Source organism: Cavia porcellus, unplaced genomic scaffold (assembly GCF_034190915.1).
Source record: "Cavia porcellus strain 051 isolate PalLab524CR breed Dunkin Hartley unplaced genomic scaffold, mCavPor4.1 scaffold_1, whole genome shotgun sequence".
NCBI classification, from domain to species: domain Eukaryota; kingdom Metazoa; phylum Chordata; class Mammalia; order Rodentia; family Caviidae; genus Cavia; species Cavia porcellus.
The window spans coordinates 230,536,399-230,658,294 of record NW_026947484.1 but is presented as its reverse complement, the minus strand read 5'-3'; the positions used below and the strand labels follow the sequence as shown (position 1 = coordinate 230,658,294).

General features: G+C 44.4%; 1 protein-coding gene across 12 annotated transcripts; it reads right to left on the bottom strand.

Moving 5' to 3' along the window:
• Nucleotides 1–6,937: 6,937 nt before the first annotated feature.
• On the bottom strand, nucleotides 6,938–87,923 carry Capn13 (calpain 13). Of its 12 annotated transcripts, none has more exons than XR_010040907.1 (23): nucleotides 87,748–87,923; nucleotides 70,880–71,110; nucleotides 59,019–59,091; nucleotides 57,874–57,989; nucleotides 53,437–53,573; nucleotides 46,583–46,757; nucleotides 42,671–42,745; nucleotides 38,696–38,781; nucleotides 35,158–35,232; nucleotides 33,947–34,092; nucleotides 30,764–30,906; nucleotides 26,658–26,860; nucleotides 25,695–25,731; nucleotides 25,287–25,340; nucleotides 22,313–22,370; nucleotides 22,162–22,220; nucleotides 20,597–20,665; nucleotides 18,686–18,761; nucleotides 16,590–16,718; nucleotides 15,566–15,621; nucleotides 14,961–15,017; nucleotides 7,498–8,895; nucleotides 6,938–7,251 (listed from the first exon to the last, which is right to left on the bottom strand). XR_010040907.1 is itself a non-coding variant. In XM_063230285.1 (23 exons), the coding sequence occupies exons 3-22, from the start codon at nucleotides 71,075–71,077 to the stop codon at nucleotides 14,991–14,993; spliced, it is 1,992 nt and encodes a 663-aa protein (XP_063086355.1). In that variant the 5' UTR covers nucleotides 71,078–71,110; nucleotides 87,368–87,460; nucleotides 87,748–87,923; the 3' UTR covers nucleotides 6,938–7,251; nucleotides 14,961–14,990. The 12 variants fall into 12 exon arrangements, 7 of the variants coding, with proteins under 7 accessions (XP_063086355.1, XP_063086369.1, XP_063086377.1 ...); XR_010040908.1 differs by having other exon boundaries at nucleotides 7,498–7,620; XM_063230285.1 differs by lacking the exon at nucleotides 7,498–8,895 and adding an exon at nucleotides 87,368–87,460.
• Between the last annotated feature and the right edge of the window lie 33,973 nt (nucleotides 87,924–121,896).

The following is a 121,896-nucleotide window of genomic DNA, read 5'->3' as shown; positions in this document are numbered from 1 at the left end:
ACACCATTTTCTTTTGGCTGTGGAGCGTGACTGACCTGCACTCTGCCCTGGTACCTGCCTGGGCGTGGTGGCCCTCAGTTTCCAAATCTGAACATTGTGATGTTAAACCCTGAAGAGGGTGCAAGGCTTTGAGAATATAGTATAATTCCTGTCACATGACAGGCACTCAGAAGCTGGCGACCCTTATTTCTGGGTCAGATGAGTGGACCCCTCACATGCCCTACCTCTCACAGCTCTTGTCTCGAAAACATGCCTGAAGAGGCAGCAGTCAAGAGGCCAAGGAATCTGCCTCTCCAATTTCCCTGTTTGACAAATCGGAATCAATTTCTCCTCTTTTGAGCCATTGAAACTCATCACCCATGAAACAGATCCATGTGCCTTATCTGATTTTCATTTTGGAAGCTTAGCATCAGTCCTGACTCTCTAATGGGGAACTGGGGTGGGGAGGAGCTTGTTAGCCTGCTCTCTCTTCCTCCCATCCCTACCCTGGCAGGTCCCACACCCCACTTCCAGGCCAGTGGAGAGTGACGCTCTTTTCCTCCAGGACACTGGAGACTTCTGGGGTGCTTGTTAAATGCAGAGTTCAGATTCCCTGCTCCCACCCCAGATCTACTAATCAGGAATCTCCCACGGTATTCTGGACACTCTTCTCTGGTGTGGGAGTCACAGCCTTAAAGCCTCAGAGGACATGAGTCTCACAGTCTGTGTCTCATGGAAAAGGATCCAAGAATCAGGGTTGGGAAGGACCAGGTGGTTTAACAGCAAGCAGGGGCCCGCGGGGGAAGAACAAATTCTTACCATGTTTAATCCTTCTGTATTATAAGTCCTACTGTCCTTAATTCTTCAGAGACAGGCACTGTTGGTTTGGTGGAAATACGCTTTACACCCACCCAGCCACTCCCCCACACACCACCTGAAACACCAGCTCAACCATGTAAGCTACTTCTGTTAGCGCTGAGTATTTTTCCACTGCTAAAACATGTATGTCAAAATCAAAGACTTAAAAATATAAAATTGTAAGAGATTCATGGAGGATACGCACAGCACTGGTCGTGGCATAGAGTACGTGTGCCTGGTTGTCAACTCCAAGTCTATTGCCCTTTGCCCTACTTTTTTATACCTGGGATCGCCAGACCCTGTACACATTTCTTTGCCCACTGGTGCAATGTACAGTTTTGTCAGTAGAGGATGCTGGAGGGACCCTGCAAGGGCTGTAGGGAAAGAGCCCCCCCTTGGCTGGCCCCACTGCCTGTGTTCTTCCTACAGTGACTGCTGGGAGCACGTGGGAGGCCCACTGTCCCCAGAGCCCAAGGGCATCTCCTGGGCTCCAGCTCCTGTCCCTGGGCAACCCATGAACCAAGGTCTCATCTGCTCTTCAATGTCTTCTTCGGGAAATTTCCCTCAGCCTTGGGGGTGGCACTGCATCTTGCACTTACAGACATAGCTCTCTTTTGCCCTTTTTAGGAATTACGTGCCTTTTATTAGTTTATAATACTTTATATTACACTTTCCTTATTCAAGTTGCTGGCATGATTTTTGTCTCCTGACAGGACTCTTAACTCGTGTATGATAGATGCCTTAAAATAGTAGCATATGTGATCTTACCTCAAAAAAGTGTGATGTCACGTATCATTTAATGGCAGGGAAAATTACCACTCAGCGTTAGAAACTATGGTAACTCTAGAATTTGCATCTCCAGCCCAAACAAACGATGTCCTTCTGTAAGGAAGTGTTACCACTGTGCTCATCATGGTGACGTCTAGGAAAGGTCTGGAGGGTAACAGAAGTGAAGTGACACCCAGCATCTCTATAGCTGGCTTACTAGAATGCAAGGTCTGTAGAAATCATGAGGTGGTGAAAGATTATATTCCCAGAAAGACTTATAAGGCCAGCCCAAAAACTCAAGTGTCAGGACGCCCGCTGTTCTCGAGTGAGAATAAACCAGGACTGAGCAAGGACCCGGAAAGCCGAGCTACCTTGTTCTCTTGGGCTGAGCTTGTGCCTGGTTCTGAAGCCTCAACCCACAGCCACCCTCTCTTCTCTTTACCATTTGTGGGATATAAACATAGGAATAAAACATCTAAGAAGCATTCTTTAGGAATATATGAGTTCCAGGACCTCCAGTGATAGGGCAAGGCTCTGGTTCCCTACTGGATAGAACCAGGTGCACTGTCTTCTGACCCTTTCAGAACCGTAACCAACTTTGTTCTAGCTGGTTTGTTACTTTTTTCTTACTTTAGCAGCTGGCAGCTGGGATAAAGGCAGATGCTGGCATGGGGCAATGGCCTGGCCGTGTGGTCCTGTCTCACAGTTACACAGTGCTGGGTGTGTGGACAGGCGTGCACATGACCTCTGGGTGGAATTTCAACCCTGGGCTGCTCCTAGAAGTCTAAACATGGCAGAAACTCAGAGAACAAAGGAGTCACAAGAGATGGATTTGGGGGCTAAGCCAAACCCCTTAACCAAACAAAGATCAGAGGCACTTGGAGACTGAGATCACAGCCCGCTATCTTGCATCACCCATACTGTGGATTAATGTCAATTTAGCTGCAATGGTGGACTCAGTTGTCAGGCTGGGCCCGGACTAGCAGAGAAGGCCACTAGATGTCACTGTCTGACCATTGTCTGCCCAGGACAAGGCTAGCACTGGCTAAGGGCTCACTCCAGGTAGTGGAGGGAGATTTAAAATTTCTGCTGCCAACAGACACCCTAAGGAGATGCTCACTTCTCAGAGAGGAGGTAAAAGGGCGTTTGACTCACGGCCCGGACAGTGTGGTCTCAGGATGCTAGGGGCTCCTTGGTTCTGGCTCTTAATTGTTACGCTCAATGGTGACTGCTGGTTAGAATGTGTTAGCAACTGCTCCCCAAGTTTGTGACACAGAAGGGACCTTAGGGATCTTCAAGTCCGACCCTTCTTGTTGGATGAGGAGGTCTAGAAAGGGAAAGGTCATTTTCCGAATTCAAAGCTAGGTAGAGAAAGATGCAGGAGGTGACCCTGAAGCTGAGACTCTTGCTCGGGACTCTGTGCACCCCCAATACCCCTGTATGCTCGCCATTCCTGCTCCCAACACTCACAGAGCACACACTGTGTGTTCCTTTCTTTTCTTTCTAGCTGAACAGGATTGTACACATAAGATGTCACAACATGTCAGGAACCAAATCAGAGTGACTGGGCAACATAGCCGCGGGATGATTTCCTGTCCCTTGGTTCAGCGTGCTTGCCAACATCCACCACTCTTTCTATAAACGGTGGTGGAAGTGGCGAGAGTTCAGACAGCGGCGTAGTTCCCGAGTGGGTTCTGCCCAGCCTGAGCGGGCTGCAGGCGCCACACCACCACCCCGCTGGACGCTTGCGTGACCAGGAAGCCTTTGGAAGTTACAGCTGTGACCACGAGGGGGCAGTGTTTCATTATACTCTGCTCACTCATGAGCTCATTGTTCAAGCAGTAAAGTAAATCTTTTTAGGGACCAGAGAAGTGTTTGACATAATATTCTAAATGTGGAAAAGAGTTATATATTCCAGTCTGGGCTTAAGTCATCTCTCAAAGCCAGTCATCTTGTTCTGCCCATCTCTCCATCCGATCCAGCAGCTGTATAGTGGACACAGTCGCACAGCTGGAGAATTATGTGTGACACCAGCCTCCTTCCTTGGTCCAGGGCTGTCCAGGGCTTTAGAAGCCCTCTGCAGACATGTTCTGGTCTCAGCAATAATGGCCTAGAATCCTTTAGGAGGTGCTTTAGTTTGGGCATCTCCAAGCCAGTCCATCTTTCCCTCCTCTGTCCTTTACCTGGCTGTAAAATTGGGCCCAATTACCCATTCTGCAATCTGCCTTCTCAGATGCAGGCTGCACCCGCTTTGCTGAAGCCCCGGGCCACTGCTGGACTCACTATTGACCATTCTGCTGGGATATTAAGCACTTTGGGCTTGGCTTGGGGACAGTTAATCAACAACCTTGTCAGAGTGATAAATTCTTCTAGGATTATTGCTTAATTAGCTGTTTAGAGGGAAAAATCAACCAGGACATCAGGTCTCTGAGCTGGAAGGAAGGCAGAAGTGGCCAGAAGGATCGTGGAGCCCTTTGCAGAGCATGACTAAAGTGGGGTGGGGACGGGGCTTCCCATTGGAGCAGACCCTGTTCTCAAATTCAGTAGGCATTTCAGGGTTATCCTAATTGCTGCAACTCAGAGAATTGCCTCGTTCAGTGGAGCTGAAGACTAGTGATGCTGAAATGCCACCCCAGGGACTCACACGTCACCTGGGGAGCTTCAGAAATACAGATTTCCAGATCTATTTCTAGATCTTGTGGATCGGCACATCTGCAGATCTTTTAACAAGTTACTTGAAAGGCTGCCTGGGCACAGTTGGGGAGCCATAGCCTCAGAGGTTTGGGTGTAGAAAAATTAAACAGCTGTGGCACTGGGAAGGTTCACCCTTCCACTGGGTGTGGATTTCATGGCATCTTGGTTGTCTGAGAGCGAGCAGCGAACTGAGAGTTGATAGCAGCCTTTCTGGCCTTTGCACCTCCAGTCAACCGGACGGCCTGAAGCGCTACATTCCCTGCATGAAACCCTTTCCTTCGCTCCTGTTTTCCTGACTATTCCCCATCAGAATTCTCTTGATTCTTCCCTTCCACTCTCCCACACTCTTTCTCTTTCTTATTCTCAGCCCCTGCTCCTAATTTTTTGTTTGTTTGTTTGTTTTTTGAGATAGGGCCTCACGATGCAGTTCAGGCTGGTCTTGAACTCACTACGGAGCCCAGGCTGGCCTCAAAGTCATGGCCATTCTTAATTTGCCTCCCAAGTGCAAGGATTACAGGCTTGTGCCATCACGCCTGGCTTCGTAATTCGTTATTAAACAGAACTAAAAATTTTAAATGCTTCATTTGGCATACATTACAGCATCTTGGTTAATTGGGCAGCTGGAACATTTTAAATTTGGAAAAAGCCCTGGTGAATTCAGTTGCCTGAATCTGAAGCTTCACGGATTCTGTCTCAGCGGGTCAGGGCGGCTGGTGAGAAAGGAGGTGAAGAGGGCAGGAGAGCACATTCGTGACGAGCCCTCTGTCTCCCCAGGGCCCCAAGGTACTGGACACCAAGCGGGGTGAAGGGGGCTCGTTTCCGCTTAGAGAAGGAGAGTGCCGTCACCCCTGCTCCATGAACACTAGGAAGGCGGGCCGAGCTGCTCTCTGGGACTCAGCTCTCCTTGTACCTTCTGGTGTGTGTTTGCTTTCAGATGGCCACCCTTCTTGAGTGACCCCAGCTCTTAGGGAGTGGGGCTGGGCTTTCAGTCGAGTATCTGCTGCTTATAACAGTGTGGCCCCTGCTTGCAGGGCCTCAGGGATCTCTTCTGTAAAATGGACCAGAGAAGCTTGACACTCTGATTCCCTCCCCATCTGGCTGTGACCGCTGAAGCCCTGAGGAGTCTGAGCCTTGTTAATTGTTTCTCAAGGACTTCCCAGGACTCCTCTTCCACTGTCAGGTGCCAGAGTAGTCCCTGCCCATCCCCTCATCCTACAGAGACACCGCAACATTTCCAGGACCCACAGGCAAGAGGCTTGGGTGTCTGAGGTCCTAGCTGGTCATATCCACCTTACTTTGGGGCCTTTCTGACCTTGGCTGAGGGAGTGAGGGACCTTGAGAAGATACAGGGTAGGGACATGCTGGCTGGTCTGCTTGCTCTAAAGTCTAAAGACAAAGGTATTTTCCTTCTCTGGTGGGTAAGGGTTAGTATCCTCCACCTCCAAGCTGAGGAACCAGGCCTCCCGGGCACCGCCATCAGAAGCTCCTTGAAATCTTGGAGCCTCAGGGTGGCTATAAGAGCCAGCTTTTTAGCTAATCCATTGAGTAAACTCATCCATTAGTTCAAAGCCTGGCTCCTAAGCAAAGCCTATGAGGCAGAAAACTCTGCATCTCTGTGGACTGCAATTGAGTCAGTACAGAAAGGCACAGTCCATCTCATCTCTAGGGCTCCTCGTGGTTGATCATAGGCCTGTAAATTGGTGTCTCCCAGGACTCAAGCAGGTCTGGTAGGGGTTTGGGGGTGACGTGAGTTAAGGCAGCAAAATGTGTGGGCATGCTGGAATTTCTATGTGGACTTCAAGTAGATATCATTTCTGAGTCCTAGAGGACATGGTTCATTCACTCTTCTGGAATTTTCCTTTTAGCAGAACCTCCGCTGACCTGCTGGTCTGAGGTTTTTGCATGTAACAGGGCAGTCTGTCAGTGAAGACAGCAGACCTTCATATATTAGCCCTGTCTTATTCCTAATAGCATCTTTTTTTTTTTTTTATCGGTACCAGAGATCGAACTCACGACTGCCTGCTTGCAAGGCAGGTGCTTATGCCGCTGAGCTAAAGCCCCAGCCCTCCTAATAGCATCTTCTCAGCCAGGACCATCTTTCCTGGCTCATCAAGCTGGGGATAGGAGGCGAATGACCACCTCCAAGCATTACTGTGTTTGACCCTCCAGTCATATGAAAACCTAAGTTGGAAGAAGGAATCAACTCTTTAAGGATGGTACTGCAGCACCCCAAATAACTGAACGCTCCGCAACTGCAGGTTAGCCGATTGCGTTTGTTACTTGATCAAAGGATGCATTCACCTCCAAATGCTGACCTCGTTCTGGCACCCGTGTGTGCACAATGGAGCAGCCCTGCCTCGGCCTCTCGTTTTCTGATGGTGTCTGCCTATGAAGTCCCACTCAGGAAGGGTCTCACCTTCCTAAGCTTTTGCAAGTCTTTCCCCTAACTGCAGCGGTATTTCCAGAGATGAACGCACTGCCAATTCTCTGGAGTGAGATCTAACCTGGTCTCCTCTGGAACATCCCCTCCACATTTGTCTTTTTGAGACCCCTGAGGACCGCTTTGCAGACTGGAGTTTAACCCTTCCTTAACATGTATTTGTGAGACACAGCTAAAATTCTTTTCCTGATCAGAGACTGTTATAGAAAATGTGTTTTATTTTGCCAGTTAGTGTTAAAACAACAAGTACTCAGACATTAGAAAGCAGGGCTCCTTGGCGAATGACTCTGAACGAGCCAATCCCGGGCCGTGCAGCACACCCCCGGGCAGGCAAACTGGATCGTTGTGGCTCTTCCAAGGAATGGACCCAAGGTGGGCTGGCGACAGCTTCTCCCTTCCTTTTGCACAGTGGAACATGTCCTGCTTCACTTTCTAGGAGTCCAGGTTAGTGTCATGAAGAGGTCACAGGACCTAATACATGGCCTCAGGTTTGCAGCATCTGGCCCAGGTTCCTGGAAGGAAGCTCTGACTCAGTGTCATACAGGACAGCACACAGGGGGCAGCAGAGCCCTGGGATCAAGCAGCTTCTACAGTGACCCCCGGAACTGGTCTTGGAGAAGAGACAAAGCCCACATGCCAAAGGCCAGGAGTAAGGAAACTTTGCCTTCTTATGAGCCACCACCTCCTTCCCGCAGCTCTGTTCTGGACCATCTGAACCCCAAAACCTCCTAATGCAAGGGGGAGCAACTCCGTCTCACCAAGGACCCCGATGGATAGGAAAGCTCCCCCATCTTCAAAATCCCTCGGAGGACACCTTCCATCTGCTCTGCCCTGTCTACAGCTTGAGTCCAGTCCACAGACTACCAAGCACTGTTGAGTACCTATAGTGGCAGGGACAGCATCTCGAGTCACAGATGCGCCTCTCACCCCTGGGCAGACAGGAAAAGTGGGGCAGGGACAACAGCAGTTCTGTTCTCTAGTCTGCTAGCGTGCACTTCTGCCCGAGCAGTGGCTTTTTTCGACTGCATGTGGCTGGGGTCTAAGCAACATTGTCGCATAGGTATTCCTTCTCCAACTCTAGCTGGACAGCTGCCCTGTCTACTGGGCAAAGAGGTCTCAGCTCTTCCCTATATTTTCCCTCTCGAGTCATTAAACTCTTTGTTTCTCAGCGTATTGGCTCATTTGCTTATTTTTAAATAAAAAATTCAGTCCAATATCCATAACTTAAAATTTCACATAGTATCACAAATCATGAAACAAAGAGAACCATCTCCCGGCCCATTCCCCTCCTTAATTCCGCTCCCCCATCTTTGTTCTGGTGCTTTTCTCCACACATCTAAAGAATACTCTTATTCCTTGGTTGGTTAATTTAAATGCCTATGGACTTGTTATGATGAAGCTGGGGTGCTCTTAACCCAGTTTCATGTTTCTAAATTCTCTCTCTCTATTCTTTTAATACAGTTAGATCACATTTTTGTTAAATCAATATTCAATTTTTATTTTAGTACAATTATGTATGTATTGTTCTCTGCGGGGTGAAAAAATACTCTTGGATTACATTTTCTTCTGTAACTCTTTGTTCTTCTAGGAGTTAATAATTACCTCATTTATTTTTTGTCTGTGTAGCCTGTCATTATCCTAATAATTCTTTTAAAGCCTCTCCAGCAGAATTTGAAACCTCTCTGAGTATTATGTTCCGTGAATGAGAATCTGCTAAGCTGCTGGTTCCATGTCCCCCGCTCACGCCTTCTGCCCTCCTGGGGACTCAGTGCTTTCCTGCTCGGTTGCACAGCTCTGGGGTTTGGACTTCCTTGCCTGCATGTAGCATTGGTCCTCCTGCTTGCCAGATCCCAAGCCTTATTTCCTCTTGTTTTATGCCCTGGAAGTACACACGCTGGTTTCCTTATTGGACACATTCTTTACAAAAGGAATCGCCAGCAGACTGGGTGCTCTGGCCTCATAAGGAGCCTGGTAACCACAGCTGTGTTTCCTAGTGAGGTCTTCAGGTTTCACAGGGCCAGAGGCAAGTTCAGACTCCCAGCTCCTCTCAGACTGCAGGGGAGAGTTTGATGCAAACTTCCTGGAGTCTCTTGTGCCTAGTGGTACAATCTTCAATTCAAGCTCTAGCTGAGTATCTTAAAAAGAATTTCTCTGGTCTGAAGGATGGGAATAGACAGATTGATTAGGATGGCAGCAATCCCCTCTGGAGAAATCTGTTGAAGGTAATCAGTGGGGTCAAGGACACCACTGGCCATTTTCACTTTAATACAGATTAGAAGGTAGATTTATCCTGGAGACACTATTTCTGTGCAATAAGGAGTTTTTGAAAATTCTGTTTTTGTTAAAACGAGGCACTTTCTGCCGCTATTGGCAGTAAATCAACGTGGATATTGATGATATCAGCTAAACAAAGTCTCAGCAGGATATAATTTGCAACATATTAAACCTTTGGACTCTGAAATCAATTAAGATCAATATAGCCTCAGATTTCCAGGGAACATATCCCAGTGTACTACTAGCATTTTTAAAGTATAAAGTTGATATTTTAACACCAGCATTAACCCTAGTATGGCAATGGAGGCACATTCTTTGTTCAAAAGAAACAGATGTTAAGGTTGGGGAGGAAGCATTCAGCTTGGCCATACCCACCTTTATCCTAAGCTACTAAGTCAAGGAAGAGCAAATGACTTTGGAGATGATACAGAAACAGAGAGAAACAAGTACCTGCACAGCAGTAGAACCCAATTCACCAGTGAATCTAAGGGTGAAGGGAAGGCTCCTTGCACGTGATTTTTAAAAAATGACCCAGAAGCGAAGGAGACTGGTGACCTGTTCCAACATCTCCTACCTCTGGGGAGCAGCTCTCTTAGCAAATATGGAACGACCTTTCCTTCTTCTAATGATACTTTTTTTGTATTGAGGATCAGATGAGTGGAAAGGGGCATTCTTTTCCAGACTGAGTGCTGGTCAGTACTCCAAGTATCTTTGCTGCCCCAGGAGGGATAAGATTCCTGGAGGAAAGTAATCTTGACTTTCAAGTAACAAAGGAAGGGGAAGCTGGGCAGAGTCGAAATATAATCTGGACACAGGGACACAGATTTCAAAATAATGAGGAACTAAGAAGTTTATAAGAAAATATAGATTGTGATATATTAAGGGTAATAAGGTAGTGTAACTCTTTGGGGAGGAAAAAGGAAATCTAAGAAATTGGGGTGTAAGGCAATATTTATAAATGTAGGGATGAGAACAAGGCAGAGGAAGCCAGAAGCCCGAGTGAACAATTTCTTTCAGTCATTTAGGGAATGGTGGCTGAATGATTTCTCTGTGCCAGGCATTTTGCTTTACTCTAAGGGGATAGCAACACAGAAGACATACCTGGGCTTATAGTCTAACAGTAAACCCAGATATCAGGCAAATAATTAAAAATATGTTAACTCAGCCAACTCCAAACAGAAGGGAACTTTCTTTTCTGACAAATGACATCTACGCAAACTCTGATAAATCTCCATTAAAATCCCTAATGTTGAAAGACTGGGTATTTTCTGCCAAGATCAAGAATACAAGGATGTTGGTTCTCCCCACTCTTACTCAATATCATACTAGAAATTCTAACTAGAATGATTAAGCAAGAAAAAGAAATAAATGGCACGCAAATTAGAAAGGGGAAAATAAAACTCCTCCATTTTCAGGTGACATGATTTTGTATCATGTAAAAGCCCGAGGAATCCCTTAAAAGAGGGTTAGACTAATAAGCAAATTTAGCAAGGTTGCAGGGTACACCGTTAGTATACAAAAATCAAATTTATTTTTCTCTACACTAGCAATGAACAATCTGAAAATAAAATTAAGGAAATAATTTCACTTACAAGAGCATCTAAAATAACGTAACACATAGGACTAAATTTAACAAAGAAAATGTAGTGTGCTTCTGCATTGAAAACAGGAAAACATGTTAAAGGTAAATTAAAGAAGATATTAAAAAATGGAAGACATCTCACATTCATTCATCAAAAACTTTATAGTATGAAGAGAACTGTTTTCCCTGAATTAATCTGCAGATTGAATGTTCTCTCTCATCCAAATTCCAGCTGCCGCTCTCCCTGCTAAAATTGACAAATTGATCCTAAAATGTATGTGTAAATTCAAGGAACTCAGAGTAGCCAAAATAATCTTGAGCACTGTAGATGAAAGACTTACATTTCCTAACTTCTAACTTTACTACAGAACCATAGTAATCGACACAGTGTGGTACCAGCCTGAGGACCAACATATAAATGAAAGTAGCAGTGTTGACAATCTCATTATAAATCCTTCTGTTGTGATAAGTTGACTTTTGTAATGATGCTAAGACAATATAATGGAAGAAAGAATGGTTTTTTTGAACAGGTGATGGTGGGAAAATTGGATATCCACATGCAAAAGAATGAAATTAGACTCCCACATCAAACATTTTTTAAAAAATTACATCAAAATAGTTAAACTATAGAACTTCTAGAAGAAAAGCGGCAGTAAATATTTGTGACCTTGGCTTATGTAACAGTTCTTTAGCTATACCTCCTAAAAGGGTAAAAGGAATAGATAAATTGGACTTCATCAAAATTAAAAACTCATTTTCTGCAAATGATACCATCAAAAAACTGAACAGTCAGCCTGTGGAATGGGAGAAAAAGTTTAAATTATATACACAGTAAGGAACTAGTAACTAGAATAACAACAGAAAAAATAACCTAATTGAAGATGGGCAAAGGATTTGAGTAAATTTTTCCCCACAGAAATGGTTACTGAATGATATATGAGTCATCTCTGAGCACTGAAAAGATGATCAACATCATTTGTCATCAGAAATATGAATAAAAGTCACAGTGAGATATCACTTCACAACCTCTGGGTTGTAATATAGAGATGAGTAGTAACAATAAGACATTTTGGTGAGGATGTGGAGAAGCTGGAGCCTTTTGATTCACTGCTGGTAGGATTATGGTGTGCTGCTTTGCAAGACCAATTAGTGCTTCAAAATGCTACACGTAGAATTACACTAAGATCTCACATTTCCATTACTAGATATACAACCAAGTAAAGTGAAGGCATATATTCACCCAAAAATTTACGCGTGAACATTTATAGCCATATTACTAACAATAGTCTAAAAGAATACACAAGCTAAACACCTACCAATGGATGAGCAGTTGAATAAAATATGGTATAGCAACTAAATATTATTTGGCACTGAAAAGAAATGATGTATTAACACACACCTGAAAAAGAACATGTAAATGCATGGATGGGCCCTGAAAACATAATGCAAAGTGAAAGAAACCAATCAAAATGGATAACATATTTCATGATTCCATGTATGTGTAATGCCCAGAAATTGGAAATCTATAGATTCAGATGCTAGAGTAATAGACTCCTAGACTAAAGGTGGGTGGTGGCTGTGACTGCTGAGTGGCCAAAGGACTTCTTTATGGACTGATGAAAAATGTTCTAAAATTATCCTGTGGTGATAGTTACAGTGATTTCTCTAAAAACCACTGAAATCTATAATTTAAAGGGGGGAGCTGTATTTATGATGAGTGATAAATATATCTCAATAAATCTCTAAGAAATGGAAGAAATAGGGAACAAAATAAATAGAGCACTGAGTGGGGAAGGGTGGTGTATCAGGGCATCACAGGGGGCTCAAATGGAGCGAAGATGTGGAAGACCAAGTTTGGCAAGGAACACTCCAAGCAGAGCAGTCAATAAAGAAAAAGACCTGAAACCAGGAGAAACAGACAACAGAAAGAAACAACGCAGGCAGGCGTGGTGGAAGTAGTCAGGCATAAGGTAGGTTAGGGGGGTGGGAAGGAGCCGGAGAATGCAGCTCTGCGGATCCATTTTAATGCTTCTAGGTTGTCGTGAAAAGCAATCAGAAGTCACTGAAGGCTTTTAACCCAGGGAAAGCCATGGATGCACCTAAACTTTCAAATACTTACTTGGTTTGCAGGTAATGGATTTGAGGGCTATGAATGGATGTAAAAAATTAGACGGGAAACAGTATGAGAATCAGGAAGAAAGATGATGCACTAAGAAATCTAAATCAAAGGAGCTTGAAGGGAGAGCGGGAGGTGAGGAGATGGAGACAGTGAACTGGGGTAGGAAGTTGGGCTGTAACAGAGGACAGAGATGCGGCAGTGGCTGGCGGGGAGTATGAGATGGGAGGAATCTGAAAGATAGGCGTGCTTGAATGGGAACTGGAAAACTCCAAGGACAGACAGGCTTAGTATTCAGAAGACAGAGGAGAGAATTCATTCAATCGGGCTCTTGTGAAGGTAGATGGTAATGCGATACAGAACACCCTCGGAGGGACATGCTTGCTAATGTCACAGGAGGAAGGGAGGAAGTGGCTGCTGAGGAAGGTGGATCTGCAGGCTTGGAGGAAGAGGTCCTCCATGCTCCCTCCTCCAGGGCTGCACACCAGCTCATGGACAAGGGTGGACAGATACGCTTTAATAGTGTGATGTCAGGGGCTGTGAGGAATGCAGCAGGGGCCATTATTAGAGTTGATGATAGACATTAATGAAAGAGACATAACCACACATTTGCTACTTCATTCTTACATTATTTTCAAAACAGATAGAATAGAGAAGTTAGTGAAGACAGAATTGAGACCCTAATGGAGAAAAGACCAGGAAGAAGATTTTTTTTTTAAAGTTCAAATGCTTAGACCCCACTGTGCCAAATTAACTTAAAGATACAATTGAATCATTCTTGGTATTAAAGATTATGCAGATTGAAACAGGCACAATAATACTGGAGACGATCTATCTTTTTAAAGGAGTAAAAGGAGAATTCAAGAAAATCTAGTCAAGTCAAATTAACCATGATCTTTGTAAGTTGATTAGTTGTGATCTTTAGGAAACAGAAATGTTCATGTGGAAATATTTATGCTAAAAAAGTATTTCTTTGTGGAGATAGGACTTCTCTTGTGATTTCAAGGTACATGGCTGGTGAATTAAATACATACTATTTACAAAAATAATAGCTTCAGAGGGCTTGGATCACAGGATGCTGTATGGAGAAATGTCTTTCAAAGGGACATCAGCACATAGGAAATGGACAACATGGGGTCCGAGATGAGAATCCACAGTGTTAACTAAACCATGGCTTTGGGGGAGACAACAAAGTTATCCTCAATGACTTCAAGGCCTAGCATGCCCAGTGCTTTGTTTTTGTTTTTTTGTACAGCAGTCCTGGGAGTAGAACTAGAAGCAGGGGTGAAAATCTCCAGGGAAACAGATTGCTGCTCCCACATAAAGAACACTTAACACCTGGAAACACCCATTGGCGAGGAACACTTGAGCTCCTCAGTCTTGGAGAAACTACTGGGGCTTCTGGTACAAAAAAGCGGGGTGTGAACTGTATAACCCTCAGACCATGACGGCTCACCTTTGAGAGATGAGTGCCCCAACAGCAACCCAGTACCCACTTAGTTACTGCAAAGCACCAGTACTGCAATTAAATATGAACACTGAGGTTTTAGTTTAGATAAAGCAACTCGTATAGGGGCTGGGGATTTAGATCAGCAGCATAAGCGCCTGCTTGAAAGCAGGCAGTCGTGAGTTCTATCCCTGGTACCGATAAAAAGGAAAAAGACCAAAAAAAAAAAAAAAAAAAAAAACTCATACATTAATATCCTTCCTCTTAAAAGAAAAAACAACTCATGTGCTATGCATTGGCTATCTATAGCACCTATGGTCTGTTCCATGACAATAAACTTAGAGGAAATGTGACACGGGAGTTAAATCTTCAGCACACTCATGCTAGACCTAGAAACACTGATGCCTACAAGTATCTCTGATCCCCCCAAAGCTACATAGTGAGCAATGGTAGGGCATTCTCCCCAAGTACGCCTAACTTTCTATTGTTTACACTGCTTTATTTCCAACATCTCTGTTGCTTTGCCTGTGATTAGTGGTTGCTTTTCCTTTTTGAGATGTTGATGAAAAAATTTCAATCCCTTGTTTATGACTTTTAGGCCACAATTTTTCATAAAAGTTCCCTGGTCCACATGACTGGATGAAATCTATAGCCCTGGTCTTGAAATTCAAGGCTCCTAAGTAGCCGAGCCTTGAGGCTTTTGTAACCCTTGAGATTATCCAGGGAATTTTATGTATAGTTTCTGGAGGAAAAGGGAAAAGGTCATGAGAGGAACACAGAATTCCAAACTACCATATCATACCTTGTCTGTGGGGTCTGCTGTGCTCCTGTATCAGTTATACATGACCAGGTTCATCCACTGAAGAAATAAAGTGATACTGTAAGCTTGTTTACCTCCTATAGGGATGTTCAAGTGCCACCCTCCTCCCTCAGAAGATTTCAGTTCAGTCTCATCACCCATTTTCAGGTAATTCTAACCCAAGCAGAGGTCTAAGCCTGCTGCTGTTACAGCATCTTCTGTTATTAACTCAAAGAGCCCGACAGTGAGAAGTATATCGAAGGTCGACCAGCTGGCCAGTTGGGAGACTCTAAAATTCAGTGGGAGCAAGTTTAATGTACAGTGAGTTCAGCAGGCTGTTCTTCAGTTCCCTCTTGGATTTACGACTCCCACATAATCCTCTGCTTTATTAAGCTATTGGAAAAAAATAAAATCTATCTGCCAAGATCCTAAAGCAGCCTGGCAGCCTGCAATATATAAAGGCAGTAATTGGAGGCAGGGGGGCCAGCAACTTGGCTGGCCTTTGATGGACTGTTCAATACCCTCAAGGAGAAAAATACCCCCTGGAAGCAGATCAGGAAAGGCAGCCCTGGGGCCGCGCCTGCGTTTGGGAAGGGAAGGTGCCTCACCTCCATTTCTGTCACGTAGAATCCTTTGCCGTCCTTGGAGAGATTATGGAATGCCCCTAGGATTAAGAGAGAAAGGTTTGCTCTGACTGAGAAGGGGATCACGGCAGGGCAGGGCCAATGAGAGCACAGAAGCAGCTGAGGGGACCCTGTGTAAGGTGGCTGTCACCATCCTAGACTGGGCCCACCCTCCATCTTCCTCTTTCTGGTAAGTTCTAGATGGTGGGGCCACCTCCAGGCTCAAGCCCTCTGTGGCTGCTCTGGTCCCTCCCCTTACAGACTCCTTGCCACTTGGATCCCTCCACACTCAGCCAGGAAATATGCAGGCTTGTCTTCCTTCCACAGGCACAGTTCAGGGACCTGCCTAGGACCTCTGAAAACATCCGGGGGGCAGAGCTTGTGCTTCAGGTTTGTTTTTGGCCCTCCTGTCGCTGTTCTCTGATTTTTTTTTATTAATCCCCCTTTACAAATGTGGAGTTTACAAAGGGGAATAGCAGGGCTGGAGCCAGGATTCAGAAGTGTTTCTGGCACCCACATTAACTCATGCTCAGTAGGTCCATTTTTAGCTACCCTATGGCCTGAGATTTCACATAAATTTTCATTTAAAACAAAGGCTATGTTGCTGCTCAAAAGGGTCAAACACTCTGGCCTCCATCGCTGGATTTTTAAAGCTCAAGGAAAACTGTCCTGTCCCACTCGCTCATTCATGTCCCTTCTGTAGAGAACCACATCCTCTCCTGTGTGACTGATGAGCAACCTGGAGAGGGCAGGGTGCTTTAAATGAAGCTTGTCCCTAAGGGAAAACGTACAGAGTAAAGAGGAAACAAGAGACCTGGAATGGGGGATTCTGGGCTGGGCACAGGGCAAAAGGGAGGCCCGGGATGCTATTTATTTTAGTGAACACTCTCAGCTCACAGCCTCAGCTGGTGCTGTGCTCTTATAGCCCGGATACCTCAGGCAGGACACCAGCCCATCCACTCCTGAGGCTTGGCCTGGCCTGGGACAGGTCCCTCGCAGGGACACTTACTTGCCATAGTTTCCAGTCGTATCAGGAAGCAGACCAAGCTGGGGAAGCTGACCCGACCAGTGCTGTCACTGTACCGCAGGGTCATGAGGTCCAGCAGCTCACTGCTGATGGAGATGCCTGTAAGGAAGTCTGGCCACAGGGTGAGCTGGTAAACAGGGAGGAGGTGGGGCTGGGGAAGAAGGGTGCCCCTCTGTCTCTTGAGATTTGGGAAATTTGTTCAGAGTGCTCAGTGACCTCTTGTCACCACTGCTGTTCAGCTGGTTTGGTGGCCATTTAGGACTTGTTTGGTCTTTCCATCTTCTCTGGCTGAACCCTAGTGACATAGTTTGGGAGCTTGGCCAGAGACTGGCTCAAGAGACAAGACAGAGTGTCTGGGATACAACAGCCTTTCCGGCTAGATAATCCTGCATGGATGGGGGCTGGCAGGACTTGGGGCTGCATCTAGACCTGGGGCTGCCAGGCCTCTCTCTGTGAGTGACTTTATAAACCGCCTTTTTCTCTGACCCTAGGACTCTGTGTACCTTCTGCATGGATGCTTCTAGGGTGGGCAGGTGTGGGACAGTGACATTCAGTCCTATGTTGGTCTCTCAGGGAAAAGGCTGGTTGGGAGAACAGTGCTCAGAAGGGGGCCTCAGCTGGGCAGAAGTCACCTTGTCCTCTTTGGCCTTGTCACTTTGCAGTCCAGTTAAAAGTTCTAAGGAGATACCAACCACACATGGACAGTGCAGACTGGTTCATGGTTGGGCCTTAAAAACTCTGGTGAGTTTTCAAGCTGAGTCATCCATCAAGAAATGAGCCCAGTGGCCTGTGGGATCCTAAAGCCACACATTCCCATCTCAGAAGGCCTCAGAGAGGCCGTACTGTCTGTCCCCAGCTGCCACTTCACGAATCACTCATTCACTTATGGTTAAGTTGCCTCCTGGCCCCTGAAGCCTTTTGAGTTGAACTATTTTTTTTTTTTTTTTTTGTCTTTTTCCTTTTTATCAGTACCAGGGATCGAACTCACGACTGCCTGCTTTCAAGGCAGGTGCTTATGCTGCTGAGCTAAACCCCCAGCCCCGAGTTGAACTATTTTTTTTCTCTTTTTATTATTCTGAACTCTTTAGTGGGAGCTCCCTTAATGATTCTTTCTTTAACTGGTCTTCAGTGCTCTCGGGTGTGTCCCAGACAGGGGCAAAAGCACCACTTGGGTGCTTGCTGGGCCAGGAAAGTTCTCCAGCCCCCCCTGGACCTCTTGGTAGAGAGAGAGAGAGGCTCAGCCTCCTGTACTTTCATCAGCCCTGAGCGGGGACTCTGATGCCCTTCAGGTGTGAGCTCTGCAGCTCTGCATTCTGAAGAATTAAGAGGAGGATCTATGCTCAAGTGGAGACAGAGCTCTGTATTTCTATCCCCTGCCCAGACCAGGAGCCACAGCAGAGAGAATTATGGAGTTAAACTGGGACAGCACGACTGATTTACAGTTTATTAAGGAAAGTGGTCATTTCATTAACCTTTTCATGATCCACTTTCCCCAAATATCATGGAGGCAATGAGTCCTGCCCTTCTCAGGTCTCAGGGTAGTCAAGATAATCACATAAAATGACCCAGACAAGGGATCTTAGGGAGCTTCACAGCCCAGATATCCCCAAAGGTATCGTTATCAAGCCCAGGGCAGAATGCTTTTGTCTACTGGAAGCAGGCAGGTACCATTGGATTTCCTCTGTTCCCACATCCCTTGTGAAGAGAGAGAAGCGAAATCAGCCTGCCTGTGGGCATTTAACTCTGATGGCCCAGACCCTGAGCTGGAAGCTTCTGGAAGGTGAGCTCCATTCCTAGTAGGGGATTAATCCCAGGCAGTTATTTTCTCACAACTAGAGCTATGCTGGGAAGAAAAAGCAGCTGGGAAAACTGGCACAGGAGGCCTCCATCAGGGGCATGATGTCTGAGGCTGGAGCCCTGAAGACCCACCAAGGTCGTGGTAGAGCAGGGGAGGGATGCGGGAGCAGAAGCTGTTCTTTTGCCTGACCACCCGGTGTCCTACAGCATGCTGGGAGTGAGGGCACCTTCTCCCCACACCTGGACCCCAGGGCCCCCAACTCCAAAGTCCCCTGCCTTACCTGTATTCCTTATGGCCTTGCCTAAGTCTGAGCTCAGGAAGACTCGAGAGCTTTTCTGGATGGTCTGGAAAACACGCTGGCATGGGACAAGAAGGAAGAAGCCATTGTGAAGACCTGCAGGGTGTGGACTTGGAAATTCCTTTTCCGTGCCTGGAGTTTGCCTCACTGAAGCCCCAGTGGACCCAGCTCAGAGGCAGAAGAGAGGACTGAGGCAGGCAGGAATGGCCACAGCTGGAGCCTGTGTGTAACTACTCTTAAGTGAGTTACTTCATCTCTCCTGGCCAATATTTATAAGGTACTTAAGAATAGGAGTGAAGGCTATGTAGAAGGTGTTGAGAGCAATTGAGCACTGACCTGGTCCATGTGCAGCTGCAGGATGGACTACCTCGTGCATCACTTTCGTACGCTGCTACGCTTACATTTACGAACGACTTTCCCACCCGTGGCTAATCCTCACTGCATTCCTGCTCATTCTACTTCCCAGAGGAGGAAACTGATGCTCAGGCAGGAAGAGACCTGGCCTTGGATTCAGTGTGCAGTTACCGTAAGACCGGTTTTGGTCTTTGCATTGCTGCCCACTAGTTTTCCAAGACAGACATCCCCACAGCAGGTGAGGCTGACTGGGGAAGACAGGGATCACACAATGGTGATTTAAGAGCTTTTCCTTGGCCTTACATGGGCTTTCGTGTTCTCTACTGGCTCTTCTCCTATTCATTTTGTAACTGATTGGTTTGGTCATTTAGTCGGCGTTTTTGAATGCCGCCATATTGTACACACTATGGAGGACACTGGGGAAAGTGAGGAGGCCCTTCCCTGGAGGACACTGCAGTTTAAAGGGGGATAAATGTGCCAATAATTTCAATGCCATGCCTGAAACCAAGTGACCAGAATCCCTGACCTATGCGAGGACTTCCAACAGAGCTACACAGGAGCTCTTCATTTGGCCTTTAAATATTCCGTAGATATTTACTGTCTTGGTCAGACTTCTATATGTTGGTGCTTTCTTATTTTTCAAAAGCATGCTCTAGTTTTACTCAGTGTATGTGTACATATTGCAGAAATAATTATGAGAAACATTCACTACGGTAGGTGTTGATAGTTTTCTTTGGGTAAGGATGTTTTCCTTTTAAACTTATTTTTGTGTATCTGTATCATCTATGAATAGGCATTGCTTTTCTAGCAAGGAAAAGTTATTTTGAAGTGTAAAGCAGTAAGACAGTAGAGACTGGGTTTGTGCTGATCGATGTAGGTCCACCTGTTAGGAGCCAGCGGGGCACTAATTGTGTCAGAGAGGCCAGCAAGGCAGGCTCTGCAGAGTGTTTGAGGTTAGACTAAATGCGCATATACACTGGCAGGACTCAGTGTGCAGGGCAGGAGAGGGAAGAGCAGACGAAAGGTGCGAGGGCATGGCATTTATAGGGAGTAGGAAGGTGTCTTGCAGTTGGGGTCAGAGGAAGGTGGATGCGTAGAAAGGATTTCTCCTTGACTTCAAAGTAGGGACCTGAATCAGAGCATCTTACATGCTGCTCTGATGAGTTTATACTTTGTCCTGAGGACAGTGAGGAGGCCACACTTGGGCCACAGATGTGTCTGTGTCTTTGGCTGGTGCTCCAGCAGAGGCATTGCATGAGAATGAGGTGGCCCTGCAGGCTGAGTCGTAAGGAACCAGGAGCACAGGACCACACTGCCAGCCTACGGTTCTAGCTATGGTGACTTCTGTCTCTCCTCTGGCCACCCTGATGCTTGGCCTTCTATTGCAAGCAGGTCTCCCTAGACAATGTTATCTCTGGGAGCATGGTGACGCTTCCCCTCCTTTCAGACCCCTCAATCCTGATTCGGGGTTGGATGCCCCATAAGTATTTGCTAACCTGGATAAAATAAGACAGTTAGTTGATGAGAACAGGTCCCTACCTGGCACTGGACAAGACGCCTCCACAGCCTGGCAAACTCCTCCTGGTTGAGCCGCCCATTCACCTTCAGCTAGATGAGGAGTTAAGGGTTAACTAGACTGGGGTACCTTGAGCAGTAGCTGCTGGTCTTGCCAAAAAAAGCCAGAGCAGCTCCATCTGTCAACTACTAAGCAGTTGGCCCAATGTCTCCTAGGCAGTCTGGTGTCACCTATACACATCCCCGTGCTAGCTCGCTCCCACAGTACCTGCAAGTGACCTGATTTGTTTTACAGAGGAAAACAGGCAAGGAGGAAGAAGTCTTGGAGAAGGGAGGCTGATTCCACTTGTGTCTAGAGGACAGGGTGACACGGCCTCCACCAACTGGGTGGCACACTGGCCAGAAGCAGGGAGATGCATCCAAAGGGTCTTGCAAATCTGGACACAGCAGTGATGGGTGAATGTGCCAATCTGATGCACATGTGTGTGCAAGGAACACTTTCTGTGTATTGATGCCAGCCCCGGCCACCCCACAGGGTGAGGATATTAATGGCTAGGAAGCAGAAAAAGAATTTGCCTCTGAGAACGGGAAGGGAACCATGGAAGAGCAGGGGGAAGGGAGGAAGGGCCTGGTGTACTTTGTAGGGTTCCGCATGGGTGGCCTGCCCTGGGCTAGCTGCCCCATCCCAGTGCTGTGAGGGCCATTTGGATTTCTCTGTGTCTGATTGCAAAGCTCAGCTAGTGGAGACAGGGCCTGATTTATGATTTCATCAAGAAGCTCTCTTGTTCTACAATGGCCAGCTTTGCATTCCCAATCGAGTCTTGTTAACGGCGTGGGAGCCGGGTGATCTGTCTCTCTCGGAGACAGCCACAGCTGGGGGAGGCCCTGTCTGTGTGCGGGAGCCTCTCCTTGCTGTGGGGAGATGGTGCAGGCAAGGGAGAAATTGCTCCACAGTGAGCAAAAGGGGGATAGGAGGCAGCAGGCTGGGATCTGATGCTTGATTTGCCACTCACAGTCCCTGCCCTGCTGCAACCCAGGGTCCGTGTCTGCAAACGCAGCACATTAGCAGCAATGGATTCAATTGCTGTGTAGACCAGGAGTCTTCTGCATGTTTGGGGGTTACCTCTATTAAACTAGGGCTCACTGAGGAAGGAATTTAAGTAGCAAAGATGCCTCCAGTGGTAAGGAAATAGGGAAGCGGTACTCATCAGAGCTCAGAGGAGGAGGCATACAACAGGTTAGGACGTAGACTCGAAGGTGAAATTCCTACTTCAAACCAGGACACAAGTCTTGGCTAGCTGTGTGATCTGAGTACATTACTGAAACTCCCTGAACCCCTGTTCTTACATTTTGCAGTGGGGTACTACTTATATTACCTAGATTGTTGCAAGACTTATAAGGGATATATATATATATATTCACCAGTACAATTTGCAAACGCTTGATTGGTGGTCAGGTTTGCTACCACTGCCGACTGATCTGAAGAGCCAGTGGAGAACACACAGAACCCCAGGTCTCTCATGATCCTGGGAAGGCCACGAAGTGGACGGGCTCCTGGGGTTAGATAAAAAATGAAATGAAAAGGATACATCCATCAGAGCCACAATACTGCGGCACTCATCCAAGGAGAAAGTGTCCTCTGGAGGTCCTGAAGAGGGCAGACAGGAAGGGCTGAGTCGTCAGGGGGATGGAGGGGGAAAGGGAGATAAGGCCGGGGCCAATGGCTCAGGCTGACCATACCTATCAGGAACTCCTTGTTGAGAAGGCTTTGAAGTTGGGTGGCATCAATGTCCAATCCCTGGTCCAAATGAGGGGAAACATGGACGTCAGATGGAGCCAGAACATGTGCCCTACTTATGCTTAGATCTTATGCTGACATCTAAGCATTCTCTGTCCACCAAGTGTCGGTGTCACCTTGGCCCTGAGCCTGACCTGGCTGTTCCAGGTTATGGAAATGACTCTGCCCCTGAGCATCTATGGTGCCCTTCAGTCCTGACAGTTGCCACCAGTGTGGCCCCCTTGCTTTTCCCCTTCTGTCCATTACTAGACTGAAAACAGCTGCTTCCTACCCACCATTCCTGGCATGAGGGACCCCTCAGGTAAGTAGTACTGCTGGGCGAATCAATACCCCTGTAGGTACGTTTTCCATCTATTTGCAGAAAGAAACTAAGAGAAAATGTGACTGAGCGTGTGCCTGTGTGTGCGTGCACACATGTGTGATGATAAGAGTTAAAAATACCCCAAATCTAGGCTAAGAGGAGCTGCTGCAACTGAGCATATTACTTAGTGTTAATCTCCCCAGTCACTGAAGCAAAAAAGGGAGATGTCATGGTTTCCCTGGATTAAAAGCAGGAAGCAGCTGAAGTTAAGGAGAAAGAGACTTGCACTCTGGAGAAGTTAACATCATTAGACTTTTTCCTGGGGCACTGAACAGCATGATGGGCAGTGCCCTGGTGACAGTTTTACTGAGAAGCAAAGCTGTTCTCCTCTGAGGAAGTGTTTTCTTGGAGAAGTGGCTCTGGAGTGAGTTTTCTCAGAGGTGGCTTTGAGAGTGACACTGGGTCAAGGGCAAGAAGATATCTCTGGTGGAGCATCTCCCAGAGGCCCTTCTCCCTCCCCAGGATGACCTAAGAAGATGTCCTGCAAGTGTCTGAAGTTGCTCCTCGGGTAGCCCTTCCAACATCTTCCTGTTTGTGTATTGCAGGGAAGATGGCATGCGTGCCCAACCCTGCCTGAGTTTCTCTGCAAGTGAATCCTTATGCCTCACTTTGAACAGCAGCTGACACACTAATGAGAAATTCCAGCTAATCTGGAATTGCCCACTAGGCTGCGATAGCACAGGCCATGGAACATGGCTGCTGCCTTTCCGCATTCCCTGCCTAGGATGCACTCTGACCCGGAAGCATACCCTGAAACTCACCGGAAGTATTTGAGAAGACCCAGGATGCACTCTGACCCGGAACCATACTCTGCAACCCACCGAAAGTATTTAAGAAGCTGAAGGCAGGAATGGAGATTATGGGTGTTTGAACAGATTTCCAAAGAGCTGCATGTTTGTCTCTATTTCTGTGGCGTGAGAGACCCAAGGGCTAGCACTCTGGTATTCCCCAAACAGTGTGACCCATGGAATATTGCAGGTGCTTGGGACATGCTTGCCAAATGAATAAACAGTGGGTAGTGGATGGGTTTGACCCAGCCCAGAGTTCAAGTATGTTCTTCCTTTCCCAAAGGCAGACCTTGATATAGTACTGTCACCACCACCAAGGCTAATGAAAATAAAGAGTGGTGGTGATAAGTCACTGCATTAATTTAAATCTAAACTGATATCACAGATCAGGAGAGAGGACAGTGAGTTCATGGAGTCCTATTTCACTTTAAAATTTCTTTGGAAGATACAGCCTCTGAGGAGAGCTGGCAGATTATACAGAAGGACACCAGCTGGACCCTGTTCAAGAGTGCCCGGTCTGGAGGTGACCTTTGACTAATGCTGTATCTGTGGCTTATTCTAACTCCTGCCAAGACCCATATGACGCTCCTCTCTGAGTGGGCATTAGGCTGTTTTTTGGGAAAGTCCTGGCTGTGAATCTGTACCTTCTTATCATTGGACAAATTACATTTTTAGTTTGGAAGTGCAACTGCATGGCCCCGAAGAAGCTTGGTATAAGGCACTCTACGCAGGCACTGCTAACTACCTCTGGCTAGCTAGCCTTAGTCTGCACATCTGTTCTGGGCAGCTAATCTGTTTTAATTCAATTTGTCAAATGATCGAGAACCTACTCTGGGCCAAGGACTGTGATCCGTACTGGGGGGAAGGAAGGCACACAATGGCCACCCTACCTGAGAGAACTCACATACTGAGGACATCAACCATCCCTGCAGCATTGTTGGGCAGCCAGTGAAGCCTTCAGAGTGACCCGGGGGAGCCTGACTCCTCAGGCAGTGCCAATTCCAATGAGGTCCATAGCCAATTGCTTTCTGTCAAGCGTATCCCTCATTCCAGCCATACTCTGATTTCTTCTTTTTTTCTCGCTCTGAACCCAGCATGCCTCCAGGACACTGACACCCCATTAGTCCTCTGAATGCCAAGGCAGGGCCTGGCATCCTTCCTGCCCTTGGCCTCTGCCTGGCCCAGGCTGGTGTGGTACACACAATCATCTGTATCACTTTCCGCTTCCCACACCAGTGTGATTATTAATGGCCAAAGGCCTGCCATGCGGAGCCCTTGGCAGCTATTTTATCCTGACAAGTCAAGGAGCTCTTTATAGCAGTTTATTAAAGCATTAGGAACATCCTGAATGCACATAGGTGGTAGAAAGTGTGCTGTTGTGCTTTCTGAAGCTGGCCAGCTCCGGGAAGGAGCGATGCCAGCTCGGGGCGGAGGTGGCAGAGCTGGAGAGGGAAGCATTTCAAAGGCTACTTCCAATGGCTCATTTAAAGACGTGAACGGTAGCATAGCCCCTGCATGCTCCTTGTAATTATTCTTTCCCTTTTTAAGCTCTGTGCCATTGAGATGTCACCCAGCGGGGCCACGACTTCTCTCCAGAGTCTGGCAGCCAGAGAGGTTCTGGAGTGGTTCAGGGAGAGGGAGAAGCTGATAAAAATGACCTACCAATTCACTTTTCCTCTCTGCATCCTGACAAGGACCTGGAGAGCTCTCTCCCTCCCTGACCCTCCATCTCCCACTCTATGCAGCCCTCCGTGCATGGTACCACACCTGTGACACGTATCTGTAGAAAACGTTTTGTTCAGAGTCTTCTGCAAGATTTTCCTGGGTCAAAGGGAAAATAGCCAACATTAAACTTCTGGGGAGAAACTTTCCTGCCCAGTACAACAAGGGCCCAACAACTCCCACCTAAATCTGTGACAAAGATTAGAAAAAATTAAGAATTGGAAAAAAAAAAACTCAGAGAATTAGAAAACCAAAGTTTGTGGCAAAATGATGTGTGGGCCCAGCCTGACCTTGGAGACCTGATGCTCCCTTTCACACCCCATTCCTGTTCTCTCCATTTCCACTGATCTGTGGGGGGCCACGGGAAGCTGCTGAGGATGGGGTGTGGTCAAGGAAACTCGTCACAGCAAACTGACTTCCACGTCTGTCAGCCACGCCTTCCTCCATACCTACCTTCAGAGCTCTGAGGTTGAAATTGCTGTCTGAGTTCCTAGAAAACCAGGGGGACAGTGTGTCAAAGATGACCTCCTCACTTTGAGAAGAGACTAATATGGGGGGTTTCCAGAAGGCACCTGAAATTTCTGACAAGGGCTCCTGGAGGGCCCTCAGCATCAGAGGACATGAAGTGGGCGGTCAGCAGGCAGACCAGCCTTTTGAGTGGCCATGGTCTGATCCTAGTGAATCACCACTTTCCTAATGAGAAGCTCATGGACAGCAGCTCCCATGGCCAGGACTGGATAAGTATTGCTTATTTCCATCTCCAGGTCACCTAGCCTGCTGGCCTGAGAAGGCCTCCCTCACACTCACTGGAAAGTTCCCTACAATTAGGGGAATGTCCGTCTCAGTGCCAAAGCATATAAGATGCCCAGGGAGGTGAGGATTTGTGGATCTCCGACTTGACCCATTGACCAGGCATTTGAGATCCTTCAGGAATGGACATGGGTGCTGTATCTTTCAGGCCCACTTTTCACAGTTCCCCAATCCCACACTTCAGACAAACTGACAGGCACGTTGTAGGTCACTGGCCTTTGCATGTGGTCAGTGTCACTTCCTCTCTAACAAGGCCTGGCTCACCCACTTCCCTGCTTCTGCAAAGACTTTTTTCTTCCAGTTGCATGCATGGCTTTTCTCTTTATGCCATTATTTTCCATTTTCTTTTAAGGACCAACTCCAGCGCCATTTTCTTCTGGCCAGGAGTGGCTCCTTCTGCTCCTCCTCCCATGCAGCTTTGCATCTAGCAATGACCACATCCTTTTGGGTCCAGTTAGTGGCTGATACACCTTTTTTGTCCATACGGTGCCCCACTGACACAGTACATGCTACATCTAATGTGCCCAGAACATGGCACACAGCAACATGACGCCCATTTACCAAATTAAGTAGAATAAAACAGGTGCCATCTCAGAGATTCTGTACCTGTTACTGGCTGTCATTTTCAGGAAGATCCGAAGCAAGAACTTAGCTTCTTTTCTCCGTGCTGAGGGGACCACGACATAGGTCCCAGGGTTGAGCTGGAAAGACTTCGTGAAGTTGTGCTTGGTTTCATACTCTATGACCTGGGCAGCATTTCTAAATGGAGAGAAAAATGTAGGCGGCAATCTCTCCTGGAATTTCTGAAACTAGAAGAAACATGATTATTATAGGAAAGCCCCCTCTGTGCATGGTCCCAGGCTCCAGGAGAGACCCACCACCTTTCAGGCCCAGCAGGAAACCAGGTCAGACCTGCGAAGGGATACAGTGCTTTCCTGAATTCCCACAAAACCCAGCAGAATTTAGACTCAATTCATCTAAACCTTAGACTCTACAATGAAGGCAAAGAAATGTAACTAGCAATTCCATCTTATTAAGTCTAACAACATCCTGGGTTTCTGTTTTTTTTCTCCCTCTCTACTTCTATGTTAAGATCTCCATGGGAACTAGAGACATTGTTCCAACACTGACTTTCTTTTGGGTGCCCTAAAGCCCCCTGTGCACCTGTAGTTGAGTACTCTGGGCTGCCATAGCACTGTGGGGTTGAATTCTTCCTACTGTCTCTGTTTCGTCTCTCCAAGAAAGCCCCGAGATTCTTTCTCATTGGAAAATAATAGCCCCTGATCATTTCCCTTTTATTTCAATATTTTCTTAGAGATAAAACAATAAATATAATGCAGTTCCTATTACAAGATGTCACATATATATTACATAATAAAAACCCCTTACTAAACAAATTTCCCCTCGCTACAGTGGAATGTGAGGATTTCATTTAGAATGGTTACACAGCATGAAATGATTATTTATGAGCCCTGCCGTGGGAGAAAAAAATGGAAAAAGGGGAGAATCTTTTCTAGAGGGCAGGGCCAGGGCTGGGCTCCAGGTGAGTCAGGAGATAGGACGCAGCCCCAGGCATATGGCGGAGTGCTGGCTGCAACCTTCAGAGCTTTCTACTGATGAGAACGGTTTGGGACCTGGATGTGTTGAGCCCTTTTGACAGAAGCAATAATGGGACCAGCTCCCATTCAAAGACTCAGCTGTGTCCTGTGGCTCTGGCTATGACTGCATGCAGCAGCTTCCCACAATCAAGGAGCTGAGAACAGCCCTGTCCTGCTTGCCTCTCTCTATGAGACCCTCGCCATCTTGCCTGGGCTCCTGACCTTGCAGAACATGCTTGTCCAGTGGTGGTGAGAAGCTTGTGTGTGTGTGTGTGTGTGTGTGTGTGTGTGTGTGTGTGGCAGAAGATGGTGCAATGTCTTGATCCTGCACTCCCAGGAGTCTCTTTCAAGATAGACAGAGCTGCTTGGGCACGGAGCTGATTATCATCCTAGGGAAAGGGGCTCCTGCCTTTGCCTGGGTCCCATCCCCATCCTGGCCTCCAGGTCTAGAAACTGGATTGCCAGTCCAGTCCTGGCACCTGATCTCTTCCCTCACAGCTCTTCCTGAAGTTCCACACCCATGCCTGCTTTTCTCCCAGCTCTGCCTGGACTTCACAGTCTTTTCTGCTCTGATATTCCTTTCCTGCCTTGGTCCACCTGTGAGGCTCCTTGGAAGGCTGGAGGGCCTGTGGTCACACCTTGCTCCCCTCCAGCCTGTGGCAGAGAGGTCTCTCCAGGGGGTAGGGACACGGCTGGACTCCAATCCAGAGCCCAAGGCAGTGACAGATGAAAGCTGTGAGGACTGAATTCCATCTGTCTTCGCACCCCCACAGGGCAAACATGTTCTGCAGGGTCAGGAGCCCAGACAAGATGGCACAGATTTAAGTTGCAGCAATACTGGGCCAGGTTATCTGTTGAGGAGCAGTGGCAATTTGCTTGTCAGCAGATCCAGAGGACGTGCCCTGAAGCTGAGTGTGGATTTGAAGGCTCACTCCAGCAGCCGAAGGCCCCTCAGTGCTGCTCTCACTGTATAGACACAGGAACCAGATTCATCAGTCTTCTGGGCAGGGGCCAAATGCTTGAGGAATGCAGCCCCTCTTAAATGTTACACAGGAGAGTCCCCAAAAGTCCTAACCTTTAGCCTAAATGTTTTCGGGCTTTGTTGACCTGCTGCAGATGCTAATACTGTATATGACCAAAGACCTAGCAGGACTGCATTTGCAGCCTGAGGATATGGATCTCCCAGTGTTGGAAGAGTCTTGATATGGAACCAAAAGGCAGCAGCAGAAGGTGAAAAGCCATACCTGAGAATCAACCTGTGGGGCAGAGGAAGAGAGTTGGGTCACGAAGCCACACCCATAACAACTCAGAGTTGAGCAGGTGCTCGTCACCTGGCTTGGGACCTTGTGTGTGGTCCCTTCCTCTTGTGTGGTCACCCTCATTCCCTGGCACAGAGTGAGGGGAAGGAAAATTCACACCCAGGGCAGAATTGTGAAGAAGGAGCCCTGCTACCTTAGGGTTGCAGAAGAGGAAGGAACTCAAAGAGGAAAGAAGCTGTAGGAGAAGGGAGGTGCCCTCTGTCCCTCAGCAAGACGTGGTTCCTGTCCACAGTGGTGAGGACAGGGAGACAGAGCCGGGGCTGGAGATAAGACAGAACCTCAGTCCAGTGGAAATTTCCCATGTTGAGACCTTCAATCATCCCCTCAGACTGTAATTATACTGGGGATTTGTTTTAGGTCCTCTGATGCTTGCAAGAATGTATGTGTGCAGGAAGAGGAAATAGCTTTTCCATATGATATAAAGAAGCACAGAGGATGCTATTTCATCTTTAAACCCCTCAACCGTTTGCAAAGCACCTTGCATGGACAGTGCAGGATATTCATGCTATTTCTGCATGCAGACATGCTGTTTTGTGAGTGTGGAAACAGAGGTTAGGTAGCAGAGGGAAATAGGGTGACCTGTGTTGCTTCCTCCCGTCCCCACCACCAGGTGCTGTCTTCCCCAGCTGATGTGGGATCTAGTTCTTTTCCACTGGGCCCACCACATAAGCAGACTTCCTGAACTATTCTGAACGAGCTCTACCTATTTATATGCAAACAGCATTTGGTTTACAATAAGGTAGGGCCCCCAGAACACTAGGGCTGAAACCCCATTTCAGCTGGTTGAGCACTGTGTACTGAGCCCCAGGGACTCACAAGAGCCTGGCTGCTGGCACAGACAGAGCCTGTTTCTCAGCTGAACTGCAAAAGAAGCCCATGTAACTTTTGAGTTGTCAAAGTCTAGATAGTTTTTTGGTGTTTAACTCAACGAGAATCTTGCAAGATCTTCTGGGATCTCCAGGGATCCCGAGAAGGTCTTGGATCAAAGCACTCCTGAGGTAAATGGGAAGCTTAGGAAGCCTGCATCTCAAGTGAGAAGGAGAGAAACAGGCTTGGTATGTTTTTAAAATGGGTACAATTACAATCTTGCCATGGCTTTGAAACTGTAAACTCAGAGCGAATCAGTTAATGCATTCTGCTGTGATATCAACTTAGAGACCCCAGGCTAAAGGATAATGATGTGAATTTTTCCCAGGTCTGTAGGCCCCAGACCATCCCAGAATTTCTCTTTCTCACATCAAGAAAAAGAATAGTTGGCTGAGATGTTCTTAGAAGAGATGTCTGGTGCTTGACCTGTTCATTTTTTGGGTGGGACAGACTAGGTGTCTCAGCACGGCTCTCAGGTTTATAGTAGTTGGCTTTTTTTAAAAGCCTAAATGTCTGCCCCAAGTTCAACCCCAAGCATTCATAATCAGCCCCCAGGAGCCTGTTAAAATGCAGACTTTCAGGTTCTGTCCTTTCAACTTCTGATTCTGTCAGGCCCAAGAATCTGTATAGTTAAAACAGCTGGTCCTGGACCAGGCTCCTTTTCCAGGCACAGGCATCAGATTCTGCAGCCTTTGCAGACAAGATGACAAGTGACAGAGGCAGGAGCTGTGTCTCTTTGTTGACATCTCCTTTCCAGCTTTAGATTTTTCTTGTAAATTTGGAGTTGGACAGATGAATACTACCAACCCTTTGGGCTTTATCTCCAAGCTCTGGTACCTTAGAATGTCCCTGCCTGGCTGACCGCTCTCCCCAGCCCAAGTGTGCATGAATGTCCCTTAATGAGGAGTCCCAAGGCAGGCAGCCTTACCTTAAACACCTGGAAGCTCAAGGGAAATCCTTGCTCTTCTGCCTTCAAGCTTTGTGGCATGACAGTGAAGGACACGACAACGTTGTTGCCTCCCTGGGACTCTCCCACACTGAAGAAGTACTGAGCATTCCTTCTGGGATTTCCTATATGAGAGAAGCTCATGACTGGGGTTGTCCAGTTGGGAGAGCCCCGTGGGGCTGTTACTGCCTCTGGATTTGGAGACCTAAGACCTGAGTACCTGCCTCACAGTCACTAGTTGTGGTACAAGTCTTTTGCATTCTCTCTCTTATAAACAGAAAGAGGAATATAGACTCTACTTGGTGAAAATGTCTTGTAAACTGAGCTCTAGATATTTTTCTACAGTTGCTATGCAATATCTAACACCCACAACTTAAAGGAAAAGAGTTTATTTGGGGTCATGGTTTTAGTCCACAGTTGGCTGGCTCCAAGGCAGAAACAAGATAGCAGAGAGGCATGGCAGAGAAAAAGGGGTGCAATCCATAGCAGCCAGAAAGCAGAGGAGGAGCTGGGAGTAAGAATTCACTTTCTCAGGCCGTGGCCCCATCACCTCTAATCAGGCTCCATCTCCTAACAGCACCCTCAGCTTCTGAAGTCATCAATGGATGAACCCACTGACGAGAACAATACCCCCACGATTCAATCATATGCCCAACACATGGGACTTCTGGGGGTATTTTAGATCTAAACCATAACAGTCTGTAAAGTCAAGGGCTATTTTAATAATGAGTGGATGTCATGGTTTATGTCTGTGGCCCCCAGGCCTCATGCATTTGCATTATGCATTGGTGATTGGTTCATTGTCTAGAGCTTGGATTGATGATGTCAGTGCTACACCCACATAGAGGTGGGCCAGCATACAATACAATGGCAGGAAGAAGGTGTGTCTTGCTCTCTTGCTGGTTTCTGCCTTGCTGTTTGCAGCTGCCATGAACTGTGGCCTCGCCATGCCACCCTGCCTTGGAGCCAACTGAGTATGGACTGAACCTCCAAAAAGCTGTAAGAAATAAACCTCTCCTTTTCCAACTTTGGGCATCAGGTATTTTGTCTCAGCGACCAGTAAAAAGCAACTAAGACAATGGGGTTCCAGGGCCCCCAGGTGTACATGACTAATGCCCATGTGGCAACCAACAGAGGCTTGAATTTTACTGGTTGCTCAAGGACCAGTGAAGATACAGGCAGAGAGAGTCATCTGCAATGCTCCTCCACCATAGCCCACTGGTTGAAGCAGAGAAAGAGACAAAGAACTCATGTGAGAACCATCAGATTCAAACTCATAAAGGAGTAAGTCAGGATAGAGATAAATGGACACACGCTTAGAAGGTTTGAGTCACACTGGGAAGCCCTGAAAGGGATTGGAAAGACACAGGGGACTGTGAGGACTGGATAAGACCATGCATTACAATGCACTTAGCAGGCACTCGGTTGCTGGCTTCCACCCTTCTCTTCCTTGTAAGGTAATACTAAAAATGACCCCAATGCATAATTGTGATTAGTTCATTAATATGCATCATATTCAGGCTATATAGTCAGACCGGCACAGCTCCAGAGATGCATCATTCTGAGTGATTTGACAGTTTCTCTGCCTGCCTGTGGCTTCCTGGTGACCAGGCTCTCAGAGTAGCAGAGTAATCATGAGAGCCTGGAGGTGAAAAAGAGGAACACCTATTGTAAACTCAAATATCGAGTTCAGTCATCCAAGTATTATAATCCTCTTTCTAGTCTTCCTCACAATCCAAAAATGTATATTTGTAATCCCATTGAGACAATATTGGAATCCCAGCTGGTCAGTTCCAATCTACCACCACCAGTGCAATCCACAGCGAGAGTAAAGACACAAAGGGCAGCCAAGGGGTCCTAAGTCCAATCCTTGTGAGGATGTGTGGACAAAGGCCTCGATTCTAGGCCTCTCCCAGCATTTATTATCTTGTGAAGCAAGGCGGGTGGCTCAGGGATGGGTGATAGTGAGGATGTCGGGGATTATTGAGTAACTTGAGCTGGCTGGCCAGGTGCAAGAATGATATCTCTGTAATTTGCAGAGATGAAGATATGCAGAAGGATCAATTTACATAACCCAATTAAGGTAACAGTGGAATTGTTTTGGGGGGGCTATCGCTTTGGTTTCTGATATGTAAACTCTTGTGCCCTGGAGAGTCATAGCCTCTTATCTTGAGGCTCATACCCAGTTGTTGACATTCCCAGAGCTGTTTGCTCTCACATCTTGCCAGTTCAATCCTGTATTGTGGCGAGCACCATACGAGGAAACAGGACTGTCTGATATCTAAAGACTTTGCACATTAGCACCTCGGCTAGGCTTATTTGCAATGCTCAGAGCCAATTAAAGAGAAGGAAATACCCTCGCCAGCCTTTTACATATCAATATAAGGGAATGAGTCTCCAAATATTCAAAGTCACAGTAATTGTTTTGGATTCAAAGGGAGTCACTAGAGTTATCTCCCACAGACACCCTTGGGTCCAGGAGTCATTCAACAAACCATTCTCCACAGGCAGGTAGTTGAGAGAAGGAATATATATGTCTGAGTGCAAATGGACATACATAAATGTATATATACATATATATGTATATATATACATATATGTATATATATGTATATATATGTATATATATATACATATATATGTATATATATATGTATATATATATATATATATATACATGCACTTGCACACACAAGTATGTTTCTACAGTCTCTTTTATCAACAATGTGTTAGTACACTCAGGTTCAGCTCCACAGGGAGCACTTTCATTCATCAGTGTCACAAGGAGAACACAGGAGGTATGTTGGAGGACACAGTCAACACATTCATTTCAAGGAGCCCTCTGACGGGCTCAGATGTGCCTACACAGCTGCCTCCCAGCAGCACAGGGCAGGATGATTGTCCCTGGCATCTGAGAGGTACTTTGTGGACTCGAGGGACAGACAGGGATTATTAAGTCCAGAAGTGGGGAGAATGAAGACAGAGAATCAGGCTTTACCCAGAATCACAAAATTAGGGTGTACCAAAGACCGGGGTGTAAACTATAAGCTGACCTTGGACTGGTGGTCTTTCCACACCCCTCCCACCACCCTGGATATTTATTAAGGACCAGGGAGGCCACTGCAGCTTGTGGTCTGGCAGAATGGTCACCAAAGTTATGCCTACCTGTGCTGTTTCCTGGGACCACTTGGTTCTTAAATATTATTTGGCTCCATCTTTCATGGGGCCTGAGGCCGTGGTCCAAAGTGATGGGGATTTGGTTACATATGAACAAGGAGACGAAGTTCTCCTGGAAATCTTGACATGACATCCTGTTGAAAACACACACACAGACACAAGTCACCAAAGGACCACTAATTGTGTCCCAGATGGTGATGGGTGTGTCCCATCATGTCATGGTACCTTTCCAGTGTCAGCTAACTTCTTCATCAACGGACCTATCCAAAGATCAGGGCATGACTCTGGTTCATTCTGAATCAAGCAAATTTCTGCTTTCTCGATCCTTCCCTTTTCAATGGTGGAAAGGACAATTCTGGATTTCGTGCATCACTGGCAGGGGGTTTATCCTATTCCATTTTCCTGTGCCAGGAATCTGTGAGCCCTCTCATAGCCAGTGGGACAGTAGCCAGCCCCTCGCCTTTCCGAGACCTGATGCTGCCCCTTCTCTAAGCCCTGTGGCCAGATCTATTGTTCAGATCTTTATAAAAACAAAGTGTGTTCCTAAAACCCTACTGTGATGAAAGCAGAGATACGGGCAAATAGTTTTCCTTCTAATTTCTGTTTGGTTCTCGAATTCTTAGTACCTTAGACTTGGGATCCTTTGCACACACATTTTAATTTCATTTACATATGATGGTAAGTAAACGAGACAATTTTACAGAGAAATGTCTACCTCCTCCTAAGATGCATGCATACAGATGAACGTTTCTTTTTTAAACAACTAGTCTTGTGTGACTTCTGGGTGATGAAAGTAACGTCCCATCCGAGTCAGGCTGGGAGCCGAGCTTCCTGTCACTCTTTATAAATTCACTCCAATGAAGACTGCAGAGTTAGAGTCTCATCAAGATGGCAGTGAAGACATGCACATGTCAACCATGTCCCCTGGTTTCCAAAAAACTGTTTTCTCTCAAAGCTTTGACACTAGCATTCTCTTTTATCATCAAAATGTCTGGGAAAATCCAAGGCAACTCTTTTACCCAGAGGGGGCACAATTTTTTCACCCAAAGTTTGTTTTGCTAGAGGAAATAGTATCTCTCTAAGGAAGTCTCTGCAGTGCTGATTTGCATCCTCATAAAAGTTTAGAAAAAGGAGTAGGGATTGAAAGCTTGAACAATAAAGATTTAAAATATCATTTTTTAAAAAATAAGAGCAAATACCAAAACTCGCCATCGTCCTTGTTGTGGTATAACTGCCTTTTCCGTGGGTCTTGGGTTTCTTGCCATTCCTGGGACCTGCACATGGAGAGACAAATCAGTGTGGCAGGTCCCAGATTTTAGGTTGACCGCTCGTGGTCTGGTGGGGGTTCCTTGTATGGCCACTGCTAATTCTTGGGGACAAGTAGAGTATCATTCTACCTAGGGATGGGGCTCAGGTCATGAAAGTCCTCTGCCTTGGTCATGCCGAGGGCTTCCAAACACCCTGTTTGCTCCTCTTTCCTGAACTCAAGACAGACTTCCTAAGAAGTCTCTCTCACTACATCACCTCCAAACAGTCAGAAAGTACTTTCCCTCCCTGACTCCTCCCGTGAATCCCTCTCTCTCTCAGCCTCCGCTCATTTCCTCCCCTACTTCTGCGTTCCTAGTTTCAGGAACCCTCTTCTCCCTCTTAGCCCCCAGGTGACTGCCCTAAACCCAATCCTACCCAGGCCTTCACTACACTGCCATCAAAATGATCTCTGATGTGCAAACTGGATTATGTCATTTCCCTGCTTCAAATGCATCCATGGTTCCATTATTGTCAAGAGAGAGTGAAGTTGCATCTCCTTAAAGAAAACCTCGGCCTCTGCCTTCTTCTCCAGCTTGTCCTGGCACTCGCTCACCCCACCCCTGCCCTCACCATTGAATCTCATGTTCCAGGTCTTGCAGGTCTTTACTTCCTGAAAGATGCACCTCACGCCACCTCTGGATGTCATTATGGTGTCCCCTCCATCTAGAACACTGTGCTTCTCTCAGCTCTGTCACCCACTCATTCATTCTTACTCTTTCCTCCTAGAAGGCACTTCCTTTGAGAGGCTCTGCCTGGCCTCCTGCACCCGCTGCCCTACATCTGGAGCAGGAACCCTCCCTCGAGCACCCATAGTTCCCCAGACACTTCAGTCTCAGCATTCAGCACCCTGTGTAGCTACTGTGTGTTTGTTGCTAACCCTCTTTGGATTTTCAAGTGCCAGTTGAGCTCAGGGGGCAATGGGGCTGGCATTGTGCATTGCTTTCCATTATATCATCAAGATGATCCACATGTCTTGGCACAGAGTTGGCCCATGATGACTTTCTGCTGGTTTAATTAATGCTATCCACGTCTGCGGCGCTGATGTGTCATAGAATCGAGTCCTAGGGTTCATGGGCCTCTTCCTCAGCCTGCTCTTTAAAGTGCAAGCATACTGTCAAGGCAATGGGCCCCAGAGGCACAGAAGTTTAATGAGATTTTTCCATGGAGGAGCTTGAATTGAGAGCCTGGTCACCTCTGCTAGGACAGCAAGGCAGAGACCACCATTCAGGCTCCCGGCTTCAGGCTGAGGCAGTCAGATGTGTTATTGTAACATGGCAATTTTATAATTAAGCGATAATTACATTTTCTGCAGTGTGTAAGGGAAAATAAATGTAGTGTAAATCAATATGCTATTGATTCATGGAAGTTTGCCTTTAAGTGTGTGCGCCTGAAATTTCAATTATGGCTGAGATTAGACCATCCGGCTCTCTCTATTCATCTCCATTCCTAAAAAGTAGTGACAAAATCGACCACCTGCATGGAGACAGTGATTGTGCAGTTCCTGCCGCTTCCTTCCCGCCTGACAAGGAGGTGGGAGCAAGTGGGTGACCCTCAGCAGTACCGCTCTCTCTCCCCAAAACCTCTGCTCAAGGACAGCTTGGTGGCCTGGAGCAGGACAGGCCCGTTACTGGCTAGGGACCACGGCTGTGCCTCTCCTCCTGTCTCATGTCTGCCCCAAAGCATTGATATATCTGTGACACTTTGGCTGAATGTGCCCACCAGGGAGTATTTCTCTCCCCCGTCTCTGGTGTCCCTTTTTTGGCAACTCTGATCATTCAGGAGACGGGGCGGAAATACCAACTCATGCGAGTTCATTTTCTTACCCTAGGGTCTCTGGCTATTGGCCTTCCCTCTGATTCTACCCTGCATGGCCAGCCCAATGTCACAGATTCTGGCCAAGGTGACTAGGATTTATGTTGGGAAAGATAAAGGATACTTCTGCGAGGAAGAGAGAACACAAGCAGAAGAAAAAGTGACAGGTATTGTCCAGGCCTTATTGGTTCATGGTTTGGTCAGTTCTTTCCCCTTCTGGGGGGCGGGGATTCAGCTCCCTGTTCTCTAAGGGGCATCTGAGGTCACAGCCAGGTTTATTCTACGAACTCATTTTGCTGTTTCTTCCCTATTCCCTCTCTTCCCCCCTCAGCCAGCACATACACGGCTGAGCTCTGATGTGTACCAGGCACACTAGCCTCTGGAGGACGAAGAGAATCAATCAGAGCGGTCCTGCCACACACAGCAGGGGGCGCCAGGCCACGGTCAGGCAGCCTGATGGATGTCAGGGCTGAGCACTGGCTGGCTGCTTCCGCTTTCCCAAATGCGTTGTGTTCACTGTATTGATTTCCATTGCCTGGTGGGCCCTGTGCTCCTGTCTGTCTGAACAAATTGCTTTTCCTTTCCCATCATCCTCTGTCCCCTATCTCGCTTCTGACAACAATGCTGTGACCACTGTGTCATGACACTTTGCATGGACCTGCACAAATGCTCAGAGGAATGCCACAGTGCCAGCCTCACGGCCCCTGAGAGGAGCAAGTAACATGTTACTCTGCTCCTTGAGACTTCTCAGGACCGCCTTCCCACTCCTAGGCAGCAACAATGCTGTGACCACTGTGTCATGACACTTTGCATGGACCTGCACAAATGCTCAGAGGAATGCCACAGTGCCAGCCTCAAACGGCCCCTGAGAGGAGCAAGTAACATGTTACTCTGCTCCTTGAGACTTCTCAGGACCGCCTTCTCACTCCTAGGCAGCAAGGGGTGGGTTGCCAGGGCTTAGGTCCTGTGCCAACTGGGAAATGCCAGTGCAGCTCTGTGGGAAGCTACTGACCACACAGCCAGGCCCCACCAGGACATGCTCCCCAGGGCATCAGAGACACACTTACTCCACTCATTCCCACATGCTCAAGGTGTCATTGCGAGTTCCTGGATGTGTGGGTGTCCAGATCAGTGGGCAGCCCTGAGCTGAGCTGATCATCCAGGTCCTTGCCTCAGTTTCCACATTTATCCCAGAGGTAAACTTTTTCCTCCTTGGTCCCCTGCCATCAGGGGAATTAGGAGCCACAAGTTGGAGTCTCCTGCTCTCCACCTATCTTGCCAAGTGGAGGGTTGGCTGCTGGTCTGCACCCCACCGTCTTCACCAATCCTGGGTACCCAGGTTCACAGCCCTAGACAAGCCTCCTAGAGGACAGACACTAGGTTGTACCACCCATATATTCCCCCGAGCTCCCACCTCACACGCTTCATACGGTACACATGATAGATGTCTACTAGATGCCAGCAGAAAGGCACCATGGGAGTGGGAGGTGGCCCCGTGGCCACACCCAGCTGTGAACAGGAAAGGTTTGCAGCGAGGCCCAGAGGCAGGTGGGACAGGATGCTCCTGCCTGGAGGGCTTCTGGGTGAAGGCTTTCCCCAGCCGCCCCGCAGCCATACCCATCTCCCCAGCGCCCTCTCCACTCCGTGTTGCCCCAAGGGTTCCACAGGCGGATGATCTCTTCCCAGCCTGTCTTGTACTGAATCTGCAATGAAGACCGGAAAAGGAACGTGTCAGGGCTCTCTGGCTCAAGTCAGCAGAAAGGGAAAATGAATGCCGCCGCTTTCTCCCTCCGAGGACTAATTTAACTTCTGACCTCATTTGGCTACAGCCAGAAAAAAAAAAAAAAAAATGAAAAGGATAAAAAAAAAAAAATCAATGACTCTCTTGCTGCCTGCATGGACTTAGAATGAGATAGAGGGAAAAATGGCCCTTTCTTCTGCTCGGCCCCTCGCAGGAGGTGCAAGGTCATCGGGCTGTGCTGGTGAAGCTGGGATTTAACAGCAGATAAACAGCAGGGCTGCTGCTTCACGTTGCAGAGGAGAGAGCTTAATGGGTCCCCAGGTCCAAGCCCTGCGGCAGACAGCATCCCTATCCTATGGACAGAGCTTGCGCCCCTGCCAGCGGCTGGCTGGAAGCTGATGGCGATATTACAAGTGAGGAGGGCTGAGGAGGCCGATGTGGTCAAGAGGGCACTGAAATGGCCAAGGCTAGCTACCTCACCCTATGCCCTTGTGCAGACAGCTCTGCATAAGGGTAGCTGACCCACAATGGCCTGAGCTTCCCTCCCTCCCTCCTACCCTTCCTCCTTCCCTGTCCATCATCACCCACTTCAGACACTGCTGCTGCCCCACTCCCCTAAAGCCAGAGGGCGGGGCTGTGGGAAACTTTCAACGGAACAGCAGCAAGCCTTTGGACCTCCATTTCCGGAGCCCTGGAGCCCTTAGTCTGGAGAAGGGAATTAAAATTGAGCTATCGCTGGGCTGTTGGTGTGCACTGATCCTGCGTGAAGAGATGGAGGGATGGGGAAGGGGGAGCCCACATGTGGATGCAAATCTCAGAGCTGGCATTTGTCCTCCACCTACAGTTCTCAGGGGCAGATGCTTACAGTGACTTTGTCCTGCGGAGGAGGAAACTGAGCCTCAGAGAGGGTAAGCAGTGTCCCCAAGACATGGCGAAGAGGGGAGAGGCAGGATTCTGGTCCTACCCACTGTTACTTTCTAAATCTCAGGCTCTGAGTTTTGAAATTGACATAGACAAAGGTCTCTTCTTGAATGTGGCCGTGAGCTTGGCCTCAGATCCAACACCTGAGCACTTGGCCAGGCCTGTGTGATCACCAGCGGAGCATTGCCCAGAAGGTACAACATTGTCATACAAGGGCCCAGCCATACGGAAGGTACCCTGGCTTCCAGTGCCACCACACAGGGCTCCACACCCTCTGCCCCATCCCCAGGCCTTGCACGTCATTTATCATTAGCTGCCAGCACCTGGTAGAGCCCACTGAGCAGGGACATGAGAAATGGTTGCCTGGTGGCCCACAAAGTTTAATGAGCCACTTTCAGTGCCCAGTGGATAGTCGGAGGCCCTGTTGGGCACAGGAAGGAAAAGCGGCCAGTGATTCAGAGGGGCTGAGAGCAGAGCTAAATGAGGCATGCAGATAAACACTCACCCCCTTGCCCAGGGGAGTCACTGCTAGAGCTAGGTGCATAATAAAAAATGCCAATTTCATTTATCTTGCTGTCTGTGTCCTGCCTAGAGGGAGGATGAGCAGATTAAAAAGCATACTGCATTCATGGGCTGGTTTAATCTTAGCACTTATGGCTCAGAGTTAGAACCAACCCCTTCTCTCTCTGGAGGAGAAATCTTTAGCCAAGTTCCTGGGTCTTTATGTAACTGTGACTGCTATGACAGCACCCTGCTGGTGATCACAGGGGCCTTGGCTAGGAGCACAAGGGTCACCTTCGCCACCCTGGCAGCTGCCCATATTCCCAACAGTTGCCACTGGGCCAGAAGTGACCCTGTGGTTCACCCTAGGAAGATAGTTCCTCTGAGGGCCACTCGTGAACATTAGCTCCACTGGCCATTAGGAGTTACTTCTGGAACAAAACAGTTTCATGGCAAATGATAGAATAAAACCAAGCAGTACTTTCAAATGCAGATCTCAGAGCCTATAACAATTAATATATACCACAAGTCTCCAGGAAGGGGAAATGATGAATTGTGTTTTCAAAATGAATTTGGAAGACCATTTTCACCAAGGCTCTCCCAGGGTAGTTCTGAGAGCGCACTCTGTGGAGTGTCAGTGGTTCATAATGGCAAGGAGGGATGGGCCCTGCAGGACACGTGAACTTGGTCAACTGTCAGCCCATGTGAGGTGCTCTGTTCAGACCACTTGTTCAGCCTATGTCAGCACAGAGATCACAAATCAAACATGGGTCTTTCCCCAAATCTGGAAGCAGTGCCAATGTCTTTTCAACACAGGAATCCAGACAGTACAGCCAGTGATCAAAGCTGGCCCATGAGATCAGACCTCTCTGTCCCTACTGTTTGCAAGTCCGACAGTGGCATCAGCTATCCCCACTGAGGATCAGGGAAGGGAGACCAGAGAAGCCGGAGCGCGGTTGAAAAGTCAGCCATCCTAGAGTGGTGGTGATCAGAACCCTGCAGGCCCATGCTCTTCCTTGCACATAGGAAATGCCTTCTAGGCTCCTCAGACATGTTCTATGACAGGGGATCAGTACTGTCATCTTCACTGCCTAGGGCAAATCCATTCATTGGCTCAGGCAAGTGCACTCACCTATTGATCCAACAAGCATTTATTGCAGAGGAAACATTTTGTTGCTGAATTATTTTGGGGAGGCAGGCAGGAGACAGGAGATACTGTCCCTATCCTGTGAACTGGGACACTCACCAAAACATGAAATAATGGAACAATGGGCCTTGCGTCAATGGACAGAAGAGACAGATGGACAGAGAGAGAGAGGCAGGGAAAGTTTGAGACAGCACCTGACATTCTCCATGACTGGTTCCAAAAGCCATCAATGAGAAATGCACCCTAGAGTTTAGAACTCTGTCTCAGCACTTAGAAGACATTATCAGACCTCAAGAGTTGTGGGAAACATAGAGACACGGGAAGGAAACCCTCACAAGGCCAGGACGTGTTGTAACTGCTCTGCTGTGGGATCATCACGGACAGGTATTCAAGAGACAGGAGGGCCCAGGTGGTCATTTTACAAGAAGCTGTCTTTGTGACCTTGCAAAAGACATTTCTCCCATCAGGCCTCATTTTCTTCCTTTATGAGCACTTAGGAGCAGAACAAGCTGCACTCCACCAGTGTTCTCTAGACATATCTTGCGGCACAGTGAGCACACACATTTTGTCTACCCACAGCTGGCTCTTGCGTCAGAAGCCTGTGGTCAGATGCGTCCTTCCCACCCTTCCATGAGAGCGAAGTTTCATCTGCCCATGTGACAGCCAGCTGGATGGTGCATGTCCCAGCCTGCTTGGGCCTCTGCGTACCTGCAGGTCTAAGATCAGGCTAAACAGATGTGAGAAAAACTGGCGTCTGCTTCTGTGGGTGCACAAAGGACCTTGGGCTGGGAGATGAGGGGACCTGGAGCAGCTGTCTTGGGCTCACAGGTAGAAGCACCTGACTGAGGATGGCAGAGTCATCTACCAGTCTTGGGCCACCTGCTTTCCTGAGAAAGAAAGTCACTATCATAAGTGCCTAAGGCTGGGAGTAGCTTGTAAGTCACAAATGAAATCTGTTTCAGGGTAAAACCTCTCCCCAGAGTCAGCTGGATAGTTCATTCTACCTCCTTTTGGGGTAAGCCCCAGCTTCTAGCTAGGCACTGACACCTGGGATCACTTCAAGGCAAGAGAAAGCACTCAGAGGGCCCCTGGCAAGAAGTGCATCTAGAAACTTCTGGAAGCAACTGAGTCTGCCCTTTGAGGATGCCATAGTGGGGTGACGGTGGAAATCACTAGTGTCAGCTTTGTGCTTGTTGGAGGAATGCACTTCTAGCTCCTGTTTGGTAGAACAAGACACAGGCAGAAGCCAGGAGAGAGAAGACAGGCCAGCAGCCAGCCTCACCTGCTCTGCCCCGGTCACTGTGTAGGCATGCTGACTCACCAGCCCGTTCTCGGTCACCTCCGACTCGTCTGTTGGCTGCAAAGGAGAAAAGCAATCTGAGACCTTGGCACAGCCCTCAGAGCCCCGGGTAAGATGGAGAAACACAGCTCAGATGGCAGCAGGACAGTGGGGTCCTGGTCCTCCCGAGGGCACATGCATTTGAACTCCCTTCCAGAAAGACAGAGGAAGGTAGTCATGAGGTCAGGCTCTGCGTATTTCATGCCCAGAAGTTCCTGAGGACCTGGGATGCTCACTTCACCAGCCACTTGTCACTACCAGGCACAGGCTCAGCCCAAATCCTGTCTGCCAGGTGGATTGCAGAATACCCTAGGGCCCCTGGTATGAGGAAAAGGGTCCTAAAATGCAGCTGTGGATTCTGGTGACTGTTGGGAGCCGCCGACACCGGTCGCCTTACTTGGCGGACGTAGGGCCTGTGGGTGGGAGCGGAGCCTGAGCTAGATTGCCCCTCCCATCGAGTGAGTCAAGTTGGCGCCTGCTTCCTGCCCCCTGATTGCCCTGGCGACTTAAACAACCCGCTCTGTAAGATAGTCTGCCTAGCAACAACTGATGTTAGCCAATCAGCCCGCATCGCGCGCTTTGAACTGATTGGCCACTGTTACCCTATAAAAGTAAATGCCTCTCCCGCCACAAGGGAGAAGCACAGAGAGAAAGCACAGAGAGAGATAGAGAAAGTCCACCGGCGAGAAAGGGCTGGTGGCAGAGAGGAGGCCTCGCGGGGCCCACGCGGAGACAAATAAAGGCAAGGTTGCACACCGCCAGACTTTGTCGTGTGTCTTTCCTGCCGGCCGGGAGCGACCCCGACATTTGGTGACCCGCAAGGGGACTGATCAACCCCGAGACACGGCGGTGGTGTGCAACGCTCCAGCGTGGTGCTGCCGGACAGGTGAGTTGGGGATAAGCCTGGGCTCTGGGTGGCGCGCACCTACAGGGCTTTTAGACTCCCCTCAGGCTCACGCGTAGGTGACGGGTTCTCTAAGTCATACGCGGTGAGTTACAGCCCTTAGAGGTTGAGGATGGGTAATTTACCGAGCGCAGAGGCGCGGCCCTTGGTAAAGGCCCTTAGGAAGCTTTTAAAAGCTAGAGACCTCAGGGTAGGTCAAAAAACACTGGAACTATTCATAACAGAGGTAGATAGGGTGGCTCCCTGGTTTTTACCCACGGGGCATTTAAACCTGCCGTCATGGGAGAAGTTAGGCGGGGACCTCGCCTCGGCGGAATTGGGAGGGGATATTTCGCCGGCTATTCGCCCCCTGTGGGAAATGATACATGCGTGCCTTGACTCCTATGCCGAGTTGCGCCGCGAATTGTGTGCGTGCGCCGCCCGAAAAAAGCAGAGAGAGGAAAAAGGACCCCCAAGCGCTCTCTGGCGGGGAGGAGATAGAGAGCCATCCGCTCCGCCCTGGAGCTCTTCTCCAGAAGCGGCTCCCCGCCGAGAGGCCGCTACAGGGAACCCTCCCTTCTCTCAGCCGGCACAGGAAGTGACGCCCCGTTCCACTCTGTCGCGACCGCCATCCTATGACGTTGCGCCGCGGGGCGGACGGTATTTTCATGGGTGGCTACTCTGCCGAGCAGGCTGAGAAAAACGCCGGTTGAGGAAACGGGGGCTGGGGATTTAGCTTAGCGGCATAAGCGCCTGCCTTGTAAGCAGGCAATCGCGAGTTCGATCCCTGGCACCGATAAAAAAAAAAAAAAAAAAAAAAAACGAAAAAGACCAAAAATAAAAAAAAATATAATAAAATAAAAAATAAAAAACAAAAAGGGGGAGTAAGCCAAGGCCTGCCTCCAAAGGCGCGGTTATCTATGGCATGACAATGGATGGGCCCGGATCCGGTGGTTAGCTGGAACCGAGGCGCGGTTTGTGTTTTTCTGCAGGAACCGGGACGAAAACCACTGTGGGTCCCAGAGAGGTTGACGTGACAAGTCCCTCGACTGAAGATCAGGCCTGTTCCACCAGGGGCCAACCGCAGACCCAACAACAAGATGAGCCCTAAAAGAACTGCAGGACAATCCCTTTTTGGGGAGCCTGGAATGGCTTGCTCCCCTATGTTTTACCATTGTTAGGTCCCCTGTGCTCCTTGCTTCTGTTCTTACTTGTAGGACCATTCTTGCTCCGATGGGTTACATCATTTATTAATGGGCGCCTTGCGGCGGCCCGGCGTCAAGTACGCCTGGTTGCCCGTGCAGCCCTGGCAGCAGCCCGTGATGGGCACAATGACCCCCAGGCCTACGCATGGCTCGCTCTGGCCTACGACCGGGTCTAGGTGTGGCGGGTCTTCCGCATTCCTTCCCTAATGACACCACACAGCAGGGTAGGTGAGTCAATGACGGGTAAGAGCGTGCCTCCCCAGCATGACTCGACCTAAGCCAGGCCCTACCCCATGGCGCACGAAAGCCGCTGGATTACTAGAATCTGCCCAGATCTAGATGCCTCTCCCAGGGGATCACACGGAGGGGCATGAGTGCATGCCTATGTGCATCCAGGTTCCGTCCAGTTCACTCCTGGCCCTGGAAAAAGGACGAGGGTCTCAAGGCCTTGGCAGACCCGGGGGCGGCCGACCAGGGTCCAAGCCAAGGGCCTACGGTGGGCCTCAACACAGGGCATAAGCCTCTGCACTCGATCCAGGGCGGGCTGCGATGCATACATTCATTCAAAGTAAATAAAATAGGGGGAGATGTTGGGAGCCGCCTACACCGGTCGCCTTACTTGGCGGACGTAGGGCCTGTGGGTGGGAGCGGAGCCTGAGCTAGATTGCCCCTCCCATCGAGTGAGTCAAGTTGGCGCCTGCTTCCTGCCCCCTGATTGCCCTGGCGACTTAAACAACCCGCTCTGTAAGATAGTCTGCCTAGCAACAACTGATGTTAGCCAATCAGCCCGCATCGCGCGCTTTGAACTGATTGGCCACTGTTACCCTATAAAAGTAAATGCCTCTCCCGCCACAAGGGAGAAGCACAGAGAGAAAGCACAGAGAGAGATAGAGAAAGTCCACCGGCGAGAAAGGGCTGGTGGCAGAGAGGAGGCCTCGCGGGGCCCACGCGGAGACAAATAAAGGCAAGGTTGCACACTGCCAGACTTTGTCGTGTGTCTTTCCTGCCGGCCGGGAGCGACCCCGACAGGTGACATTTCAGATTAGGGTGATACCACTCAAAGCCCCCATCTTGAAAAAGTTCAGTGTCTTGAGTATGATAATACATGCCTGTAATTACAGGAGGTTGAGGTAGGAGGATCATTATGAGTTCCAGGCCATACTGAGTTCAAAGCTAGCCTGAACTACATAGCAAGACCCTGGCTCAACAACCCCTCACAATAAAAGAATTATAAAAGTTCAGGAAACCCCCCAGGGATACAGAGCCAGCTGTCTCAGAAGAGACCCACATAATTCGGAGGATCATGCAAGCTTTCCGCAAGGAGATAAGCCGCCCTTGTGCAGCCTTTAGTGTCAGCAGGAATTGAGGATCTTTGCAGAATCAGGGTGAAGCACAAAGCAGCTCCATACCTAGTAGAAGCAACTGCCACCTCCTGCGTCCCTTAATTACCTCCTTGGTAACTGTGGACTTGGTGACTCCCAGTGATGGAAAAGTATATAAAGGCTTTGGAGTTAGCAGATTCAAACCCTGCTCAGCACTTTTCAGCTGTGTGATGGGGTGATATGACTGAGCCTCTCTGAGCCCCTTCTCTCCTTTGGTAAGTAAATTCTGTACTCTCCATCTCAAAAGGAGGGCTGTTGTAGAAGTCTATGCAGTGACCTCAGCAAAGCCCACCATAGGTGCTCCAGGGAGAAATTCCTTTCCTAGCTACCTGAATGACCACTTTGGGATGAGCAAAACAGTGCCAGGGGCTCTCTGTCTACTCACCCCCTTTGGGGTAGCACAAGTCATCAGGTAGCCTTCCTCAGCTGCCATCTTCACCATCATCAGCAGGCTGGATGGAGAGGAATACAGGTTGGCCGTGGTAACCACCCCTCCTGTGAGGTCCACCAGGGCGTCAGGGAGGTAGCCATAATGCAGGTGAGAATAGGATCCCAGCAACCTGGGAAGGAAGGGTCCAGATTAACCCTTGGGGTGTCTGTGGGGAGCCTCTCTGGGAAGGGTGACTACTCACTGATCCTCTGCTTCTTGCTAGGTGAAGGACTTCTTGACCCACTCTGGGCCATGGCCCAGAGAATTAGTACAGCACACTTCTGCAGGTGTCTGGATGAGCTGTAGAGGGGGTAGTCTTGGGGTTTATGTCTGATTCCTTGCTCCTTCCTCTCTGGCACCGTTTCCCTACTTTGCTTCTAAGATGCCATGAAGTCAGCAGTTTTGTTTCATCTTGCTCTAATGCTGTGATGTTACTCCTGGGAGCCAGCCAACCATGGACTGAATCCCCTTAAAACGTGAGCCAAAATAACCCTGTTGGTCATGATATCCCAGTGAGGAAAAGCTGTCTAATATACATGCCCAACACAGACTACGTGGGTCCAGTTCCTGGTCTCCTCCAATGAGACCTCCATCTCTGACAAGGAACTAAATGGTGTCAGTTCTCTTTGCTTCTCTGAGGAACAAGACAGCAGCCCTTGCCTTCCTGGGCTGCATCACGGTTAATGAGTATATTTGCTTTATACAGAAGACATACAGCTTGCTGCTGTCCTTGTGAGGAGCAGTAGGTCACCCTGTCCTTCTCCCCCTAGACTTATCTGTCTTCCACAGCAGCCCTTGGACACCAGGGAACATTCTCGGTGGAAAGGGTTGTCAATGGAAAACTGTTAAGTATCCTTATACCCTTATGGGAATAAGCAGATCACTGTGGAATGGAGAGGATGGGCCAAGCCATCTGAAGGTTAGGGGAACTTTCCTGGAAGGGCCTAGCCTGAGTCCCAGTTTACCCAAATAAGGAGAGTATATGGTGGAGACTTAAATAAAATAAGGCAAGTGATATGATTTTAGGGCTCCAGGAGGTTGAGACTGAGCTCGAGACTAAGACTTCTCTGGACAGCCCATTTTTATTAGGCCCAACAACAAAGGGTGGGGAAACTGAGGAAAGTGTGGGAAATGAGCAGGACCTTGGGAGTCACTTCAAAGACTTCTCCAAGGAGTAAATTATGCCAATTTAGGAGAAACATCTTATCTCCAGGATACCATTTATGGGAGGAGTGTGACTGCAGGAGTGAAATTCCTTCAGCTGTAGTCTCTATTTAGTTAGTTAGTATTAGAGCCAAGGTGTCTGCAGCTGTGGCCTTATCTTGCCCTTTGAGGTATCTCAGGCTTCACAGGCCACTACAGGCCTCTGCCAGGACCAGTGATTCACAGAGGTTCACTTACTATGAATCAGCTCTCATCACCAGGTAAGGGGCCAAGGCCTAGGACAGACTCATAGATAAACATAGAAAGCCAATTAGTTAATTTTAAATCCTACTCAGAGCTGATGGGTAGTGGTCTCCAATAGGAGAGCGGCTCAGGTATTCTAAGGGGAAGAGTCAAACTGGGGGGCTCCCAGAGCAAGCAAGCATGGTGAAGCTCACCAACAGTGGGCCTGAGAGCAGCCTATGCTCCTCTAGAAGGAGGGAGATTTCATCATTCACAATGATACCGTGGAGCTGGGGCCAGATGAGAGCAGACCGGCCTTGAGAGCTCTAGTTTCTGTCACTGCAGTGAGTGGTGGCTTCCTGTGGGATCCTACAGGGCAGCCAGAAAAGGCTAGGAAGGGCAGGGAATAGAAGCCCAGTGGACAACAGACCCCGGTGCGGGCCACGGACTCACAGCTGCACTCACCTCTGCCTCTGGGACTCAACCTTTTCACAAGGGCCTTGTGCATTCCTGTCCCTGAGGGGCAGCAAGGGTAGGCAGTGTGGAGACCCCTTTCCATGGATTTTCCTGGTACTTCGAAATCAGACGGGAGTCACAGGCCTGGCCCACCCTGACTGCAGCCTGTAAATGGGATTTTGACTATGGGTGACAACTTTCCCTGCCCTGATGTTTGCATTTCATCTGGAATGGTGGGGGCAGATTGGATTATTCTGGAACCCTTGGATGGTTCTTTCTCTCCCTGCCCCTGCTTTGCTCATTTTCTCCTTGGGGAACTTCTCTGGTTCTAGTAAATTCAGCAAATACCTACTGAGCAGCCACCATTAGAAGGATATTGCACCATGCATGAATGCAGAAGGTGGCTTAGAAAGCCTGTTATTAAAGAAAGTTAATGCGGGTGTGATGGAGCCTGCAATCCTTCCGCTGAGGCAGGACCAAAAATTCAGTACCCCAATGGGCAACTTAGTGACTTATTGAAATCCTGTTTTTAATTTTTTTTTAAATCGACTAGTCAGGTTCCTAGAAGAAAGGACAATTCTTCAATTATTCTTTAGTCATTAGCACATGACAGGTTTATCTAACTCATTTTAAAATTGATTTTGTGCCAGGCCTGGAGATCTACATCTGTAATCCTAATTGCAGGCTGAAGCAGGAGGATCACCATGAGTTCGAGGCCAGTCTGGGCTTGTTACTGAGTTCAAAGCCAGCCTAAACTACAAGCAAGGCCCTGTCTCAAAATAACTAAATAAATACAAAAATAAAGCTGATTTGACACTGGCTTCTGACCTTATCCTCTGCTCTTCCTCCCTGTGGCCCCAGTAGTGACTGGTACCAGATTCTTATCTTTGGAGTGTTTGCTGACTCAGTGGGGTCTGAGTGCCTTGCTCCTCACATTAACTGGGCCTTCTTGCTCTTGTTCCTAAATCAGGGCTTTGCTGAAAATTCTGGAGGTTCATGAGGTCCAAGGGTCCAGGACCCACTCCAAACCCTCCAGGTCCTCCACTGTCACTATCCTTCCCTGACACATTTAAGGACCTGCCTGGTTGCAAACACAGCTGTGCTAGGGTCATTCCAAGGAAGAAGCTGGGGGCTCTGTCCCCTTCCTGACTCAATGGCTCTGGGCTTCATCTAAGGCCTTGCACTCACACCATTCTGCAGACAACACAGAGACACTCCCAGACAACCCTGCCTTGTTTTCTAGAACCTTCTCTCATTGTCTACCCACAATGCCCCCAAGCTGCTCCAGCAGCAGCTGGGTGTCATGACAAGAGCTATCTCTTTCTTTTGCAGGCAGGAGCTCACATAGCCATGGATGCTTCAGGAACACAGCAACTCTTCTCTGCCCTCTTTGCTGACAGGAAATAGAAAGGAAATGAGAGGGAGAAGCCTGTTCCCTGCAGCTGTCACTATGCCTTGTCACCTGAACCGCGGAATTCTGGGAGAGCCTGTCCTTACCCCTCAGCCTCAGCGTCCTTTTGAGGGAATGTCTATCTGCCTGCAGTGATATGAAAGACAGAAAAATCCAGACATCTATATCTGAGCCAGAGAGGATGCTGAAATACTGCAATTCTTACCTGCAGAAATTCTACAGAGAATGATACAAAGCCTACCAATCTTCTAGTTTTTGACAGCTGGGGGGAAATTCCCACCTACAATTTTCTTCCCTCCACTATTGACCCATTTGGCCAATTCATTTCCAGACTCCATGGCTGCAAGGATAACTGCAAGTCTGCATATGAACTCAGCTGCCCCACATGCTTGGGGAAAAGAGGCGGTTTCTGTGGATAGATGACGTCTCCACACTGTGGCATCCACCAGTTCCAAAGGAGGCGAGAAGACAGACATCTTTGCCTGCAGGACTGGCAGTATCAAGAAGCAGTGATTAGAGAGACAGACATGACTAGAGAGAACAGTTCTCACCCCGGATCGACCATGAGCAAATCATTTCACCTCCCTGAGCCTCCGTTTCCTCATCTTTCACAGAAGAAGGCAGAGATCAGTGTTCGCAGAAGTCCCTGCCAGCTCTGAACTGCTGTCATTATACTTAATTCGCTCCCCCATTCTGTAACTGCCTACTTTGGATGGGTAGGGGCAAAACTTTTAAAACAGCTTTAATAGTTCGAAGCATTTTATCCTCTGCTCAATTTCCTTAGGCAGCAGAATGTGGATTCTGGGTCCACTTTCCCATTTCTTTTCAAGCCGAATGATTGCTTTAGGTCAGCTGTTAACAAAATGGGGTCAAAGTCATCATTTCATTCCGCAAGCTTTCTAATTCTCCCAGCAAACCTCCATGCTACCCCCTTTTACATAAGGAGCAAACCGGGCCCTGCCGTGATGAGGGTGGGATCCACATGGGAGAGATCATGGCGGTGTTTGTGTAGGTAGCTGAGGAGTGAATGAACCTCCCTAGATATGTGTGCGGGTTCAATAGCCCTGGCTCTTACCTGGGCTCCATTTCCCAATGCTAATGAGTACCTCTTTCTAACACCAGAACCGGGCCTCAACCTTCAGTTTTGTAGAAAGAAAGAGTGCACGTGAAGCTATCTTGAAGCCGATGTTGTTTAGATTGTGGCTTCCAGAAGGACGGAACAGGGTGGACCATGGTTTCCATCCTACAAGACCCAGAACAGTCCTGCTAACGGGGTTCCCTGGTCAGGTGTGCAGGGACTGGGCATGTTCAGGGTAACTTCTGGCACCTACTATCTCTCCCTGCTTGGAGGGAAGCTCAGTTTCCCATTTGTGAAGTGAGGGTCTGGTTAGGGCGCTCTCAGAAGTCTCTGATCCTTCCTCCTGCTCATTCTTCCCTAGGGTGTGGCCTGTAAGCCAGGACTTCACTCTGGTGGGTCCCTCACTATCTCCTCTCAGTGCTGTCCAGGTCGTGTGTGTGTGTGTGTGTGTGTGTGTGTGTGTGTGTGTGGAGACAGGGTCTCACTATATAGTTTGTGCTGGCCTTGAACTCACTATGTAGCCCAGGCTGGCCTCAAACTTGTAATGATCCTCCTGCCTCAGCTTTCCAAGTGCTGGGATAGCAGGTGACCTTGTTAGAAACCCGCCCTTGGACTCTGCAAGACTGCATTACTGATTTTCCCCTTCCCCATGATATTATGCCTGAGAGATCCTGCTCCTGTTCACTTCATTTTCCATCACTTAATTTAATTGTCCTTCTCCTGCCTTTTCTTCCCTCCCACCACACCCCCATCCCATCCTTTTATCCTCGTTCTTTTCTTTCTCCACCCATTTCAGGATGTGTAATGTACACCTTTTTATTCCTATGTGTTCTTGTAAAACGCAAACTGTGCTCACAGAGCTTCCATTTCCATAAGTAGGGCTGTGTTTTATTGCTCAGTATTTCTTGTACCATTCATGCACCACCTGGATTCTGAGGAAAACCCAGGTTGCTAAACCTGTGTTTTCTAACTGTCAAGTGGCTCTCCCCTGGGCTGCTCCTGCGCTGTGGTAGCTGAGCATGCTGGTGATAGACCCTGCATGCCACCCCAGCACCATTAGGAACAGCCTCGGGCCTGTCCCTTAGGGTCCCTCTGGCAGCGTCCTCACCAGGGGTGAGATGTGCATGTAACTAATCTAAATGCTGTCATCTGGCCCTCCAGGAGACTGCCTTGGAAATATGCCCTGCAATATTCTTTGAGGATTCTTGGGACCCCAATTCCTAGCAAATACTTGGCATTATCTAAGCATCTTAACTTTTAGAGTCAGATAGGAATGGAAGGATGCTTTATTACTCTATTTACATTTTTTCTGGCTGTGGAAAATCTGAGCATCTCTTCATCACCTGGGAAGGTCCTCACAGCAGTGCCATCTTCCCTACACACACGTGTATGCATAGCCCTGCATGCATCCGACTGACACAGCCTGAGAGGGTCTGACCCAGCACTAACCACAGCGCCTGCCATAAGGTGAGATGCTCCATAAACACCTGCTAAGCAGACGCAGCCCTGAAGATCAAGCAGGACACATGAATCGGGATGCTTACAAACTCTTACATTTGCCTTACATTGCCAGGCAAGCCCTGAGCACTGTTGGCCAGAGAAGAACAGGGAAATCCTGTGCTGCGCTCCTGCACAAATGCACCTTCACTGCTGTCACACCGGAGCCTCGGTTTCCTGGACCTCAGTACGAAGCATTACACCATGGCCTCTGCTAGTGGGCCCTCCTCTTGCTCTGCAGAATCCTGTCCACCTCTCCAGTCTTGCTCACATGCCACCTCTTCCTACCGCCTCAGCCTGACTCTGAGGGACAGGAAGCCAAGGCATTTTTTGACTGAGATACTGTACAGTTGGCCCTCACTACCTGCAGGCCTGATACTCATGATTCAATCAGCTGCAGATGGAAAACACTGGAAAAACTGTGTCTGTACTGAGCATGTGCACAATTTTTCTTGTCATTATTTCCTCAACAATACAATAGAACAGCCATCTGCATAGCATTTACATTGTATGAGGTATTATATGTAACGCAGAGATGATTTCAAGCATATACAAGTTATATGCAAATACTGAGAGATTTTACATAAGGATTTTGAGTATCTGTGAATTTTAATATCCTTGGGTAGGTCCTAGAACCACTCAGATAACCAAGGACAAATGCATTTCAGCTGGTCTCTTATATTAGCATAGCAACAATACTGTCTGTGCATAGCTTTACTTGGTCCCTGCCTGGCCCATACCTTGCTCTGTGCCTCAGGGTCCCTACTGATGGCCCTAACACTGACCCTTACACACAGAGATGGTTCAGTGAGGATGCCTAACCAGGTGGCAAGGGCTCTCATGCTCCAGCGACAATGCTTGCACTCAGAAGGGTTACTCAGAGCTGCAGGGCCAGCTGGAAGGGAGCATCTGCTAGGGCGAGTCCCTGGGGGAGCAGAGCTAGCACTGAAACTCGGTGCAGTGAGGCAGACTCGTACTTACTTGGCATAGGCTTTCTCCAGCAAGCAGGGCCAGAACTCCTGGTTGCCACTGCAAGGATGCACAAAGACGCATTTGTTGCCCATGACAGGCAAGCGGTCATCAATCACCACTTCCACCCACTGGCCACACTGCCAGAACTGGAAGAGAGGCAAGCAGGTCTTAGTAGAGTCAGGGCAGAAGGGAGCTTCTGCAAGCCTCCAACCTCATCCAAAAGATCCTCACAGTTGCCATATGCCCTCTGACACAACAGACTAGATCCAGAGCAAAATCCCAGGTTAGTTGACCAGCCAGGGGACAAGCATGCCATCTCCACTGGCAGATGGGGAAAATGAATGAATCAAGGGAAACTCAGACAGGGAGGAAGCAAACTTGAGTTTTACTTTGCTACTAACTCATTCAGCAAGTCCTATTTTGGACACTCCAATAGGTTCTCACGCACAAAGGGAAGCAAGGGGGAGGAGCCACTGAATAGCCAAGGAGAGCAGTGGATTACAACAGCCTGAACAGCCTGCCAGACCTGAGGGCTGGGGGGAGGTGGCAGGATGTAGCCAGGTAGGGAGGACACAGGGAAGGCATCCCAGATGGTGGGGACCACATGGGCCAGGGCCTGGAGGCAGAGTGATGTATGCAGCGCGGGGGGACCGTGCAGGGACAGCCCCCCTGTAGCACGCTTATCCTCACATCACGCTGGCCCTCTCATCACAGCACAGCAATGAAACTGGCTGGCACTGCCACCACGAAGAGTGCAAATGAGCCAGATGTTCCTCTCCAAAACAGACTGTTTTCATCTTTAGCATTCAGCTCTAAATGGTTCACCTGGGGACACTGCCAAATGAGGAACACTCATTACAAAGGCCAGCCTTTCGAGTTGCTTTGCTGGCGTCCCCCGTGCTGGAGAGGCAGCAGGGCTGCTGGCTTCAGGCCTGGGCCTTGATGAAGGTACATTTCCGCTGGCGGGGGGCTCTGCTGAAGCTGGGTGCATGTGGCCTCTTAGGCACATGTCCTTTTCTGCAGCTGGATGTTTCAGACCCTAGGCTGTCATGGCCAGCTGAGGACATGTTTCGAGAGAAGCAGAGAGACAGAGATGTCGGCAAAAATGAAGAAAGGAACGTATCTTCACAGTCGTTAATGAGCAGAAAGATGTGGGTGGTGAGGCTGTAGCAGTAGGGAAACTAGACGTATCTGGGAAAAGCATGCAAGATGCCCCAAGTGCTGGGCGCGTTGCAGAGAGCGCTGCCCAAGCCTGGAGTGATAAGGAGTGACCCACAGAGGCCAGCATGCAGCTGCTTTGGGGAGCTGTGTGACTTTCTTTGTTACCCAGAGGGGCAGAGTGTGTTCTCTCTGGACTACTTGTCCTAAAGTTGCTCCTACCAATGCTGGCAGCCCGGTAGGGATCCTAGGAACAGCTCACTGGGTTCTCTAGTTCAGTCCTCAGTGTGGCCCTTAGACCAGCAGCAGTGTGGCAAGGTGCCTGGCAGACAACCTAACCCAGGTGTAGTTAGACTTCAAGAGATGAGCACAGGAGAAAGGAGGCCCAGAAATGAAGAGAAAAACGTAGCTAAGCAGAAGGAGACTGGGCTTTAGATGTAAAGGCTCACTGCTTCCCAGGCAAGATTCTTTCTTAAAAAGGACCATCTGGATGTATTCTGGAGATAACTGAAGACTCTAGAGAGACAGAGAGACAGAGACAGAGAGACAGACAGACAGACAGACAGAAAGAGAGAGAAAGAGAGAGAGAAGCTCACAGAGACTTGCAGTTTGAAAGTATATGCTGCATACAAAATCGAAAGACTAGATTAACAATGGAGCTTTTTTTGGGCAATTTTGGAAGCTATGAGGCAATGAGACACTGGGAATTTTGAGGAAAAGCAATCTGATCCAAGAAGCCTACCTGTAGCCAAAATATCATTTGTGAGAGCAAATGAAAAATTCTCATGTGATCTGAGAAAAGCACACAAAGAACTACTTCTAGCTAATAAAGGATAAATTAGAACAAGGAAATCAAGACAGGGGAAAGGGAGAAGCAGTGGTAAGAAATGAGCTTAAACATTCTTTTTATAAGAAAGATATCTGTACAGTGAAAGTGAAATTGATAATAAACAGGTAAGTGAAAGCTTCAGCGGGGTATTAAACAACAGGAAATAGCAATATGAATATCAGATAAAGAGAAATTCAAGGCCAAAGGCACTAAATATAACAAATGGACATATTACGCAAGTTATATTTTAACAAAAAGTCAGCAAGATCATAAACCTTTGGCCTCAAAGAGCCCAAGAGGAAAGCATGCAGAAGCAGAATACCCAAAAGCCTAAGATGATTTCACAAATGTGAGAACGAATTTCAACTGTTGTTTCAGTATTTTATAAACCAGGCTAGTTAAGCCAAGATAAAACAATTAGAGATAATACAATCTGCTAATTCACTATGTGAAACTCATGACTGGGTATTTTTGTATATCCCTGACCATTGGTAAAAACTGTCCTGGACTGGACCATAAATAAAATTACTTTAATAACTTCTGCAAAGGTAGATATTTTACAAATTAGAGTCTCTGGTTATGATTTAATAAGCTAAAACTCAGCCACCTAAACATTACCACCAAAAGAAAAGTTAACCACTGGAAAACTGAATAAACTTTAAAGAAACAGCCCCAAATGTATGTCAAAAAACAAATTGAAATTAAAATTTAAAATTAATAAAAGTGAGATGCTTCAGGTCAAAACCAATAAATATAGATAAGAGCCCAGAAGAACATTTATATTCTTACAAGCTTTTGATCATTAAAAATGAATAAGAATCTTAACTGTAATTTCACAAAAGAAAAAGGAGCCAAGAGGAAGTAAAAGAGAATTAATAAAAATAAAATTTAAAGTAATTATATAGAAAACAATACCTTAAAGGAAAAAGAAGAGAATGAAAAATGAAAACCAAAAATTGATTTGTTAAAAAAATACAAGTTGGTTGAACTGAGAAAAACTAGATTAAGAAAAAATAGAAAAATAAAAATATAGCACTGAGACTGAGAAAGTAAATCTAACCACAGATTACTAGAAATTAAAAAAAAATGTTTCACAAAATCATTTCAAAATTCTATGGTTAGAAAAAAAAAAAGGGCTGATTTTGCCAGGATAATAAAAATTTCAAGGACTCATTTGAAATAAGTGGCCCAAACAAATTAATAGCTACTTAATGCACTGAAGGGTTAAAGAAACCACATTCTAAAAGGAGGTGGGACTAGATAACATGATGATTGTGTGACTTTATTTCTATCTCGTCTATTTTACTTTCAAAGGACAGATAATTAATGATTAGCAAATTTTATTCAAATTATTTCAAATTTAAAAAGTAGGTTATAATCAGTTTGCTTTCAAAAGCTAGCTCAAATGTGATAAAAATCAGCTAGAAAGTAATTTTACATATGATATAGGTATAGAAATTCTAATAAGATTAATCTGGCAGCGTGTCAAGAAAGTATATGACAAAAATCACAAGCAAGATTTTGACTCTGTCACTGATTTAAAATTGTGAAGTCCTAATTAGTATGAAAGGCAAAAGAGCAAAATAAGTTCTATAAATATGAAAAAGAGAGACAAAATCAGTGTTACTTGCAGATGATATTGTTAGATTACTTTAAAAAATCCAGATTCTACTAAAGAAATGGGAAATAATAAAAGAATTTAGTAAGGTGGCCACAGTGCAGTGTATAATACACCACAGCATTTGTTACTTCCAGCAAACATGGCTGGAAATAAGGAAAAACCCAAACACTTCACTTGCATCGCTATAAAACTGAAATGTATTTGCAGATAAATTTACCGAGAAAGGTATAGCACCAATATGAACACATAAATGTAACATTTTATTGAAGGCCATAAAATTAGTTCTGAATAAATAAAAAGATATACCGTGTTTCTGGAAAGGAATAATTAAAACAATAAAAATGTAATTTTTCCAAATTAATACATAAATTTAATGCGGCTCCGTTCTATATCACAGTGGCTTTTCTTTTTAATTAGACAAAGTGATTTTACAATTCCCATGGAGGAATAAATGCACGAGAATTACCACGATGAAGCAAGTAATTAACAGAAGGAAAGCTCCCGCCCACTGCTCATGACTGCCTATCACACTCTTGCAATCAAAATATGACCTGGCTCAGAAACAAAGAGAGACACAAACTCCAGGATGGTTTCAAGGTTGTGGGTCGACTACTCTTTTTTTTGTTAGTTGTCCCTACCATTTCTTATTTCAGTGAAACCATTTAACTCTCGTCTCCCCTAGGGTGGTCAGGGCATAAGCCTAAGTCTCATTTTAGTGGTAAGCAGGGTCATTAATACACAAGGGTCATTCTCACGGCGGGCTCCCAGGCATGGGAATATTAGACTCTCTTTTGCCTCACAAAGGGCCCACCTTGGAGGACCACTGCAACTCACGTACCCGAAAGTGGAAAATCCCTGCATACTGGTGTGAAAAGCTTTGGTTCATCAGGATCTTCTGCAGACACTGAGGGTTCTGGGTCAAGGAGCCCAGTGCTGCCAGGAACCAGCAGTCCCCTAGGAAGAAAGAAATAAAGCCATGAGACACAAACTGGACATCCCTGAAAGCTCCACCCTTGATCTCACATGTCCTGGCCACCAATATCAGGACACTTTCTTCTGAATAAGAGTTGAGTGTTTCTTGTCTGCAATACTCGGAATCAAGAGAGTTTCCAATTTTTAATTTTTTTTTTAATTTTGGAATATTTGCATGTACATAATAACTTCTCTTGGGGATGGGATCCAAATCTAAACATAAAATTCCCTTGACTCATAGCTATTTTATACATACAATGTGAAGGTAATTTTAAACAATATTTTTAGAGCACCTGTATTTTGACTGTAATCTGCCATATGAGGTCAGGTGTGGAATTCTCTACTTCTGGCATCATGTTAGTGCTCAAAACATTGCCGATTTTGAAGTATTTTGGGCTTGGGATTCTTTGATTAAGGATGCTTAGCTTATCAAGAAGTTTTGCTCTCTGTGGCCAATTCCAAGCAAGACAGAGTAAAGGCAGCAGTGGTGATGGGTGATAGTATACTGAGAGGCGACAGGGGAGCCCCAGCCAGGTTTTGGCAAAGCTGCAGGTTTAACTTCCTCTGGTTCTCTTTTCACCAGAGGTAGCCAGAGCTATAGCCATAGCAAATTTTGCACAAGTGGCAGGTGGTACTTGGTACAATTATGAAAAACAGACCATAATTTTCTTTGTTTATCACAACCCATGCAGGGGTGTTTCTAGACCACACAGGAGTTCTCTCCTGTCAATGCTTGGCCTTGAGTTTCTCCTTGGATATCACTGTGAACCTTCTGGCATATGCTTATCTCCTTCCGTGTCTGTCGTCTTCTTCAATGTCACTATTTCTCTGAATACTATTTCATATCAGGCACTGTGCTTGATATAGAATTCACAAAGATACCTCCAGAGAGGCCCTTTCTCCATTCAGGTGAAACCCTCATAAGTAGATACTGAAGTTGGTCCAAGACAGTGTGATTTCCCAGAAGAAGTCCAAGCCCAGGAACTGAGAGGGAAGATGTTGAGTTCTTACCTGCTTTTCCTTGTTGGATGTCAAATCTACTTGCTCCTTCTAGGATGAAGTGAGGTTGACCCCATGATAAATCCTTAGGAAAAAAGAAGAAACCCTGTGAAGATGTTCCATGCCTTTGTGTCCCACTATGGTATCTACAGCATCATGCACTTGGTCTTTGAGGGATAGGTGTTAACTCTTAAATAGATGCTTAAATTTTTAATTAGGAAATTTCCCTTCATTCTCCAGAGCTTACCACTCTCTGGAAAGCAAGGATCTAAGGGATGTATATATAACAGACAAGACAGGCAATAAATGCATAAGCGAACTACCAGAGCAGAAAACATAAAAAAAGACTCAGGGTCATTTATCAAATAGCCCTTCTGGTCCCAACAAGCAAAAATGAATAGGATACACTTATTAGATGAGACTTCTCTAAACATAATCAAGTACTCTAGTTTTTTATAATAAAGCTTTTTCTTAGGGTACGGTGTCCTCAGCAAACCACATGGGCATTCTGAACTCCAGGTCCAAGTCCATAAAACACAAGCCACCTGTTACTCAGATCTGTATCTTCCCGGTGGACCACTCCAGACTGTCTGGAAGACCCCATCTTTCCCCAGTCTCCCATTTATTTGCACCTCCCACTAACGAAAGGGGACACCAAAGGATTCTACAGTGTAGGGGGGAATTTAGGGAACTCTCAGCAGAAAAGAGATGTGTGAGTTGCTGGGGGAGCCCACCAGGCACTTTGGGGGCACACTGAGCTGAAGGTCCAGCTCCTACCCAATCATGCACAAGCCCTCTAGGTTTGTCCCCTACTAGGACCCCACAGGATGACCCTCAGTGACCTCTCTGTGGAGCTCTTCCAGATTTGCACTGTGTACACTTGCATAACTTGGTACATGTTATTCTATCATTTCTCTTTTCAATGAGAACATTGACAAGTTCTCAGAGAGCAGGCTGCACAGTGGGAACAGATTCATTTGCTCAAGAGCCATGAAAGCTCAGAGTTCTGTGCCTGGGGCTCCTGCCAGACCTTCACAAACAAGGTATAGCCATCTGCAGACACAGTGTCCCAGTGTAGGGAGGTGTGCTCTCACTCGCCCTTCTCTGTCTCAACAACTAAGTGACCCTACCAGATACCAGGGGAGGCACATAGCGGCTCTTCCAGGACAAGGAGAAGGGACTATCTGCCAAAGCCCTGCCAGGCTGAACTTGGGAATCTCCCAATCTTCCTGGAGCAAGCAGGAAAAATGTCCCATAAGGCTTGGCAGTATGTTTGATTCTAAAATAACTTGAGTGCATTTTAATAACAGCTAATTGTTCGCTTTCTTCTGCTGGAATAAAGGAACCACATGACTCAAAGGAGGTCCACTGTTACGAGTGGGGATCTATATGATCTTTTACTCTTAGGAATTAAAAAAGACAGTGGAGGCTCTGTGGTTTCTGGAACAAGAAAAAGGGCGACAATCTTGATGCCACCCAGCTCTTCTGAGGCTATAATGCTGGCTTCCCTCCTCTACCCAGGAAAAGTGCCTTGGAGAATTGCTGTGCGACCCTGTTTTGACTTTTCTCCTCTGAGTCTTGGAGATGTTAAGCAAATTCTTCTTCTTTGGTGAGACTAAGTTTCTCCATGTGTATAATGGGAACAAAAGGTAAGGAGTGTTGGGAGCCTGTCATTTAGGTAACCAATGTTCAGCACTAGTCGCTGTATTCCAGATTATTCACTGAAGGCTCCCAACAGCCTTGCAAAATGAGACAAGCCCATTCTGCAAAGGAGAAAGGATGTGAAATATTTAGCACAGCATCTGACTGGGTACATGTTCGATAAATATTGATTCCCTCCTTCTGTAATCTGCAAAATTAAAAAGGCTATGCTCATGGATAAACCCATAGCCTTAGGTGCATTCATTATTAAACAAGACAGAATAAAAATGGGAATTAAGCTGTCAATTCATGGATATTAAAAAGAAAAAACAAAAGCCTCAAAAAATAAGAGGAAGAAAGTGATAAAGAGGACAGTTCATGAATTATAAAACAAATAAGAAAACCAGCAAGATTAATAAAGAAAATAAATTGTACTCCTTGGGCCGGGGGATTTACTAAGACCCACCCTTTGGCAAAGAAATCCCAATAAAATGGTAGAGAAATCCCAATAAAATTAGAACTATTATTGAACTTTATGGGTATAAAACTAAGATGTAAAATTTGCTGTTGATCAATTTTAAAATACTAACAATTTTCTGACAAAAATTAATATGACTAAAAATGGCTCGAATTAGTAAATAACCTGGAAGATTAGTTACTTTGGGGTAGTATTTTTATGTTATCAAAGAATGTTGCCCTAATTACCTGTAAGGATTTCTAGGTACTATATATGCAGTTTTCCTACTGAGTTCACACAAACTTTCCATGAACGGGCAATTTCTATGTCATCTATAGTTTCAATGTTAAGAAAAAACAATACTGCTACCATTTAAGAAAACAGCATAGCCTTGGTTCCCAGCCTGGAAGAGCACACACACACACACACACACCCTAGACTCATTTTGAGTACCATCAAGTAGGATTTGCTGTAGGATTGCAGAATGCAGAGATGGTTTCATACCAGGGCATCTTGTAATATGATGCATAGCACTTGTATAGGTAAAAGGGGGGAAAATTTTTCCAAAAACTACTAAGAAGGCATTTGATGACTACACATCAGCTTTCTATGATTTGCTAAAATAATAAAAGTTATCATTAAAAGACAAAAAAATTTGCGAAGTAGGAACAGAATTATTATTTTAATGTGATGGAAATTAAATGGCAACTATTTCAAACTTGAAATCAGTTGTCAATATCAAGGTCACAGGGAAACACTAGAATCTTCTGTAGCAAAGGTGGGGGGCCGAGCATGAGCTTCAGAGCTGTGATAAACCACCCCAAACAAAGAGAAGGAAGGAAAGACTGGAAATGACGCCCAGATGTGTTTTAGTCAACCAGGCTGACTTCTGGAGACAAGGCCCACAGAGAGCTGCAGGTAACTGTGGCTGAGCATGGAAATGCCCTGGCCCCGGGCAGGCCCCCTGGGCATGCCAAGGACCTGCAAAAGTCAGCGTGATGAGATCCTGGGCAACCAGGCTGACCTCTGCTGGATACTGGACTCTGGGCCAATATGAAGCATCACAGACATGCAGAATTCTGCCTTCCACAACTTTGAATTAGGAGGTCAGTCAACCAGAGGTAGAGTTCAGGGTTGCCATGACTCCTTGGGTGATTCTGAGGCCCTGCTTATGGCAAGTGAGGAGGTTCAGAGACCTCAAGTGATGCATCCCAGCCTATGCAGGAATCAGGCCGTCTGTCTCCATGGTGCCCTCTCTGCCCCTCTGGCTGTGCCACCAGTGAGAGTCTTCTCAGTTGTGTTTTCTGATGCTGTGAAATAGCCTGGGCCTTGGAGGGCTCCCAAATGCTCATTTTACAGCAGGAAGTGGTGATGAATAATGGTTTGTGAACCTAACTGGCTCAGGGAGTTACCTGTTAAATATTATTTTTGGGTGTGGCTGTGAGAGTGTTTGGAGATGTGATTAGCATTTGGATTGGTGGACTTAGTAAAGCAGATGCCTTTCTCTGTGCAGGCAGGTATCATCCAATCCTCCTAGGGCTTGGAGGTGGAGGAAGAGACAATTCTCCCCTTCTCTGCTGAGTCTCCAGTTGCAGGCTGTATACAGGGACTCAGCCTCCACAGCTATGTGAGCTGACCCTCATAATAAGTTATCAATACAATATTTACACACGTTACTCAAACACAATATATACTTACACAACATATAAAACCTACTTGTAAAATAGGGATACCTCATACTTGTATAATAGACAGTAAGTCCCCCATTTAGGGACATTCAAGTTTCAAACTTTGAGGGTTATGGATGGATCTCACTTTAGGAATGTTGACAGATACCAACAAATTGAGGAAGTAGCTCATGTCTGCCAGACACTGTCACAGTTGCATTGTACAGTGCAATAATGTATGGTCTTTTTGTTTGTGTATGTTTCTTTTTTTTAATACTTTACATTGTATATTTGTGCCAAAGGTGTGTAAGACTCACTTTGTTGGATTTATGGATGAATCCGTCTTACAAACATTCACCCAGAATGGAACTAGTTCATAAGTGGGGAATTCCTGTGCATAAAATCAGCATGTCAATATAAAGATATATAATTGAGGGGCTAGATATGGTAGAATATATGCATTAAGACAAAGTATCAATATACATGCTGATAAATTACTGATAACAAATGTGTACATTTATATGACATGATATATATTATTGGTTTTGTGTCTCTGGAAAAAGGTGAATATTACAGAAGCCAGCAGCATTAGTCAACTAAGTAAACTTAGTAACTAAGTTCTGGATTGTAGGGCCCTTTCTTCAGGCAAAGTTTGGGGTGATCTCTGTTCTATTAGCTCTGTCAGGAGCTCATTGAATGCAAGAATCTCTGGGATCTTAGCAAATCGTGTCTCTGAAGTGGTACCACACAGCCATAGTGTCCAGTGGTCTCTGCAGGTGTTTTTTCTGTTGTGACAGCATTTGCTGTCTGAAGACTGCTCGTGATTGTTCCACACTGTCCTGGCTTTGGATGAGGGAAATACCATGGCTAATTAGAATTCCGCCATTAAGCCCTTTTTGACAGTGGTCAAAGTCCAGGCTGGGACAGGTGGCACTGTCACTCACACCTCTATTTTTCCTAAAGAGCTTTGGTACATTGGCATCACTGCTCTTTGGCTCAGTGGCAATTGGCTACAAACATAGTCACTTCTGCTACCTTCTGTTATCTATTACCTGATGGGACAGCTTCCCAATCGGCCCTACACTCAGCTCTCTACTTTCTCATATTTGTCTTTTCTAAGAACCCATTTTGGTGCAAGGCAAATCATTTCTAGTGATTGATCCCATCAGAAGTTACCCTTGTTACATGGATAATAAGTATTGTGAGTGCTGGAGAGTCAGTGTTTCTCTCTGGGAGGCCACAGGGTGGACCCCTAATGGGGCTGAATGTGGAGTTCCGAGGACCCACCAGATGATATGGAGATCAACCACCTCCTACAATTCTGTGTTGTCCAATTTGGCGGCCTCAAGCCAATTGGTGGCTGTTTAAATTAAATAAAAGTAAAATCTCAGTCCTTTGGCTACAATGGCACATCTCAAGGGCTTAATAGCTCCATGTGACTAGTGGCTGTGATACGGAGTAGTGAAGGTGAATATCTCCATCATCACAGATTTATTATGAGGGATTAGCTCCCGCAATTATATAGGCTGATAAGTCCCACAGCACACTGTGTACAATATGGAGACCCAGGAAAGTCAGTGATGTAAGAGGCCAGAGAACCATGGGAGCCAGTGGCAAAGATCCCAATTTGAAAGCAAAAACTATTTCTGTTTCCACTTGGTTATTCAGGTAGAGAAGGGGAAGAGTGTATCCTTCACCTTTTGTGCTTATCTATTCAGTGAGGACAATATCATGGAACTGAGGGTAATTACATGAAAACTAGAACATAATACATTTAGCATATACCTAATGCATCTACACACTTGACAAATGGGAGTTGTTATTCACAAAATAAAAATTCTCCTAAAAGGGGTCACTCTAAGTGCCAGATTTAGGTCAGGGAAATATTACACATACAGCTCTTGTATAAGTGTAATCCTTAGCACTATCCCTGGCTGAGACCAGGGGTCACAGGAACCCCTGAGAGACTGATGAGTCCTTGAGGTTCTTGCTACAAGGCCATTGAAGGGCTTGACCATGGGGGTTCTAGGGAGAGATTAAACCAAGGGGCCCAGGGAAAAGAAGGATGTCAACTAGCTTCTGTTTCAAAGGTGGATTAGGTTAATTGTCAGAGGAAAAAGAAGACCAGAACAATGGAAAGATAAGTAAAGGAAGAGAAAGAGGAAAAGAGAAGGAGGATAGAGAGATGGAGAGAGTGAAAGCAGGAGGGGGAGAAAAAATAGAGGACAAGAGAGAGGGCTGGGGAGAGGGAAATACAAAATAATGTTTCTGCACCAGGCAGAGAAAGATGTTTCTCATGGCTCTAATTCTTTGGTACCCGTATCTCAATCTGCCAAACTGAGATGACGACTCAGTGTATACTGTCTATGTTCATTTAATTTATGTTCAGTTTCCTGGAGGATGCATTTTCCCCACTGTCCAGAGGTTAGAATGTGGAGGTGGCCTAAGAAGGCCTGGTGCCTCCTCTGCCATTCTACAGTTGAAGTTCAAGGTGCACCAACCAGACATCTGCACAGTTGTGGAGTTACAACCTTATAAAAGTAGCAACAGGACTCAGAACATGAGAAGAAAGGCCTTTTGCACAGTTCCTGCCAACACTTTGGATATATTCATTCATTCATCCAAATTCTAGAAAATTCTCTATTAGGCTGTCTAGGAAGTCTGGGAAAACCATGGCATGCAGTGCCTGGAGTCTTGTTCCCTTAGTGGCTACCTCTGACCCATATGTCCCCGTGGAAGCATTTGCTAAAATTGGCTGAGGGCTGAAACTGAGCTGTCTGGATGAAGAAGGCTACAAAATGCCAGGGACTGAGGCTTGTGCTCTAAAACAACCTCTGTAGTTAATCACAAGAACCAATACCCACTCTTTAGTAAGCACCTGCAAGGTGCTAGATACTGTTCTAAGTATCGTACTGTTGTACTCCTTAAAATAATTGTATGAGGCACAGGTGCTATTTTTATTTCTATTATTTTTACCAAAAAATGTAAAGAAGGGCAGAATATAAGTGAAGAGATCTGCTTTTGAGAGAGATTGATTTCAAGTTGAAGTTCAAAGTACAACAACTAGACTTCTGGACAGACACCGAGAAGGCTGTAGTGAGCTGCAACCTTCTACAAGTGGCAATAGGACTCAGCATATGTGAGGTGGGTGATTCTGTTCATGCACAAAATATTGTTGCCAGTAAGCAAAGCCCAGAATGCAATGTACACTTCTGATGGAGCCTTACAGGAGATGGCAAGTGGGACCTCGATTCCCGAGCTTACTTCTTTGCACAGTTCTCGTCACAAACTGAATGAGATGAGAACTGAATCAAATTCAGTGGTTAGGTTCAATGTTGACTTTATGGGGAAACTTGATTTGGTTCTCATCCATTCAATGTCCAACCAGAATTGTGGGAAGAATTAAGTTCATGAACCAAGATCCAATGTAGAGTGGTGGCAGGAATTTAGGTCTTAGAGACAGACTCCAACATTCCAATGTCAGCTCTACTCTGTTTAGCTGGTTGACTCTGGGAGCTCATTCTACTCTGTGTGTCTGCTTCTCGTCTCAAAGTGGAACTGCTATTAGGACCTCATCACAGAGATACCGTGAGGATTCAGTGAATCAAAGAACCTTCATCCAGGCCTGCCTTGTGGTCAGTACTGTGTGTGTTGGCTGCTGCTTCTGGGACTGGACCAAGCTGCCTGAATCTCTTTTTTGAAGGTCCTTGGCAGTCACAGCTTAAGCTTTGAATTCAAGGATACCACAGTATTGAAGAGATGAGTAACTGGCTTTTTCCTCTGCCATGCAACATGGAAAACAGACCAACTCAAGATTTCTCTATTGTACAAAAAGCTAGAGACCTGTGCCAGGCAATTGGAGATAGTTCATTCACTCACTAATTCATTCATTCATCCATTTATTCTTTCATTCACCTATTCATTTAAATCCTAACGAATTTCCTCTTAGACTGTCAAGTCCATGCAAGGCAAAATGCTCTACTCGAGGTCTGGAGTCTTAGTTTACATCTGGGGTCCTTCCTTCCCTAACCATGTCCCCTTGGGCAAATCATACGGCCTGTCTGAACCTCATTTTTTCTCCATAAAACTAGAAAACAAAGAACAAAAAAATAAGAGAAGACATACAGTAAGCTCTGGAAAGTACCTACAAATTTAAGTACTGATATACAGCAAGCTTTGGAAAGTACCTACAAATGTAAGTACTGATAACTGTGTAAAGCAGTAAATAGAAACACAATGTTTTAAAGGAAGTGCTAGAATAAAAAACAACATGGGAATTTTAGTTAAGTTTTTGGATGAGGAGAGCAATGGGAAAAGCCCCCAAGGCCACTAGCTGCCTCTGCTTTTGGTTCCTAGTGTGACTGCGCATGAGTCACTTCACTTCTGTTTGCCTCAGTTTCTCCTTACTCCCACAAGATATCACAAGTTGAATCTACCAAACGGGGATGACTACAATTAGATAATAAGAAACTCTCACCCTTTCTAAATAGAAATGTTATAAATTCCTCGAGACTATAAATATGGTCTCGCATCTATTCCTCAGCACCTTGTGAAAAGAAGAAGAAAATAACTCCACCACTTTCCAAAAGAATCTCAGCTTTTGAAAATAACAAAGAGAAAAAATGGATTTTTAAATAGACTTCTCTGTCTCCTCAACACTTCTTAGGAGATAAAAGCCAAAAGAAGCATTTGTTATTGGTAACTTACTACTGATGGCTGATGAAGCGGTCAAAGGAGGAGGAAATGCTCATGTTTTCTGTAAGCAGCATGTCAGACTCTACCTGATCTTGACTAACCCTTTCCTTCCCCAAAATATAAATCTGACTCAACCAAGGAAAGTGGTGCCACCTCCAGAGCTTGATGTCATGATTCTTCCTTCCCAAGGGCAGAGGATATTCATTATCCATGAACCAGACAGATCCTGTTGGGATATCACAGCCTCTTACTTGTCATTATCAGAAAATACCTTTGCTAAGTATCTTGACCTGGTCTTAATGAAAAAGTGCTCAGTAGGAAGCTGGGCATTTTATTAGTCTCAGTAACTGTGCTGATAAAACTGTCATTTGCTTGCCAAATTTGGTACTGTTTTCTCTTGTTTTATGTTCTAGCAGGTTTTGGAGACATGAATAAGAGGTTTTGGACCTGAATCCTCAATGTGGTCCTTATCTGGTTCCTTTGAATCAGCAGCAATCTTGATGAGCTTATGAGAATTTTGAAGTTGCTGAAAAATTTCCCATGGAGTTTCATGCTGTAAAATTGGCATAGTTCTAGAAAAACCAGCAAGGCTCCTGGTTTTGGCACATACCTAGATGTGTCCCCAAAGCTTCATGTACTTATAGAGAGGGCTTTTCAGAGCTTGCTGGATCTGGAGTCAGTGGTACTGGAATTAAGGGAGCACAGAACTAAATTTGCGCACTGATTAGAATTTGCATAGTTCTGGGTATGGCTGACTAGAAGACAGAAGCTGCACTCTGGGTGAAGGTGGCACCACCTAAGAGGCATCTATCCCAGATGGGACAAAGGGAAAGGCAGGCTTACTGCTTGCTGCCCCTTGCCTGCCACACCATGAACAGTTTCTCCTCTGGGAATCTCCTCTGCCATGCCACCCTGCTTAGAGTGAGGCAGCTATAGACTGAAGCCTCTACAAACTGTAAGCTTTCCTCCTTTAAGTTATAGGTGTCTGGTATTTCCATCAGGCAATAAGAAAAGTAAGTAATGAGAAAATTAAGTGAGGTAATTGCTGTGATACTTCCTAGCTATGTGGTTCACAAGCCTTTGTAACTGGCTTGTGGGAAGAATTTGAAAAGGTTGAGAATTGGGAAGAAGCAGTTCTGGAGTGTTGTAAATCAAACTTGTTGGGGGATTCTGTTCAGTGCTTAGAAGACCAGAATGCTGATAGAAATGCTACCAGGAAAGACCAGGTTTGGGAGTTTTCAGTTAGGAACAAGGACTTCATTGGCTGTTAGATTCCAGGCCATGTATGTTATACTTTGGCAGAAAAATTTGTTTGCATTTTGCTCATGTCCAAAGACTTTGTCTGAGACTGAGATGAAGTATGGTGAACTAATTAATGTGGCCAAGGAAGTTTTAAGACAGTCTGAGGCAGTTTGAGGCAGTGGAAATGGTTACTGCTGGGAGCTTTTTAGCCAAATTTATGTTGAGAATCAAGAGAAAAAAGCCCGGAAGAATGATTTAAAATATTTTGAGTTTGGCCAGAAAGGAAACTCTGATAAAGTTTTGGGCTACAAAGTTGGAGTGGGGGATAATTTTGTTGCTGAAAAGGAACAAGATAATAGAAAATATGGCTTGAGGACATCATAAGAACCACCAGGACTCTATTATTTGCAGCCTCAACATTGCAAAGGTGAAATACTTTGTTTTGAGAAGACAGCCCCAGAGCACTGTTTCAGAATGGTGGCAGCCCAGGAAACTTGTTCCCAATTGGGTTCATAGTATTCAATAATTCAGGTACTCAACCCCTAAAAACAAAAGAGAAGGAAAATCTTAGCATTGTCCATACAGTGTTATTTTAACTGCTTTCATAGTGCAAGAGTTGTGGGGTCAGGAATGCTTCCCTCATATTTCAGAAGAAGGTCTGGGAGGCCAGGCAGTGTGTCCTTGAGATGGTTGTGTGTGATTCTGTGAGAGTGAAGCCAAAAGTCCATTTAATCCTCGAAGGTTGGAAAAACCAGGAATGTGACTTGTCTGAGGAAAGCTGCAAGGAATGAGCAAAGCCAGCCCAAGAGATAAACCATGAGAGCTGCAACCACCAGTGGTGTTATAGGGCTGGGACCACCCATGTCTTTTGAAGTGCACAACTTGTCACAGATTTCCCTGGGTAAAACTGCAGACTTAATGTTTACCATATTAGATTTTGGACTTGCTTTGGTCCCACTGGCTTCTATTTTCCTATTTGTACCTTTTGGACTGAAAATGTTTATCTTGTGCTATTGTTTGTTGGAAGTGTTTAACTTTCTTTCATTGGTGCAGGGGCTCAAAGTGAAGCATTGGTCTTAGATCTCAGAGAAGACTTTGGACTTACACTTTTCAGCAATGCTGAAACTGCTGGATTTTAGCAACTCTTACAGGTAGATTAAATGACTTTTACATAAAGAGATATGTTTGAGTCTCTTTGGGGTCAGGAGAAGAATGTTATACCTTAAATCCAATGTCTGTCCAAATTCTCATGTACTCATAGGTAGGGCTTTTCAGAGCTTGCTGGATCTGGAGTTTGTGATACTGGAATTAAGGGTGTGTGATACTAAATACACTGATTGGAATTAGTATAGTTCTAGGTGTGGTTGAATGGATTTACTGAAAACAGAAGCCCACTCTGGGTGTAAGTGGCACCATCCAAAAGGCTTCCAGCCTGCATGGAACAAAAGACAGCCAGGTTTGCTGCTTGTTACCTGCTTCTTCCTGTCTGCCATGCCATGGATATTGAAAGACACTTCTTTTGCTACAAGGTGCGGTTAGCAGCTGTTCATAGATGCAGGGGAGTCAGTGCTCTGAATACAGCCTTGCAATATCTTCCTAATTTTACAGTCTAAAATTCTTTTATGGGTGATCAAGCCTTTACAAGATGGAGAGTGTGAATATAAAAGAGAAAGATGAGGCAATTATTTAAATTCATCCTATAGTATAAATGACTGACATGATATATTTCCTTTGAGTAAATTCTAATAGGAAAGGAGAATATAAAGACACAGACACCTGGAGAGAATAAATGTCGACATGCTGATAGATGGGCTCAATTATGGAGGGGGAGAGACCCTAAAGATCAGCTATTACGATCCTCACATCTTTGGCTTCCCATTTTTTCTATGAGAGAACAGAAGCAGTTTAATCTAGTGGCAAGCTCAGTGTGAGGACTGGGTTGGAGCCCAAGGATCCAGATCCTTCTTCTGGCACAAGGCTTCGCATCCCACTGAGAAGATACAATATTATAGCAAATGGACTGGATTGATTTCATTCTTCCTCTAGTTTGGTCTGGACCATCTCTGAAAACTGTCTCAGATCTATCTTCCTTTCACTTGCAGGTGTCATGGTGTCATGGCGGGCTGTTCCATGGGCCCCATAGCTGACTGTGCTCCAGGGAGCTCACTCACCTGTGGCCGCATCCATTTCAGGTTGGAAAGATTTTTTCCTTGAAGTAGTTTCTGGCCTATGGAAGAAGCTTCAGCAGGGAATGTCTCATCCATAAACCACTTTCTCTTGCTTAGGCAATGGTTGCGCAAAGAGTTAAAGTCCTGATCCTTGAACTTGGTGATGGAGGTCTCTGGCAGAAGGTCTGGATTATGGGCCATCACTTCTTAGAAGACTTCTGAGGTCTTTTCCTTCTGGTGAGAAAAAGATGTACTTTTAGGGGCAAGTAGTCAAGCTCTGGCATCATCAGATGCAAGTCCCAAAAGTATATACTGTTGTTCCCAGATTTTATAAGTGGGGAAACAGAGACCCACACCCTTGCTGTGCCTGGTGACACAGCCAGTGGACGGATGATCCTGAAATAATCCCTACTTCAGATCAGTGTTCAACCTGCTGGCCTGAGCAGTTTCTTGGTGTGCTTTTATGTGTACCAAGAGCTGTGAGGGAATTTGTATATTTAGTGCACACTTAGTGAGCACTTAACTTGTGCCAGGCAGTCTTCTAAACACTGGCAATCCAAAGACAAATACAGAATGATCCTTATCCCTCAGGGGCTTGTTATCCATATAGTAAAGATGCGTTAGACATTTAAACCAGCAGATAATGTTCCACAGAAATTTTTCAATTAAAAATGTGTACAGAATCCTGTGGACATAATAAATAGGAGGACTTACATGCTGTATGAACAGTCTAGGACGACTCTTCCAGAGGTAGTGATATTGAATTGGGCCTGAAAATTTGCCAGGTGGAGAATGGGGTTGGCAAGGTCATGGGTGTGGAGAGAAAGGAGTGTGACCAGAGGGTTTGGTAGGATTTGCAAGTGTTGGAAGAGATGGCCAGAAAGGCAGATTAGACTTGTGTGAAATGTTTTATATCCTATAAGCACTGCAGGTTGATGGAAGAGTTAGAGCATCATCAGATCTATAAATAATAGTGCTCCAGAGAGCAAGATGGGGCTGCAGGATGGAGAGGAAGGGTGGAGAATAGAAACAGAGGGGAGCCTATGAGACTCCCGCATTTGCCCACAGGAAAGATAGGAATAGAGCAGAAAAAGTAACAATGGGGGAGGGGAGACAAATTTTATAGGTAGAACCAATAGGATGAATTAAATTTGGGAGGAAGGGGAAGAAGAGGCTAGGCAAGAAAAGGAGTATGGTAAACAGGCACATGAGTGTGCTTTTGTTTTTACCACTTACATACTGGTTCTGCAACAGTGAGCTAGCATCTAAGACCACGAACTCGTTTCTTTACCTGTATGGAATGATCATTCCAACCTCATAGGGTTCGTTGCAGTATAAAATAAGATTTAACCTAACAGATGAAGTAGAGTGGCTGGAATACAGTAGGCATTCAGTAAATTCATGTCTAATTATCTAAGCAGATGCTGGGTGAAGAAGCTTTTTCAAAAGTGCTATTTCTTCATCCAGCATCTGCTTAGGTGACACAAAAGACCTCGAGGTCTGCGTGTCCCACCCATTGCTGCACCACAGGGAACACAGCACAAGAGGAGGATATAGACCAAGGATTTGTAAGGGAAGAATGTGAGCTTACAATCAAGAGTTTGAATGCTGGAAAAAAATATGCAAACTTAAAATAACACAGCAATTATCTTGCAGTTACCTGATAATTCTATGTAGCAAATTATTTAGATAGCACAAATTCAAAGCCAGAATATCACCAATTAAGTGTCACTGCACACACTTACTTGGAGGGAATTGCACAAACAATTGCCTTCCAGACAAGATAGTAGTAATTTACATTTGAACTAATAAATTGAACCGCACAAAACTGGCATTTTTATGGTTTAACAATAGTTGGAGATAGTCAGATTTGTATGGTTTAACCTAAGGTAAAAAGTGGTTAAATATGGGCAGGTTTATGTGGTTTTAGCCTAATCTATGTATTTCTTCAATTTCATTCTTAGAAAATAACAGACCAAACTATTCAATATGCCTCACCACTCACAATAGGATTATACAGAAAACCACAACAAATTACATAAATAGTGGTAAAGCTACAATAACAGCAAGCCATCACTCAAGAGCAAGAATACAGTGATAGAAACGACTTGTCAATTCAAGGCGCAGGTAATGACATCTGGTAATGAAGAGTTGGGAAAACTGTGGGTTTATCAAGTGTGTGTGTGCTTGGGGACAGAGGCGCTAACACAGCATCCTCAACTTCCACCTCTCAAATATCGGAGTGTGTGATGTACTCCAGTAAATGAGCTACTTTTATGAAATTTTATTTTATGTGAACCAAAGTGTGATTATCTTTAGTCACACAATTACAGGATTGCTAGGAAGAAGCCATTTGCTGCACATAAAGATAAAATCCTAAAACGATTTTTGCTTCATTTTCCCATTAGAATTAAGTAAAATCCTGACATGTGGGAGTAAATTCCCAGCCCATCTGGAGGGTCCCCACTGCCCACCATTGGGTAGTAGCTTGGCCAGTTTTAGGAATCCCTTGTAAGGTTCACTCTCATCACTCCTGAAATGGAGATGAAGATAATATTACACACATAACAGGGCTGTCGTGAGACTCGAATGAAGTGGTGCTGGCAGAGTGCTTAGCACAGTGACTGGTAAATAGAAAGCAATCAATACATGATCATTATTAGTCAATTATCACCATCACTTTTTAGCATGAGAGGACATTCAAAGACAAGGACTTGCTTAAATCTAAGGACAGGCGGGGCTCAGGGGGACCTGCAGATTCGAAACACAAATACAGCGGGTGATGACACCTCTGTCCTCTGCTCATTGATTGCTCAGGCCCAGGAGGGAAGGGCAAGTTGCTAAGAATGTGTGGCAGGTAGGCACCTACGGCTGGAGGGGTGGCAGCTCTGGGCGGCAGGGAGAGTTTAAAGAGGAACAGAACAGGGAGGCAGGCAGGGAAGCTTTCTAGGCCTGTACTCTTTCTCTCTCTCCCTCCCTCCTAGAGCCTCCCCCTTTTTTGCTGGATTCTTCATTTATAGAACATGCCACTATTTCACTTTTCTAGACCCCAGAAAATATGCACAAATCTTCCTCTGTGTCACTGTGGAGAGGGCTTCTGGTTTCTATGTTCCCTTCTCTTCCTGCCTCACTGGGTAAGGCACACAAAGGCAAGATTCTGCTGCTTTGATCGAAGAAAGAGAATCAGAGAGATAAAGGCCTACCTGCTGTTCAAGTTAAAGTCTGTCTTGCTACACATTCTTTCTTCGGAGTGGCAAGAGAAGGGCACAGGAGGAGTTGACATGAAGCTCTACCTGTGAGTAATTATGTAAGCTAATGATTAAGCCTCACTAGCAGGAAGCAAGTGTACCTGGGCTATAAGACCTTTCCTGTTGCTCACACTGGTGTCTATGAGACAAGCTGAAAGCAGGCTACCTTGATTCCTCGCTGATTGGGGGTCTGTCTTAGTAAGCTCAGGCTGCGTAACAAAATATCACAGTCATGGCAAACCTGTGGAATGTGTGCCGCTGTAGGTACACAGAGCCCTCTCTGTTGGCATGCAAGCCAGGTTACCCTAGCAGCTGAGGATTGCATGACAGTTGTTTTTTCTAAACTAAAACCATAGTATTCAGGTTTAGTTGCAGTGTTGGCACTGTGTGATAAAGAACTAAGTTCGGGACTGCAGTTTTGGCACTTGATCTCTGAAGGTTCGCCATCACTGGACTAGGGCTCCAACAACTGAATTTACTTCTCACAGTTCTTTATGGAGACTAGAAGTCTGAAAACAGATTTCTAGCCTGATCAGCTTTTTGTGTCCACACAGGATGGGATGTATTAATCATTTTTCCCATTGCTAAGACATAATAGCCAACTCCTACAAGTTAATGTAGAGGTTTAAATTGGTTCATGGTTAAAGAGGATTTGGTTCATGGTTATCTGATTCCAAGGGAGAAATGTCATGGCAAAGGAGCATGGTAGAGCCAAACTGCTTAGTTCCTAGTGGCTGAGTAGCTGAGGCAGGAGAGGAATAGGTTCCAGAGAGGAATAGGTGAGGGACCAAATACAGCACCCAAGATCATGATGCCACGAGTCACCCAGACACACACCAAGGAGAGTTCTTTACTAATCTATTAGGCATTTCTAATCCAATGGAGTTGACATATCAGCCTTAACGGTCATGTAGAAGGAAGAGAGAAGAGAGAAAAAGAAAGATAAAAGAGAGAGAGAGAGACAGACAGACAGACAGACAGACAGACAGGGAGCAGACACAGAGAGACTGAGATTGTTTGCTCTTTGTCTTATCCATCAGGTCCTACTATTAGAGCATCTTTTAACTTTCCTTCCATCCTAAAGACTATGTCCACAGACCAGTACCTAACTGCTGAGTAAATAAATGTTATTTAAATTGATGGAAAGATAATGAGGGTTCCTGAACAGTAGAGCTATCTTTGACACTTGCTGATACTTGCCACAACATGGATAAAACTCAAAAATCATTATTCAGTGTGAAAGAAGCCAGTCAAAACAGAGTGCGTTGTATGATTTAATTTATATAAAATCCTAGAAATGCAATGTAACATTATAGAAAAAAGGTTAGTGATTGTTCAGAAATGGGTTGGAAGAAAGAATAGGTTTCAAAGGATTATGAGAGAATTTGGGGGCAATGAAAATACTTACTATTTTGAATGTGGTGATGATTTCACACACACACACACACACACACACACACACACACACACACACACACATATTTATGCAAACACTCACCAAAACCTATGCTTTAAATATGTACCATTTTGTGTGTTAACCACATCTAAATAAAACATTTAAAAAGTGTTATGCATAGCTTGTCTTCTGCAACTTGTCTTTTTTAGCCCTACAAAAGCAGTTGAATTCTGTTCACTTTCATTGTTGTATGACATGTTGGCCTTCTACCATTTATTCAGAGATCTTCTCTCAATGGATATTTGATGTTCTTTCCCTGTTTGTTTTCAAAAAAAAAAAAAGGATGTCATAAATGTTCCTGGGAGCGTCTCCTCATAAAGTGTGCGAGAACATCTCCAGCTTATATTTCTAGGAGTGGAATTTTGGGGGTAGAGAATACACAAACTCAAGTATGTCTGCTATAGCCTGTGTCTAGATGTCCATCCCCAGCTACCCAGAGCCTCATGAGGCCAGATGGGACTTTCTGAAGGGGGCTGGATGTAGGTGTATGATGCTGGGATTAAGGGTACCCCACGCTGGATCTGTGTTAGAAACAAGGCTGCTGCTGCTGCTGCTTTCCGACCTCACTCCCCTGCTGCCTTCTTCCTGCCATGAACTGTTTCTCCTCTGCTAAGTCACCCTGCCTTGGAGCCAGCCGACTATGAACTGAAACCTTTCTGAACTGTGAGCTGACATAAACCTTCTCTCCCTTAACTTCAGGACAGATATTTTATTTCAGGAACAAGAAAAGTAACTAAGAAACGCTCAATTATTTTCCAAGGTTGTTCCAATTGAGAATCTCACCAGCACTGCGAGAAAGTTCCTCTCGCTATATATCCTTGGTAACCATTGGTATTGGCAAGCTTCTTATTTGTATCTGTCTAGTGGAAGTAAACAGCTGGTCCTTGTAGTCTTAATTTGTTTCCCTGATTACTGATAAGATTGAGCATCTCTCCTTGTGTTTCTTCTCCATGTTTCGTCTCTTGGGAAATGAATATTCATATCTTATGCCCATTTGTCTATTGGGTTGTCTTTTTCTTATTGATTTGTTGGGATTCTTTACTTACTCCGGACATCCATCTTTTGCTGGTTGCATATGCTTCAAATATCCCCTCCCAATTTGTGGCTTATCTTAATGTTTTACAAAGGATTTTTGCAAAGCACAGGTATTCTTTACACAAAGAGAAACATGTTGCTAATATTTGCTTATAAATGTAATTTTTATAATTGAACCAACTGTTAATTATTATGGAAATCTAATACAACTTCGTGAAAGATTCTCTTTTTACAATAAAATGTTTTTATAATCAATGCTATTGCTTTTCAGAAGTACTGAGAGATTTTTATAGTTCCTCCTAAACAGATAAATGAATAAAGAAAATGTGGTATTTATATAGAAAGGAATGCTACTCTGCCATAAACAAGGATAAACTTCAGTAATTTATAGATAAGTGGATTCATCTGGAGATCATAATTTTAAAAGAAATTAATAAGATGCACATGTTTAAATATTACATTGTTTCTCTTGTGTGAGAAACCCTAAGGCTAAGCAAGGAACAAAAATGGAAGATAGGTATTGGAAAGTAGAAAAAACATGCTCTCATAGGAAAGGGAATAAGGGAAGAGTGAGGGGAAAGAGAGGGAGACAAAAGGGATTAACAAAACAAAGAATGGAAGGAAAAAATGGAAACAAAGCTTCTCTAAGTGGGGAGGGGAAGAAGGGCTGGAAGGAGAGAAACGGGAAAAAAATGAATAATTCAGATATATTATGTACAGGTACAAATTCCCTGTGATGAATGAATGTGAGCTCTATGTATGGCAAATATATACTAAGAAAATTTTTAATGAAATAAAAAGATTTTTATAGTTGTAAAATTTTAAGAAGTTTAAGATTCATAGTAAAATTATGAAATGGAGTTGCAAAGAAAAAATTCTGAATAATTAGTGAACAATACTGGAGGAATGCGTGTGTATATTTGATCAAATCTCCATTCCCTCTACTTCAGATGGTGAAATGAGAGTAGGCTGGGTAGGTCGTACGTGACGTTGTGTGGTTTACAGTGCAGTATGGTTTGTCACACACTAAGATAGAGTGTAGCATTGGGAATAGAATTCACAGTGTGACCCACGGATTATGCATAAATGATTGTGGGTTATTTTAGATTCATGCCACCCTGATAGTTACAGATCTCTGTTCCTGGTGCTGACCCCTCAACATTTTTATCTTAGTCTTTGAAATGAAAATGAAGATCTCTTTCATTTTCCTCTTTCATCATGTTTAGGGATAGAAATAAAGGGAGTACCATTAGCCAAGGGCAGAATCAAAACCCTATGTGACTTCAACACCAGGAAGATAAAAAAAGCCCGGTCACTGCAAAAGGGTCTTAGCCTTTGAAAGGGAACACCTGTGCAGGCCCACGGTGAGTAGGGTCTACCTTGGCTGAATTTCATTCAAAAATAGTTTACTCAAAAGACTAAGAATAGGAATTCTATTTGATGAAGCTACTCCTTTTCTAGGTATCTTCCAAAAAGAGTTAGGGTCATCAGATTACAGTGATATATGCAGCAAATTATAGCAGCAAAATGTTTATAGCAGCAAAATTCACAAGAGCTGAATTATGGAAATGGCCTAGATGCCCATCAACAGATGAATGGATAGTGAAAATGTGGTATATACAGTGGAGCACTACTTAATCATAAAGAAATAAATCTTTCTTTCTTACGTAATCATTCGTAAGAAAATGAATGAATCTAGAGACCATAGTGTTAAGTGAAATAAATCAGACACAAAAAGATAAAAATAACAGGATTGCTCCCTTCCTACCCCTGCCCCAGACCGTAGTCCAGTCTGGCCTCAAACTCATCCTGACCCTCCTGCCTCAGCCTCTCAAGTGCTGGGTTACAGGCGTGCGCCACCATAGCCAGTCTCATGATTTCTCTTATATGAGAAACCGTAACATACAAATATTTTAAGGAGAAAAATAAAAGAGGGTTGGTAGGAAACGGAGGTAGAATTTGTGATGTGAAGAAGATCTGGGGACAAGGAGAGAGGGTAGAGAGAGGAAAGGGGTAATTAAAATGATCAAGGTATAGTACCGGTACATACCAGTCCCCCACGATGAATGCAATAATTACGACTCACCAATGGATATCAACAATGAAACGCTGGCATGCCTTACTTTGTGTTTAAAATGAGACAAAACTGTGTAAGATTCGACAGATTCAGAGCAGCTTCCAGAGCCGTTTCCCACTCCTGCCTATCCCTCTGGTTCCCAATGCAGCATGGCTCCAGCTGGTGCCAGTTCCATGTTGAAAGCTGCTTTTGATCCACCCTGACATCTGTGCTCAGTTCTAGGGGCCACCAGCATTCTCAGTCCTATCCACAGATGAGAGTTAAATAGCATAGAGACAGCCAGGGCAGCCGGCACCATGCTGGCAGTCAAAGCTGGCCTGCAGATACCCAGAGCAGGCAGTGACTGCTCTGATCCCAAATAGACAAGGAGCCCCGAAAGCACTTCCTGGGAAGAAGAGCTGGAGATGTACAGAAAGTCTTGGGAGAAAAGCAGGTGGAAGAGCCCTCAGAATTCATCATTCTTCGCCCTTGAGCTCTGTTCTCCAGAATAATCCTGCTCTGAGACAGTAAAATATCTCTGGGCCAGAAATGAGGTTTCCCACCCTACATCTCTGGTTCCCAAGGTTAGGTTCCGGTTTGGAAAACTAGGCAGTGCCTTGTCCTTTAAGAAAAGAATGAAAAAAGAATAAAAGAGGCAGCGCTGGATGATGGTTACGAACAGGTCAAATTGGGTTTCAGTCCAGGTTACTTACTGATGGCAGCCTTTGAACGCTGATCTATCTTTGATCTATCTGAACCTCCTTTCCTGATATGTAAAATGGGCTGGAGATAGTAAAACCAGCTTCCTAGCACTAGTTAGCAGCAACTTGTCTGAGGACACAACCCAGATTCCTATAAAGGGCTTGGCGTGGCACACAGTAAATCTTGTGACCACCACCCCCAGAGGAACTGCTCAGGTGTCCCACCTGGCTCATTGCTTTGGCCATGAACTAGAGCCTAGTGACCAGGGTCCCCACTCTAGGTGGAGACACTGCAGACACCAGTTGGTCTCCTGGAATGATAGCATCAGGTCTCTCCTGGTCCCCAGAATCCTTTCTTCCCATGTCACAGACCCTCACATCCCTCTGCCTGGTGGAGACTCTGGGTGCTCACCCTCTGTGGGAAAGGATTTGAGTGGAAAAGAAGCACCCATAAGCTGGGTGTTCCTCAGCGGGGAACTAGACTCCAGATCTAGGAGTGGAGTGATGCGGAGGGGTAGTGATTCTGACTAGAGAGCTTTGCAGTAGAACTTTCTACAATGAGCAGAATGTTCTATACTCCTGCTGTCCTACAAGATGTGGCACCCGGCTGCATGTGGCTGTGGAGCGCTTGAAATTTGGCTACTGTGACTAAGAGACTGAATTTAAGTGGGTCTCACTTTATTTCATTTACATTTAAATATAAATATAAATATCTAGTGGCTGCCTTTTTGGACAGAGAGCTAAAAGAGAGCTGCTAATGACCTGTATGCCACAGAACAAGGAAGGACACAGGAGCCCTGCAGAGGAGCCAGTGTGGCAGAGAAGGAGGCCATAAAGGCACCGTGGGAAAGAATCCTAGCGCCCCGGACCCCTTTCACCTCTGGCCTGCTGGGCTCCCTCTACTCAGCTGCCTATTTCAGCATCTGAACCTCATGCCACCAAACCTCTCGGTCCCTTGTGTCACTGGCAGGACCCAGGCCCTCAGCTCCCCGTGTATCTCAGAAACCGGGTTGTCCCTGTGCCTTTGCCTGCAGGACAGACGTGCTTAGCATATCCCGGCCACAAAGGGTGACTTCGTTTTTGCATTTTGTTTTCAATCAGCTAAGAAACAGGCAGAAGCTTGCAGTTGCTGCCTGCCCAGGAGTGATGCGCTCAGCCCTCTCCTGGCTGGTGTTTTTCAGAACAATAGAAATAAATCTGATGTAATGTAGCAGAACACGACAGGGGACGGTTTTCCCCTTAACAAATACTCATTTGAAATGGTGCCCAAACCCCGCACGAGGAGCGATCTATTTCCCACAACAGTGTTCTAGCAAAACCCATTACTAATTCCACAACTCAAATTAAAACTAACAGAGCTTGAAGGCTGGGGCTGACACTCTCTCTGCTGACAAGGAACCAGGAGGGGTGGGGGAGGGGCCCCCTGCACTCTCGTGTGTATGTGTTTAATTACACTGTTTAACACATGGAGAATAATTTAGCCACCCGAGTGGAGAAAATAAGGCACTTAACTGCTCTCTGGCGGGGGAGAAGCGCTTTGAGGTCTCTGCCACCTAGGCACACCTTGGGGCTTTTGCGGGGCGTGGCGGGGAGAGGAGAGGGGAGATAGGACAGAGAGAGAGAGAAAGAGAGAGAGAGAGAGAGAGAGAGAGAGAGAGAGAGAGAGAGAGAGAGAGAAGGAGAGAGGAACACAGAGATAGGGAAGGAGGAGGAGGAGAGTCAGACAGCTAGGAGGGGATGGAAGGAGAGAGACAGACAGACAGAGAGACAGAGAGACAGAGACAGAAGAGGAGAGCAAGGAAGAGAGAGGGGACCAAGGAGAGAGAAAAGAGAAAGAGAAAAAAGGAAAAGGGAGAGAGAGCAAGAGAAAGAGAGGGGAGGAGAGGCAGCAAAAGCACGTAGAGAACCTGTGCCCCTTCCAAGGACGGCTGGTGGGCAAGGTCTTGGCAAGAAACCAACACCGATGTCAGATCTGGGGGCTGGAACTTGCGTCCCGGAGGAGGAGTGCCATCCCTAGGTCCCCACACCTCCGTCATCTCAGTGTTTCCACGCTGTGTGTCCTAAAAGAAATGGGTGGGGGTTGTGTCCCCAGAAAGGCAGCTTTCAGAGGAAGACCATGCAGGGCTCACTCTGCAGAATGAGAGATGGGAACTTCAGGTCAAACAGAAGTTTCATCAGCACTTTTAGAAGACCCCCACCCCACCCAAGCTTCCAGGCTCAGGAAGCCTGCACTGTGCATCCTGGCCCAGAAGGGGCTGGAGAAGCAAGCAGTTTTCAGTCTCTGAGATCATTTTTCTAATCTACCACAGGCCATGAATGTGGGAGACATGAAAAAAGCCTGCCTTGGGCCATCAGATTTAGAAAGCCGTCAAGCATCCCAAATCTGAAGCGGGTGCCAGAGAAGCCAGCGCTCGGAATAGAACTCCCCTCGCCTGCCAGTGACTGGGTCCAACCTCAGGACCAGCTGCCAAGCAGATCCACAGCTTGGCAGGATGAGGCAGCAGAACGCAGAGGCTGTCTGCTATGACAGACAGGAAAGGCACAGCCCCTCCTTTTACCCAAAGGACCCACGTAGCTTCATTAAAGTTGCTGAGCTTTGGTCACATCGCTCCCTTCTCTAGCCTCAGTTTCCCCATTTGGAACACTCAGAAGTCTGTGCTTACGCTCTAAGGGCCTTTTACCTGTAACAGTCTGTGTTTCTGGAACTGAGAATGTGGGTTCTTCTGCACCCTATATAATATTGTTAGTAATCAAATAGGAACCCAGCCAATATTTTATTTCTTTCCATCAAGTTTAAGTCCATCTCGTGCCAACACAGGAAAAGGAAACATGGCTTGCCAGAAAGAACCCTTCTCCCCCCTCTTGAGACCTTTGATGTATCATTCACTTTAAAGGAAATCTTAAAAGCTCTTGAATAACTCAACTCTGTTCTAGCGGCAAAGTGGAGTCCTCTTTGGGGTACTACGACTATATGCATCTCAGAAACAGTGCATAGGGTCAGGGATTTAGCTCAGCAGCACAGCTCCTGCCGGGCAGGTGCAAGGTCATAAGTTCAATTCCCAGTACCAAAAAGCAAAAAAGCAGTGCATGATATTTGATATTTTCCTAGATTTCTGGGTACAGGTGGTTTCTTCCCATGAAGAAGATAAGCATTTCCTATGTAACTAATTCAGATTTTCTCTTAAGCATATTAGAGCAACATAGAAGTAGGGACTACCAGGCACTAAGCTGGGTCTTAAGAGCTATTGCATCCAATCAGTGCACCTCGCACAGGACCCAGAACCCCACCTGCCCACTTTCCAAAGATGTGAATGGGAGAGGGCCACGTTCAGGGTCTGTCTTAGTTTCCTTCCATTTTTCCTTTTGAAGACATTTTTCAAATATTCCATTTATTCCTAAAGGACTGTTCTTTTGGCCTATTTTAGTTTCTCATTAAAGTGAGACAAAGAGAAACAAAAGGGATGAGGCAGTCAGTGGCAAAGGGACCACACAGAGAAAGAGGCTGGAGGACTCAGCAGAGTCCCGGGAGAGGAAGGAAGCTAGGTCTAGCCATTGAGAGGAGGGGACTGTGAAGACAAGGAGGTGGCATGGGAGACCACGGTGAAGGGAGGGTAAGAGCCATCAGGGAAGGCATTTGCATGCCATTCTGCCACCCTAGGGTGTCACTGTCACTTGCCTCTTTATCTCACAGATGTGAATACCTAAACCGCAGCAGGAAAACCCAACTGCTGTGCATCCCAGGTGGAACTCTTAAGTGATCCCTACCCCAGAGATGCTTAGGGTACCACACAGAGGAGAGGAAACCACTGTGGAGCCAGCAGTTGGTTCTCTGGCCCAGTCAACTGAGCATACAGCCTGTATGTGAGCATCCTGCCATCACAGAAGGTTAGGGGTAGGATTCAGGTTAGGGCTAGAGTTAGGGTTAGGTAAGGAAAAGGTGGCACTGGATCAGGATAGCCCCGAGTTGATGGCATGTGCCAAGCCACTAGGGTCCCTGGAACAGCTCATTCAGAAAGCCTCTGCTCTGGCTCCTCCTCTAAGTGGTGGCTCCTGAAGGTTTCTTAGCTTTGATGCCTGAAAAGAAGCTGGTGCTTTTTGAGAAGGGGCTAAATGATGTAGTTCAGCTGGTTTTCAGCTGCTACTGATGAATGTGTAGACTAGGGAGAAGACAGTGTTCCACTAAGGCACCCAGGGCGTGTGTCCCTGTGGCTTAGGACCTTATGGCTCTGCTTCCTCAAGCCCCGAGAGTCCACTGGATCCAGATGGAGCCTTCAGGACAGTGGCTCTAGCCCACCGGTATGATAGGGTGGCTGGTCCTCCCTGCATGGTGGGACACCCAGGTTGGGCCCCTTCTTCAGGGCTGGGAGGTGGGTGTGGTCAGAGGACAGAGTACTGCCAAAAGGAAAGAGGGAAAGCAAAGGCACCCTGGGGACTATACGGCAGAGTAAAGGTGTTAACCCCAAAGCACTACTGTCTCCCAGCAAAAAGGCTTAGAGGCAGCCCATCACCAGACCGCTACATCAGTCATAGCACCCCTCAGTATCCATGGGGTTCACAGGGCTCCAAGTTCTCTGTGAATACCCAGCTACAAGCATGTTTAGTCCCTCAGTATCCATGGGGTTCACAGGGCTCCAAGTTCTCTGTGAATACCCAGCTACAAGCATGTTTAGTCCCTCTTCAAAAGGTATGATTAAAGAAATGAGAATATGTAAAATTTAAATAATTTATTCCAGTAAAAAACATTGCCATTAATCGCTCCCTTTCTGCGAACACACTTACCTCCTTTTTCTTATCACTTTGCAAGGTAGTTCTAGAAGTCTTCTTCTATTGATTATCTTTAGTTGCATTGTCTTGGAGTTTTCTGAATCAGTGCAAAATATTTACCTTTTGTGGTCATTCTGTCTTCAAGGAAGAGTCAAAAGACATATGGTGGCAAATCCAGCAAATAAGGTGGATGGGGACACACTGTCATGTTTTTACCAGGTCCTTCTCTTGGGTGACACTAGACAGCAGCAGTCACCATATTGCAGACATAACTTGCAAAGATACTCGCGAAAGAGGACGTCCAGAAATGCTTCAGAAAGTGGCAAGGATGACAGGACAAGTGTGTTGGAAATGAGGGAGAGTATGTTGAGAGGGACCGATGGAAATACGTCTTTTATGTAATAAATTAAAAATTTAAACATTTGCCAGATATTTCAGTCCTATCTCATGTGATAATGTAGGTATGGTGGGACAAATGCATACGACAATACACAATGGCATAATCAATATGCATATCAATATATTTGTTACTAATTTATGTATATAATTATGTATATCCTCCTGTGTATTTTAAATCATTTCTAGATTACTTATAATGTCTAACGCAATGTGAATTCAGTACAAAAAATTGTTATACTATATTGTTTAGGGGATAATGACAAAAAATTTTGTTTGTGTTCAGTACAGAAACTGTTTTCCAATATTTTTGACCCATGATTGGTTGAATTTGCGAAAGCAGAATGCACAGATGTATATTGTAATGTCTAGTGGGGTATATGTAATCAATACACGTGTGTCAGTGGGATATGTGTTATGTCCTGTTCTGTTACCTACGCTATGCCCCTCTCATCTCACACACAGCTCCCCAGAGGAAGCAGCGATGGAGCAAACCTTTGGTCCATATCCCTCTATTATGTCTTTCCAAATCAGATGCAGCCATAAACAAATGACAGCAAAGAGACTGTCTCTGTGGCAATGCAGAGTCTTGAGAAAATGACCTTCAGCTCCCTTTCAACATGAGCATCAAAGAGTACAGGGTCCCCCTCAGGATCCCATGTCCAACTGTCTTGGTCACTAAGATCAGACAGTTGGCTGAGCTTTCCCGGATTTTCCCGGAGAATCAGCTTTGGCAATGGGTGAATTTTCCACTGAAAAACTGCTGAAAAATCTTCTCATTTATATTTTTATTCAAAAAATATTTATGCAAAGTGAAAAGGAAGTCCATAGTAGAGTCCCTGGGGTCTCAGGAATCATGAGCGGAAACCAGGTCTCCGTAGGACCAAGAGTGCTTCCTAGTGAGTCAGCGTGGGGGGCAGTAGATGCACTCAGCTAGACCAGTGCCACTGCTTTGGTTTTCTAAGAGCCTTTATATGCAAATCTGAGTCATCACAATCTGAGAAGGAGAGAGTCAGGAGGCCACAGTGATCCAAAGGTTCATCATAGAAGCCTTCCACCAAGGAGTCCTCAGCAGCAGCCCTCAGAACTCTTATTCTATGCATGGTTTTTGGGGAAACACTGTTTAAGAGGCAGAGTCCCAAGGGTTGTTGGGACCAGTATTTTCCCTGGATTCTGCACAGCCTTGGGCTTCTGTACTATCAGTGGCATGTGCCACTGCACAAAGCTTGAGAGCTTAGGGCAAGTTCAGGCTTCCAGAGCCCTGAGCAATGACAGGCTGGAACAGCCTACCTGAGGAAACTTCATGGTTTGCTCATGGAGGGGGAGAGGTGTCAACAGGAAACACGAGTGCCTTTTGCAGTGTCCAGAAAACACTAATAATGGTAACTCCAGCTTTACTGAACATAGCAACGGAACTGTCTTGGGTTCTTCCAGCCTCTTTTAGACACTTGGTCTTCTTTCTATCCTAGTTGCGAAAGTGGCTCTGCCCCTGGACTCAGAGAAGGTGCCCAGCCTCAAGGAACAGGGCCTGGGTTGCAGGTGCCAAGGGGACCAAAGGGCACAGGCGCACCAATGTGGGAATAAGGAGGGAGAAGAGGCAGGAGAAACCGACTTGTGCACTGTTTGTCCACTCTGTCTGATGGGCCACGCTAAGACACGGTGTTTCTGGAGAGCCAGAGACGTACTGCTTTGGTCAAGCGGCCACCTACGTCTCTGTGAAGGGAGGCCAGGGGGTGCCTGTGTCACTTCCCATCCTCCTCTGTTTATTTCCCACTCCCCTCCCTCTCTGTGCTCCGGGATTGTATCTCCCAACAGGTCTGTGCGGTAGCACTGCCACTTGGTCTCTGGCTGCCTTTTACGGTGAACTCAGTCCAAAGTAATAATAATAATAACTAAAATTTCAGCGTTTACCGAGTACTAGCCACTACTGCACACATAAACATCATTTAACTCATGCAATCTTAGGAGGCTGATTTTGGTGTACTGCATTTTGATGATAAAATAGGGACCCAGTGAGATAAAATACCATGCTCAAAGTCACACAGCTAATTTATACTGAGATCCAACAGAGCACACCCTCCATGTCACTATGTGTATCATTCATTTATATATTTCCCAATAATGCTTTTCCTTCTAAGGTGCTCTTCCAAGTGGGCCACTGAATATAACCAGTAACGGGGAGGGGAAAAAGCTACAGGAGAATTCCAGCTCAGTCACATACATAAATGGCATAAGCTTAACAGTAAGTCACTCTTCCCAGGTACAAATTAGGAGAGGTCATGCCACGTATCACCGCTAACCATTACACAATTGGTAGGTCATTATATTCTCATCAGTCGAGGTACTGATCAATGCACAGCCTCCCACCCTCACACGCTCTCCCTCCCTCCACAAGCAAGAATGTCAAGTTGAGTACGGGAGGGGCAGTTCCAGAGGGAATGCCAGTTAGTGTCTGCTGGGCAGAAGCAAAGTTCTGCTTGTGACTCAGGACAGTAACTCCACCATAACCACAAAGGGAAAACGCTTGCCCTTGTTTTAATCTAGTTAGCTTGGTTTCAAACTAAATGGTTAGAACTGCTTCCCAGAGAACATCACCGCATCTCAGAGATGATACAACTTAGCAGGTACAGAGCCATGTGCAGTGCAGTACAAGATAGCGGTACAGCTACGGAGGTGTGGGAACCACCTGCGTTTTGGAAGTGATGGTGATCTGGCTTTTGTGATCAGGCCAGATATTTCACCTTCACTCCTGTATGTAATTGGTATACTAGACTGTTAGAAAACAGAAGGCCTGGGTCCATTTCTTCCTTTTAGCAATATTTTAAAAATACTTACCATGCATCCAACCCTAGGCATCAGTGATCACAGAAGACACAACATCTGCTAGGAGGGGATGTCTCGTGGTCAATGGTGCTCTCAAGGTTGCAACTTTGAGCAGAAAGAAAAGGTGACTCAGGATTGAGAAACCCTTTCTTTGCATGAACTGTACAAAATTCTGATCAGCTTCTCTTAGAAAGTCAAAATTATCTTTTGCCCTTGTTCTTCCTAAAGCATCTTTTTGGAACACTTGAATCAGAAATATCCAGTTTACGGAGCTACACCAAATCATACCTGTGGGGGTGCATCTGAAGCAACTCCCTGGAAAATTCTGAAGGTCACTCATTTGGGAGACTGGCTCACTCCAGAGCCCAAAGAGACTTGCACTCACACCTTACCTGTGTCCTGCACAGGTACGTCTGATGGAGCGGTGCTCAGCAGTACTCATGCAGCAGGATGAGGGGGGCTGGACTGGTCCCACAGGTTCAGCAACAAGAGTCTGCGGGATACAAAGTGACAGAGGGGAGGGCAGAGGGCAGTACAGGCTCTTTGGAGCAACTGTGACACAAGCACAGTGCCAACAGCGGCTGACTGCCACCTCATGGGCTCTTTCTTATATGGGCACACCAGGTGCCCTGGCTCCACCTTAGCTAAACAGTGACTCGGGTGTTTAGCCCTGGCAGGAGAGAGAGAGGAGGAGAAAGAGGAAGGGAATATGAGAATATAAGAATATGAAAGGGTTCTGGATTTTAACAGTAAGATCCCCCAGCTTCTCCATCCCACACGACCCCTACCTGGCCCCAAGTCTCTCCTAAACAACCCTAGCTCCGGACAGCTAAGCTGTCTTGGTTGTGGTTTTGCTTGCTTCCAAATATGCCCGTGTCCTCATCTTTATTCTGCTTCAGGGGTTTTGTGTTTGTACAAAACCTTTCTAGAAACACAAAGGAAGTGCCGAGAGAATATTCAAGGAAGCAAGTTTTCTTCATGAGAAAAGCATATGTCTTCCCCATCCAGCATGGTCACTCAAGGAAAATCCTGTCCCACGCTTTCTCTACTTTAGAATTAAAGTCTTCTTTTTATAGATAAATCTCAGAATGGATTAACATCAGGCAGGGTGAGACCTGGAATGGTTTTGGCATCATTCCTGTTTAAGGGGTTGGGGTAAACAGCTAACACAGGCAAAGCTCATGATTCCTGAATCTCGAACCCTGATAATATGGTTTACCCTCCATTGAAGGAGGTAATGATGCAACCGATAAGGCAGGAAAAATGGGAAAATTGTCAAATTGTCATAAACTCTATGAATGTTCCAAATCCAAACTGGGATGGGTGAGAAGAGGTGGGAGTTGGGAAGAAGAATCCAAGCACCCGTGAGATGTGGCTCAAATCACCCTGGGAGACAGCACAGTGGGTGGGATGGGGGCACTGATTTGATTAGAAGTGAGTCTTAATTCTGGTTCTATAAATTCTGGCTTTTTGACCTAGGCAAGTCCTTTCTTTTCTGAGTGTTACTTATCTGAAAAGAGGGCCTATGATGCTTGCCCTCTGCCTGATATATGCTTAATGGCATAAGTTGGGCCACATTTTATTAGAACTTTCACTATAAAAACACACTGAACAGTGCACACATGATTATATAAATAGGATTAATGAAAATGGTACCATTCAGAAAAATTTTACTAAGATGGTATATCATCACAAATGTTTGAAAGCCATCATTTCAGGGAAAAAATGGTGAGAAAATGCTTTATAAAGCCCCACCTACACAGGTCTATATTAAGATGACACCTCAAGGGAAATAACTGAAAGTTTTCTGGCATACTGATGATGGTGTTTTCTTCTGTCACATCACAGAATATTTTTCCCCAAGAGCAGGAGCCATTGTCCCTAGAGTCGTCTCAGGGAGTATTGAGTTCAAAGAGAAATGAATGTCTCTTGATGGAGTGTTTGGTGCCAAAAGACAGGTCACTGGGGAATAGTTGTACTGTGATAGTGGCCCAAATCAGTGCATTATGAGGAAGATCTGTTTGCAAGTCCAAGAGGTTATTTGGATTTTGGCTTCTTTGGCTCTTTAGTGTCTTTCTCTCCATTTGCATGTGGTCTTTAAAATCTATCAGTGACTTGGGTTTTCCAGAAGACACCTGCCTGGCTGTAACTCAGGAGACACCCAGCAGTATATTCTCAGTTGGACTTCTGCTTGGAAGGAACCAGAACATGAACATCACTTTATGAGCTGCTCTGAGATGCAGGGTCCTTTGGTTCCTGCCCTGGACTCATCATGGCTGCCCCTTCTCACAGGGACTCAGTCCCCTTCCCTGCACAGGAGGCTTCCACCATCACTTCCCACATCTAACCAATGTGCAGAGAGGGTATGGCCAGCCCAGCCAGATTGTTCCTCAAGTGCTGATCCTGGATGAGAAAACAATCATCATTGGTCTTAGTTGCTTTTCTCTTATTGCCGAAACAAAATACCTGACAACCCAAGCTATGGAAGGAAAGGTTTATTTAGCTCACAGTTTGTGGAGGTTTCAGTCCATAATCAACTGGCTCCAAGACAGAGTGGCATGGCATAGGGACAACACTTTAAGGAGGCAAAAGACAACAAAGCAATAAGAGCAAAAGGAGGAGAACAAGACTCTTCTCTTTTATACTGTAAGCAGGCCACCCCCTTCCCCAGTGGGGAATAGCACTCACATTGCTCCCCCGCCCTCCTCTTGCACAGATGAGGATGTTTACAAACTGAGGACCCTAGCTCCCTGCTGAGTACCAACCATTAATTACCTCAGTGCCCTGGCATATCTACCTTTCCTCTGCAGAGTCAGGCCATCCCTCCAGATGCAGCTGACGTCTTGGTCTCTGTGTCTATGAAAGTGACAGACAGATAGCTCTTCCTTGTACCCTCCTCTAGGCTAGAAGAGAATTGGAGACAGACTAGGTTCAGCGTCCCCACTGTCCTCTAGCAACACAGGCCACTCCTTGAAACCACCTACCTTCCTGAGGAAAGACTTTTTCAGGAGACTCTACTCACTCAAGAAAATGCAGCCTTGGGTCCTCCCTGCCCCTGTCTCTAGCTAGGCCTCGGAATACCCAGAACTTCAGAGGCAAAGCTCTTCCTCCCCTTCTCCTCTTCTTCCTCCTTTCCTTCTTGAATACCATTCTATTTTTCTACTCCCCTCCTTGTTGCTTTATAAACAGCTTCTTGGTATGAGGCACTCATACCAGGGCTCAAACTCTGGGCAGTGACTCTGGTGGACACAGCATACCTGTTGCTTAGAGTGACTAGAGACAGGCGCAAACAATGAATGGCCACAAAACTTCCCGATAGTCTCATTGGGCTCAGGGCCGGCTGGTTCAGGGAGACCCTAACACAAGGAAACCTTACCTCAGTTGATTGAGGGAAGGGGTACATGAAAAGCTTCCCAGGGAAGGGCAGGATATAGCGGAGCCAGACAGCAGAAGTGTGCAGCTCATGGACCCAGGCAAGGAGCATTGTATGAGAATATTAATCCTAGTGAAAGCTTGATAAATTTTCCCAAAATAAAATCTATAATACCAGCACCCAGGCTAAGACACAGAGAGCATCACCGACACCTAGAAGTTCCCTTGATTACTCTTTCCCACACTAATCCTCCAGGGCACCCCACAGTAAACTGCTGTCAGGCTGGGAAATTTTGATAAGCCTCATTCTCTTCCTTTATAAGAAAACAAACCCATGTTAATTTAAAGGATTAAATTAAATGCTTGTGTAAAATGCAACAAAATGCCCTCTCGTGGCAGGGTAAATAGTATATTGGGACCTTGCCGTGTTGTGAAATGGGTCATCTCACAGATTACATGTGGTGCATGCAATCTTGGGGTGGCAGAGGCAAAGTTGTCAGAGTTAGGTGATTTCTGTTGGTATATAAAGGCATGAAGGGCCTGAGTCCCAGCCAGCCAGAGTTTTCTGACTATGGACAGCACTCTGGGTGGACATGAACCACCCACAGGCCTGCGGCACCCCAGTTTCTTGTTGTGCCCTAGATGACAGGACCTTCTCAAAAGCCAGGGTTTCCATTCACATGCACAGCCAAATGCACGTGAGAATCTGGAATGAGTGGGTGGCGGGTGGGCAGGAGGGGCGCAGGTAGGCACAAGCAATATACAGAATTCAGGGGTGATTTAAAAATAACAGCTACTGGTTTTGTCTTTTTTTCCTAGACATTCACACACAGACTGGGACATTCTAGACACTGGAGACTGCAGCTGCAGGGAAAAAGGGTCAACCCAGCATTTCTATGCCTACTGCACTGGCCTGGAGCTGTTTCCCTGCAGACTTCTCAGGCTTCTGGGAAGCCATGGAATGTCTTTCAGGTGTCTACAGAGCATCCTCTGTGCCCTTTGGGTACCTCGAACCCTCTCTGAGAAAGCTCTCCCTCGATGAGGGCCTGAGCTCTAGAGTGACCTAAATATATTGTTTCTAGCCATAGTTCTTTTTTCTCTCAAATTGCTTTCTGGGGACCTCGTCCTTCTTCCCATGGAAATCATTTGAACACTTATGTGCCTCTGATGGGAAATATTAAGAGTCTCGCGTTTCTCATTTAAACTTACTTTCCATGGGATCACGCTTGTCCTGTCTCTCACGTGCCCTTTTCTATTTTTTCTTAGAACACTGAAATTATATTAATACTGCTTTGTATCTTGCCCTCTCTGCTAAAAGTTAGACCTTGAGCATTTTTCTAAATCACCATATCATCTTCATCACTATGATTCTTTTTTTTTTTTTGGTCTTTTTCATTTTTATCGGTACCAGGGATCGAACTCACGACTGCCTGCTTGCAAGGCAGGTGCTTATGCCACTGAGCTAAATCCCCAGCCCCATCACTATGATTCTTAATGCCTAAATAGTATTCTCTTGCTTAACTGCACTATTGTTTTGCAATTGAGGGGAAAACCTAAATAAATCTTCTAGCTTCACTTTTAATTTTAAAAGTCACTGCTTATGGAGGCTCAACAGCTGAACAATATATTATCAATCTCCAACTAATTTTCCTATAGGTGACACTTCTGATTGACGCTGCCTAACAGGTTACAAAGGTTCCCAGGCTAAAGGTCTTGCTCTCTCCCAGTTATCTTTCTCGTTTGCAGATAATAGTCTTTATTTTGAATTCCTGTGAACTTGCTTATCTTTCTGAGCTGATGTCAGCTACCTGCTGCTGACTATAAGAATTGATCCAAAAGAGAAATTTCCTCTTCTCAAGGTATAACAATGATCACAAGTGAGTTCGATCCCTGGTACCGATAAAAATGAAAAAGACAAAAAAAAAAAAAAAAAAAAGATGTTCTCCACACCCAGTGAGTAAAGACTGACTCCAGCTCCTGGGAAATACCTCTTTCTGCCGGACACCCGCATCTCCTCCTCATATAAACACTCCTACATCCCCAAAGGCTGGGACAGTAATATGGGAGATACTCTTTGCAAATTACCAGCATCCTCCATAAAGTCTTTTTTCTTTCTCCCTAACATTCATCTCCCAGGCACTGGCTTTTCTGTGGGGTGAGCTGCCTAACCTGAATTCTAGAACAGTTTACCTTCCTGCATTTTTGGACATTTAATTATTTCTAATTTTTTGGCCTTAACAATTGCTTTCACACAAAGCTTTCCAAATGGTGCTGATGAATTTCTCATGGTAAATTCCTAACAGTGAAATCACTCGGTTGAGCTCTGGCCACTGTGAGGGATTCTGATTTCCATTGTTTCTTTTGTTTTTTTCAGTACCAGGAATCAAACTCTCAACTTGCTCTTGCCAGGCAGGCACTTACACCACTGAGCTAAATCCCTTCGATTCCTGTTGTTAAAATGTTCCTTCAGAGGACGGTGCCAGCCTGCCTCTCTGGCAGTGCCCATGGGTCTTCCTCTCATCTGTAGTGTATTTTTTTTTATATGAAACGCTGCTTCTTCTCCAGCATAGGAAGTTTGGACGAGCGACATTAGAGAAGTGAGCTCCAAACCTCAGTGAAGCCTCGAGGATTTATAACAGTAAGCCAGTGCCTCCCTTCGGCCCCCATACCATGTGCTTATGATCCCCAGAAACGTCTAAGTTCCCAATGTTATGGTTTAGATTGGGAATGTGAAGGTGATTAGATTATGGGATGTACAGCTGCCTTGCTGTCAGGACGAGGGGACCTGTCAGAAGAGGCGGGGCGGGGCATGACCTGGATGGGCGTGCCCCCCCCTGATGTCCCATCTTTTGTCTTGGAAACACCTGGCCAGGGACTAAAAACAAGCGCCAAAATCAACCTCTCCTCTTTGAAGTGGTGAGCCTTGGGTATTGTGGCTCAGGATAAGAAAGTAGCTAAAATACCGTGACCTCAGTTATGTTACTTCCTTATGTAGAATTTTAGAGCATCTTCTCTCTGCCCATTCAAACCCTAATCACCATTAGTGCAAATATTACTGCTATTTTTATTTCCTATGAGCAAATGTTTGATAAATATTAACGACTGCCTGTATTACGATTACTTCCTCATAGGATACCATGTATAGGCCATGGATAATCTTTTATATGTACACAGCATCTAATTTAATCCCCATAAACCTATGAGAGAGGTGTAGTTGCCTCATTTTTGCACAAAAGGGAGTATGCTTTTGAAAGGGTAAATAACTTATCAAAGATAATGGTTGGCCATAAGTAGCCAACCAGTAGAGTCAGTCCAATTTGACTTTATCCTCAGTGGAATCTCCCCTGATCTCTTTTTCTCCCCTCTCTGAATCATGTCATCTCTCGCTCTCTCACATAAGCTACCGTATTACTTGATCATTTCCCAGCTGGTCTATAAGCTACTTCTAGGGCATGGATAATATATACTCTATATTCCAAACTCCTAGCAAATACATGACCCGGAGAAGGTGCTCAACAAATCTGTCTGGTATTTAGTCAGCTCATAAATCAAGTGAGTGGTAAAGAGGTAGGCCATTCATTTATCTTGGACCATAATAATTATTTTTCATAGGCAAATAAGCTAAAGACAGTCTTCAGTCTAGAATCTGGAACTGACTTGAAAGACCCAAGAAACCACTGTTGGAAGGAGGGTTGAGGTGGTTGATCAGTTGATCCCTAGAACAAGAACCCTATGGGTTCCAATTGCCTCTGTGAAGTGTAGGTCTTGCCATGCTCTTTAACTCAGAAATAAGTGAATATTCCAACATTAACTTCAAGAGGACAATATAGACACTTGAGTTCTCAAATCAGGCTGTCCTTGCCAATTACTTATTGTAGAATTTTGAATAAGTTACCTAAACACCAAGCCTGTTTCCTCAACACCAAAATGATAATAATGATAGATTGTAACTCACAGGTGTCATGAAAAAAATCAGGAAAATTGTTTAATCCTGAGTCTGGTAGGCAATAAACATTCAGTAAAGGAATACTAGTGAAATTAGACTTAGTAAATTAGACTGATAGAGATTTAGGAGAACCTAACCTAACCCAGGTTAGGAGGCTGACTGGGGCTTATATAGTAGAAACCAGAGGATAACCCAGGCCTTAGAAGTACGACTGATGCTGACCAAGAGAATGTCTAGATTGGGAAAAGGAACTCGTTTTCTTGTTTTCTTGGGTTTAAAAATGAGTAATTGATGTCGAGGATTTATCTCAGTGACATAAGCATCTGCCTGGCAAGGGCAAGGTTCTGAGTTCAATTCCCAGTATCAAAATAAATAAATAAATAAATAAATAAATAAAAAAGCAAATTCTAAGTACTGAAGGAAATAGAGACTGGCATTATATTCTTGTCTCCAAAGTGTCCTATGTGTTTGTCTGTAGAAAGACCTGAAACACCAGCCAAAGAAACTAGCTCTGTGACTGATGGGAAACCTTAGAATGGAAGAGCTGAAGGGAAAGGAATCCCTTCCCTCCATCAGTGCAGGGGCCACGGTGGAAAGGGACTGGAAGGACACACATCTTGCCTGCTCTGAAGGAGCAGGAAGGGTCACTCGGAAAGGAGCATGTTCTGGCTCTGCTCTTTTCCATGCTTTAGGACCCTTCAGGATGTGTTCCTTGAGTGGACACACCAGACTCATGAAAGCACAATCTGAGGGTGGTCACTATCATTGCAACCTGAGGAAAATCAGTGGACCTGAACCATGTCCTGACCTGGGACTGCTAACCAGAGTTGGGGAGACAGGTACCTGCGTTTGTTATGTGTTGCTATAAGAGAGTATCTACAGACTGGGTAATTTATAGGCAATGGAAGTTTATTAGGCTCAGGGTCTGGCATCTGGGAAGTTCAACATCAAGGAGATAGCAAACGGCAAGGGGCCTTGGGCTATGTCTCTGCACAGCAGAAAGTGAGAAGGAAAGGAGTACATTCCTGAGACAGTGAAAGAGGGCAGAATTCATCTTTAAAACAAATCCACACCTGCAATGACTAACCCACTCCCACAGTGACAAAAACCCATTTCTAAGAGCAGGGTGTTATAGTCAAAGGTTGTACACAGAGAACAACTAGGATTAGGACATGGAGTTTATAATATTTTTATAATGGTCACCAGGAGTTAACACAGGAAAATGCAGGAAATCTATCCACAACACCAAAGACATAGATTATTTAGTCAAGAGCCTAAACCCCACGGCAATGTCCCACATGAGTCGAGATAAAAACCCAGAGCTCAGGACAATGCCTCCCACAAGTCCAACTGGAGGTCCAGAGCCTACAGGAAGGACTCATGCCAGTCTCTTTTATGGATCCGTGCTGGGAAGACCCAAGGGTCAGCCGTGGAAGCCAGAAAGTCCATGCCAGCGGGATGAAGGAGCTTTGCTAGTGGGATGAGGGTTCTACACTGGAGCTGAGAAGTCACACAACAAACACCAGGCTATCCTGAAAGGTACCATAGCCATCCTCAGTGATGTCCGGAGGCCCGAGCTCCTCCGACAATAAGCACAGTTGGGTATGTGCTAGAAAGCAGCGTGATGAGTTCATCCCAGAGACCAAGCAGCACTTGTCTTCCCCACCGGAGCCAGGAAGCAATGCTCAATGTGAGGACCAAAGCTTCTCCAGGAGAACCAACAGCTCAGATAGCAACTCATAGGAGAACCCACAATGCCTCCTTAACACCTCAACCCTCCACACCTCCCTTCTTCTCCACCTGTTTAGCCTGGCAACTTTCCTCAGGTGGAGCATCTTCGCCCAATGCCATGCTGATGTAATCCAGCTGGCGTTAAGTTGACCACCAGTTCTTAATCCATAACACAGGGCCCTTGTGGGCTTCTCACTTATTAGGCCCCACCTTCTGATACCATTGCATCAGAGATTTAAGTTTCTAACATGTAACTTTAGGAGACTCGGTCAATCCATTGCATCAAAATACAGAATTCATCTTGATACTTCCTTAATTGTATTTTATAGTAAATGACTTCTCAGGAATGTGAGGCAAGAGGGTTTACAGGTTAATTAATGAGCAGCAGCCTGGGTCAAGGAACTTGGCAGGAAGCTCTATTTTCTGATAACACCTTCTAGCTAACTCAGAGACTTCCCAAGAAGCTTTTCCTTCCCCAGAAAGGTGTGGAACAGGGTAGAGGAGGGACAGGTACAGATTAGCAATGTTCAGAATTAGTGTAGAATGGTTTGAAGAGTTTGGCACACAGGTTGGGGAAAACCCAGCGAAGTAGTAGTGACTGGCATTTGGGGTGAAAAAGACAGGGTGTGTAGGGCACCAGCTGGCAAATGGACAAATCCAAATGGAACTGTGATGACCTTCTCAGTGAGGCACCTACAGAGAGGCTCTCAGGCCCAATGGGTCTGAGTCCCCTGAGTTACTCACTGGCAGATGACTTTGGAAGGCCAGGATTGGTCCAGGCCACTTCTTCCTGTGAATCTCTGGGTTCGCCCTTTCTGTTCTCCGAGGTGATGAGCAAGATGTGCCTTGGAGGATGAGGCTGTCTCCTTTACAGCCAGTCTTGGTAGTGACAAAACAAACTCCAATACAGCAAATAGATGAATCCGCAAAAGAAAAGGGGACTTTGGAGAAGAAAGAAGGGAGAATACCGAGGCTTGGACAGCAGAGGGTATGTGCGGACCTGAGTGTGGTGCCCACAGACACATCATCTGAGACAGGCAATCAACAGAATTTCATTCCTAGGGATGCTGGTGCCATCACCAGATAATTAAATGAGGAAGTTAAAATTGTCAAATCCTACATGTAACAAATCCCTAGAGATGCCTCAGGCAGATCAGATTTCAGTAAAATGGGCCTATTGTGATGACACAAAGGCAAGATGTGTGATTGAAGGAATATTTGTGCCTTCCTGATACCACAGTGCATTGGAGAGGTGTGTGTACAGCTATTATTACCTACTGTTTACTCAAGTGGGAACCATATGTGTATCTTGAGAGAACCATCATTTGACAATGGGCTACGCCTGTAGAGAAGGACAGTGTACTCAGTCGCCAGTGCTGCTTCTGCACTGATCAAGCTTCATTCTTTTCTTTCCCAGTTCATCATGTTAACCTTCCATTATACAAAACTGTCGATTCCATTGTACAATGACCAAAGAAACTTTGGGCCAATTCAAAAACAATGTTTACCATCCTGCTGAAAGGAAGATACTAACTAGAAGGAATTTGCTGAAGAGGACTCTCAGAGCTCACTGACAAGCTCATCTGTTCCCCTGGGAACCTGCAACCCCTCCTCTGGAGTGTGCTTTAGCAGATGGAGAGCGCTTTAAGAAACACAGGAGTGGAAGAGTTCTTTGCGGCTTAGGAAGCAAAGCTTTTGCATTAGTACACAGGAGAAGGGTACCGGGCAGTGTTTCAGCAGGAATTCTCAAACTTCCTTGCACAACATTCACTGGAGGAGTGTGTTAAACAATGCACCTTCCCAGGTCTCACAGTAGACTCTGCTTTGGTAAAACTTGAGTTTGGGGCAAAGAATCCTTGGGCTTAACAAGCATCCCAAGGGATCCTGTCTTGAGGCTTCCTGGACTTAGGTTAATTATAAGTGATTTATTGTGTAGATCAGCGCATGTACACTGAGGCCCAGCCAGACATTTGTGCCGTCACAAGGTCACCTGGACTTCAGTGGTCAGGAGATGGGGCTCCCCTGTAAGCACAGCCCCAGGGCCAAGAAATGATCTTGAGGATGGGGACCACAGCTGAATACTTGCAGTCAGAGCAAACTGGTAGAGGAAGTAAGTATTAACGCCCCTGCCTGCTCATCTCTGTAGCCAAATGACCATCAGTAGCTACACAGTGGAACTACCTAGGAAGAGTTCTTTAAATGCTTCTGCTGGGGCCCTGTCCCAGAGCAGCTGTCAGAACCTTGGGAGTAGAGTGAAGGAGTTCCTGTTGCTGAAGGGGAGCACAGATGGGGACGCTTCCAAGATCTGTGCTGCAGTTACACCTCCAGCTGCCCAGAGGGCACCAACTCAGCCACACAGTCAGGCCTGTTCTTTTCTGGAGTCCCCAGTCCCTCTGCCAGACATGTTTTTCTCCAGAGCCTCGAGTGCTAGAGTGCATTGACTTACAGGGGGGCCACAGAGGATGACCCTTTCATCCTCTGTGTAGATGATTGTCTCATGTTCTCAGTTAAGCCCTGAGGAGGAGGTGCGTGTGCAGATTTCTGAAGAGGTGATGTTAAGATCCACACCTATGCAGGAATGAAGGTGGGAGGACCAGAGAGAGGGAGGAGATGAGTGTAAGCAGCAAAGGCCTCTGCTGACCTAAAGTCTGGGTGGTCCTCAGGGTCATCCCGCTCTGAGCACAGGAGCGCAGGAACTCAGGCTGTGCGGTTCCCCTGTGGTCTAGAATTAAATGGTGGCTAATTCTGGGGAGAGGGCTTGACTTCAAGGAGGCCATTCTCTTCAGCTATGGAGGGCAATGGCTCAAGAAGGACCCCGCGGAGAGCTCTCAGCTGTCGCATGGCCAGCAGGGAGGCTGTCATACCCCATCATGTACCATACCACCCACGCCCTAGGTTCTTCATTTTTGAGACAAGCCTGCCAACATGAATGAATGTATATTTAGCTGCCTTGAGGAAAGAAGGGTTCTTGGTGACCTTGAGAGGCAACTGGGTATGGTATAAAAAGCTACTGGATTTGGATTATAATCTTAGCTTGCTCCCCTCCTGAATTTAGTATTTTGAGCAAATCACCAGCAATACTACACTTCTGTCAATTTGGCTTTAAACTATAGAGTTATGAATGAATTCCTTGCAGAGTGGCTATGGATGGGATGTGTACGTGGGCGGGGGCTACTGTGCTGAACTCAGGCACCCGAGCTGGGCTTTGCTCTACAGAGCTCTCTCCATGTCTGCAGGACACTTGGACAGAATCAAGTCACTTCTTTCCAATTCCTATCACTTGTCCTGGTGGCTGAGAAGCCAAGAACATTGGTGATGCCCATGGGAATGTTGATCATGCTTGGCCCCAGACTAGAGTCTCAGAGTTTCACTCCATTACCAGAACTATTATGAAGTTCCTTGACTAATTTTCAATAAGTGGCAGGAAATTTGCAATTTGAGAGACACATGTATGGTAAGCAAGATCCCAGCTACGTACCACTACCATCCTGGAGCTAAAAAAAAGACAAAGTCTGTGTGAAAGAAAACCACCAAGATGATTCTGTCTTATCTATGAGTTTCCAGTCTCCCAAATAATATCCACTAGGAGGCTGACTGATGGACAGTGGTGGCAAAGTGCTGAGAGCGTATCAAGTACAAAAAAAAAGTGGGATTTAAATAACATAGTCAATAGAATTTCAACTATGTAATACAATGGCTTAGAAAAAACTCTAGAAACAAAAAAATGCCAAAATGGCACAATAACTGCCTCTGTAGCAAGATTGTGGATGGTTTTTTTCTTTATACTTTCTTTATCCATTTCTACAGTTCTATATTTTCCCACAATGAAAAGGGAGTAGAGTTAAAAACGGAAAAAGAAAATGGAAAACTGCGCTCTCAGCAGGGAGACATACATGTTAACCCCTCCCACTGGTTTCTCCTGCAGATGTCAGTAGAGAAAAAGAGAGAGAGAGAATGTGTGTGTGTGTGTGTGTGTGTGTGTGTGTATAGCCAGGTGTCCTTTCCACTTTCCCAGACTTACTGTGTCTGTGTGCAGAGATGTAAGCAAAAACACACTTGTGCTAATCGCTGCTCAGGGAGTATTTTCTGGAAACCGCATTGTCAGTTGAGAGCTGCCTGCTGTGTGGGGTGGATTTCCCAGCCCTTGCAGGATAATTTTATCACCAAGGACAACATTTGTAGTTGTGCATGAATGGCTCTCCTGGGGAGATAAAGAGGGGTCAGAGTACTCAGGCACCAGGCTGAGGCTGAAGGGTTGAGAAGGCTGGCATGTGATATCTTTGGGGACTAAAAGTTGTCATTAACACAGAGGCGCACCCCCGAGGCGCATGATGTGTATGGAGGAGGAGAGAGAGTGTTGGTGGATCCATGTTAAATTCTGCCTTTGAAACATTCATGTGTGATGGCCTCCCGTCCCTTCAGTTCTGTGAGCCTTGTTAGAACCTCCAGACCATGTCCTAGGTCACTGGTTTCAAATATTTTTTCAAATATTTCACCCATTATTGAGAGAATCTTGAACAGAGAGGCAAGATATTTAGATAAAGGAAATAAGCAATTTTAAATGTGGGAGATTTCTGAGGTAGAAGACAGTCTTGACCTCAGTTTGCATTTTTATAGGGGAACATTTCAAACCCAGAGAAGGTCATAACGAACCTGGGTTTTGACCTTTCTGAATTCAGACTAAGATTCTGCAAGTAGAACCTACTGGAATGTGTTATGGGTTAAACAGAAGTCCTTTCTATTTCCACATCAAAAAAAGGTTGTGTTGGTGTTCTAACCCCCCAGTACTACTGAAGGTGACCTCGTTTGGAGAAAAGGGCTCTATAGGGGGTAACCAAATTGAAATGAAACCATCAGAATAACCTAACATGATTACTGCCTTGGTCTTACAGGCAGCTGAACTATTTAGAAATATTACAGGCAGTCAGACAAGGCTAGGCGCTTGAAGAAGCTGGCATAGATAGAGTCTGGTGACACTGGAGGAGACAGGCACCTCTTGCTGTGGGCCATATCTCAAGACAGAAGGCAAAATAAATACAACCACGCCCTTAAGTATAAACTTTAAGGATTAGGTATGGATCACCTTGAGAAGCCAAGACTCACCATCCCAGCCCCCTACAGGAAGAGTCATTGATCCATAATGAATATGTACTTGCTATGTAACTCGCTTCCCTATTTGTTCCTGATTTGGTCAATCTTACCTGAACAATTAATCTGATTGGTTGACCATAATTTTGTCCCACCTCATGCCTGTCTGCCTCACTTTTTCCCAGTTTACCCTATTATAGACCCTCCTGACCTTATGGTTTTACTCTATAAAAATCCCTAGAAAAGACAGAATCCTTAGCACTCGGGGCCCTTTCTATCTCTGACAGAAGCTTTCTTTCTCTCAATAAATATTTCTGCTCTTAACCTCCATGGTTCCTAAAATTCATTCTTTGATTTTAGAGAACATGAACTCATTCAGGACATGCAATAGGTTGGAAATTTTGTTCCCCTGTATCATTAGGGGGACACTCATCTTAGACACACAGAAAAGCTCACACGGAGAATGTCATTTGAACACTGGAGTTAATTTAAGCTGCCACAGACTTCTAGCAGAAGCTAGAGAGAAGCCTGAAATAGCCTTCAGAGGAAACTTGGCCTTGCCAACTTCTTGATCACAGACTTCCAGCCTTCAGAAATGTGAGACAATCAATTTCTACTATCTAAGTCACTCAGTCTGTGATACTTTATTAGAACCACCCTATGAAATTAACACAGAGCCACGCATGGTGGTGCACATCTCTAATCCTAGCACTCAGGAGGCTGACGCAGGATGATCATTGCAAGTTCAAGACCAGCCTGGGCTACAAAGCAAGCTCAAGGCCAGCCTGAGCTGCATAGTGAGATCCCGTCTCAAAAAGAAAAAAAAGACATTACTACAGAAGGTTTATCAGAGAAAGAGTTTATAACATCAGACCTGTTGGAGGAAGCGAGTCCATGAATTGTAATACCCTGTTAACCCTGTACTTCATGATCATTAATACTCTGCTCTGGAAAACACCTAGACAACTAGATCACTTGGAGCACATTTGGAAATTCAGCTGGTACCCAAGGACTTGAGAAACCAAATATAATGCTTTGGTACAATGTGGCCTAGTCAGGCTGTTCTGGATTCACAGAAAGTGGCCATCTCTGGACTAGGAAAGAACTCAGCAGTGACATAAAACCAGCATTGGATTTCATTGATGTTCATTCCCGAATTTCAAATATGGGTATCATTCAGAGACCTGAATGGGATCCCAATGCCAGTAACTCAGGAATCGAGCCGGACTGGCTCCAATCGGTGACAGATTGGGCTACTCAAGAGACAGGGGAGGGCTTACAGGAAGCAAGTGATGGATCCAACTCAAGCTCTGTTCCCCATCTCTGTTGTGTTTTTTCTTAAATTTATTCATATCAACATTTGAACCTATTTCCTTAGTAAAAGTGAAAGGTAGAGACACTTGATTGTTACAGACACTTTCTGGTCAAGACAAAGCTTAGAGATGAGCTTGGACCTTGTTTGCTTTTTCTCTTTTTCTTCTTTAGTTTGCACACTACATTTGTAGACTCTACAGCAGAGGACAATCTAGAATACAAACATTTTTCCTGAGATACCTCTATCTCCAGAAAAGTGATCTGGAATTCTAATTCACTGACACACTGCCAAGCACAGTGACTGAGTGAGAAACAAAGCCCCTGTGCACATCAGTGCTGTGGAAAAAAATTAGCTCTGACGATTGAAAAGCACATTTGGAGAAGGCAGCGTGGAACTCTCAAAGTTCGCTTCTGAGCTCAGCTGGAGGACCTTGGCGTCTAACATGGAACAGATTAATCATTTTAAGCTTTTCTCCTTTTTTCAATCAGTGAAACTTTTTCTTCAAATCTTAATCATATGCCTAAGTAGATAAAAATGATAATTTTTTTAAATGAGTTGCACCAGTCAAACACAAGCAAAACCACTTGAATAGATAGTTCCCCAAAGAAGGTATTCAAATGCTAAGAGGCATGTGAGAAGATGCTAATATCACAGGTCGTTAGAGAAATGTAAACCAAAACTACAATGAGCTAGCACCTCACCCAATAACAATTACCCAAGAAATCAGGGAGACAAAAACCAGAAAATAACCAGCAGTGGTAAGGATCTGCAGGAGTTGGAACATTGGTGCACTGTTCGTGCATATTTAAAATGGTGCAGCCATAGTGAAAAATACTACAACAGCTCTTCAAAAGAATAAAAATAGAAATACCAGAGGGCCTAGCAATCCTTTTTATTTATTTATTTTTTGGTATATACCTAAAAGAAATAAAAGGAGGGTTACAAACAGCTATTTTTACAGTCTACGTTAATAACAGTATTATTCACAGTATCCAAAAGATGGAAACACTTCTCGTGTTAATTCATGGATGAACAGATAAACAAAAGATGCTGTATCCATAGAATGGAATATTGGTCAGCCTTAGAGAGGAAGGCAGACATTATCCTGAGTAAGCCAGGCATAAAAAATAGTCACTGTATGATTCCACTTCTGTGACGTACCTAGTAGTTGATTTCATGTTATGTACACATAATCACAGTAATAATAATGATAAAAGCTGCATTATTTGAATTTTTAAATCTGTTGTTATGTATTTAGGTCCCCATATTAGTTGTTGTTTTTATTTTTTTCCCCCTGCATCTCGCCTAGCTTCAGTATGCAAGTTCTATAGCACTGCAGAGGAACCAAAAGGAAATCAAGAGACAGTTTAGAAATATCTAGACACTGCAATCTAGAAGTTTATTCAAACTCTGGCCTCCAGAGTTTAGCACCCTCAGCAGAGCTGTCCCTGCCTAGGGCATGTTGCCCTCTGAGATGTCATCTCCTTCCTCTTTCTATGATTACTAAATATATCTCATTTTTCCAGGTTGCAAAACAATATAAACAATTATAAAGAAATAAAATCCCATTTTTACAAATTATCCAGTGTCTAAAATCTGTCATAAAACTGAATATACCTTAACTATCCCACGCCTTCAAGGAAATGCATCCTATTCTTGAAAAACACTTATTTGGTTAGTAGAAACATCTTTTCTTCTCTTTTTTAATTTTTTTTTTTATTTTAAAAAGCAAAACAGAAAAATAGGTAGAAATAATACACAATTTTTTAAAAAAGTAAGAAATGGACACTAATTAATATATTACATATTGCTATCTTAGAAGTAGTGGTTCAAGTTATAAAATCGAAACATAAAATATTAGCAATCAAACAATGACTGTTTTGTTTTGTTTCGTTTTTGTGCTGGGGATTGAACCCAGGGCCTTCAAGCACTTTACTTTTACACAGACTCTTGCAAAGTTGCCCAGCTCAAATTTACAATCCTCAGTCTCCCAGAGTTCTGGGAATACAAGTTTTTGCCACCAGACTTGGTAGCAGAGATGTGTTTCTTTCTAAGTTTACCATGATTTAGACAAAGGCTGCTACCTCCTATCATCAGATTGCATTGTCACTTTCTTGCTCTGAGAGAAAGTGCTCAGCACTCACAATTTTAAGGGGAAGAGGTTTCTTTCAGCTCAGTGTTTTAGAGGGTTAAGTCCATGGTTGGCTGACTCCAAGCCTAAACAGCATGGCAGTGGAGAAGCAGACAGAATGAGAGAGATAGAGGAGGAGCTGGGGACAAGAACATCCTCCTTCAGGTCATACTCGTAGTGATCCAACCCTTTTAATCAGGCCCCACCTTCTAATAGTGCTTTCAGGCTATAAAATCATCAGCTGATTAATTACTAATGACAGTAGAACCTCATGATCAAATGACTTTCCAAAATCCCCACCTCTGAAGACAGAAGACCTCCAGACAAACCACAACATAGATTGCTCTCGCAGTACCTGCAAACAGTTTGATCTTTACTCTTCTGGAACTGGCATCATTTAAAGCTGCTTTTCCTTATTGCTCCTGAGATAAAATTGGGTGTGAAATATGAGACAGTATATCTTTAGTTCAAAATTTTCTGTGAGAATAAAAATTCTAGATTTCATATCCATTTTTTCTTTTGTAAGGAATGAGTATAAACTGATGACCCAAAGACCTGTGATCTACTCATGAAACTCCTTTGAAGTATTTTATTATTTGAAAAGATTTGGTGAGATTTTGCTAACCTGAATTTCATGTACTTTGGAAACTAGTCAATTATGTTACAACGAAGATAAAATGTTCAGATTTCCCAATTGGCAATGTTCCATTTCTGAGACTTCTTTTACAATGTGTTTTTTAATCTAGTTGGGTCCTTGGGATAATAAAACCAGATAATAATATACAGCTCTGGTGAACATGCAGGGCTATCACCTACTAATGCTCTGTCATCTTCTTTTATAATGATGCCAGATGTTTGGGGGTTGCACAGAAGTCTAAACACTTAAATAGAGCCTCTCAATGAGAACTTGGTTTCAGAGAGCACTAATTTAAAGGAGTTTAATGTTTCAGAAGCATAGATTCAGCAGTATTTGTGAAATTTTTCCTAAAATTTGTGTCTCACTGTTTATAATGTGTCTCCTTCTGTTCTATGCATATTTAAATGCTAACTGGGTTGGAAAGTGGTTGAGATGAGCGAGTCAAATGGGATCTGTCTGGGAAAGCTTCCACGAGGAGGAAAAACACATAAGCAGTGACTACAGAAGACAGACACGGTTCAGCAGGGAAGGAAAAGGGAGTACTTTTTAAAAAGCCTGAAAACCTATGCATCATGGGCAGGAAATTAGTTTTTCCAAACCACATATTTTCTGAAGGTAGATAGATTATGATACGAGCCCTCGGAGTAATAATATGGGGCCACTACAATTAAGTTATTAAGACTAAAGCATGGAACATACACTTACAGTTTGGTGACCATCAAATAGAGGTGCATTTAGTTTTATAACATATATGCAAGGAGAAAAAACTAAAACAACAACCTAGGGCTTGGAAAACAAAATTTATATTTTTTTTCTTAGATACTGAGACAGTGAGTTATTTTTACTCATTTGTTTTTAAATTTTCAAGATGAAAAATTCATTTGGCTTTAAATTTAAAAAGTAAAGAGGGGATATAGGTAGTAGTTTTAAAAACCTAAAATATTTTCAAAATTCAGATATTTGATTAATTTTATAGTATTTTAATTTTCACTCAACTGTGCTGTAAATGAAAGATAATTTTATATTAGAATAAATTTTAAAAGATACTTTTATTAACTTAGTGTAGCTGCACTATAAGTAATAGTACATTTACATATTGAAATATTTCAGTTCTTCACATACAGATACAACATTTAACAATAGGAAATGTCTACATTATAATGTGAAGTCAATGAAAAAAATCAAGATTATACAGATAATGCCATGTAAATAATTGTGTTTGAAAAAAAAATCAGGTAAAACCTGAATGTAATATTATAGAGAGAAAGAAGATTGGGAAGAAATTTTCTAAACATTAAAGCTGGTTATCTCTGAATTATAGCAATTTGAATTACTTATTTTCTTTAATGGACTTTTTAATATTTTTCATATTGTCCATAAATTATATGTGTTACCCTTGAAATTAAAGCTTTAAGTTTTATAAGTTCAAGTTTAAAAATATTTTTTGTTACTATGATAAACAATATGATAGGTCCATTAAAAAAATCAACAGCTACCACACGACACATCAAAACCACTTCTGTGTATATGCCCAAAAGAATTAAAGGCAGGAACTCTAGCAGATGTTTGTACACACGTGTTCACGGCAGCATCATTTGTAGTGGTTAATAGTGGGAGTCTATCTGTGAATGAATGGACAGGCAGATGGATAAACAAAACGTGATGTATATGTAATAGAATATTATTAAGGTTTAAAAATGAAAATTCTGAGACACGGCTCTAACATGGATGACTCTTAAAGACACATAAAGTGAAATGCATCACAAAAAGGCAAATATTCTATGATTCCACTTACGTGAGATACGTAGTGTGGTCAAAATCCCAGAGACAAAAGGTGGAATGATCGCTGACGGAGTTGAAGAGAAGGGTAAATACAGATTAACGTTTAATGAACATTTGGTTTCAGTTTAGCAAGATAAAAAGAATTCTGGGGATGGATGATGGTTACGCAAGGTGAAAGGTCTTAATGTCACTCAACTATATGCTTAATGATGCTTAAAATGGTAAATTCGTCACGATGTAAAAATATTTTTACTTGACCTGAATTAAAGTCCTGATAACACTAGGGTATCAGTTAAGATGATAGTTACTGATAAAGTCAGATACTGATAGAGGTCAAATGCCTTGACAGCTCAACAAAGCTGTTATGGAAAAGCAAGAGGGAGGAGCAGGGGTGACAGCTGAACTGCAGAACAGTCAGGCTCAGGATGCAAGAATAGCCAGAAAGCAGAAGGAAGGCAAAAGTTATCAAATGCCTCTCAGGTCCTGGCTGCTTCATGGAGACCTCTACATTTAAGATTAAGAAGTTAGCGGCAAGAAGGGCTTTGTAAAGTGTCTCAGAACTGGTGGATGCCGGGCTAAGGCTCAAATGTTTGATCCACATCGCTACCCTTTTCTCCACACCATGATGCTTCTGTGTATTAGATATGAAAGGGAAAAAGAATGGCCAGAGAAGAGGACAGAGAAAATGGGACAGTGTAGGAAGAGAGGGAAGAAAAGGAGCGTCAGTAGACAGAAAGATGACACACAAAGCTGCAAACAGGAGCAAACTGTTAAATAAGGCCCCGAGTCTGCATTGGACTTTTGACAATTATGGTTTGTCAGCATGGTAACTGATTCATAATTATTTTATGGGAATTAAGCAACTCTATATATATCTGGTGCAACACAGTTGCAGAGCTGTTAATCCTGAATGTTTATTACCCACCATTCAATAAAATAGCTTAATAAATCTCAAGAAGTCCAATTTATGGGAATGGTTATGGCACGCTATTCAAATTCCAAGCAATTACAATAAAACCATGTCTATTGAGGGTAAAGTGTTTTTTTTAAATTTAATATTGGAGAATGGCTGAAACTTAAGATCCTTTTGAGCTATTTTTTTCTCCTTGTCTAGGCCACAGGGAGACTGAGCAGGACAGGGATAGAGGCCGTCTTCAGGTTGTTTGCTAAGTCAGGGGAGTGAGACTGAAATACACTTATCATTTCTGGACTAAGGATCTGGATTCGTGGTGACAGAGACATTTCAAGGTTCATCTTGAACCCTGCTGTGGTTGAGTACGCCATAGCCCAGCTTGGGTAGGCATTAAACATTTTCTAGAAAATAAGTAATTTGGGAAGAGCCAAGACTTTTCTTCTCAAAGTTTCATTCAAGGTCAGAGATATCTCTGCTCCCTAGCAGGACCTCAATGTCATCCCACAGGAGGCTTCAGGTAGAATCAGAAAGGAGCCCAAAAAGCATATGGGCATATACACACGCTTGATGACATTACTTACTCATTGGCCTGTGTCTTTCCTCCTGCAGCCACATATTTTGTCTTCATAAAAGGAGACAATGTATGGGCACAAAAAGGGAGCTGGAGAGAGAAAGAGAGAGAGACAGACAGACAGACAGACAGACTAAAGTGGGAAAGCATTGGGTTCAAAGAATCAGTCAACCTAGTCTAGACCACTCATATCCTTGTACAGCTTTGGACAAGTTATTTCAACTTCTGAATTTCAGTTTCCCTTTTTAGTTTCTGACATTTCACATGATTCTATGACTCTATGAAAGGGAACTGCAGGCAAACTGTAGACAAGTCGAAGAGGAGCTCCGTTGAGGGCTTACTGTCTGAATTGGAGGCCAGACTTCATTTGCCAAAAAGTAGAAGTCTGACTCCACTTTCTTCCAGCCCAAATATTTATTGAGACCCTACCATTTCCCAGTGAAGTTTAGTGTTTAAAACTGTACATGAATCAAACACATTCTCCTTCTCCCTACAAGTTTAAATCTAATGAAATAACAAAGATATATTCAAATAACTATAGTACAAGGAGATAAATGCTAAACTAGCATCTTGAAGAAAGTATTTTAGGTATAAAGAGAAGGAAACTCCCTTGTTTTGGGTTGGGGTGGAGTAGGTTCAGATCAGCCTTCATAGAGAATTGATATTTGATGGATGAATAGATATTCACCATCAACAAGGACAACAGTGAAGGGACCAGCTGGAGAAGGAGGAGTATGAACCATCTCCACTTGTATATAACAGGCAAGTGTTGGGATACCAGGGCTGTAGCATTCAATAAGACAGGACCTCTGATCTCATAGAATTTTCAGTGGTGACAAGAATAACATAGTTACACACATGCATGAATAAGGTGCCCTTAGGAAATGGAGATATCTATGTACCTATGGTGTAGGATGTGGGGTGGGGAGATATTGGACATAAACTTGCAAAGACACAAACCCAACCCATTGTGGAGGGTCTTAAGTATTGGCATCTATATTTTTCCCTTCAGATAAGGAGACCTAAATAAAATATATTTAAGTGGGGAAGCATTACAAAATTTATGTTTTTAAAACTAAAACCAAATAAAGAAGAGATTAGACTGCAAGATACTGGGTGCTGAGAAGACAATTAAGATACTATTACTATAAGAGAAAGATGAAGAGGACAGATGCAGTACTATGTCTGTGGAAATGAAGGTAAGGAAGAGCTTTGAAAGTTGTTTCAGAGACACAAGAAAGACTTGGTGATGTGGGCAATAAGCAAGAGAAAGGTAAACATAATACTGACTACCAATCAAATGATATGGAAAATATTTGCTATTCTTAAAAATAAGGAATGAGTGGAGCTGAAGGAAAATGAATCTGAGGTGTCCACAGGATAGGTAGAAAGTTGGTAGCCAGAAATTTCAGGTTGAAATTCATAAGGCTGGGGCTAATGACTAGAGACTCTTCAGCCTGGACATTTACAGGGAAGCCCCAAGAATGCATGAGGACACTCAGTAAAAGAATGGAAAAGATGACTATGGAATACCAATGAAAGTTCTGCAAAGTGGGATAGGGGGAGAAATTTAGAATGAACACTCAGAGACAGTGATGTCCCAGAATAAAGAGAAGAAATAAAATGATGAAGGGGCTTACCAAGGAAATAGTGTCAGAAGGCTGACCAAAACCAGGGAAAGAGACAGGAGCCATTAAATAAGTCACCAAAATGAAGGCTGTTGGAGATATTGATTAAAGCTATTTTGTTGATGTGGTAGGAACAGAAGGTATTATGTAGACCCGTTGCTTCTTCATACGGGGGGAGAAACCCCACTTTGTCACTCTGGGAACCCTGGTCAAGTGATACCTAGTTGCCTGGTCCATTCCACTATACCACAGGACAGGTAGCCAGTATGGTAAGTCCCCAGGACTCAGCAATTGGCTCATCCAGGTGAACCTTGGGTAAAACACTCTTACAGAGGGAAACACTTTTCATACAAATCCTTAATTTACAAACGGTTTTGTTTTATAACTATAAGACTTTGCTCCTATGGTCTAAAGTACAAAATCAAGTTATCACAGTATGTCAATTTCTAAATTGTGCTTAATGCTATCATTATTGCTAACTGTGCTACTGTGGCTAGGGTGTCATATGTGTTGTAATCAGTTGTTCTTCCTTGGCTAACAACATTGGGAGGTTCTGCAGTAACAACATCACCACAGTCCTACAGCAAAACACTGGGTACTAAGCAAACAGAGACCAAGATTCCACTCTCAACCAATTGGGGAGATAGGATCTTGGGACACAAATCAAGAATTTCCTACACAGAAGATATCCTTAAAGATCAGACTTTTCCTAGTGAGGCCTTGATACTAGTGATAGTGCTACCTACCAAAAAAACTCACAAGGATCATTACAGAGAACAAAATTAAAATTTGCTTTGACATAGAAAATCTCAAGATGATGCAGCAAAATGCAACTACAGACCTTCAGCCCACTCAGAACAAGTCCAAGACACAATAAAAGAATTCAAAGTCACACACCTGAAATTTCTGAAATGATAGCAGCTGAAGTAAAGAAACAACTCCAGAAGGTTGTAGAGGAAATCAGATCAGAAATAATCTCTCAAGTAAAAAAAAAAGAAATGACAACCATAATGAACTAATTGCTGAACAAATCTAAAGAAGACATAAAAAATAGAGGTGCATAGAAAAATGATGGAAACCTTGAATAAACAACACAAGAAAGAATTAGAAGGAAAGAACAGATTCAAAGACATAGCCAGGAAATTAAAAATTCCACCGAAAGCTAATACTTTCACCCCTTTCAGACCTTGAAAGGCAAGATGGCAGCTAGTGATCATAAAAGAAAAGATCTCTTAAAAATAACAAGGAACCAAAAACTAGCAATTCAACAGCTGCAAGATGATATAAAGAAAAACAATATAAGATTGATAAGTGTCAAAGAAAAAGCAGACTGTTTGCAGAAGTGATTGGAGAAAATTTCTTAAGCAGAGGAAAATATCTGACACACAGAAAAGCAAGGGATATAGAAATGCTAATTAGCCATAATCAAAATAACTCTATACCCAGACATATAATAATCAAGATCTCAGAAATTCAGCACAAAAACACAATATGAAAAGCTGTTAGAGAAAAGAAACAGATTATCTATAAAGGAAAGCTCGTCAGAATCATAGCAGACACAAGCCAACAAGTCAAAAAGAGCTTGGGGTGAAATCCTAAAAGAAAACAACTTCCAACCCAAATTGATGTACCTGGAAAAGCTACCTTTCAAAATTAATAGATAAACAAGAAACTTCCATGACAAAGAACAAGAAATTCATCACCATAGATGAAATAAAGAAATAAATTAAACAATATCTACAACTAAAAAAGATTGCAGATACAACACACTGATTTTATCGTACATAATGAAAGCAATCTTAAGAGGGAAACTTATAGTGGTGAATTCTCACATCAAGAAAACAGAATGAGCATAAATAAACAACTATTATGTCTCAAACTGCTAGAAAAAGAAGAGCAAGTCAAGCCTAAAAAAGGAAAGAAATTATAAAGAGCAGAGCAAAAATTAACACAATGGAGACCAAGAAAACAATACAAAGAATTAATGAAGAGAAGGTTCTTTGAAAGAATAAATAAAATTGATAAACCCCTAGATAAATACCTTATCAAAAAATGGAAAGAAAAAACACAAATTCATGGAATAAGGAATGAAAATGGTGAAAGCATTACAGATTCGGTGAAAATTCAGAAGATCATCAATGTCTACTTCAAAAATCTTTACTCTCATAGGATGGAAAATACAGAATAAATGGACAGATTCCTAGAAACATATGAATTATAAAAACTTAATCAGGAAGATATAAAAATTCTGAATAACCTAATGTCAGTTAATGAAACTAAAAACATAATGAAAAACTTATAAACAGGGGAGAACCATCAGTGACTCCTGAGATCTGCACCATGTTGGATCTTAGGGCACTGGGAAACCAAGCAACCAGCTTGCCTCCCTGCTAAGCAGTAGTGAGCCTAACGGCATACGAGCTGAGAATCAAACATCCCACCTCCCCTCCTCATCCCCTGCCCATTAGCAAATGGGAGCCAGAGATCTGAGCATCTCTTGGGAGGTTAACCATATGCAACATAGCAAATAAGGGGGATTTCCTTCTACCATTCTCTCTTTTTTTTTTTCTTTTCTTTTTGAGGCAAGGTCTCACTATACAGTTCAGGCTGGCCTTGAGCTCACTTTGTAGCCCAGGCTGGTCTCAAACTCACAACAATCCTCCTGCCCCAGCCTCCTGAGTGCTGGAATTACAGGCATGAGCCACCATGCCCGGCCCTACCATCTCTTTGAGGGCAAATATTTTTACCACTGTGTGCTTTATTCTGATTAATGGTATTGCTCTATTCAATATTCTATTTTGATAATTTCTATAATGTTCTGTATTTTGTTTTATTTTGCAATACCTGACTGAAAGAACAACTATTGTGACGCTAACGAAATATACTGTGATACTTATTACTGTGTATCCTGGTAACCTGCTGTGAAGTGCTATACCATTTTCACTACACTATTTAATTGGTTTTGTTCCATCTTGTTTTGCTTTATTTTACTACCTTCAAAATAATAAAAAAATTTTTTAAGCTTACAAACAAAGAAAATCTCAAGTTCTTATGTATTTACAATTGAATTCAACAAAAAATTTAGAGAATATTTAATCTCACTACTTCTCAAGCTCTTTAATGAAATTGAAAAGGAAGTTTTCCCTACTCATTCCTGGAGGCAAGCATTACTCTTATATGAAAACCAGAGAAAGACTCAACCAAAAAGAATTTCAGGCCAATCTTGCTAATGAGCATAGATGCAAATACCTTCAATAAAACACTAGCAAACAGAATGCAGTAAGTCATCAAGATTGTATACCATACGAAAGTGGGATTCATTCCATGAATGCAGGGATGGTTCAACATATGCAAATCAATAAATGGAATGCACCATATCAACAGAGCCAAAACCAAAAATCACATGATAATATCAATAGATGCAGAAAAAGCTTTTGATAAAGTCCAACACTCATTCACGATAAAAACCCTACAGAAAATTGGAATAGATGGTATTTACCAAAATCTGATAAAAGCCATTTATGACAAACTGACTGCCAATACCATACTAATTGGACAAAAATTAAAAGTTAAAATCAGGAACAAGACAAGGATATCCACTATCACCACTCCTACTCAACATAGTTCTGGAAGCATTAGCCAGAGCAATTGAACAAAAGCAACAAAAGAAATAAGGATAGAAAAGGAAGAAATGAAATTATTATTCACAGATGACATGATACTCTATTTTGAAGACCCCAAAAAACTCCACCAAAACCTTCTAAATTTAATAATCAAATTCAGTAATGCAGCTGGACACAGAGTCAACGCTAAATCAATAGCATTTATGTACACAATCAACAAACTCATTTAGAGAAATTAGCGAAACCATGCTCTTCTCAATAACACCCCCAAAAATGAAATACTTAGGAATCGATCTAACAAAGAAAGTAAAAGATTTCTACATTGAAAGTTACAGTATTCTGAAAAAAGAAATCAAAGAGGATCTCAGAAATGGAAAGGTATTCCTTACTCATGAATAGGAAAAACCAACATTGTGAAAATGGCCATACTCCCAAAATTGTTATGCCAATTTAATACAATCCTGATCAAAATACGATTATCATACCTCACAGATCTAGAGAAAATATTCCTAAAGTTCATCTGGAAGTAGAAGAGACCTGCAATAGAAAACACAATCCTGGGCAACAAAGGCAAGGTAAGGGGCATCACTTGAAATTATACTACAAAGCTACTATGATAAAATCAGCATAGTACTGGCCAAAAACAGACCTGAGGATCAATGGAACAGAATAGAAGACAAAGACACAGCTATAAGCACACTCAGTTACTTTATCTTTGACAAACAGGACAAACATGTTTACTGAAAGAAAAATAGCCCCTTTAATAAATGGTGCCAGGAACACTGGCTTTCCACATGACTAAAACGAGACCCATTCCTATCACCATGCACTAAACTAAAGTCAAAATGGATCAAGGATCTAAATACTAAAACAGAAACACTAAACCTACTGAAAGAAAAAGTAGGTAGAAACTTTGAAGACATAGGGGTAGGTAGAATGTTCAGGAACAAAAGCCAAACTGCACAGGGAATATTTCAAAGAATCAACAACTGGGATCTCATCTTGTTAAAAAGTTTTTGCCCATTAAAAGAAATCACCAACAGAGTGAAAAGAAAACCCACAAATTGGGAAAAAATTTTAGACAACTGTCCCTCAGACAAAGAACTTCTATCTATAACATATAAAGAATTTTTTAAAATCAGTCATCCTAAATTTAAAGATCCAATCCAACAATGAACATCTGAAGTGAATACTCACTTCTCAGATTAAGAACCACAATGGCAAGTAAATATATTTTAAAATGTTCAACATGATTGGTCATTTGAGAAATGCAAATTAAAATAACATTGAGATTCTGTGTTGGTTACTTTTCTCTCATTGCTGAGACAAAATACTTGACAAAATTAATGGAAAGGTTTATTTATCTTACAGTTTGTGGAAGTTTCAGTCCACACTCTGCTGTGTCCAAGGCAAGGTGGCTCATGGCAGAGAGGAGAAGTTCATGGTGGCAGAAATCATTGAAAACAGCAAGTGCAAATTGGAAGGAGTGCTAGACAAGACCCTCTCTGTCCTTATACTGTAAGTAGGCTACCCAGTCTATGGATGAGTGTATCACTCATACCCATAATCCTAGCAGTGGACCATTAATCAGTCACAAACTCTAGAAGCCTGCCTCCATGACTGCATGAAGCTTTGGGTGAACATATAGATACAAAGCACAACATTCCATGCTTGTCCCCCAAAGACATATGCACATCTTTTATGTAAAAGGCATTTTAGTGCATCTCTAAGAGATACCAAAATTCTTTTTCAGCGTTGCTGAGAAGTCCAAGTCCCAAGTCTCCTTTGAGATCTAAGGCAAACTCTTATCTCCAAGTCCGAGTACAAGTGAAAATTTAGACACTTCCAAAATTCAGTGGTACATGATAAATATTATCAGTCTAAAAGGTACTAACTGGGGGATACAAAGGATTGGAACTAAAGCAAGTCTAAAATCCAGAAGGGCAAATATTAAATCCTATAGTTTCATATGCATCATTCAGTACAACCTGTGGCAAGTTGTGAGCTCCAAAGGGTTTGCATGATTCTATCCCTACAGCATTTCTGGTGGTTGTAGCTCCCACAGTTTCTCTCTTGGGCTCATTTGCTTCCTCCTTGCAGATTTTCTCAGATGATCCACATTTCTGGCTTTCCAAATTGCACCTTTGGCTTCACCTTGACAGCTTAACACAAGGCCCTCTCAAGAATATACTACCTAGGCTCCCAGACCTTTTTCTGAAATCTGGGTGGAAGCCTTTTTTAACTTTAGAACTCTTGCATTCTTCATTCATCTAAAACCAGAGCCATGTGGATGATGCCAGGATCTGCCGCCAGCAGGAGGAGTAGCCAGGCTTTTTTCTTTCTTGGCTGTAGGGGTCAAGTGCCTGGATTACTGAGCACTTTGAACATGATTCTGAAGAACAAAGTCTCCATGCTATCACCATTCTGGAACCTGGTGAGATCATAGCTGTCATTCTGGAATATTGTGAACTATGGTTTTCTCCTCAAAGCAAAGTCTGTCACATGGGCAGTTTTGAGGCTATAAAGGGTAGTATACTGTGTCTTGTGATCAGGCCATATTTTCTATTCTCCTGTTCCTTCTCAGCAATCAAGAACTCCTCAGCTCCATCTTTCTGGTCCACAGCTTTACTGGATCTTCCTTTCTGGGAAAACTCACGACATTTTAAATCGTTCTCTTAGGTTCCTTGCTGTTGATTCTCAACATAAATCTGACTAAAAGCCCCCAACATGCCACCACCTCAACGTCTGACTGCCTTGAAATTTCTTCTGCCACATTAATCTGATGCCTTTAACTTCAGTCTCAGGCAAAGTTTCTGAACACAAGCAAAATGGAGACAAACTTTTTGTTAAGCCATAACATACATCATCTGGAGTATAGCAACCAGTGCAGTCTTCCTTCCCAGCAGAAACCTCCCTAGTCTGGTTTCTATCAGCCCTCTGATCTTTTGAGCTCTTACAAGAATCTCTCATACAGAAAACCCTAAAGCATTCCAACTCTATTCTTTCAACATCTTTGACCCTTTCCAAACTCTTCCCACAAGCCATTCCCAAAGGCTCTTAAACCACACGGTCAGGTATCGTCACAGAAATTACCCCACTTCTCTGGTACCAAATTCTATCTTGGTTACTTTTCTCTTATTGCTGAAACAAAATATCCAATGCCCCAAATAATGAAAGAAAGGTTTATTTAGCTCACAGTTTGCGGAAGTTTCAGTCCATAATCATTTGGCTCCCAGGTAAGGTAGCATGGTGGAGGGGCCACAGTTCATGATAGCAGAAAACAGAAAAAGCAACAAGTGCAAAAAAAAAGACACATAAGACAAGACTATTTCTGTCCCTTGTACTGTATGTAAGCTACCCACGTTAGGGTGAGTGTAGCAGTTACACACATAATCCTAGCATTGGACAAAGAGTCATTAATCACAAACTTTAGGAACTTCCCCTTTGACTGAATGAGGCTTTGGGGGAGACATATAGACACAAATTATAACATATTCCAGCTCAACCCAAAAAGAATGGCTAGCATCAAAAAATCATACAATAACAAAAGATTGTGGGACCGTGGGGGAAAAGGAATGCTTCTCTACTGTTGGTGGGAATGTAGGCTGGTGCAACCACTGTGGAAATCAGTGTGGAGATTCCTCAGAAAACCAGGATTAGAGGTCCGATTCAACCCAGATATTCCCTTTAGGGTATTTTTCTAAAAAATAAAAAAAAAATCGGGGGCTGGGGATTTAGCTCAGCGGCATAAGCGCCTGCCTTTCAAGCAGGCAGTCGTGAGTTTGATCCCTGATACCGATAAAAAGGAAAAAGACAAAAAAATAAAAATAAAAATAAAAAAAATCATACCACAGTGATATATGTTCTCCTATGTTTATAGCAGCACAATTTGTAATAGCTAAATCTTGGAAACAACCTAAATGACCATCAACTAAGGAATGGATAAAAAATATGTGGTATTTTTAAACAATGGAGTACTAATCAGTTATAAAGAAAATAAACTCAAGTCTTTTATAGGTAAATGGATGCAAGTAGAGACCCTACTCATAAGTGAAATAAATCAGTCTTGCATGTATACGCATTGTGTTGTTTCTTTGTGTCAGAAATTGAAAGAGTAAATAAGATACAAAATTTACAATTGATACTGTGAAAGGGAAAGAAACTATTCAAAAGGAAAGAACAACTCCAATAAGGGAAAAGAGAAAAGAAGGAAGGAGAAAAATATATATGCATATGCACACACACACACACACACACACACACGCACGCACATATACTATAGCTCAGATATTTGTACTATTCACTCTATTAGTTCATTGAAAGAAACAGAGCTTATATTGTTTGATCAATTTTGCATGCTTTTATCTGGAAATCTGAGCAACTATTTTGAAGATGACAATATTCAATATAACAACCATTGTTAATTTCCTATCATCTTGTTTTGAATTTCTGCATTGTTTTTTTCTTTTATTCTCCTTAAAAGAAAGAAAGAAAGCATTCTGTAAAAGGTGATGAGGGATGAAAATCCAGAAAGTAGAGAACCAATACATAAAAGCACTCTGAGGGAGTATTCCAGCAAAGGACTTAAGAGCAACTGAATATTACAGCTATGACACTTGTTTGTTTATTCAACAAATAGTAGTTGAACTCTTTATATATTATACGCACTTAGCTTGGGGGTAACTTTCAGGTCTAGTGAGTTATAATTCCTTCCTTCAAAGTGCTTACCACTAAAATAAGGGCAATGGTAAAGATATAGAAAGGTACAGATAGTTGTACAGGAAGAAAGGTTTGTTTTATTTGCTAGAGACACTGAAGAAACTTCCTACGGTGCTATAAATCCGGGTTTTGAAAGATTAAGAGTTTTCCAGGTGGAAGTGGGTAAGATTCCAAAGAGTAGGAATAGTAGAGTACAAAATAAAGGCCAGAAAGAGTCTATATTTTTGGAATTACAAGCAACTGGATATGTTCGGATCATGAAGCAAGTTTGGAGGGTCAAGCAATGGGACCAAAAGGCAGACGGGGCCAAAAACATACATGGTATGTACCGGGCTTTAGGCTATGAATTTGGTCTTCACTTTGTAGGTAGAGAGAAAAGACATAAACAAGAAAGGCTTGGGGCTTTGAAATATCTTTAACTGATTCTTTTTTCCTAGTTTTTTTAATAGTTTAAGATGGGTACTTGATTGTTCTATTTTTTCATTATTTTTCTTTAAAAATTACATACTGTTCTATTAGTGTAATATTATTTTTGTATGAGTTGTTATCATTCTCATTGGTATCTAAATAATAAACTTCCCATGAAGTCAGTGAAATAAGGGTTTAAAAAATAAGAAAAATAAATAAATCCAAAATCTGGTCCATTTAGAAAAACCAGTAAAAAAAGATATACCTCTTGCAAGCCTAATTAATGTAAAAGAGAACATAAAAATAGACAAGATTACTTTTACAAATGTAAGAGGAGACATGTCATAGTTGCATGCTTGAATTATCTAACAGCAGAATTTAAAATAGGGTGAATTAATTCCAAATAAAACACATCTTATTAAAATTGGCTTAAGAAGAAATGGATGACCTGATGATCAATTATTACAGAAGAAGTAGATAAGCTCATTAGTGAGCTACCATTGAAAAAAGTCACCAGGCCTCAAAGCTAAGTTTAATACATAATTTAAAAGCAAGAACCTTCAATGCTGCTGAATTATTTCAGATCCTAATAACCAAATTTGAAAAAAAGAAGGAAAATTACAGACACCAATATCACTTATCAATACAGGTGCAAATTCAGAGTGAAATATTGTCAAATAAACTCTGGCAATAACCTAAAGAATAATATATAATGATTAAGCATATTTTATGCTTAATCTAGGTGTGGTAAGATATGAATTTATCAAAATAGTTATTGTACCATAAATATCATTACATTAATATACTAATTAAATCAATAAATTTGAATATATTTATGTACATTTATCTATTATGTATATTAATCACATACATATAATTATATATACTTATATAATATGTACAGTATTAATATGAATGGTAATTAACTCTATATTAATATCTATATATTATAAGAATATCTATATTATCTATATATATGACAATATGGGTACATAAGCTAAGATTGAAAAACTATACTAAAGCAAAATAGATATCCAAATATAACAGGACACAGATCAAAAGTGAGTATCTTCATCTTCCTTCAATTCTACCCTAGTCATGAAAACCAATATCCCACAATCACACTGAAAACCAGCAGTCTGGCAGACAGTGAGGCAAGTACTTTGAGAATAACTAAAAATATAATGAATGAAAGAAATACCAAGGGAATTGAAAAAGCACCCCAGAAAATGTCTAACACAAAATGGGACGCTAATGGAGGAGAAAAGTAACCAGAAAGACGTAAGTAATGTAAAAACCAAAAAGCAGAAGAGCAGATATAAATCACACATCATCAGTAATTATACTAAGTGCAAATAAACATTAAATGTAATTGTTAAGCTCTGAGCAAAAGGCAAAGATCAGCACAATAGATTTAAAATAGTTCCATTATCTGCTGCCTACAAGAGACACACATTAAATTCAAGACAAAAATAGTGTGAAAGTATAAGGATGGAAATGATATATCATGTAAACAGCAACCAAAAGAGAGCTGAAATGATTTCCAAATATCAGAAAATAGATTTCAGGTCAAAAATTGTTACTACAGATAAAGAAGAACAGAAGGCACATACAACAAATATGAAAATATGTAACGTCTAACAGCAGAACCCCCAAATACACGAAGTAAAATACATAATTGTTCTAGTCAGGGGTTGTACAGGAGAAAAATTAAAATCAGGACAAGAATTGATAATATTATTTTATGATGGTCACCCAGAGTTAACACAAGAAAGAGCAGGAAATCTATCCACAACACTGAAGACAGAATATTCAGCCAAGGGCCTGGAGCCCACAGCAAAGTCATGCATGAGTCCAGATGAACACCCTGAACTCATGACAATACCTCCCACAAGTCTATATGGTCTAGAGCCCACAAGAAGGACTCACGCCAGTCTCTTTTACAGATCTGTGCTGGGAAGGTCATTGGTGGAAGCTAGAAAGTCTATGCCAGTGAGGTGAAGGAGCTATGCTGGTAGGTTTGAGGGTTCTACACTGAAGCCAAGAAATCACATTCAAAACAAAGACCAGGGCTGGCCTGAAAAGTATCACAGCCATCCTCAGCAACATAGAGGTCCCGAACTCCTCCGACAATAAAAACAGTCAAGTACATGCCAGAAAGCCAGCATGATGAGTTTGCCCTGGAGATTAAACAGCACATGTCTTCCCCTTGGGAGCTAGGAAGTGATGCTTGATGTAAGGACCAGAACTACCCCAACATGAACCACAGCCAGTCTCACCAACAAGGTCCCAAGCTCCTCCAGTGACAATGGTTGAACTCACTTTGGGGAAGCTAGTCATGATGAGCTCCTCCAGGAGAACCAACAGCTCAAACAGCAACACTTAGAGAAACCCACAATGCCTAGTTTCTCTTTCTCCACGTCTCTATTTATGCTGGAAACTTTCCTCAGGTGGAACATCTATGCTCAGCTCCATGCTGATTTAATTTAGCTGGCATTAAGTTGACCACCAGTTTTTAATCCATAACAATAATGAATCAAAGGCACAAGTACATAACTTAATAGCAGTACTTGGAGTCTTCAATATCCCACTTAATTATGGATAGATCAACTAGACAGAAGATCAACAAGGAAATAGAATACATGAACAATACTAACACCAACAGATACTTACAGAA

Excerpts from the sequence above, each read along its gene's own strand:
- Capn13 (XM_063230285.1), bottom strand. The coding sequence starts at position 71,077 with ATGGCCCATAATCCAGACCTTCTGCCAGAGACCTCCATCACCAAGTTC. Across the intron at positions 22,371-25,286 it reads TCTACAGATACGTGTCACAG|GGATTGGACATTGATGCCAC; the intron begins GTGTGGTACCAT and ends CATTTGGACCAG. Across the intron at positions 20,666-22,161 it reads GTATTGTGGCTCTGATGGAT|CTGAAGGTGAATGGGCGGCT; the intron begins GTATCCTTTTCA and ends CTCCTCATCTAG.